The sequence below is a fragment of the Emys orbicularis genome, chromosome 2, assembly GCF_028017835.1.
Source record: "Emys orbicularis isolate rEmyOrb1 chromosome 2, rEmyOrb1.hap1, whole genome shotgun sequence".
Lineage (NCBI taxonomy): Eukaryota > Metazoa > Chordata > Testudines > Emydidae > Emys > Emys orbicularis.
Genome location: NC_088684.1, coordinates 52046443 through 52188835, shown reverse-complemented (window position 1 = coordinate 52188835; position 142393 = coordinate 52046443). Strand labels below are relative to the sequence as shown.

Here is a 142393-nt window from a genome sequence, read left to right as displayed (position 1 = left end):
GTGGCGGGATGCAACGCTGCTGCTGCTGCGTGAGCAAATGGACATGCTCCGGCGTCTGGTGGAGCTTCAGGAACGGCAGCAGGATCACAGAGTGCCGCTGCAGCCCTTGTATAACTGCCCTCCCCCCTTACCATGTTCTATAGCCTCCTCACCCAGACGTGTAGAACGCGGGGGGGGGGGGGGGAGGCTCCGTGCACCCTCCCACTCCACCCCAGTGGACAGCCCAACCAAAAGGCTGTCATTATATTGAACTTTTTTAGTGGCCTTTTTCTTCCCTCCTATCCTCCTCCCAAACCCCACCCGGGCTACCTTGTCAGTTCTCTCCCTCTCTTTATAACCAATTAATAAAGAATACATGATTTTTAAATGATAGTGACTTTATTTCCTTTGCAAGCAAGCTGTGATTGAAGGGGGAGGGTGGGTTGCTTACAGAGAATGAGTCAATCAAGGGGGCGGGTTTTCATCAAGGAGAAGCAAACAGAACTTTCACACCGTAGCCTGGCCAGTCATGAAACTGGTTTTCAAAGCTTCTCTGATGCGCAGCGCTTCCTGGTGTGCTCTTCTAATCGCCCTGGTGTCTGGCTGTGCTTAATCAGCGGCCAGGCGATTTGCCTCAGCCTCCCACCCCGCCATAAAGGTCTCCCCCTTACTCTCACGGAGATTGTGGAGCACACAGCAAGCAGCAATAACAATGGGAATATTGGTTTGGCTGAGGTCTGAGCGAGTCAGTAACATGCGCCAGCGACCCTTTAAACGTCCAAATGCACATTCTACCACCATTCTGCACTTGCTCAGCCTGTAGTTGAACAGCTCCTGACTACCTGTGTATGGCTTCATGAGCCATGGCATTAAGGGGTAGGCTGGGTCCCCAAGAATAACTATAGGCATTTCAACATCCCCAACAGTTATTTTCTGGTCTAGGAAGTAAATCCCTTGCTGCAGCCGTTTAAACAGAGTAGTGTTCCTGAAGACGCGAGCGTCATGAACCCTTCCCGGCCATCCCACGTTGATGTTGGTGAAACGTCCCTTGTGATCCACCAGTGCTTGCAGCACCATTGAAAAGTACCCCTTGCGGTTTATGTACTGGCTGCCCTGGTGCTCCGGTGCCAAGATAGGGATATGGGTTCCATCTATCGCCCCACCACAGTTAGGGAATCCCATTGCAGCAAAGCCATCCACTATGACCTGCACATTTCCCAGAGTCAATACCTTTGGTAGCAGGAGCTCAATGATTGCTTTGGCTACTTGCATCACAGCAGCCCCCACAGTAGATTTGCCCACTCCAAATTGATTCCTGACTGACCGGTAGCTGTCTGGCATTGCAAGCTTCCACAGGGCTATTGCCACTCGCTTCTCAACTGTGAGAGCTGCTCTCATCTTGGTATTCTGGCGCTTCAGGGCAGGGGAAAGCAAGTCACAAAGTTCCATGAAAGTGCCCTTACGCATGCGAAAGTTTCGCAGCCACTGGGAATCGTCCCATACCTGCAACACTATGCGGTCCCACCATCCTGTGCTTGTTTCCCCGGCCCCAAATCAGCGTTCCATGGCTAGAACCTGCCCCATTAACAGCATGATCTCCAAAGCGCTGGGGCCCGCGGTTTGAGAGAATTCTGTGTCCATGTCCATGTCCTCATCACTCTCGTCGCCACGCTGCAGTCGCAGCCTCCTCCTCACCTGGTTTTTCAGGTCCTGGTTCAGCATAAACTGCACAATAATGCGCGAGGTGTTTACAATGTTCATGACTCTCTGTCTTGAGCTGAGCGGGCTCCATGCTATGGTATGGCATCTGCACAGTTCACCCAGGAAAAAAGGCGCGAAACGGTTGTCTGCCATTGCTTTCACGGAGGGAGGGGTGAGGCTGTACCCAGAACCACCACAATGTTTTTTGCCCCATCAGGCATTGGGATCTCAACCCAGAATTCCAATGGGCGGGGGAGACTGCGGGAACTATGGGATAGCTATGGGATAGCTACCCACAGTGCAACGCTCTGGAAGTTGACGCTAGCCTTGGTACATGGACGCACACCGCCGAATTAATATGCTTAGTGTGGCCGCATGCACTCGACTCTATACAGTCTGTTGCCCAAAATCGAATTCTGTAAATTCGGAGTAATCCCATAGGGTAGACATATCCCAAGAACATTTGAAAGTGACCAATGACCTTCTGTAGTTCTCTGCCAGATTCCCTTCCAAATTCAAGGAATCAGGGCCCAGATCCTCAAAAGTATTTAGGCACCTAACTCCCTTTGAATTCAAAGATTCTGCTTATGTCTGACACCATACTATATAATAGAGCTGGTCAGAAAATGGCAAATATGTTTCACGAAAAGCAAAATAAAACCCCAATTAAACCCACTAAATATATAAGATTTTTGTGAATATTTTCCAACATTTTTCATTTTTTCAATGAAAAATCTAAATGATATTTTCTGAATTTAAAAAAAAAATTAAAACATTCATTTTACTTTGATGGGAGAAAAACACTCTCTCGTTTTTTTTACTTTTTCCCATTGGGAAAAGAGAGGGGACAGAGGAGAATACAAGTATGAGAGAAAATTGGGGGGAAAACCCACTTTCTTCTTAATTATTTAGCTCCCGTCCTTTTTTCTGAAATGGAAAAAAGGCGGGAAAGTAAAAAAAGTGAGAGGAAGTGCTTTTCCCCCCTTAAAAATAATTTTCATTTTGATCAAAATCCACAATTTTTACTCAAAATTATTTTCGTATGAAAGATTTCAACCAGCTCCACTGTATATAATAAATGTGTGGCATACAGGAGTATTGGTAGGAGTCTAGTCTTTATTTCCTGGCTGCAGTCATCTCCCATTGTGTTGTAGAGGAACAAAAGGTCAATACCTCTGTCACATGGTAGGAGGCAGTGAAAACTACCAAATTTTGCTTTGTGAATCTTTGCCTGTGAAAATGACCAGAGGCAAAAGCGGCATGTAGTTTGCCTTTTTGTTAATGCACAAAATCATAGCGGAGCAACTCAGGAAGATGACTGCGTTCTTGAACAACTAATGCCAGCATGTCTTACTGCTGCAATTGAGAGGAAAAGGGTACTTTGCCTTTAAAATCTATACGGCATCCTTTTTTGTTTTGTTTCTATCAGCATCATTTCACAACAGCTGTGAATAGCAGCTATTGCTGTTTACTAAGGTTATATTTTACGTACTGTTAGTTGATGGATATTCACCCACTCAGCGACTGTATCTGGATTGTGTGAACATTTCTACACTTATACATTGAAAGCCATTGAGCCAGAGACTTCCTCTGAAAAAAGACCATTCTATTGTACTTGCCCCTGAAGGGAGAGGACGGGGGAAAGTGCGGGTTAGAAGGGAGAAGTACAAAAAAATCAATGTACCGCTGGTATAAGAAAATATGGCTGTAATTCTCAGAGAGAACAATGCAGGTGGACCCCTGTGTGGTTTTCTTTTCAGGATCAGGGCCTGTGTTTGTACAGCCCTTGGAAATCACTGGCATTTACATGATAAGGTTTCTTGCTTGCAGTTAGTGAATCCAAATGGAGCTGCTCAGCTTTGCTTCGGTATTTCTTTAGGTTACTATTCAGCTGCTTTACAGCAGTAAATTCTGAACACTGTATAAACATATATAACACTGTAGTATGTGATTGTACGGTACTAACACCATGGGGCCCTGATCCTGATTGGGCCTCTGGGTGCTACTGCAATAGGATTACAATGGTGACAACAACAAACATTAATAGTACTTGAGGGGGGACACACAAAACAGAGTTAAAGGTGACAAGTACAGCGATGCTGTTGGAACTAAGGAAAGTTAGGGCAAAATTATCCTTTCATGCGCACTGTCCACTGTCAGTTACACAGAAGGGATGTGTGTGTATGTTGGGTGGAATGGAATGTTAGAACAGAGATCCACTGTGCACATCTGATAGGAGAATTTGCCCTCAGTTAGACAAAAGAATGCATTTATGAAGGGATATTTGTCTTGGATTTACATAGGTCTGGAAGACACAACAAAATACTATTGCCCTGGATCAGAGTTTACAGGAAGCCCTAAAAAAATGTTGCTGGACAATAGTGAATTAAGTTGGTTCCATGCTCTACCACCTTGTGAAAATGTCTATATTATACAACAATTCCCTTGAGATAATGAACTCATTCACTTCCAAACAAAACCTCCTATAATAAATCACTCTATCATTATTTTACTATAGTTAAGAAAAACCTCAACACTCAGATAAAACATTATTTTCTAGATGATATGGGCTGATAAAATGATCCTCCTGCATTTACTTCTTACCGATAGGGAGGACCAGATGGCGAATGGGAGAATACTTGAAAACATTAGTAGCAGCGACCATCAACTACTTGAATTTCATGTAGCTTAGACTTACAGGTACATGAATATGGCTATCAGATTTCAAGAAAGCAAATTTTTGGATATATCATGTGCAGTGGTTCAAGTATGGTGGTATGGTCCGGTACGCCACGCCATACCAGTAAGATATTTATAGCTGGTACGGCGTACCAGAAAGAAACAGCAGGGCTCTCCCGGGAACCGCACCGGAGAAAGGAGCAGAATGTGGGGCTGCTAGGCAGCCCCACGCCGGCAGCTCCTCTAGCGCGACTGCTGTACTGCCTCCAGCCCCACCCCAGCCCTGTCCTCTGGCACGGCTGCTGTACAGACAGGGCTGGGGGCAGGGCTTGGGGCGGGGCTGGGGGCGGTACAGCAGCCATGCTGGAGGAGCTGCACGTTCTGCTCCTTTCCCCGCTATGGTTCCCGGGAGAGCCCTGCGGTTCAGGGCTCTCCCAGGAACTGCAGTGGTGAAAGGAGCAGAACGTGGGGCTGCCGGGAGGCCCCACGCCGACAGCTCTGCCCGGCATGGCTGTACCACCCCCAGCCTGGCCCCCAGCCCTTCCATGCAGCTGTGTCTCCTGAGTCCTTCTGCCTGGGGTCTGTACAGCAGAAGTCTCCGGCACAGTGGGAGGAGACACAGCCCTCCCCCCCAGGTAATGTGGGATGGACATAGATCATGGGGCGGGGCAGGAAGGAGTCATGTGGGGAGGTCACGTGCCCCCCCCCCTTTGTTTCCCTCCCATAAGTACAGCATACCAACAAGAAATGATTTCTACTTGCATCACTGATTATGTGGCTAGATATTCCCTTCAGCTCTGCATTGTCTAGGGGAGCAAATATGCATGCCTTTATGGAAAAACTATAGAATTGAATGGAGAATAAAACCCTTCCTATCGAATTTTTAAACCAACCTCTAGAACTTAATGAAGACTTACAGCCCAGCAATGGAATTCTACAGGATGGTTTAAAAATCTGCAGAAAGGAAACCATTCTCTAGTAAATTCTATAGTATTTTAGAATAATTCCTAGAGAAAACTATTACATTTCTATAGTTCCCTACTGGTTTCATTCTTTTTAAATTCTATAAAACTTTTCTATAAGGACAGATACTGGACAGATGTGACAAGAGAGTGTGGAAGAAGGGCAATGGTGTCTAAACTTCATGCTCCCAAAGAATCATAGAATCGTAGGACTGGAAGGGACCTCGAGCGGTCATCTCATCGAGTTCCCTGCACTCACAGCAGGACTAAGGATTATCTAGACCATCCCTGACAGGTGTTTGTCTAACCTGGTCTTAAAAATCCCCAATGACAGAGATTCCACAACCTCCATGGGCAATTTATGCCAGTGCTCAACCACCCTCACAGTTAGGAAGTTTTTCCTAATGTCCAACCTAAACTGTCTTTGCTGCAATTTAAGCCCATTGGTTCTTGTCCTATACTCAGAAGTTAAGAAGAATATTTTTTCTCCCGCCTCCTTGTAACAACCTTTTATGTACTTGAAAACTGTTATCATGTCCCCTCTCAGTCTTCTCTTCTCCAGACTAAACAAACCCAATTTTTTCAATCTTCCCTCATAGGTCATGTTTTCTAGACCTTTAATCATTTTTGTTGCTCTTCTCTGAACTTTCTTCAATTCGTCCACATCTTTCCTGAAACATGGCACCCAGAACTGGACACAATACTCCAGTTGAGACCTGATCAGAGTGGAGTAGAGCAGAAGAATTACTTCTCATGTCTTGCTTACAACACTCCTGCTAATACATCCCAGAATGATGTTTGCTTTTTTTGCAACAGTGTTGCACTGTTGACTCATATTTAGCTTGTGATCCGCTATGACTCCCAGATCCCTTTCTGCAGTACTCCTTCCTAGGCAATCATTTCCCATTTTGTATGTGTGCAACTGATTGTTCCTTCCTAAGTAGAGTACTTTTGTACTTATTGAATTTCATCCTATTTACATTTCTCCAGTTTGTCCAAGTCTTTTTGAATTTTTTGAATTTTAACCTCCAAAGCACTTGCAACCCTCCCATCTTGATGTCACAAACTTTAGCAGTGTACTCTCTATGCCAGGGGTCGGCAACGTTCGGCACGCGGCTCGCCAGGGTAAGCACCCTAGCGGGCCGGGCCAGTTTATTTACCTGCTGACGCAGCAGTTTGGCCGATCGTGGCCCCCACTGGCTGCGGTTCGCCGTCCCGGGCCAATGGGGGTGGCGGGAAGCCGCAGCCAGCACATCCCTCGGCCTGCGCCGCTTCCCGCCGCCCCCATTGGCCCGGGACGGTGAACCGCAGCGAGTGGGGGCCGCGATTGGCCGAACCTGCCGCGTCAGCAGGTAAATAAACTGGCCCGGCCCGCCAGGGTGCTTACCCTGGCGAGCCGCGTGCCGAACGTTGCCGACCCCTGCTCTATGCCATTATCTAAACCATTGATGAAGATATTGAACAGAACTGGACCTAGAACTGATCCCTGTGGGATCCCTGTGGGCCCTTCCAGCTTGACTGTGAACAGTGGTGAAAGTAATATAAACATCTTACCGGTACAGAGGCCTGGTTCTGGGCCAGCAGAAGGGGCGGGGCCTCGGATGGAAGGGGCAGGGCTGGGGGTCAGCCTCCCCCAGACAGCCCTTCCGCGCTGCCCGCCCCACGCCGCCTGGGGCTCCGGCCCTTTTAAATTTCCGGGCCCCAGGGAAGCTGCCCCTTTTGCCCCCACGCTGTCAGTGGCCTGGGGGGAGGGAGGGAAAGGGGCAGCGATGTTAAAGCTGTGTATGGGCCGGTACCAGCGGCCACTTCTTACCAGTATGCCGTACCAGACCGTACCGGCCCACTTTCACCTCTGACTGTGAACCACTAATAACTACTCTCTGGGAACACTTTTCCAACCAGTTATTCATCCACTTTATAGTAGCTCCACCTAGGTAGATTCAGTTCTTCCATATCACCCATAGTATATGAATCAATAATGTTTAACATAAACTACTTTAAAACTAACCAAACAATTAAAAAAAAAGCAAAACTCACCCAGTTTCACATTTTGATGCAAAGGTGGCTGGCCCTAGATTCTCCATCTTCCACACGTGTTCTCTCCTCCACCACAGCTCATGAAACTCAGACTTGAGTCTCATGAGTCCAGGAGGATGCAAACCAGTTTAACTGCACATCTCTTGTTTGGTGCCGGGAGTGCATATATTTGTGAATGTGATATAATAATGGACGTGTGTGTAAAGGCATGTAAATTGCAAAGGAGTGACTGAATAATTTATATGTTATTTCCTTTAACTAATAGCTCCGATTACATTCCCAGCAGTGCTTTTAGAATTGTCTGCTACTGAATAAGAATTCATTTCCGTTTGGCCGCCATGCATACCTCCGCCACACCTGGTTATGACGCTATTAACATCATGACAAAGATAAATTACCTATTCTTGAATCTCTTGGCTTCGAATCTGAATTTTCAAATGTTAATAAAAGGCTTTATTCAATGTTCAGCTCAGATCCCTGGGGTGCTATTTCTATTATTATCAGTAGATCATATCATTTAAGATAAACTCATGTGCAATTTCCAGGTCTGGATTTTCAGTAAACAAATCACTGCCCCAAATCTGAAGTGTAGTATATGGTTGCTGAACTCTGACATCCTTTCTGTGTTTTCACCCTTCACCCAAATGTTGAGAATGCTTTCTGCAAACAGCACTATGCAATGGTATTCTGCAAGGCACTGAGTAATTTCCTGCATTACTATATAAACTTTCACCCTGAAAACCTTAGAGATAGTTCACATTACTATTTCATGATGAAAACGGTATTATTTTTAAAAATGCATGAGAAGCAAAAACTTGTGATGGATAAAGGTCAAAAGATTCAAAGATGTTTGGTTCCATTAAGCACCCCCAATTTATCTGAAAGATCAGAACCTCATGGAAATGCCATACTGGGCTACAGAGAGTCACCAGAATAATATTATATTCCGTTATAGAGCACCTTTTATCCCACTGGATCCCAAAGCATCTTACAAACATATACAAACTACAGATGTAAGGATCATTTCCTCCACCATTGGGATGAAGCCACTGCTGGCTTGGATCTTGACAACTGTTGGGGAGCATACATCACTACTACACAACTGAAAGAACAGGGTGGATATAAGCAGGCAGAATGCAGCTGGGATGAAATGCATGCAAGGACTAACAACCCCACTGTTATGAAAAGAGCCCTGGGATGTTAAATGGTCAATGGTCAGCGTCACAGACATTGCAATCCCATGCAATATCTTTGGGGACCATATTGTATTAAAGTTATGAAAGGTTACTGTAGCTAAAAATAGTAGATGTGATTAAGGTGAGTCACGAGACTAAACAATTCTAGAGAGGTAGCACCCCCTGGAGTGGTTTGCATATACTGGTTCAAGCTGAGATGTCCAGAGACCAGAAAACAAAGAAAGCGTTTTTGATATAAAAGGATGAGCTTGGACTGACTTGCCTTCTTTCTGATCCAGCAAACAGACAGGACCAGCTGTCCATAGGGGGCCCCAACCCTTGCGGAAGTGTTGGAAAGACTTTGGCCTACTAGGACCCTATAAGGCTGATGGGTGACTCCTGGTGCGTTTAGTGTGTGTTTAAATCTGTTTATACCTTTTCTCTGTAACATTTTTGCCTTAAGGATAAATGTGCTTACGTAGAAAGAGCTGTTGGGTAACTTGTAATTATAAGCACACCACTGGTCATGGCCCTGGGAGACAAAGCACAGTAGAGGTGCTGGTCATTAGGCAGATTGCCTTGCTGGGGATATCACAGTATAAGGCAGGGAGCTGTGCAGCCTTAAAAAAAACCCCTGCTCAGGAGGGAGTACGCAAGGGTCCCTCCCAAGACATAGGTGATGACTGGAGACCTGAGACCTGAGTGGGCACTCCTAGAGTGGACCACGGAAGGGAATGCAGATGCAATTATCTTGAAACTGTGACAGTCAGGGCCACAGTTTAACATCTCATTGAAAAACAGTGGGCCAGACTCTCTGCTGCTGTAAATAACTGAACTCAATTGGAGTCATTGGCGCTGCACCCATTTATACCTGCAGAGAATTTGGCCCAGTAGCTCTAGACTAGTGTCACGTTGTGCCCTTGGCCCAGTATTGGCAGAGACGTATGAGAGCCCCATTGCATGACCAACATTACTTCATGCAGGAGCTACGTGTTCCTTGGAGACCTGCCCAAATACTGATCAACCCTAATCCTATTTAATTATAAGAGCTTCCAGAATAACAACATAAGGTGCTCTAGCTGCAGGACAGTTGGCTTTTACACTAAATATCAGATAAACAACAGTTCCCAGGCAATTCCACCCAGATTCTCTAGTCCTGCTCTGTCATGTAGTCAGCCTTTGGAGGGGTATGGTATGTAGTCACCCATGAAGTCAAAACAGTTTCAAAAGCCAAGATTCAAGAGAATTAAGGCTCCACTGCAGCAAAACACTTAAGCAAGTGCTAAACGTTATGCGAGTGCTTGAGGACTTTGCTGAATTGAGTCCTGACTGAGCAGGAGAAACAGTAATGTTGATGGAGTAGATGAGATTGCTGTGATGAAGTTCTTCAGGGTAGTTGAAAATAGCTGTTGCTTGATGGCCTACTATATAGGAAATGAGTTCCTAGTGAAGGGTTCTCTTCAGACCACCATCTGATTGGTACTCTTATTGACTGAACTTAGCTCCAGGGCCGGCTCTAGGATTTTTGCCGCCCAAAGCAAAAACAATTTTGGCCGCCCCCTCCGTTCTTTAATTACCCCACCCCCGGCCCCGCCTCAACTCCGCCCCTTCCCCAAATCCCCAGCCCTGCCTCCTCCCCCCAGGCTCTCAAGCCTAGGAGGGAGGGAGGGGGAGAAGCGGCGCCCGCGCCGCGGCCACTCGGAGTCTCCCCCTCCCTCCCAGGTTTGAGAGCCTGGGAGGGAGGAAGGGAGGGGGAGACTCCGAGTGGCCGCGGCGCGGGCGCCACTTCTCCCCCTCCCTCCCAGGCTCTCAAGTCTGGGAGGGAGGGGGAGCAGCGGCGCGCGAAATGGCTGTTTCGCGCCCCGCGGCCGCTCGGGATCTCCCCCTCCCTCCCAGGTTTGAGAGCCTGGGAGGGAGGGGGAGACTCTGAGTGGCCGCGGCGCGGGCGCCGCTTCTCCCCCTCCCTCCCAGGCTCTCAGGCCTGGGACGGAGGGGGAGCAGCGGCGCGCGAAACGGCCGCTCGGGATCTCCCCCCCCTCCCAGGTTTGAGAGCCTGGGAGGGAGGGGGAGACTCCGAGTGGCCGCGGCGGGCGAATCAGCTGTTTCGCGCACCGTGGCAGCAGCAGCGGAGGTGAGCTAGGGCGGCCGGGGCACATTTTTAGGGGCGGCATTCTGGCGCCGGCCATGCCGCCCCTAAAAATGTGCCGCCCCAAGCACCAGCTTGTTTTGTTGGTGCCTAGAGCCGGCCCTGCTTAGCTCTCTCCTCTATCAGAGAGCCTTCCAGTTCAAGTTTGAGGCACAATAGCAAGACAGTGTGGGAAGCTTGAACTGATGCTGCCCGTGATTTACCTATTCTTTGGATCTTGCTCCAGGACTGTGAATTTGGCACCTTTCATACATATTACATTCACTTAAAACGTCACATTTGACCTGAAATTAAAATGTTGCAACTTTTTCTCACTTCTTTGATGCCCTTTTTCTGGCCATCAGCAGAAAAAGTATGATTTAGCTAGATTGCTCCTATATTTGCCTGGGTTTTGCAAACAGAGAGAAGAAGAAAAATAGATGGTCAAATTTCTCAGTCTTCCTTGACAAAATGTTTCTAACTTCATACTTTCAAGCTATAATGATTACATTTTTATTGTCCAGTGTGATACTCTGCCCAGCTAGGAACAGAGCCAACATAATGTAGTTGTAATGGAACTTCATGTTTACACTGAAAGAGAGACAGAGGGAGGAACCCAGGACCACACTCCCTTTGCTAATCCAGATTTTTTATGGAATCTGGATGACGTGCATGCACACACCTTTGTGTATAGGGCCTACTTCTTTATCCCTCGTTAACTAAAAACAGAATTTAGTGTTATTTAAGTAAACTAGTCCTTGAACTTATTGACTTCAAGTTGCTTGAAAGCTCTCTGAGAAAGCTGGCAGAAAATAATAGTGGAGGAGTTTGTCAAAGAATATTTAACTATAGTATAACACATGTATGCCTTTTTTACAAACTGCCTAAATTAAATTTACAAGTATTAATACACTGTAAGACCCTGGACTATATGTGGTATAAAATACAGGAAACAGTGGTGCAGTAATTAAAAATGTTGTTATCCTTTGCTAAGAAACTGTAAAAAAAGATACCATGGAGCTCCACATTCATTGTCACTCACTGATTTTTCATCTCAAATATGTTCAGTTTCCAAACATATATTTGGTTTTTTTTAGATGCCAGCCCTGATAACTCAACCTGGGATCAGAAAGACAAGCTGCGTTCTTTCTGATTCACTTATTATTGTTGATATTATACAGTAAGCTAGACACACAGAAACATCAGTTCTTTCCCCATTATATTACTGCTCAATGCAAAATTCACAGTGAAATCCTAAAGCAAATCAAACTTATTATAGGCCAACCATTGATTTGGAATCTCTGACAAGTTCTTACACTGCTCCAGTACAGACTTCCCATCTCTGTTGCACTGATGGGCCTCAATCCTGACATGGAGGGACTGGCTCTAGTAGTAAAGTGGGAAGTGTGGCCTCAATTCTCATAGCATCTTTGACCTCTCTGCAGCTATATCTACAAGGGTACCAACTGTAATACAGACATCTGTCTACTAGGAAGCAGATAGAGACCCATTTACTCATTTCACAGACAACCACTCTGACCAGCAACGTCTTGGTTAATACTGACTAGCCCACATTCAGATTGGTGACCTATCATATTTCCAGTCCCCTGAGCTATCCTGTTTCCTCAGTAACACATTTTTATTTTAAAAAGTCAACAATATGGGGGGAAAGCATATTTAAATGCTGATTTGCTACCCAAATTGTAAAGCAGTCAGGGCCGGCTCCAGGCACCAGCTTAACAAGCAGGTGCTTGGGGTGGCCATGGGAGAGGGGCGGCACCTGTGGCAATTTGGGGGTGGCAGGTCCCTCACTCCCTCTAGGAGCGAAGGACCTGCCGCTGAACTGCCGCCGCCAATCGCGGCTTTTTTTATTTTTTTTCCAATTGCCACTGACGATCGCGATCGCGGCTTTTTTTTTTTTTTGCGTGGGGCGGCAGAAATGCTGGAGCCGGCCCTGAAAGCAGTTTACTGTTCCTTGCAAAATATTGTATGAACAGTTGTATCTATTTAGCATAGCCTTGCCTCGGGAACTACATCATTTTCTAATGTTGTTTTGCCATTAGAGAAAAATTACATTGTTATTTTAAGGATTTTTATTTTCCCATATGCAATACCATGGCCTATAGCCAATCATGATACTTCACACTGAAATAACAAGGATATGCAGTAATTACCTCCCTAACAAAGAACTTGATTACATCTAAATTCCAGAATTTCTGAAGGTCATTTTTTATAGCATCTTGCGCTGGCCTTCTGCCCAAGTGTGAATTCCCCCCTGAGAGAATACTATTGCCCCCAACCTGGCATCCAAGTTCACTTCACTAAAGCCATCTAGGAGAATTAAAAGCTACCATGTATGATGTCTGCAGAGACAAACATTCCCACTCTCACAGGGTAGCTAGTCCCTGTGAGTAGACCAGGCCCAGTGTCTCTGTGTCAGAGCAAGTGGGCCCAAATGAGCCACTTAAAGAGGGCACAGCTACTCCTGGGGCTATAAAGGCCTCTCAGAGGGCAGGAAGAGGAGGATCTCCTATTTGGAATATGAGAAAAGCAAACTGGGAACTGTTTAGAAGAAAATGTAGGAAAAATATTAATGAACAATGTATAAGTGATGACACTGAGGAGTTTAGTAGCATTATATCTAATGGAATCATGATGGCAGCAAAGTTAGCTATACCTAAGATATCAAGTCATCCTAAAGGTAGAAAACATATACACCTCTACCCCGATATAACATGACCCGATATAACACGAATTCGGATATAACACAGTAAAGCAGCGCTCCGGGGGGGCGGGGCTGCGCACTCGGGCGGATCAAAGCAAGTTCGATATAACGCGGTTTCACCTATAACGCGGTAAGATTTTTTGGCTCCCGAGGACAGCGTTATATTGGGGTAGAGGTGTACAATGGTGGAATGAGGAATGTAATAAAGCAATGAAAAAAGGAACAAAACATATAAGAAAGCGAAAAAATACAATGAATAGTGAGGACTTAATGAAATAAAAATGAAGCAAGGCAACTGTACACAGGACTATTAAAAAGGCAAAAAAAGAAAACTGGATAAAGTATTGTGGGAAAATAAATAAAGATACTAAAACATCAGCAGTATATAGGCAGATTAGGAAAATGAACGGAATACAGAGTAAGAGCAATTTAATACCAGACCTCATTGTAGAAGGCCAAGGGATTAAAAAGCTCAAATGAAGAAAAAGCAGAAGGCCTGGCAGAAATATTTCATGGTGTTAGTAATGATGAAAATCAGAATGATGAATGATGAAAATGTGCTTAAGGTTAAAAGAAATTATTAAAGAGAATCATCAGAACTGCAGGAGGTTGGAGGAAGATGAAGATATGCAATTAAATGAAACCTTCTGTATGAGGGAACTTCAAAAATCTACAGCTAAAAGCAAAAACTCTGCACCAGGCCAGGGCAGCATATTAACAAAATGCTAAAAAACCTGGATGAAGGGAGTCTGAAAATATTACTAAAACTATACAACAGCATATGGGAAATACATAAGCTACCAACGGAATGGATTGTAGTTGCAGTGTGGCAACCAGGGAAGCTGTGAACAAGACCTGATGCATACAGTTGCCCTTACATGGGTATAGGCATGGAAAGAATCATAGGTGGCGTGTGAGTTTTCCGTTTGGGGAGGCTCACATGCGAGTGCTGGAAGCTCCTTAGAAGTGTGTGTGTATGTGTGGGGCCCACTGACACCTGGACGATGGCCCTGCCCCGACTCAGCCTTTTCCTCATGAGGCCCTGCCCTCACTCTGCCTCTTCCTGCCCCCTCCCCTGAGGCCCTGCCCACCGCTCTCTCCTCTCCTCCTCTCCCCCCAGGTTCCCTCAACCCATTGCTCGCTAATCTCCGCCTCTTCCCTCAAGGTCGCCTGCACCACCTCGCTGAGGTCCCGCCCACCCACCGCTTGCTTCTCTCCACCTCTTCCCCTGAGGTCCCCCCATCCACCGCTCAATCCTCTCTGCCTCTTTATCCGAGCTCCCTCCCACCCGCTGCTGGCTCCTTCCCCCCCCCTTCTCTGAACAGGGGGCTCAGGGGGGCATGGAGTCATGGCCCCATCACTTTTTCCTGCCTTAGCTGAGCAATGGAGGGGAAGGGGGTGTAGAGGAGGGAGGTCTCGGGGTAAGAGATGGAGTGGGGGTGGGGCAGAGCACAGGTGGGGCCACGGTCCTAGAGCTGGTGCCCCCCCTTCTATGGAGCTTAGCTTCCAGAGCTCCATAGGCAGTGGTGGGGCAGCGTGCCTTCAGAGGAGTGACTCACCCTGCATCTGCAGCATTTCCCCCCTGCATGGCTGGCCTTTTTTAGGGAGACTTAGCCTCCTCTGGCTTCTTATATGCACTGCCCATGGAAAGAATGATGACTGAAAGATTATCACATATCTTGAGAGAGATGGACTTATAGACAGTGATCACAGTGGGTTCAAGGAGAGGAAGGAGTACAGCTGATCATATAGTAAGAGTAAATAAAGAATATATGACAATAGCTTTGCTACATATTGAAAAAGCACATGATACATTATGGAGAAAGTGCTTATTGCATAAAATATCATCCCTGGGCATAAACGCAAGAATATATTGGTGGATAAAGGATTTCTTAAGCGAAAGAATTATGCAGGTCAGAGTAGGGAAAGCCTATTCTAGCATATATACAATCACAAAAGGCACTCCACAGATGAGGGTCACCCACCCTATCTTATTCAACATAATGATAAATGATCTTCTGAAAAGGATAAGTGCAGGAATAGGTATTTCCTTGTTTGCAGATGACTGTGCCATATGGGCTAAAAACAGAAATCAGGAAATAGCTGAGAAGCAAATTAATGGAGCACTTAGGAAAAGTGCAGAATCGGGAAACATGGGCTATAAATTTCAATTCTCAGAACTAAAGGAATGATAGTCACTAAAAGGAAAACAAAAAAAATTGTCAGCTGTCTCTATATGGACAGCAAATAGGCATAGTTAAAAGCTACAAATTCCTGGGTGTGACATTTGATAGCAAGCTAACATTTGAAGGATCACATTGAAAATGTAAAGGTAAAATCAATCTACTTAAAAGTATTTCCGAAACCACCTGTGGCACAGATGAGAAAGAAAGGGTAAAGCTTTAGGGAGCATTAATAAATCCAAACACTGGGACCAGATGCTAACCATTTAGTTCAGCATCAAACATGAACCTAAGGAAACTATAAAAAGCAACTGAGGGTCCTGTGGCACCTTTAAGACTAACAGAAGTATGGGAGCATAAGCTTTCATGGGTGAATGCCCACTTCATCAGACGCAAGTAATGGAAATTTCCAGAGGCAGGTATAAATTTCCATTACTTGCGTCTGATGAAGTGGGCATTCACCCACGAAAGCTTATCCTCCAATACTTCTGTTAGTCTTAAAGGTGCCACAGGACCCTCTGTGGCTTTTTACAGATTCAGACTAACACGGCTACCCCTCTGATACTAAGGAAACTAGACTCAATCCAAGACCTGGGATTATGCATTGGATGTGGTGTCTTCATCATGACATCTTTTTAATGCAGAGAGCAGCTGGTGAAATATCTGGAGCATTAAGAATGTAGTTATTGGACTTAACCATTTGAGCAAACATCATAGGAAACAGGAAAAATGGAAACACTAAACAAATATATGAAGAATACTGGACAACATGGGGGAAAAACACAAAAGGCATCATGTTAATAGGATTAAAGTATGGACAAAGGAAATAAAAGAAAAGAAAGACCTAAAAGAAAATTAGCATATATAGCCATAGGAAAATACATATGGGTGGAAAATCACGCTCCGTTAAAAATGTGGAAGTATCTAATGAAAGGAAAAGGGGAAAAGGAGAGCTAAAGTATTAAATTTAGCAAATTGATAGACGGTATATGTGATAAACTGGACAACATTGCCAAATATTTATGGATGGTCTAAGAATGAAAAATACAGGAGAGTGAGGACAGCATTCTGTGTCCCAACACTTGAAATAAAGAAATCCATCAGACTATCAAATTTTGTACCCATTATGAGAGCAGAACTAGCAGAGATAATGTTGGTATTATACTTGATATTAGATGTGCAACCTGCCTCCATTTTCATCTTGTCAGATTCACTATCAGGACTACTGGCTATCAAAAATGGGAATTCAGATAGCAGTATTAATATAATTAATGAAATATTATTACTAACAACAGAACTGGCACAGATGGGAGTTCAAACATTGAAACAGCATGGATCCCAGCATATGTTGGGATTGCAGGAAGTGAAGCAGCTGACAAAGTAGCAAAAAAATGCTGTAAAAGCTGAAAAACTTGACATAGAGATTCCTCTAAGTCAGTGGTCTCCAATCTTTTTATGCACAAGATCACTTTTTGAATTTAAGTGCAACCCAGGATCTACCCCGCCCCTTCCCTGAGGCTGCACCCTGCTCACTCCATCCCTCTCCCTCAATCGCTCGCTCTCCCCTACTCTCACTCACTTTAACTGGGCTGGGGCAGGGGGTGTGGGGTGCTGGCTCCAGGAGGAGGCTCAGGGCTGGGGGTTGGGGTGCGGGCTCCTGCCAGGCGGCACTTACCTTGGGCGGCTCCCAGTTGGCGGTGCAGCAGGGCTAAGACAGGCTCCCTGCCTGCCCTGGCCCTGGCTCCAGCCCCACGTCACTCCTGGAAGAGGCCAGCATGCCCCTGTGGCCCCTGGGGGTGCATGTGGCTCCGCGTTCTGCCCCTCCCTGCAGGCACCGCTCCCGCAGCTCCCATTGGTTGCAGTTCCCTGTTCCCGGCCAATGGGAGCTGTGGGGGTGGTGCTTGCAAGCAGGAGCAGCACACAGAGATCCCTTGCCCCTCCCGCCCCCCAGGCTGCAGGGGCATGCTGGCCGCTTGCGGGAGTGACGCGGGCCCAGGGCAGGCAGGAAGCCTGCCTTAGCCCTGCTGCACTGCCAGACTTTTAGCGGCTGGAGATCGTGATCGACTGTCAGAAGCTCCAGGATCGACCAGTCAATCGCGATCTACCGGTTGATGACCACTGCTCTAAGTAAATAGGAATTTAAAAAGCTAATTAAAAACGAACTAAGAGGAAGGAAGACTGGACAAAAGAAACAAGGGGGAAAAGATTTCATGACATATGCCCTAGAACTGAAAATGCTGATATACTGCAAGAACCTGAGAGAAAGAGTGAGGTAGCTCTACTTCAAGTAATTACCAGACACTGTGGCTTAAACAGTAACTTGGCCTTAATTAACAAATGCAAAGATGGGCGGTGTGAGACAAACAAGGTAAAAACAATAGTTTATCACATCCTCTGGGAGCATAAAAAGTGTAACATTTGTGTGTGTGTGTGTGTGTGTGGGGGGGGGGGTTGTATGACAAACTCGGCCATCTAGAAGTGACAAAGTTTACACTAAAATACCTTGTAAGAACATCAGGATAATGGGGCACCATTAAGCAAGCAATATTACAATTTCTTAAAAAAATACTTGAAGAGAAAGAGATTGTAACTATAGATCATGAAATCCAGCACTTGGCGGTCATAGACTCCCAGTGTGAGTCTGCTATGCCATTAAATACAAGAAGAAGAAGAAGAGTGATGGGGGCAGGCTATGCCAGGGGAGAGGATCCACAGGGAATGGAATTAACTCCAGTGGAATTAACCCCTGCAACAAAGGGCTAGGTGCTGAGGGAGGTAGCCCTGGGGCTGGTGTTCCAGAGCGGGAACAGAGCTGCCTGAATGAGAACTGGCTGTGAGAATGGAGCTGGCTGGGATTTGGAAGCTGCAAGAAGCAGGATTACCAGATTCCCCTGGGAGGGGAGGCTGTGAAATCCTAGGACAAAGGGTGAGCTGAGGAACTGTGTTATGTGTTTATGTTTGGACACATAAATCTACTAAAAGGACATTGGGAATGGCAGTGAGTGCTTGTTAAGATGGGGAGAGGCCTGGCTGTGTCACATCCACACATTAAAATCAGTGGTCTCAATTCTTTGTACAGGAAAAAGATGTGTGTGAGGTGGGGGAAGGGGACATGGAGGCAGCACAGGTGGCTTTAGTCTACTTTTGTATTCTGTCTTTACATGGGACCTTCCCATCCCCTGGCATGAGTGAGAGCATCCTCAGGACAGCTCTAATTTATGTTCTGGCTGCAATGGCCCCAATACTGCCTCCTATGGGTCATCTACATGCCAAGAATAAGCGGAACACCACATGCCATGGCCATGCCCAGTCACTTGCCTTTCTCAACCCTGGCACAATCCTATGCCAGGGGATGGCAGGGAGGACAGAGGAGGGCATTGATGGCAGTGATGTGCCTGCCCGTAGTGCCACAGGTTTTCCTTGAGGGCAACAGAGAGCCCCACAGAGCCCAGTAAAAGTACAAGTGTTACAGACAGGATAAGTAGGTTGCCATGGTAAGGGACATAAAGCCATTGAAATCAAAGGGAGTCTTTCCACTGACTTCTGTGGGCGCTGGATCCAGCCATTAGTGCTGAATAACAGACTAGTGTGTATATGCAAGTATCGAGAATGAGCTACGGGTGTTTGTGAATGAACCAAGTTCCTGACTGTGTGGCCCATGGGATGGGGAAAGAGCAAATAAACTTGCTTGTCTGGGTGTAAGCACAGGTCGAAGTATAGACCAAAATGTATTGATGTAGTTCATTGAGACTATCATGGTGTATGTCCCAACAGCACTTGTTCCATTTAAGAAGCATAGAAGTGGAGAAAAACTAATTTTCTGTGGAAAAAAATATGTTTCTATAAAAGTTCTTGAGGTTTCAGAAGCCCACAAGTTTCTCCTGATTCTCCCAGCATTACTTTAAGGACATTAGTGTTATAAAATGCTTCTTCACGGCACTGATTGAATGTAGCATATGCTCAGAGGTGAAAGTAAGCTGGTACGGTCCAGTACGGCGTACTGGCAAGAGCCGGTACGCCGTGCCGGACCAGACCAGACCAGCTTCCCCAGGCTGGTGATTTAAAGGGCCTGGGGCTCCCCGAAGCGGCAGGAGCCCCGGGCCCTTTAAATCGCCTTTCTAGCCCCGCTGCCGGAGCCCTGGGGTAGCAGCAGCAGGCTCTGGCGGTGATTTAAAGGGCCCGGGGCTCCCCGCAGTGGCCAGAGCCCTGAGCCCTTTAAATCACGTCCAGAGCCCTGCCACCGCTACCCCGGGGCTCAGGCAGCGGGGCTCGGACGGCGCTTTAAAGGGCCCGGGGCTCCGGCTGCTGCGGGGAGCCCTGGGCCCTTTAAAGCGCCGTCCGAGCCCCGCTGCCTGAGCCCCGGGGTAGCGGCAGCAGGTCTCCGCCGGCAATTTAAAGGGCCCGGAGCTCCGCTGGGGTAGCAGTGGCCAGAGCCCTGGGCCCTTTAAATTGCCCCGACCCCTGGGGCTCCCAGCTGCAGCCAGAGCCCCAGGGCCTTTAAATTTTGATTTAAAGGTCCTGCCTCTTCCAGTTGAGGCCATGCCCCCGCTCAGGACTCCGGCGTACCAGTAAGTCCTTTAAGTTACTTTCACCCCTGCACCTGCTCCAGCTGTCTCTGTTTTCTTCACTATCAGCTAAGTTGCACTTTTCCTGTTCTGGAAAAATCCCATCTCCCAGGACAGTTTAAAAATGACTGTTGTGTAGTGTGAACATGCCAAATACTGAGTTCATAACTAGTAGTAACATTTATTCAGGGGCTAAAGACCTAAAGCCGCAATTATCATGGCCCCAAATTGCTGGGGAAAATGAAACCCAAAAAACACTAGGCAGAAGGGGCAGAGTGTGAGGGGTTAGCCAGATACCAGTGAAAGGGGTAAAACAAGGACAGACAAATAAACCCATAAAGAATTAATGGCAGACAGTGAACACAAGGTGTGTGTTTCTGAGTGGATGGCAAATGTCCAGGGAGCACTGGAGTTTATGATTTGATAGGGAATCTTTAAGACTATAACTTTAAAAAGTTTAGATGATTTAGGACCATCAGGCTGTGCACACTAGGCCTGATGGTACGTCCATTGAAGTCCATGGAAAGTCTTCCAGTGACCTTTGAATCGGGCCCAGTAATAGCCTATACAACCACATAATATTGTTACCTTTGTCCTCCTTCCCCCCTTCTGTCCTGTTTTTTATTACTCTCATTTGTTGCATGTTGGCTTTATTTAGAATGTAATAGAACATTTGAGTCACCTTCCTGGAGAGGGATGCGTGAGGAAAGAGCCCAGAGAATTTTCATTTCCGATCTGTATGGTCAGCAGGATGTCAATGTGTCTGGTGACTAGCTTTGAACTGTTCACAAGAGCTGATCTTGCTTATTTAAGGACTAGGTGAAATGTTAAGTGACTAGGTTAGTATTAAGACGCATGCACTTTGGTTGCTGTCATTAACTGCAGGAGATAGTTAAATGGAAACTCTGCAACTTGGCTGCTTTCATGTTCATCATGTTCCAAACAGTAAAATCATCATAGCTCTAGTGTAATACGGCAGAAATTAGAGATGGGGCTTAACTGAAACCACCTGGAACTTTGGAAAAGTTTGAATCTAGAGCCAGGTCAGGATTTGACTTTAGTAGTTTAGGCGCCTCTGTAATTTTATATATTTATAGCATTATTACTATTTACTTCTTGTATTTCAGTAGTACCTAGAGATGCATAAACATGGGAATCTCAAGTAAGAGTAGAGAGGTTATTTTACTTCTATATTTGGCACTGGCAAGAAGGATGTTGATAAATTGGAGAGGGTTCCAAGAAGAGACACAACAATGATTAAAGGATTAGAAAACGTGCCTTATAGTAATAGACTCAAGGAACTCAATTTATTCATCTTAACAAAAAGGCGGTTAAAGGATGACTTGGTTACTGTCCATAAGTATCTACATGGGGAACATATATTTCATAATGGGCTCTTCAATGTAGCAGAGAAAGATATAACATGATCCGTTGGCTGGAAGCTGAATCTTGACCAATTCAGACTGGAAATCAGGTGTAAATTTTTAACAGTAAGGGTAATTAACCATTAGAACAGTTTACCAGGGGTCATGGTGGATTCTCCATAACTGGCAATTTTAAAATCAAGATTGGGTATTTTTTCTAAAAGATATTGTCTAGAAATTATTTTGGGGAAATCCTATAGCCTTTGTTATACAGGAGGTAAGATTAGGTGATCACAATGGTCCCTTCTGGCCTTTGAATCTATTAAAGATGTAATTTCCAGCTGAGGTAGACATATCCTTGCTAGTTCTGATTGAGCTAGTGCACTAAAAACAGAAGTGTAGCCTTGGTGGTGCGAGTGGTGGGACATGCTAGCCACTCCAAGTACAGTCCCATCTGAGACTGTAGGTATGGAGTTGGGTGGCCAGCCCTTCCCGCTGCTTATGCTGCATGGCTACACTGCTACTGTTAGCACACTACCTTGATCAGAGCTAGCCCAGGTATGTCTACCCAAGCTAGAAATTGCACCTTCCAGCTCCAGTGTAGACATATCCTCAGTGTACATGTATATGACAGCCACACTTCTTTTTTAACTACAGTTCATATCTTTACAGTCAACTCCAGAAATTGGCTGTAGTACGTATGTTTCCCCTACCCCTAAAACTGGCTGAACCATTAAAACAAGCCTCACTTAACGTCCCCCCCCCCCAACAGTTTCAGAGTACTGACCACTTAAATGATATTGATATTAGCAATGTCCATCTTTGGTCCCACATACTATGATTGCTTTAACACATTGTCCTCTTAGAAATGTGGAAAGTCTTGGTATTAAATATTTATAACTGCATTCTCCTGTGCATTAAAATCAGCGGTATCTCTTCTATATTGAGTGTTTCCTAAGGCCCCATGGCAGACTGAAGACTCCAGATCTGGACAGAAAAGAGGGTGTATTAAGAAGGAGGCTACATGGAAATGTTTAGTGCTCTCCATGAACACAGGCCTTATGTTAAGCACAAGCTGCCTCCCTTCTGCCTCTGCATTGGACCCTTCTCTAGTGCAAGGATGAGTCTACTTCTATATCTGCTTCAGGTCGTAAGTGTCCGTACTTCACTTTCACAAATGTTAAGGCTGGAACTTATTCACACTGAAGACAAAGGCAAAATTCCCATTGACTCGTCTAAGGGAATCAGGATAGGAGCCCTATAATTATACATAACTCTTAAAGAGCATTTTTCGTCCATATACCTCACAGCATTTCACAAAGGAGGAAAATATCATTATCCCCACTTTACAGATGGGGAAATCAAGACCAAGACTTGAAATGATATAGTCGACGTCATACAGCTGGCCAGCATAAGATTCACGCCTGTACTATGCTGCATATCAAGCCAAACTAAACACTTATTTCTATCATATCAGTTCTAGCCAAGCAGGAAAAGGCATGGAGTCCAATGTAAACTTCCCACATAGCTAGGCCATGGCACAGGGGCTAGTCTGATTAACGAGTCAATAGATACTGCTGGATGTACTCAGTTTGAATGACTTGGCATCACAAAGTGGAAAAACTAAAGGAGAGAAGTATTGACCAGCCAAATACGCAGCTCAATTAAATATAGTTTTGTTACGTAAATTACAAACATGACTGCCAATGGGATTTAGACTGCTAAGTACCTAAATCCCTTTAGAAAGGCATTGCAGCACTGAGCACAGCAATGCCTAAATAACTTAAAAAATCTGGGCCCTGGTGACATATTCTACCCCTGGTTATATTGGTATAAACCTCAAATGAAACTTCATAGGGTGTAAACTGATGGTAGAATGTGACCACCCAATTCAGCATATTGCATTTTCTTTGTGCATCTCACATTCTAGTCAATGTGAGCTCTATGTGCATATTCAAAAACAGGTTTTGATGCTACCTTCCTGCTCTGCTTTCATTTAAGCTAGTTCCTTCAAGTGAAGCACAATATGCTTAACTCTAAGTCAAGTCAGATAAGTGAAAAGGAAGAGTTGGTGTTCAAATGATCTTCAAAATATATGTGCAGTTAAAGTCTGAAAGTATTCTCTTCTAGGGTTCGATCCTTCAAGGTGCAAAGCACAATGTGCATTTAAGCACATGCTTAACTTTAAGCATGTGAGTAATTTCATTGAAGTCACAGGGATCACTTGTGCCTAATGTTAAGCACATGCTTAAGTGATTTGCTGGATCTGAGCTCGAATGCTCAGCACCTTCAAAGGTCGAGTACTTGTCGATCTGGGATTTCAAGAATGGATTCAAGACAGCACTTCACATTTCATTTCACAGTGAAACAACCATTTGACATTAGAGAATCTATTCCTTCCCCGATAGAAATACTGAGTGAGACACACGCTTCTTTTCCTCCAGGAAGTCTTTTTGGGAAAAAGAGCCAAGATGGCAAAAACAGCACATTTAAAGGTATAAACTATGTGGGATCATATTTAGAATATCAGAGTGAAGTAATAATGTGGTAATACTGATGTACTGCTATTTCTTCTGCAAGCATGGCCACTATACATTGCATGGAGAGCCTTAATTAGTTTTGCAGGGTAAGGATGATATCCTTATGTGTAATGTTCAATAGTAAAACCATTTGAGAAACTGCAATATCAAAGCCATGAAATAAGGATTATTCCAGATAGGATGCTTTCAGTAAAAGTGTCTTAACACCTCCAAAGAAAGATAGTGCCTTGCAGTCTGTATTGTACCATTTCAAACAGAAATAGCCTTGTTCGTCCATACATCAAGGAAAGTAGGTTCATATCTTCTATGCAGTACATCAACCCTAAGGAAAGGCATGCAATTCCCAACAAAGGAAATCAAAACGATTCTACAACACAGACAAAAGCTACATTTCACATGTCGGGAAGCTTTTATTTAATCACCACAATACTTTGGATTAGTTACACTACGGCTTTGAAATATCATTTGATAATTTAGTTGTTTTCCTGATAAAGGAAATAAGAAAAAAAGGTGCATAATAGATAGGGCTTTGCTCATTGAACTAAGCTGGGTTTCCAAAGCCAATTCTAGTCCAGTGTAGAGATGGAATTTCCTCACACTCTCTCATAGATTCGAGTGCAGACAACACCTTTCATATCACATTCCTAAGACCAAAAAAGAAGGGTTAATTGAAACTTCTGAATGACAGTGCATAAGCATCTAATCCAAAGGCTAATGAAGTCAATAGAAATATTTCCTGTATATTATTTCATTAATTTATATAGATCCCCAAACAGCAAAATTATTTTTCATCCTCCAAGTGGGAAAGGATTCTATTTCAACAGCATAAACTTTCAAAAGCGTGCTTAAAGAAAACCATACTTCATAAAATTAGACATGACATAGTAGCTAGTCACAGACTTCAATTTTCTTTCAAGAACACATGTTGCCTTCATGAGTATTATTGCAATGACACCAACATCAGCTCTGGTAAGCTTAATATAGAAGATCACATGAGTGCTTTCATTTTAAAAAGAAGTTCCCCCTTCCTTGTAGAGAGTTCAAAGTGTAACTCGATTGCAAACGTGGACTGTCAATGGATAAATGAACTTTTCCTTGCAAGGAGACTGATGAACCACCTAAAATTCATAAGTTGTAAATAAACCGAAGGAGCTTCCTAAGACTGGGGGAGGGGAAGACTGTACATAGCACTTTCTACCCCTTCCAGTTCCCTCGTGCCCCTCTTATTAAATGATTAGAAAACATGCCTTCTAGTGAGACTCAAGGAGCTCCATCTATTTAGTTTATCAAAGAAAAGGTTAAGCATGCTTTGATCAGAGTCTATAAGTACCTACATGGGGAACAGAAATTCGATAATAGTGGGCTCTTCAGTCTACAGACAAAGGTATAACAAGATCCAATGGCTGAAAGTTGAAACTAGATAAATTTAGAGTAGGAATAGGGCACACATTTTTAACAGCGTGGGGGCAATTAACTACTGGAACAACTTACCAAAGGTGGTTGTGGATTCTTCATCACTGGCAGATTTTTAAATCAAGACTGGATGTTTTTTCTAAAAAGATCTGCTCTAGTTCTGTCACAGCTGTTGGACTTGAAGCAAGAATTAATTCAGGGAAGTCCTCTGGCCTGTGTTATGCGGGAGGTCAGAATAGATGTTCACAATGGTCCCCTCGCGCTCTAACATCTACAAAACTATGAAGCAGTCTTACCTGTAATTCACCTTAATGTAGAGGGTTTTTTAGGTGTGTGTGGAATATAATGTTTACTTTCATTCCCACTTGCTTCCTAAAGTTATTTCTCCCCCGCACCCTCTCACTATTTCTATCATAACTGAAACCAAAGAGAAGGTGAAAATTGACAGTATAATTAAATTTAAACTATTAAACTGTGGCCTACATCATTGCAGCATTAGTGATTAACGGTTAGGGATGGTTTAGTTACTTACCACCACCATTTTCCCATCCACCAATTTTCTCCTTATTGTGGTCTCTTTGCCATTCCACTTCTGCACTTGAACCAATGACCCTTTTTCTAAGGTTACGACACTCTGCAAAGACCCAAAGAATGAGTCAAAATGTGACTATTTTCCCAGAGCCTTGCATATTAAAGAGACAATTCACTTAACATTGAGCAAATTCCACATTCTCGGCACATAGCCCACTCAGCAACGTTGGTTTCAGCACAACATTTGCTCCTCTTATGGTGCTTTGCAGATTTATGCTTTTAAGGATAAAAAAATCCTCCCATTTGTCATCCAGCAGATCAGAAACCCTCAGAAGGAAATCATTACCCTCACCTTGGTTTTCCTGTCATCTGCTGTGGTTTCGTCAAACACTTGGCCCAATTTGAAGGAGACCTCTGTGTTTTTGAAGGTGCTTTCCGTTCTGATGGTTATCACATCCCCTTTCATTCTGATGATCACATTGGGCTTGGCCAGGCCACCTAGTTTCCTGGTGGCTAAGCCCACTCCTGCAAATCAGACATAAAAATACCTTCTATGAAGGAAGAAATTCCTTATCGCTTTACAGCGCATCAGAGCAATTTCCTTTTAAACAGATACCACAGTTTCTCTGTTTGGAATGTGACACTAATTCCTCAGATTCAGAGGCTGCATTTCATAGGCTGAGGCATTCCCCAGTCCAGTGTATGTACAGTACACTTCTGTTTATCTGAATGAGCTGGGGGACTTCTGAAAGTTTTGGATAGCCGGGCATTGAGATAAACAGAAGTGCTATTTTGAGCTGCAGTTTCACTGATAGAGAAATATGGGGAATGAAGGGTGTAATGACAATGTTTGCTTAATACTTTGTACTTTATAAAAGAGTAAAAAAACAACTTGAACAACTTTACTGAGTGGTATTAGAATCATTGTGGACATAACGTAATTCTGATTAATTCAAATTAAACATAATTTAATTTGTCTTTCCAAGCTGCTGTTGCTGCTGAAACTGGATTTGGTCTCAGGGCACGTCTTCACTACCCGCCGGATCGGAGGGTAGCAATCGATCTATTGGGGATCGACTTATCGCGTCTAGTGAAGACGCGATAAAATCGATCCCCGATGGCTCTGCCGTCGACTCCGGAAATCCACCGCGGCAAGAGGCGGAAGCGGAGTCGACGGCGGCGTGGCAGCGGTCGACTCACCGCCGTCCTCACAGCCAGGTAAGTCGACCTAAAATACGCAACTTCAGCTACGCTATTCACGTAGCTGAAGTTGCGTATCTGAGGTCGACCCCCCCCCCCCCCCCGTAGTGTAGACCTAGCCTCAGTAACTGCAGGTAACCCCTCAGAACCACTGCAAAAATACAAAGTCATTGATTAGCACTAAGGCTATGTCTACACTACCGCCGTAAGTCAACCTACGCTACGCAACTCCAGCTACATGAATAACGTAGTTGGAGTCAATGTACCTTAGGTCGAGTTACCGCGGGGTCTACACCACGGGGGGTCAACAGGAGAAACTCTCCTGTCGACTTACATTACTCTTCTCGTCGGGGGTAGAGTACAGGGGTCGACTGGAGCATGATCTGCTGTCAATTTGGTGGGTCTTCACTAAACCAGCTAAATCGGCCGCCGGTGGATCAATTTCAGAGCGTTGATCCCAGCTGTAGTGTAGACCTGCCCTAAGAGGCTCTCAGAGGCTAATTTAGAAGTTATTAGCAGGTGACTAACTCACATAGGGCTACTTGGGGACACACTGTGGATTCAGAAAACTAGGATTTTCAAATAAAAGGAATTCAGATAACTGGAATTATACTGTATGTGTAGTTAGAAACCAGGATATACTGACTACACAAGAATTATGTATTTTTAGGTAGGCAGGAACACAGGCATCTATTAATCTGCACCTATTTAGAGAATAGAGCTGGTGGTAAACATGGAAAATTTTTCACAAAAATATTTTTGAAACATTTGCCCCTTGCTTTTTACTAGTCAAAACATTTCAAAATTCAATTTTTTTCAACCAGCTGTAGTAAAGAATCAAAGTATCTAGAAATTAGTGCATTTCTGTTTGTACTTCAGAACATAAAATATACAAGAGACTAAGTGGGGTACTCTTAGTATTCTCTGCTACGGAAGGGTAGTTACAACACTTAAGTATCTCTGAAACATCTAAACATCAGTGAAACAAACATGTCAAATAGAGAAAAATTCAAATATAAGAGTGAATGGGAGCAAAAAGCTACAAATACAACTGCCATCTACAAGGCTCCTTTTACAAGGTTCGCTATACCACACAGCCCACATCCTGGTCAACTAGTTAGAGCAGTCCTCTGAGACTTCTATTCCTCCTTTTGCCTCTGATTTGCTGTGTCTCGGTTTTTTAAATGTAAAAGGCTGGTAATAATAGTTACCATCTTTGTAAATTCTATGATGTGCTAAATTCTATGAAAGGTACTAGGTATAGTGAGATCAAAGTATTTGTAAAGTACAGCATTAGTCACTGCAAATATTCAAGGCTGAAATAATTTTCTTAAGGCCTGGTATTGTCACAAAAACCTCCCTAGCAGAATTTATACCCAACATTGACTATAGTTAGTCAATTGGAATTATTCTGCTACTCTCTTTAATCTTTAAAGTAAAGGGAATTAAAGTCTCAGCAACAGTAATGCTGAGACTGACTGCCAGTGCAATCATTACAAAATGATGAAGCCAGTATTAAACTAAAAAAACAATGCCTAATTTGTTTCATTCCCAGCATTTCTCAGTTACAGATGGATTCATTCATGGATTTAGACCCCAGGGAGCTCAGTGTCAGGAGACAGCAGCACCATCACAAGTTGACGGAATACAGTAAGTGATTGTAAGTTCTAAGTTTAATAGTGTATGCAAGAGGGACAACAAATATGTTTTTTTTCCATTTCTCATTAAATGGGAGTAAGAGATGCAGATCAGTTAGTTAGTAAATGTATTATAACAAACCCAAGATTTCTCCTTTTCATTTTAAGATGCTGAAATTGAAAAAGAAAAAGAAAAAAGAAGAAGAAGAAAAGAACTATAACACAGATATAACCACAGTGAAGAGTCCCCAGGCCTGGGGAGAAGACATTTTCCAGGAGCAAATAGAAGAAGAAGAGACATTTCCAAGCAAAGCTTATAAAAATAGCATTTCTCACCCAATTCTTTCATATAATCATCAAATTTTTCACTGGAGACAAGTTTCCAGGTTCCCACAAACCGGTTGCACATTATATTGGCTTTGTGAGGCAGTGTCCCTCAGGAGAAAGGCAACGACAGCAGCAGCTCTCAGTGGGTGGCAAAAGGACTGTGTGAGCTATGCATGCCTCAATAGCTTCTTTATAAAGATGCCCCCAACTTGTAATTCTCAAGACTGACCAACCAGGAGAAACAACGTCAGGGGCAAGACAATGCACACCTTGTCCAAAGCCACTTGTGTTAGTACCAAGACTCAGTGTTATGCCTGCCACTGCTTCCTCCACTGAATAAAGCAGAATAATCAGGAGGGCGTGGGGGCCAGCACATGAGGTTACTGTTGCAGTGCCAAGAGAACATTTCAGTGATGCTGCTGTAGTGTCTGAGACAAATCATGATGCCAAGCACGTCACCACCCCACTGTGAACATTAATGCTGCCTTCCTCCCAACACCACCACATCTTCCACTGCCACCATCATCACTGCTATTGTCACCCTGGTGCCAGTGAATTAAGCTAAAGCCACACGGTGGGTCATCTCACAAGGATCTGAATGTGGGGGAGGCTTGGAATTACTTTGTCAAAGTTGCAGAAGCTAGCTGAAGCCTGCATCCCAAGCCCGGGGGAAAAAATCATAGGAAAGGGTTGCAGACCAAGCTGGATGAAGAAGCATCTCAAATAGGGTTATTAAGAGAAAGTAGAAAGCCTGCAAGGAATGGAAGATGGGATGGATCAGCAAGGAAAGCTACCTCTTGCAGGTCAATAAGCATAGGGGAAAAGTGAGAACTGCCAAAAGCCACTGAGAGTTGGACCTTGCAAAGGAAATTAAAACCAATAGTAAAAGGTTCTTTAGACATATAAATAAAAAGAAAACAAGGAAAGAGAAATGGGATCGCTAAGCACTGAGGATGGGGTGAAGATTAAAGATAATCTAGGTACGGCCCAACACCTAAACGATTACTTTGCCTCAGTTTTTAATGAGGGTAATGAGGCATTGGGGGCAGTGGCAGGGCAGCTAATGGGAACAGGTATATGGAAGTAGAAATTACCACCTCTGAATGGAAGCCAAACTCAAATGAATGGGACCAAATCGGGGGACCTGAATAATCTCCATCCAATAGAACATAAAGGAACTGGCATGTGACATTGCAAGCCCAATAGCAAGGATTTTTAATGACTCTTAAACTCAGGGGTCATACTCTCTGACTGGAGAATTGCAAATATAGTACCTATATTTAAGAAAGGAGAAAAAAAGTGATCTGGGAAACTACAGGCCCATTAGTTTGACCTCAGTTGTATGCAAGGTGTTAAAATAGATTTTTAAAGCGAGGGTAGTTAAGGACATAGGGGTAATTGGGATAAAATACAACATGGTTTGCCAAAAGATAGATTGTGCCAGACCAACCTGATCTCTTTCTTTGAGAAGATAACTGATTTTCTAAATAAAGGAAATGCAGTCGATCTAATCTACCTGGATTTCAGTAAAGCATTTTATACAGTTCCACATGGGAAATTGGAAAAGATGGGGATTAATACTAGAATCAAAAGTTGGGTAAGGAACTGGTTAAAGGGGAGAGTACATGGGTCATGCTCAAAAATTGAACTGTGAAGCTGCAGGGAAGTTACTAGTGTTGTTCCTCAAGGATTGGTCTTGGGACCAATCTTATTTAGCATTTTTATTAATGACCTTGGCACAAATAGTGGGAGTATGCTAATAAAATTTGTGGATGACACAAAGTTGGGAGGTATTGCCAGTATGGAGGAGAACTGAAATAATCACACATGACCTTGAAAACTGGAATAATAGAAATGGGATGAAATTTAATAGTGCAAAGTCATGCACTTAGAGGCTAACAAGGATTTTTGCTATAAGAGGGGATCGTATAAGTTGGAAATGACAGAGGTGGAGAAAGACCTGGGTGTATTGGTTGATCACAGGAAGACTATGAGCCGCCAATGTGATGCAGCCATGAAAAAGGCTAGTGCAATCCTAGGATGCATCAAGTGAGATATTTCCAGCAGAGATAAGGACGTGTTATTACCATTATGCAAGGCACTGGTGAGACCTCATGTGGCATACTGTGTGCAATTCTGGCCTCCCATGTTTAAAAAAGATGAATTCAAATGAGAACAGGTGCAGAGAAGGGCTACTTGGATGATCAGAGGAATGGAGAATCTACCTTACAAGAGGAGATTTAAGGAGCTTGACTTGTTTACCCTAACAAAGGAGATATGATTGCGGTCTACAAACACCAGAGAGGGAAAGAAATTATTTAAGTTAAGGACAATGTTGGCACAAGAACAAATGGATATAAACTGGCCATCAATAAGTTTAGGCTTGAAATTAGATGAAGGTTTTTAACCATCAGAGGAGTGAAGTTCTGGAACAGCCTTCAGGGGACTAGTGGAGACAAAAAAACCTAACTGGTTTTAAGTCTGAGCTTGATAAGTTTATGGAGGGGAATATATGAGGAGATTGCCTACAATGGCATATGGCCCATCTGTGACTGCTAATAGTAAATATCTCCACTGGGCAGAGATAGGACACTAGATGGGGAGGGCTCTGAGTTATCATGGAGAATTCTTTCCCAGCTGTCTGGCTGGTGGGTCTCACCCATATGCACACAGTCTAACTGATCACCATATTTCTGGTTGGGAAGCAATCTTCCCCCAGGTAAGATTGGCGGAGACCCTGGGTTTTGTTGTTGTTGTTGTTGTTGTTTGCCTTCCTCTGCAGTGTGGGGCATGGGTCACTTGCTGGTTTGAACTAAAGTAAATGGTGGCTTGTCTGTAACTTGAAGCCTATAAATCAAGATTTCGGGACTTCAGTAAGTCAACCAGAGATTATGGATTTATTACAGAAGTGGGTGGGCAAGGTTCTGTGGCCTGCAATGTGAAGGAGGTCAGATTATATGATCATGATGGTCCCCTCTGGCCTTAAAGTCCATGAGTCTATGAGACAGAGAAGAGCTGGAGGCAGAACACTCTGTACTTAAAGTACTGAACCACCTTTCTCTCATGAGTCACCTTCAAAATGACATGTGTATTTGATCTTTTAAACATGTATTTCCTTATTCTGCTCTGTCTTTTAACCTTCCGCTTGGAGCTCTCATCACAAACTGTGAAATGCTCTTTTCATCACACTGTTAAGAGAAAAGACAAAAAAAAAAAACCTGCTGTTTTTCCTTCCCCCATGACTAGTGGACAGGGGGAGAAGAGAGGTGGTTCATGATATAATGAATGGCAGGGATATGACCACGAGAGGCCATTAAGTGGTGATTTGAGAACCTGTTTTAGAGTTCCATTATCTAAATTGCATAACTTAGAACCTATGTATTTGCAGACGTATAAAGTTCAGCTTCTAAAAAGGACCATTCATTTTATAACTACAGTGTTGCAGTTAGCAAACACGTTTGAAAGGCAGGAGTATAGATCACTGTAGTTCAAAGAAATAACAAAAATTCTGGAACTCTGAAGTAAAAGTATTGTTGTGAGTTGGGTTAAACCTTATTGTTATGGGTTAGGTGTATCCACTGCTTTTCTTTCAGGATACATGTAAAGAAACAATTTCAGTAGCACCAAACAAAAGCACATGAAAAAGCTTGAATAGAAAATAAATGATGTGGCCCAAGGGTTTTCAAATGCTTGGACTAGGGCTTTGATTGGTGTACGTATGTTTGGGGGTGAGGGTGGCGTGGACAGAGAGAAAGAGAGCACAAGCTAGGTAGACAGACATAGCAGAAGTGCTGGTAATGAGGTCCTGACAAAAAGCTAAGAGAGAAAGCTTCTGGGGCACAGAATGCTGTCTGGAAAGGCAGATTTGAAATAGTGAGCAAAGTAGCTGCCTCCTGCTGTTTGATTCCTACTGAGTGCAGGAAACAGGACATTATATATAATCTTTGTAAATAAACAAGATTGAATCAAAGAAAATACTTGGCTCTATCATCAATTTCTCTTCCTACTGGAAACAACCAATAGGGCCCTGAACTTTGACCAGCAACTTAGGTCAAAAGGAGTAACAGCATCAACATCACTCATATTTTGCCCCTTACCTTCCCAAATGCTCCTTAGTTGGGAGGAAACTATGCTACCTGCTACTCGGAAGACATGAAATTCTTCTTTCTGAAGTATATGAATTCTGATCATATGATCTTTTTTGCATGATTATAATGTGCTCATGTTTCTGGACTATATTATGCACATTGGGTTCTCAGGCTTACACTGTAAGAATATGGAGAATATTGGGAATATAGACGGTGGGGTTGCGTCTCAGGTTGTCATGATGGAAAGAAGAAACAGTATTTATATCAGCTCAAGCTTGAGTCGGGTCCTCTATCCAATATTGAGATTCAAAATGTGGTATCCAGGAGCAATGAAAAGGGGATCATATTTGAGTGTGCAAATGATATGAAGAATGGTAGGTAACATGTTGTGGTCTCTGGGCCATACCATGAGAGCAGGGGGAGGATTGGGCCTTACATTATTAAATGCAACTGTATATGTAAAGAATCTACTTTTATTCCATCAGGTATCTCATAATATTGACAAAAGTAAGCTAGTCAAGTTAAGCTTCCATTACTACCAGTAGAGTTGGTTGGGAATGTTTTGAAAAAACATTTTTTTGTTGCAAAATGCTGATTAGTTAAACCTGAAACTTTTTCCATGAGAGGACCAGTTAGGGTTGCCACCTTTCTAATCACTGGGGATGCAGGAGACATGGGAGAACCAGGTTCAGGCCCCTGCACTACCTGATTCGGGACAGGGATTTGAAGCCAGGTCTTTTACAGCCCAGGTGACTGCCCTAACCACTAGGCTATTCGCTATTCTGAGGTAGAGCTCTCCTGTTGAAGCTGTTTTACTTTGTATAAATAATTAAATATTCATTATGGGAGAAAGAGAGACAGTCTTTTCCATTTTCTTAAGAGGAAAGCAGAGTGACCGGGGGTGTGGTGGGGTGGGGTGGGGTTGCACCTCTGATAGCTGTGAAAATTTTCAAAAGGTCTCAGTTTTATCCCACTGTGAAATTGGAATTTTTTTCAACTCACAAAACTTCATGCAGGACAGGAAACCCATTTTCTGCCCTGCTCTATGGCACAGTCCTGATCCCAGTGTTGCAGTGGCTGAGGAATATCTGAAATACAGGGGAATGAAAAGTACCAAAAGCAGAACATTTTAAAAAAAAGTATAAAAGTGCCAACATGAGAGTAAATCCACAAAATGAAGATTGATGTTAATCTTATCAGATGTTGTCCATATGACACGTTTTCCAAAGCACAGATTAATTCATTACACACATATGTTTCAAAGTATAAACAAAGGCAGCCCGCTTACCCAAGAGGTTAGGACACTTTTTCTAAGTCAGATTCTTCTGTTGTTTCACAAGGCTTCCCCATGTGAATTATACAAGGATCCTACTGTGGTGTTTAGATGCTGCATGTGATTATTAGAACTGTTGAAGTTTGTTAATACCTTGCCTGGTTGATACAACACCTACTATGGTTAGTCAACTGGAATTCTTCAGTTTTTCCATTTAATGTTCCTATCCAAAGGGTGGCACTTTTACAAGGCAATTAGTTGTTGCTGTCACTGGGAGTTGAAAGTGATCAGCAACTCATAAGATCAGGCCCTAAGGCCACGTCTACACTACCTGCCGGATCGGCGGATAGTAATCGATCTATTGGGGATCGATTTATTGCGTCTCGTCTAGATGCGATAAATCGATCCTCGAATTGACGCCCGTACTCCACCTCAGCAGGAGGAGTAAGCGGAGTCGACGGGGGAGCCGCGGCAGTCGACTTGCCGCCATGAGGACGGCCAGGTAAGTCGAACTAAGATACTTCGACTTCAGCTATGCGAATAGCGTAGCTGAAGTTGCGTATCTTAGATCGATCCCCCGCCCAGTGTAGACCAGCCCTAAGACATGCCAAGAGAGAGGATTAAGGCTTGTCTACCTGGAGTATTAGTCCGCACTAGAGGAGTGTGAATTCAAGTGTGCACTAGCATATACTGGTCCATGTGGAAACTGCAAGTCCACAAAATGTCCCCTAGTGTAGTCTCGTTTCAAACAGTATTAAGTTAATATGCACTAGGGAACGTTTACTGCACACCAGAAGGGTCCACATAGGCCAGTTAGTGCGTCACACATTATTGTGCACTAGAATTTACACCCTCTAGCATGGACTAATGCATCGTGTAGGCCCTTAGTCAGAATACAGCAGCTATACTGCAGTACCAGTAACGTTAAGAACGAAAGTGACAGAGCATTAATTATATAGACAAAAAGCCATTCTTAAGCTACTCAAACAGTGTCGACGTTGCTACCATCCATCCTTGTGCCCCTACGCAGAAACAGCAGCTCATTCAAAGGATTTATAGCCTAGAAAGAAGAATAGCAAGAAATACCAGCACCATCACAAGTGGAAATAGCATATCTTGAAGCCCAAACCTTTTCTCCTAAGCAAATTAAAAAGAGACAGGGATTCTGAGCTCAGGTGAGTGGGGGAAAGATGGTGCTACATTTCCCTTTGTCAGATTAAGATCAGAATAAAATTCATTTACCTCAGTGAATTAGTAGCAGTGAACAATAGACAGCACAGGAGCCATGAATGAACAGTCCAGGAGTAAAGTCTAGATGCAGATTCTCCTTTTCAAAGAGAATGTAATTAGAAAACTGAAAGAAAGCAAATGCGGTTACCATTTTTATAAAAGAAAGAAAGAAAGAAAGAAAGAAAGAAGATCTGGACAAATATCATCCAGTTAATTTCATTTCATTTCCTCATGGAATAATGGAGAAAATAGTAAACACAAAAAATCTTGGGTGAAACTCAGACCCCCATTGAAGTTTTGCTAGTTCAGTGGTGCCAAGATTGCACACTAGAGAATAACAGTGCCATAAGCAGCCAGAAGCATGCCTTTATTTGAAAAAATGTATTGCCATGCAAACTTGGATATTTTAATCATAGAATAACAAAAATAGTGTGTGAAAGAAATATAATGGAGGCAATATTTTAGTCAACCATTTAATACATTAGGCTTGATTCATATTTCACACCATTTTTGCACTGGTGTGAACTCTACCAACATCAATGGAATTACTTTAAATTTAAGTGAGATCAGAATGAGGCCCAATTTCTACATCAGTGTCTAATATTTTTAAGTGACTAATATTTTTGGATGCCTTGATTTTTCGGTGTCCAAAATAAAGGGGCTTTATTTTCAGAAAGTGCTGAGCATCTACATCTGAAAATCAGGCCCCTTTAAGTCACTCAAGCAGGACACCCAAAATCACTATGTTTTGAAAACTTAGGCCAAAGTGCCTAAATATTCACCATCAATTGTGTATGGGGAGTAGGGTGACCAGAGAGCAAATGTGAAAAATCAGGACAGGGGGTGGGGGGGTAATAGAAGCCTATATAAGAAAAAGACCCAAAAATCGGGACTGTCCCTATAAAATCGGGACATCTGGTCACCCTAATGGGGAGGAGCTGAAGTAGGGAATTTCAGCAGAAAACTAACCCTGGTCTTCCTTCTTTCATCCCTCAATGACTTTTGCATGATATTTAAAGTCTGAGCTGGTATCTTGTCTGACTCAAAGAAATGGGTTTAGCCATACCATAGGAAACTAGGAAGTTGGAAAAATCTAGTGGGAGATCATCAGCAGTGACAGAGATGCAATGACAATCTAAACCAAGAGCACATTCAAAAATACTGAGATTTCCTTTGAACTGGGTGAATAGTTTGAAGAAACTACCGCACGTGACATTAAAATCAAGGTAAAAAATAGTTGCTGGATATGGGTGTAAATGGGTGGCTTTTTCTCAATGTCACTTATTAAGAAATCTGCAAATGATTAATGAGGCAAATTTAATAGTTGGAGAAAATGTCCCACTGGAACTCAAAGGTGCCTCATGTACTAGGTACATAGACCATGGGACTTGCTGAGAATTAGGTGAGCTGCTTCATTTTTAAACTGAAGGACTTTGGTGGTAAATACTCATTATTTCCAACCTTGTGTCTCTTCACAATATTGTAACCTTAGAGAATGGTTCACTAGTTCAAGTGCAGAAGTGGAATGGAGAAGAGACTACAGGAAACTGGTAGATAGGGAAAAATGTGGGGGTTATTTAATTTCCCACTACCAATTTATTGGGGCACAGATCCCCAAAGGTATTTAGGTGTCTAGCTCTCATGGAAATCAATGGGAGTTAGGCACCTAAATACCTTTGAGGATCTGGACCTGAGTGCTACACAGATACAGAGAATATTGGATCACTTTCATGCAAAATTCATGTTGTATGTAGTTAGGCTTTTAGATGTAGTTTATGACAAAAAACGGGATGGGGTGGGGAAGGAACCCTGGAAAAGAAAGAAAAAGTAGATGCTGAAAGACAAAGAAATGGAGAGGCCATAATGAACTGACAGCACTAGAAGCCAATATGCTGCTATATTATGATTTATTTGCCCTAAATTGAAAAGCAATTTGAGAAGGATGAAGACTAGTCAGTTTAGAGCTTGGATCTCAGCATCCCCAAAACATGATGGTGATTGTGTTCAGGATCTCTGTTCTGGTCATTCTCTAATTGACTTCATTACTAACATTCTGCCATTGTGTGCCCTCATAGAGAAGTCAATTAGAGACTGATCATAAAAGAGACGATACAAGATACCACACCTGATACAAGAAAAGAGGCTTTGCTTGTTAATTATAAAAACTATTTACCAATCACAAATTCTACTGTGATATTTAGTACAGTATACTCATTCATCTTTCATCTCCTTGGGATATGCAATGTTCTCTCCAGCAGGGTTTGAGCATATGAGACAATGCCATCTTTCTGTACACCAGATAAACTCCAGCTAAGTTAAGAAAGTTCCATGCAGCTCTTTCTTCAAGAAAAAGGCTGTTGTACACAGGCATATTTTAAAGCAGCATCACTAATATGAATGGTTGAAATTGTTAAATTAAAACATCCAAACACACTATAGTGCCAATGTATTGGAGTTTATAATAAATGAAGTTTTAAGTGCCCTGTGTGTGTTGATAATCTAGGCCTAAATTCATGCAAAACTGCTTAGTACCCATTTTGGCATCAAAATAAGCAGCTTGATTTTCAAAAGGAGCTTAGTACATTGGATACTGAGCTGTTTGGAAAATGGGGTCCATATGTAGGGGCCTAAGGGAAGTTGAGCTCTCTTAGCCCCACCTGTAGACCCTGGGCTTTTTAGCACACCTGACCCATTGAGACCTATCTCACCTCTTGACTAAAGTATCTGCCTGCCATTCTGAGGGCACTGTGTTATAATGAATTCACCATACCTTTTTATACTTGTACACTGCTTGCCTGTATTAGTGCTCCTGCCCTGGAATGTTTTCTATTTCTAAAGGTATTCTTCCTGTTTTAGGTTTTTTGGTTTTGTTTTTTTTTGCTTCTCACCCCATGACAGATGTGATTTTCTCAGTCTAAAGAACTTCCATTTCACATTGTTTTCCATACTAAGATCCAATATTAAATTGGAGGAAGAAAGTCTTCTTGTATCAGATGATCCTATCTGTGGAGGAGTCATTCCATTCCTGTATCAACTTTCCCCTTTAGAAAATTGTAACTATTTACCTGTCTCAGGCATATTGAGAATGAGTTCTGTCAGAAGAGCTTTGAGAAGTATAGCCAGATGCACAAAGGTGTTGTCACCATTGCTGTAACCCTATGAATCAGCTGTTTTTCATTTAAGGAAGAGTGCTTCTGCCATCTGAACTGCAGTTTGATCCTGAACAATGCTGCTATCAGTGGGTGGTTAGGATTTAACTATTTTAAAGTTATTAGAAATTTAAAACTGTTTTAATGTTATACAGAAGTGCAGATTTCTTCTTCTGAAGGAGCTGCTTCACTTTAAGCTACAAGTGCTTTGGGCCTCCTCCCCCCCCTACTGCTTGAAACTGCTCCATCAACATGGCCCCCCCTCCCCCAGCAAGTCTATCTGTATCTTTTCTGCAGCATTTCCTGATTTTTACCTCCCACCAAACCAGATAACACCCCAGGGGGAGAAGGAAAGGTACACACATGATGGAATACAGCTGAGAACGTTTCTTCAGAAATTGTCAGTGGATGCCATGAATAATGTAGAGGAGAGAAAGTCAGTCACACACTCAGGCCCTGAATGTGTGGCAGGAACACATTAGGAAGAGTTGTAGCCTCCTAGCAGCAAACACTAGTAAAGTGACCTAAAATTAGTATTTTTAATTAAGTGATCCAGAAATGGAACAAGTTCATTTAAATTGATTGTAGGAGTGCTGCTTGGATTGGGACAGATTTTGCTCTCTCTACTCATGTTGTGAAGTACCTTTGTCTGCAGACAGCCCTGTAGAGATAAGGGGTCTGCACCTGAGTAAGGTACTATTTAGTGAGAGTAAGGTAGCAGAATTAGACCCATTATAAAGTCAGCAGATTGCATAATTGCAGTGTGAAAAGGTATCAGATTATTTCCCCTCATGTATGCATACAAGTCATCAGTGGATGTTTGCCACCCCCACTCCCTGGGATACAGCTAATGGATTTAAGCATTGGTCAGTATACCAGCCCATAAGTAGGTAGATAAAGAAGCCACCTATCAGGGCAAGTTAAAGCCTCTACAATGATTTGTGTAGTGCCTTTTTTTGACCAGGAAAAATTAAACCTCAAAAGACTGTGTTGAAGTGAGACTTAGCTCTATCATGATCCTCTTAAGTTAACTGCTTTTTAAAGAAAGGCAGTTTATTTCAATCCCTATTATAGGGATTGAACGAGATAAAGACAGGAGCACATGATCTTCACTTGTTTTGGATCTAGAGGATAATTGTGTTATAGGAACAGGGGCTAGAGTAAATTAGGCCTGGAGGGTGAACATTGTTAAGCACCTATCCCTAAGTAGGGCTTCCTAAGTGGTGAATGTCTTGATCTTTGTTAAGGTTATGTGTACCTACTCTTGCCATAGTAATGAAGGGAGTCAGAAGTTAGTGCACACCCTGGTCCCAGTTTGTGCAGACCCACCATCCATTAGCTAGTGCTATGTTGTACAAATTCCAACACCATTCCTAGACAGATGAACATTTTATTGAATAACCACAAGAGTTCAGATTGGCTATAACACTGCTTTGGCATAAAGTCTGTAAACAGTCTGGTTTGGTCACAAAGCAGACTTGTGGAGCTTCACTCCTGGAACTGAGCTGGTTCTCCACAAGTTAGATCCCCAGACCATTGTGGAGATCGGGTTTCTTCATGCAGTCTCATAGACTCTAGTGCAGGTAACATTGTTCATGGTACATTCCTAGAAGGACAGATTGTTGAACAAATGCATGTTAGGCAGCATGTCAAGCACTCACTTTTTTACCAATAGCAAGCTTTAGATAACACTTCCACACCTCCCTTCAAGCAAGTTGAAAGGGAACAACTCAGGCTGAGAGCTTCATGCTTTTATTCAGAACTCCCTGTACCTAAGGGGCACATAGGCCTCTCAATCACTGTTTGGTCTCAGCTGGAGGCCAACCTGACAGGAGTACTTTTTTAATATCCAAGACAGCATGGGGAGGGAGCACAGGCACCCTTTACTTACTTAGCATAGGAGCTGCCCATATATGTTCTCTGCAACATCCTGGGTTGAGTTGCTGCAAAAATTCTCTTCCAGCACCCAGGCAATGAGAAGAGCAGGAAGAAATATGGCAGTGACAGATCACTGCATCATTGTGGTATGTTGACTGACAAGCAATGAGGCAAGCTTGCCAGTCAATGTGTTAAACTATCATGCTGTGATAGTGGCTCTGTGGGGAGTATTTGGATATTATAAAAGCTGGAATGGCTATTTACTACAACTGGTCAAGACATAGGTTTTCATGGAAGTTTTGTCCCTTTTAATGAGAATTTGAGTTTTGGACTTTCACCCACTCATTGCTACACAGCTTTATATGCACATTTTTCTCCACCTCAGTTTGGGATAGGCAGAGGGAAGGGTAAAAAGAATGCATATGCCTTGAAGACTTCTCCAGATCTTCCATCTTTAACACTCCTGAATTTTAATGTGCAAGTCTCTCACTAGTTTGGAAGTTACATCCCCACCCCCAGTCTATCATAATTCACATCCTACATTTTTCCATCCCACCACCTCATTAGAAGCCAATATAGAACACATGTTGCATTCAGTGATTAAATATCAGGCATTAACTCACCACTATCAGCTTCCCATCCACCAATTTTCTTATTAATGTGGTCTCTTTTCCATCCCATTTCTGCACCTGAATCAGTGAGCCATTGTCTAGTGTTATGATGCTCTGCAGAGACAAGGAAACGAAGTGTTGCTATTTAGTCTGTGTCCTGCAGACTAAAGGAGATTTGTACACAAGTCCAACATTAACTGACTGGGTGTCTGTGGTTCTGCAGAACACTTGTGGCACTTTTTCATGTTAGACATGCTAACTTCAAGGGCAATTTTGAAATCCCTTCCCTCCCACAACCCCAGCTGATTTTAAGGAAGACTCACCTTAACTTTCCTGTCATCTGCTGTGGTCTCCTCAAACTCCTCACCCAGCTTGAAAGAGATCTCTGTATTTTTGAAGGTACTCTCTGTTTTGATGGTTATCACATCTCCATTGGTGCTTATGATTACATTGGGCTTGGCCATACCAGCCATTTTCCTAGTAGCAAAGCCCACACCTGTAGATCAGACAGGAGACTATATTAGATAGTCTATTCACTTCCAGAACACCCTCTTACCTAGTGTTGTTGCTTTCAACTAAGGGAAGGCAGGGGATCAGGGATTTAAAATGTTTATGACTTGTTTCCACAAGAATCTGCTCTTGCTCTTTAGGTTTTAGTAATCCTGCATTTCAAGGCTGCCTGAAGCTTCTGATAAAAGCCATTCCAAGCCCAGTCCAGGGAATATGAAGTCAGGATATTTTTTGTACAGCCACTATTCTGAAGTGCAATGCAAATTAAATCCTTTTAGTGAATTAAACTCCAAGGGCATATGCAGCTGAATGTTTAAGAGCCCAGAGAATCCTGGTGAGTCAATTTCACCAAGTTATGCAACCTTTTACCTCCAAAGAGCATAAACATTTTTAGAGTGATTTAGATCCCCCCTGCTTTCCCCAAACCACTCCCCCAAAACACTGTTTGCTACAGAACTAGTAGCAGTTGAAAAGTGACTAAAAGGAAAATTTTAGGAAAGAAGCTGGCAACACTAGTGCTCTCCATAAGATTCAAGTCTCGTTAAGAAAAACAGGACTTAGAAGTCTGTTTGAGAATTTTGCTTCTAGTCTCTAAATGAAAGGCTTGTTAGATTACAGTACTAACTCAGAATAAGCTAGTCAGAGTCCCCAGTCAGTCTATGGGAAAGATAAGACCCTTTTAAACCAACTTCAACTTAAAACTAGGAGTTTTTAGAGAAGCATATTACCCAATCAAGACTTCTCCAGGTATCTAGTCAGGAGTCCATGCAATTCCCTAATTTAAAAGCACACTAGCCAGCTAGCAGCAACTACTTCCAGTCCCTAACAAATCCCAGTTCCAATGAACCACAAATTCTAGTACTCCAATATCAACATAAGATTGTACTTCAATGAAACAGTTACTTAGACAGAAATCCAGATTAGACAGGCGTTTAATTACTGACCTTATTATAGTCTCAGCTTTCTACTGCTTTGTGTTTCCAAGGCACAAAGGCACTGAGCATGTCAATGGATTTTTCTACCCCAGACAATAGCACTACTGAATTATTTCTACTAGAAATTAATTATGCATTATTCAATTAACAGGATACCACTCCCTCCAGTCCAATTCCTTCTACATTAAGAAGCCTGACCACACTAAACCAAGCAACTAGCTTCCCTAAGAACTCTGCAGTTTAAGATTGTCTGGCTAAGACAGTTTATCAGCCAAGAAAAAAAAAAAAAAAAAAGCCCTTCATGAATAGTACAGGGAAGTTCCCAAAGCCAGGAAGAAGAAAAAATCTGGATTAAAATGCAAATTCAGTAATCTTTCCCTATGCAGACACAGATATATAACTAGAAGTAACCCCACATAGCATTCCTTACCCAGTTCTCTCATATAGTCCTCAAAGTTTTCACTGGAAATGAGTTTCCAGGTGCCCACAAATAGATCACACATTATGTGAAGCTTATTAAACAGGCTTCTGCAGGAATCAGGCAACAGTTCTCAGTATCAGACAGGAAGGTGGTATGAATTCTATAAGACCACATAGCCTCTTTAAAAAGGAGCCTTGACCATGTGACCCTCTGGGATGACGAATGGTGAGAGAGAATATCAGGAACTCCAATTATGAGCATTTCTCTTTTTTGCCTTCTTAGTAGGTCATAGTGTTGTTATTCCTTTATCCTCACTGGCACATGGATCACTGTGTCCTTAGCACTTAATGGTCTTTAGCATTCAAAAATACTTTGCATTAAAGAAAAATATTTAAAAAGCATTTTGTTCAGGAAGAAAAGTCTGCAGCATTAGGCCCCGATCAGTGGGACAACTCACAGTGCTTAATAAAGTTAAGCACATGTGTAAATTTTTGCAGGATTGGAGTTTGACTCAGCTTCTGTTCAGCTGACATTTCTTGCACCTGCTTAGACCTTGCTATGACCCCAGGAACTGATTTTTGCCCTTTTCCTGCAACTGAATGTGCATGAGTGGCTCTCTCTGTCCACGTGGAACCCTGTTGTTAGTTGCAGGATCTGGGTCATAGTTTATCCTAATCCCATTAGGGTTGCGCATCTATTAAAATATATTGTATTGTTCCTATCCACGGAATTCTATTGCTATTTGTTAAGTGCCAATGGTGTGCTTAGTGCAGAATGGGACAGGAAAGGAGACAATGTTCCTGCTCTTAGAAACTTGTGCCCAGATCCCCAAAGGTATTTAGGCACCTGACGTTCATTGAAATCAATGGGCGATAGGTGCCTAAATACCTTTGATGATCTGGGCCTTACAATCTAAACAGATGGACAGCAAAAACACTGGTAGAGCCATGGGAAGGTTTGATTATAGAAATTTATGCTCCCTACTTCTTGTTGCATTTCTCCCCTCTTTATTAAACAAATATAGTTAGAGTAATAGATTTTGAGACCAGAAGGGAGCATTATGATCATCTGACCTCCTGCAGAACACAAGCAATAGATTTCACACACAACACACCAGAACACATCCAGCACTTCTAGGCTTCATGTTAGAAGTGAGTTTTGAGGAGAGGGACCTCACTGAGGAGATTCCTATTAAAGCTGGACCTCTCTGAGCAAACCAGGCAACAGATCTTTTTTCTGTCAAGGTTCAGGTAGCAGAAAGTGTGGTATGCTTGGGCAGGGAGGAGATTTCAGGTCAGTTAAACTGGTAAATTTCTGAAGCTCTACTGGAGTATCTAAGAGGGTTCTCCAATGAAGTGCCTGCTCTTTGTTGGTTTAAGCGCTCATTCTGTAAGGGGGCTTCAGGGAAATCCATGTGTCTGATTAGATGTTCCTTCCAGCTGCATTACATGCACAGGCTGCACTCTTCTCAACATGTGCCTTGCAACACATGCCGAGGGTCAATTACTGCACATCTCTCTTAGCTGGGCTTCCAGCAAGTCTTCATTAGTTATAGCTTGTAAAGACTGAGCATTGTTGTGATGATCACAATCACTAGCAATCTTAAATGGGCTATCTATAAGGTAACAGATTGATTTTAAGGTGGTCTTGTTAGTTTTTAAAGTCATGGAAGGGGCTTGGTGATATTTGAGACCTAACTCCCCGCCCCCCATGCACTCTCCCATTGGCATGTATCTGTGTTCTGGCACCACCTACTTTTAGAAGTTTCACTATTGTGATTTATATCAGGGAAAGTGTGGTCTAGTGATTGGAGCACTAGAGTGGGACCCAGAGAAGACTTGGATTCTATTCTTAGCTCTTGGCACTCACCTGCTGTGTAATCTTGGACAAGTCACTGTGCCTTTGTTTCCCCTCCGACCCTTTGCCTTGTGTATTTAGATTGTCAGCTATTTGGGGCACAGACTATCTCGTTATGTGTTTGTACAACACCTAGCACAATGGGGCCCTGATCTCGATTGGGCCTCTAGGCACTATGTCTAAACACAAATAATAACTAATATTAGTATTAGAAGGCAACTGAGCTTTTACCATAGTGGCCAATGCACCATTTGCTCGACCCTCTTTCTAACTACCTTTGAAGTTCCAGTGCCAAAAAGCAGCCCTTAAGGCAGTGGTGTCAGCTCCTGCCAGTGGGAACATTCCGCTGGTGTAGAGCCATTGTAGAAGTTTAAGTTGGGCATCTGGGCCCAAGCAGGGGTGCTGGAACAATTTTTACAGTGGGGGTGCTGAGAGCCATTGAACCAAACTGTAAACCCTGTATGTGATGGAAACCACTTCAAGCCAGGGGGTGCTGCCGCACCCCCAGGACCTCTAGTTCCAGCACCTATGGGCCCAAGTGCTTTATGAATAACATTATTAATGGAATATTATTAGGAGTTTTTTGAAACAATTAACTTCTTGAGCCTTCACACATCCCTTTAAGACTGTGCTGCTCTTGTCTTGGAATGGTGATTTTCTTATTTTGTTTTTTTATTTCTGGAAAAGCTATGTTTCAAATTGGGGCTACAATTGTGATTTTTTTAATCCTTTGCTGTATTTACTGACTGTGGATTTGTGCTAAAAGAAATCAAACTAAAATTCTATTGACTGGAGTCCATGATATCTTTCCTGATTGGTCGTCTCAGAATGTCACATGTTCAGATCAGCTTTAAAAACAGACTTTCAGGGCTTATATAGCTTATGCTCTTTGCTTGGCTCTCTCTTTGAGAACTGCTGTTGTTTTCTTGAGTGTGTCTATCCAGTAAATCCTCACAATGTGTGACCTGTTCCTGGGAACGTGGAAACTCAGCTCTAGTGAAAAATTTGATGACTACATGAAAGAGCTGGGTGAGTAATGTTGTAATGTGTGGGATTTAGAAAGGATATGCTCTAGTTGAACTCTGCTCCTACATTTCTTCTCTCTGGCCCTGGGGATTCTCCACTTTGCAGCTTCCTAGTGCTCATTTTTTCAGAAGGGAAATGAGGTGTTTATTTTGAGACCTGTAAGCTGACAAGGGGAAGTGGCTCTCTGATGTGAACTGTTCTCATAAATGCTGCCCCTAGGGCTGCTCTTAATGGAAGACTGGGTATGTCTTGGGGGGGTGGGGGGGTGAGTGGACTACTGAAAAGAGAGAATAGCAGGGGTGAGGTAACTAAACATTATGAAACTTGAATTCTAGGTAACATGGGGCCTAGGCCTCCACTGCATTGCATTTCATGTAGTCACTTGCACCTGTGCAAAGTGACTACCAAATGCTACCTTTCTTAACTGGTCTTTCTTTGTCACTTTGCATGAATGACTCAAAGTGCAAATCAGTGAAGAACTAGGCCTATAGCATTGTTTCAACAAAGCTTTGTTCACCTTGTAAGTGAACTGGAATATCTTGCTGACTCTTATAGATGCTACCTCAACAAGGAAATTGATGTGCCTTTCTGTAATTTAACGCAAACTGTACATGAGAGGACTTTTCTGTGAGACCTGATACACTGCTTGTAACACTGATGTTCTTTCTTAGTAAGACTACTATATACATTTTACTTCACCTCAGTTGAACTAAAGGGTCTAAACACTATGGTAACAAACTGCTGGTACAGAGAGCACAGTAAACTAGTCCTACTCTTATTCCTTTAACTCTTATCCCATGACCTTAATGTTTATCTCTAAGTATCTGAGACATCTTGTGTGTAACTTGCAGGTGTGAGTTTAGCCACCAGGAAACTGGGCAGCCTAACCAAACCCATTGTGACTATCAGCCTTGATGGGGATGTGCTAACAATCCAAACCAAGAGCACTTTCAAAAGTACTGAGGTCTCCTTCAAGCTTGGGGAGGAGTTTGAGGAAACTACAGCAGATGACAGAAAAACAAAGGTGAGGGCTAAACAATGGGGGCAAAGTGACAAGCCTTATAGATGCAAAACCCCAATCTTTCCTAACCCCCTGCAAACTGAATCACTTCTAACCTGCAGGACAGTGGGCTAAACACTTTATGTGAAGTTTGTTTTTGTTTTTTTGGTAGAGTATTGTAACCTTAGATGATGGCTCACTGACTCAGGTGCAGAAGTGGAATGGCAAGGAGACCACAATAAAGAGAAGATTAGTGGATGGGAAGATGGTGGTGGTGAGTTCATTCCTGCTATTTGATCACTGAAAGTAGTAGTATCTCAACAGTAAATGCTCTACAAGTTGAACTGTAGCGAAGATGACCAAGTAACTTTTTTTTTTTTTTTTTTTTTTTTTTTTTTTTTAAACCTGGAGGAAAATCTTAGAGGCAAAGAACACTACCTTATGTCAGCACTTCATTGTTGCTTCTCTAAGCCCTGGTCTACACTGCGGGGGGATCGATCTAAGTTAAGCAACTTCAGCTACGTGAATAACGTAGCTGAAGTCAACGTACTTAGACCTACTCATCGTGGTGTCTTCACCGCAGTGAGTTGACTGCTGCTGCTCCCCCGTCGACTCTGCCTGTGCCTCGCGTGGCAGTGGAGTACAGTAGTTGACAGAGTGCTGGGGGGAGGGGGGGAATTTATCGCGTCTAGTCTAGATGCGATAAATCAATCCCCGCTGGATTGATCGCTGCCAATCCGGCGGGTAGTGAAGACATACCCATAGTGTTCTCTGAAAACTACATGTGATAGTATTTGTTGAACTGCATATGGAAGCATTTTAGAATCATACTGTAACTTCCCCCCCTTTAGGAATGTACCATGAACAATGTCACATGCATCAGAATATATGAGAAAGCAAGAGGACATTAATCCCCGCCCACTGGACTAGAAACTCACTGAGATGGCTCTTGACAAGAAAGTTCCAGTTATAAGCTTCTGTGTTCAACTCAAATGTGTACAGGCTTGTCTCAGAGAAACCATGTACTTGTGTAACATATTAAACAAACAGGCTTTCAAACACTGAATATTGGAGTCCATATTCTTTGTTAGCTTGTAACTACTCATGGAGATTTGACTTTCAGAATTGTAAAAATGGAGAGGAGATGAGATGAAGGTGTCGAGTCTGCCTTCTCCAGCCTACTCTGTCCTCCTTCATCCTTGTAGAATAATAGTGTTTCCAAGTTGCTTGTCTATTCTAGGCTTAAAATTCCACTAATTCTTTCTAATCTAGTCCAATAGATCTAACTTAATGAAAGTCCACTTCTAGAAAGCTTTTCTATAAATGTAGGCTGGGATTTTGGAAGGTGTATGAAGGCATAAGTGCCTAACTCCCTTGAGGTTCGTGAATATTCCATCCTAATATTATAGGAAAGCTATGTCCCCTTGATCTACCCTAAACCATGAACATCTCCCCACTGTATCTCCTTCTCTAACTCTCTATATTAGAGATTAAACAAATTTAATGTGGATCCTCACATGATGGGACAGGGTGCAACCTTCCCCCCCCCCCCTCTCTATTCTGTATGCTGGTTTTCCACTATTACCACTGATCAGTTCATAGGATGGGTTACATTGCTCATAATACACAAACCAATAATTCACACCAAACTCTCCTATTTTAATGCATGAATGGGCTGGATGCCATTATAGCTGGTCAGAAGAAATGCAATGTACAACAAAATATACAATGCTATATTTCCTGTCTATTTTTCCTCACCTGAAAATACCAACTGATGAAGGCAGCTGCTTTTCTCATTCACTCATGTTAAAGAAATGAATGATATTGATGCAAAGGAGGAAAAGTACTTTTGGTCTCCTTCTGAAGCAGCAGGGATGGCCATGACTAGAGATGGCATATGGGAAGGGGTGGGCCAGGGTGCTGGGATGGCAGCAAGCATTTTCTCTCTGATCACCAGATGTGGGGTTTGGACGGAATTTCCCCCTAGGTCAGATTGGCAGTGACCTTGAGGGTGGTGTGTATGTGGGTGGGTCTCTTGCTAAGATTATTTGGGTATATCTCACTTAATCATTTCCCTGCTGTTGTGGGGGCGATGGGCAGTGGTGCACCTCAGTTCCTCCTATTTTCTGCCTGTGGAATAGAATAGTCTAGTCTCCTATGGGCTGTAATACTTAGCTCTAATTTCAGTTGTTGGATCTAGTGTGAGTCTGCTGGCCTGGGCTATACAAGAGATCAGACTAGATGAGCCAGTGGTCCCTTCTAGCCTTGAATGCTATTGCTCAATCTGAAAGTGTAATCCACAGTGAAATCAAACCTTAGCAGAGCATTCACAGCCAGCTTTGCTTTGAGGATAAATCTGACAGCACAAATGACATCCTAAGGGAGATTAAGCACAGTAGTTCTTTCTGTTACCTTGCACCTGGATTAGTCACTTACACATGTGTTTACAATGAAGCCACTCTGATCTGCTAGCATTTTATACTCCCTCTGTAATGTAGAGGAGAGAATTGACCTGTCTCTGGGATGCAGTAGTGTGCACTATAGCTTCTCTTGTATGAACCAGTCCTTGAAGGAAGAACATGGGTTTGTGCCAGTCTAGTCATTCACTTTACATAAGACAATTAAGAAGCTGCAGCATGGGGGCATCTTCTTACATTCCCATTACTAGAAAAGCAACAAACAATTCTACTGCCATAAGTAAACAGATAAAAAGGGGAGAAAATAACATTAATCCCTAGTCTTTACATCAATACATTTAGGCCCTAAGAGGAGGATGGATCCAATTTTTAACTTTTTATGCACTTCCCCTAGGGAACCTACCATTTTATCTTCCCAATTCCTCCTGGGGTTGGGAATGCCTCTTCTTTCCACCAGTCTGTGCTTAGCACAGTAGACTTGCTTTCTGGGTCCTGATGACTTTTGTTTGCAGAAGTCAGCATCCAAGCCCTACCAGCAACATGTTCATCTCAAGTAAGGTGCACCCTTGCAGAAGCTATCTAATAACTTTACCATCCAGGCACCCTGGAGATAGGCTTGCAGAACCTGCAAAGTCATCAGCCCAAGAAGACCAAGGTTAGGGCAGCTTGGAATGTGCTGATTCAGCTGATCTCAGGGGCTGTCTTCACTGTCATCAGAGTCTAAAGGTGTCTTCCTGCCAGTGGAAAAAGGGGGGATATTACACGTGCTTGAGCTCCAGGGGGTAAATCTTGCCTACTGTCTGTATGGTTCAAAGTGCAGAAAGCAGCATCAGCTTAGTTAAAAAGCCAGGCACACAGCTGCCAGCATCAGAAAAACTCTGCCCAGTTGGCACTTCAGGGAGTGTCATAGCATGAAGGAAAAGACAGGATGAGGCTCATGTTATACAGGGTTGAAGATGACAGTGGTGGGCTATATAGAGGAGACTAAAATGAGTCATCAAAAGAATCATTTTGGGGAGGTGATAAGAAAGACAGCAGAGGGTGGAGGTGTCTTGGGAAAAACAAAGCCCCAATTCCATCCGGGAAGCCTGAACTCTTGGAAGGAGAAGGCAGGCATTTTGGAGCACATACAAACAGACTGGAAGGACAAGCTGTGGTGGCAGACAATGGTGTGAATTTCTTCTCAACTGAGAACTGCAGATACAAAGGTTCATGAAGCAAGTTATCTACTCCAGCTTGGCTTGTCCAAGCCCACACCCAGACATGCTAAGTTTAAAGGCTGTACTTTAAGGTGTTTTTTCTATTGCTTAAACAAACAGTATTTTGTATGAATGCCATGATGGGGCCTGAGTCTGCCACCCTGACTCCTCATGTAGTTCATTGATTGCGAAGAGTAAGGAACAAGATACCACTGTGAAGGAGTAAGGGCAGCAGAATCTAGCTCATAATTTTGGATTTGACTGCTGACTTCGGTTACAAGTGCTAATTGAATCTAGGCCCAAAAATAATCTCTACCCTGGGAGAAAAAAAATAGATAATAAATGGGTAGCACTGGTTCCAAGGAACCCAACATCAAAAAGGAGGATACAATATCCAGACCACAGACAGCAAGCTGGGGCAGGGGTCATCTGTGCCAGCATAGAGTGATCCCTCAGAGTGCTAGAACACAAGGTATGTCTTTACGACACAGGTAACCTGGACTCTTACCTGGTTTTTATCTTAACTCCCCTATTGTCCACACTAAACAATCTCTGACCCAGGAAGTGCTTTAAACCCAGTCTAGCTTACCTGGCTGGGGCTATAGATTAGAACCCAGAATCCCTGGGCTGGAAATCACCCACTTTACAATGGGGATGCAGACTAAATCACGTGTGTGCTGACAGTCCTCCACTGCCGTAATTTCTGATGCACCAGATTTGGTTCATTGAGTGCCAGTCCCACATTTTTCTTGTTTCCAGGCATTATCTTAACACAGTCTCTGAATTATATCAGTAGGCCTTTTTGTGTGTTCTAATTTAGTCTTTTCTTTTGCACCTTTACCCATCTACATTTGTTGTCATAGGTTATTGTGACAATTTATGAACTTTCACTCACTTTTCACAGTTGAGCTCACAATTAGGATAAATGTGTAGGCCCAATTATCACAACGTAATCCCTTTCTTTTATGAACGTATTCCACCTAGGATTGGACGTTTGTTCATAGTCACAATTGCAAACAAAGAGAGATCTTCATACGGCTAGAAAATGTGCTTGGGAGGCTGAAGTCCTGGATTCTATTCCCAGCTCTGCGTGGATTTCTTCTGCAACTTTATTATCCTGGGGTGGCGTTCACTTTCTTACAACCAGTCTTCGAGCTGTTTACTGCCAATGCCTTAGATTTTGGTTTTCTGATCAAAGCAAAACTAGTGAAATGCTGGTGATTGGAGCCTCTGACATAGTCTTTCTCGTTGGTCCCCCTGGTGTATCACACGTTCATGGCATCTTCAAAAAGAAACAGTTGAGAGTTTCATAATTCACTGCAACTGTTTGTCACTGCTATGTGCTCTCAAACATATGTGACGTATTTCTAGGGACCTGGAAACTTGTCTCCAGTGAAAACGTTGAGGGTTATATGAAAGCACTGGGTAAGAAATGTGTGAGAGTTCAATGTCTCTCACTTTCTTTTTAAAAGTTAATGTTGGTTTTAAGGTCGGCCCTTGGCTGTAATGAAAATTAACAACCTCTTGCTGCCTCTGGGACTCTCTGCTCTGCAGCTCATTAGTGAGGAGGAATGAAGCTTTATTCCTGTTGACTAGAAATAGGGGTTTTAGGATAACTGGTTAAAACATTTTTGGAAGCAAATACCTCAGGGTGGGATTTTAGAATCACAGTGGGACTATCTGAACCTTCTTGTCTCTTTCAGTTCTCACAACTATCTGTGGAAGGGGCTGGTGGGAATTCATTCTTGGGGGGGGGGGGGGAGGGTTGGTGCTTCAGAAAAGACTTCATCTGAGCATGAAAAATGGTCACTAAAACCTGTTTTTCTTAATTATGAAACAGCTAAAAACCTGAAGACCTAAATTCCAGAAACTGGTAACACTAAAGCAGAAGTATGGCTTCTCCTGGAAATTTATCTTGGCCTTATGGGCCTCAAATGATCTCTCTGGGGTTGTTACTAGGACTGATGAGTTGGTGATGCATGGCTTGAGTCGGGAGATGGGGCCCTTGCTGGAAAGAAAGGGGAAGGAGGATGAGGGGGTTCAGTAAGAGAGAAGCTAACCTTGGTTTGGCTTTAAATCTGCAAAACTTAACTGGCCATGGCTTGGTTTTGCAAAATGGGTGGTGACTAGTCAGTCCCCATCTTCTCCAAACCACCAAAATCTAAGGGAGGGAGCAGGTAGGAGCTTGCCTAAATAGTTCAAAGCTGGGCTAGATGGGAAACTTCTTCTGTGCCTTGTAGGAAAACACTAAAGCAAGGAACTGGTTTAACACATTGTAAGTTAGCACCATTGCCTGCGGCTTTCTGCTCTTGTGGGATAGCTCAGTGTGTGGGGGGAACAGCTTGCAAATAGTCACAGGGGCTGCATCACAGCTATTGATTTGAACGAACAACCTCAAATAGCTGTGTGGGAAGGAAAGCAGTCCTGTTGAGTGAATGCTAACGTTGGGGACTGACAAGCACTAGATAGCTCTGTTTATTCAATATTCTGTAATCAAGTTGGAAAGTAGAAATGCAGAGTCTTTAACATTTCATCCACTGTTATTCATCAGGTCAGTTTTTAACTTTCCTGTAGGACACTCTTTACCTCCAGGGTTTTGCACCACTATCCATCATTGTAGTACCTGAGGGATTGCACAAAATCAGGAAGAAACAGTCTCCTGATAATTCCCTTTCTGAGCTATATGGTAAAGTCTTTCCAGAGTTTCAATTTTGGAGAAACAAAAAGGCAAATCTGTAGCAACTTGCTACAAATCACACGTGTGGTGTTTAGTAAGCACTAAGAGGGTGGGTTGTTTGGAATGAAGGCCTAGCTACCCGGCCTGCATCAGACTTTCCACAGTTATTCTTGAAAAGGAAACCTGCAACAAAGCCTCATTTCCTCACCTATTTAATTAAACTCCAGGAAAAGCTAGTGAGGCAGCTGTAGAGTATATTCCTCCTAGCTAGGCAGAAGGAACCATCCCATTGCACTACATCCCAGAGGCCAATTCTTGAACTACCTAAACAAATGTGATATTTAAATCTCCTGCATACTGGCTTCTTATCTAAATCTTCAGTTAATTTGCTGGGTACAGGAGCCAGATCACAAGTTTAAGGCCCAGTCCCCCTTGAGTAAGATTGTGTTTAGTCCTAGTTCTTTAATGGTTACTGAATCGCTGCTGGTAAGGCATGAGGTAACAACAAGGACTCAACTCATCAGTATACTCCTCTATTTTCCATAATTTGAGGGTAAAGGCACTGGTAACTCACATTTAGATTAATATGAATTCTCCACTGTTTGAGAAAAGTACCACCCTAAACCTCTACCCCAATAGCCAGTAAGGGTTGACGAAAGCCACAATAGAAACGATGCTTCCAAAAGATCTTTCTTCAAAAAGACAAACTAAAAAAAAACTGTCAAAGCAGTGGCTTCTGTGTTTAATTAAGTCTGAGGGGAATTAGGCATCATGAAGAGGTGGGGGCGAGGGAATAGAAAGACATTTTGAGGTTTAGTACAAAGTAAGGAGATAATAGTTTCTTTCTCTATTTCTGTGCTCAAAGTGGCCCACTTCCCCACTCCTTCTCTCCTGACATAGGCCATGGAGAAGGCCACTCCTTGGTGGGAGTAAGGCTATTGGAAAGTGGGCTGCTATCACTTATTTATGGTAGTGCTCAATGTGCTTACCAGTCATCCCTGAAAATGGCTCTGCCCTACGGAGCTCCCTATCTAAGGGAAGGTCTACACTTACCGTTGTATCGGCGCAGCTGCACCACTGTAGCACTTTAATGAAGATGCTCTAAGCGAACAGGTGAGAACTGTCCCGTTGGTGCAGTTAATCCGCCTCCCTGAGAGGTGGTAGCTTCTCCCGCCGACATAGTGCTGTTTTTAGATCAGTGATCGCTCATGGGGGTGGATTATTCACACCCTTGAGTGACGTAGCTATAGCAAAGTAATTCTGTAGTGTAGACCAGGGCTAAGGGTGACCAGGGAGGGTAAGCGGATCAAAGTGGTAATTGCCCACCTCTGGGGAGAATGTGGCTATCTAGATTTGCTGTTAACAGCACAAAACACTGTTAAACTGGATTCTTTGGGGCAGCTTCAGGTGCAAATGTCCTAGTCTTATCGTGTGCTAGGGATGTGCCTCTTGAATTGTGGTCTCCATGTAATTTGTTTGCTGGAGCTGTAAAAGACTCACTGGTAACATCTCCTGTATTTCATAACCCATTCCAGAATGCTCGCAGTAGCAGAGGTGAATCTCTGATGTGGTTAACCAAAGAGGATTTCAATTTACTGTGTAACCCATAATTGACTTTATTTCCCCCCCCAAATAACTAAAACATTCTAAAAACGTGCCTTAGACTATGCTTTAATAGGAGATGGGCAGGGTTTTCTGGGTTGTTGAGCATAACAAAAAGAGCAGAGTTGTTGCTAGGACAGGGGTGGGCAAACTACGGCCTGCGGGCCACATGCGGCCCACGCGACCATCCTGCCTGGCCCCCGAGCTCCTGGCCTGGGAGTCTAGCCCCGGCCCCTCCCCCGCTGTTTCCCCTCCCCCTCCTCTGCAGCCTCAGCTCGCTCGCTCCGCCGCCGGCGCAATGCTCTGGGCGGTGGGGCTGTGAGCTCCTGGGGCAGCGCAGCTGCAGAGCCCGGCCTGACCCGGTGCTCTGTGCTGCACAGTAGCGGTGGCGGCGTGGCTGTAGCGCTGCCAGCCACCAGTGCTCCAGGCAGCGCGGTAAGGGGGCAAGGAGCAGGGAGGTGGTTGGATAGAGGGCAGGGGAGTTCGGGGTGGTGGTCGGGGGGGGGGGAAACGGGGTTGAATGGGGGCAGGGGTCCCGGGGGCAGTCAGGAAGGAGGGGGGGGTTGGATGGGGCGGCAGGGATCTGGGGGCAGTCAGGGGACAGAGAGCGGGAGTGTGTGGATGGGGCAGGGGTCCCAGAGGGGCCGTCAGGGAACGGGGGGGTTGGATAGGGCAGGAGTCCCGGGGGGGGGGCAGATCCACGACCCCCTCTCCTAACCGGCCCTCCATACAATTTACGAAACCCGATGCGGCCCTCAGGCCAAAAAGTTTGCCCGCCTCTGTGCTACGAGGTAGTTAGAACCATCATTTCTCTAATGTGGACTCTGTGTGTGTTCCTCTCTTTACTATCTTCTCTGTGTAACACAATTATACAAATACAAAATTGTTTGTTAGCTACTTAAGTTATGAATAGTTCTAATTTAGAGTCAATTCCATCTCTAATTAGGAAAGAAAGCCTGGGTTTAGTTTTGCAAATTCTCATCATCCAAGTTTTGGTTTTCAGTGCCAAGCTGAGGCTGAAGTTTCCACTTTGTGCCACCAAATTTCAGGGAGATTGTCACTGAATAAAAGGATCAGAGTTTTACCTTTTCTCTCACTGAGCTCTTTTTCCTGTCTCTGGCTTCGGTAGAGATAAAAAAGGGGAATTCAGCAAGAAGTTCAGCTGAAACCAGTGACTTTTAGTGGTGAGGGTTTTGTTACAAAACTCACTGAGGCTCACAGTGAACCCTTCTAACAGCCAGTTTCAGAGTAGAGCTGAGGAAGCACTCCAGTCTAGTTGAGGTTTTTTTCTTGGGTGGGTGTGGGTGGGGTGTGTTTAGGTACCTGAAACTCAATTCGCACCACCCAGCGAACTTAAGCTACTGGATAGTTTTGCCAAAACTGATGAATTTAGGGTTATAAATAAAGCTACTCAATTGTCTGCTCAAAAGTGGCCAGCTTTAATCACTAGTTTTTCACCATATTAGTTCTATGATTAAATGTTACTCTTATAATTACACTCACCCAAAGGCTCCATTAATAATTAGGACCCCATTGTGTAAGCGTTGTACAAACACATGGAAGGACACAGTCCCTGTCCTGAAGAGCTTATAATCCTTTTAAAACCAGACACAACAACTGGGTGTAACACATACCAGGACCAAATGGGAGAAAGGACAAAGAGTATGCTAAGAGCACATGATTATATAGTTCTGTGCACAACCTGATAGTCTTATATTTAAAAAAACCTATTAGCAATACTTATTAGTCTTGGTCAGTTGCAAATGTTTAAGGAAAATAAACTTCTGCTATAAATAATCAGGTTGTCATAAAAACAGGAATTCAATCATATTGACACACGTGGATCATTGGGAGGACTGGAACCTTTAGATCCATTCCCAGGCCTCTGCCACTTGAGCTAATGGAGTAACTGGTAATAGTAATAGATTGTCATCCTTTATGTGGACCAGCATTAGAGGGGGACGGGAGACACTCTTTGCCAGTGGGTTTCACAGCTATTTGCTGACATCAAACTCAGCAGACTGCTGACAGCAGACTCAGGAATCTGAGTTCCATTCTCAGCTCTGGAGAGGAGTGTGGTGTTGTGTGTACACTTTTCTGACACCTCTGAGCTCAACCCCTTCTGCCCCATCCCCAGAAGGCTGTCACCATTCCAGTTCTCTCTCTTTCCCACCTCTGACTCCTTGTCCCAATCCCATTCTCCTTGCCCAGGCAGTCCCAATCTCCACTCCTCAGTCTTTTCATCCTTGCCTACCAGTCTCTTTGCCCAGCTAGTCCCAGTTTCCACTGCATCCTAGTTCCTTGTCAAATCTGTCCCCCTCCTCTACCTGTTCCTACCCCACTGATTCCTGGCCTTGCCCAGCCATTGCCAGTCTCCCTCCTGGATCCTCATCTGATCTGTTTTCCCCCACTCCCATTAGCCCATTGTCCTCTCTCTGTTTCCCTCATTACTCCCAATCACATTGCCTTGCCAATCCTCGTGTCCCTCCAGAGTCCCAGTCTCCCCTCTTCCCTCCCCCCTAGCCCCAACCCCCAATACTTAGCCCTAGTTTCCTTCTCCCTCTTTGCTAGCATCCAGTCCCAGTCTCCCCAAACCCCAGGGTCCTTGTCCCAATACACTCTCCCCCACCTCCTCAGTTTGACTGTTGTCCCCTTGAATCATGCAGCTTCCTCCTCGATGCTACAGAGTGTTAGCAATGGGAGCATGAGGGAGACAGTCCCCCAGCTTTCAGTTCTGGTGCCTGGACTCAGACCTGCGATTGCTGGGCAAGTCCTGCTCAGCCTCCTGCAGCCCTGGGTTGGAGCATGCTCATTGTGGATGGAATTATTGAGGAATTTATCTCTGAAGGTCTAGCAAAACTCTATAGAGCACGTGTGAACTGTGATTGTCAAAGATTTATAACCTGGCCAAAGTTGGGTGGATTTTCACAGAGATGGCAAAAAGTGACACATTCTTAGCACAATGACCAACCAGTCCCTCCCCTCACCACATGCACATTTCTGCTCCAGCGCACGGGGCAGTAAAACTTGTAAAAGAAAAGGTTGCTATAATTTTTTAACTTGGGTAAAGCAACATATTTTTTTCTGTAACCTCGTCCGAAAGGTATGAATGTTTTTGGCTGAAATTTTCCAAAAAAACAATTCAGCCTGAGCAGACATCTGCCGTGGAAAATTTCAGCCCAAATAGTTATAAGCAACTAAAAATGGGACTTACTTTATAATGGGAAGAGTCAGGTAATGTTAATAATAGGTGGTGCTACCAGCCCACCTATAATATGTAAAGGAGAGAATGGTTTTCTCAAATGAAGGACTGTGACAGTCTTGAAGAACTGTGATAGTCTTAAAGGGACATGTGAATGCTCAGAAATTGTATCTACTTGAGGAAATATGGTAGTCACATTTTTCTGGACACCATGACTCCGTCTGTATTAGGGACACAGGATATGAAAGGCTAACATAGTACGTAGCCCTCTCCTGAGTGGTTCTTACCTACCTCTGACAGATACCTTAGGGAGTCTGTCTCTTTTTACACATCTATAGCTTGCCATTCTAATAGAGTAGGGCCTTCAAATCTGACCCAAACCTGATGTGACCTGACTACATGTGTTGGGATTGGGAAGGATCAGAAAATAACCTGACCCTATTGGGCTCGGGTCATCTCTGATCATCTCCTCCTGCCTGTGGGGTTGGTGTGGTGGCGGCTGCCTGTCCAGGTCCTGCCAGTTGCTGCCTTGCTGTGCTGTGTGTGTTGAGGAGTGAGTGTGCTGACGAGTCTCCCTCCACAGCACACACGGTGCAGAGAGGCAGTGGCAGGATTGGGGCATGCAGCTGCTGCCTTGCCCACCTCATGGGCAGGAGGTTGCTAGAGATGGATTGTGGGCACAGGGTACGGGGAAGAGGAAGCCTACAGCAGGCCAAGCCCCAAGGATGAGGTGGCAGCTCTGATATGGGTCTAGGGGAAAGTGTTGGGTCCAAGTTGGGTTGGATTTGAATAGGACTCAACGCCCTTGGATCAGATTCAGGTCGGCTCTGTCCAGGTTGGGTTCAGATCTAGGATCCTTTAAAATTAGGCTCGAGCAGACCTCAATAATACAGTCTCACTGAAATGAACTGAGTTGCATTCATTTTTATATGTGGAATAGTTCTTTAAATTCTTTGAATGATTCCAAAAGAGTAAAGCCAATGTGTTTGTGCTGGAGGGGACTGTGGCTCCTCTCCTGCTTTAGGCCCCAGTACTGCCAGTAAAATTACCCACATGCATAGGAGTTTGAAGAATCAGAGCTTTAGTGTCTGTGCCACAGGAACACACCACGTTTTCCCAGCACTTCACTACTTGTTTGCCATCCCTGAATCAAGACCCTTGGCCCACAGGCCAACAAGCGTGACCCAGTTTTCCTGTTCTCTACACCTCCCCAGTAACAAGGAGTTTTCCAGGAACAAAGCAGTCCTGATTCCACCCTTGAACAGTAGGTATTTTGCAGAAGCACTACATAAACAGAGCTGGCAGTTCTAGCACTTGTAATCCACCCCCACTGGATCTCACCTCAGGCAGAAGGTTCTTAAGGAGTCACCACTACATATTAGCTTCTCCTGAAGCAATTTGTTCCTTGGGGAGCCCAAATGATGGATAATCACTTCAGAGGAACCTTGCCGTTGATACCACAGACAAGAAGATACAACATTCAAGATGAAACCTGGGGCTAGGACTGAACTTTCCCTTCTGTTCAAAGAGCACAGGCTGCTAACATGTGAACTAAAGTCACCACTAGGGGGCAGCACTACAGATAGAGCCTTTGACAGCTTTATTATTATTTGTTATTAAAGTGACCACATTCACAAAATTCGGGGGGAAACCCCAACACAGAAAAGGTAAAACTGTCATTTCTCCCCATGAGGGTTGCCACCAGTCCAGGTTTCCCAGGATCTTCCCTTTTTTGTGGTAGTTGCCTGGAAAATATGTAAAGATGCTCAGTCACACTGCCAGTTGTCCAGTTTTATGGGCTCTGAACAATCCTAGATGTCCCATTTTTTTGTGTATCAGAGGTGGCAACCCTACTCCCCACCCCTTTGAGAAGCCAGTTTCTCACACTCATCCTCTTCCTTCACCTTAGGGGTTGGTGCTGCCACCAGCTGGGTTCTACTCTCGCAGCCTGGGTGGTGATTCTGCTGCTAATGCTGGCCTGGTGGTGGTGCCACTGGCTGGGGTTTGGTGATGGTCAAGTTGTGGGGGTGATCTGGTGCCACTGCCATGGTCCTCTTCCTGCTGCTGCTGCTCTCCCAATAGAAGGGGGATGGGGAGTATGGCTTCTCACAGCTTGTAGCAGTGCCCTCTGCTAGGTAAAGGAGTGAGGAGAGATGTTGTGCATAAAATGGGACAGTTGTCCCATTTTAAGATGTCAAATTTCCAGAACAGAGTCAAGACCATTGAAAAATGGAACTGTCTTGAGGGGGGAAAAGCAAGACACTTGGTCAGTTCATTTATTGTTTGAATTACAGGGGTCCAAACCAACATCAGGTCCTACAGAAGAATTGCAGCACCACCGTTATCAGAATAAACTCAGCCCATTCTATATAATCCACCTATGTGAAGGTGAGTAGGTTCTGTGCGATAGTTTAACTATAGGCTTTCAATGTACTACCTAGCATGGAACTGCAATTGATGAGACTTCTGTGCTTTAGTGAACTTCAGGATGTTCATTAATTAGAGTCCCCCTGGTAGCTCACTGGAACAGAGCAGCTGGTTAGAGCAATAGCTGAGCAGCTGCAGCCATAACATCAGCAAATTTATGAATCAGTTGGGGGCACCTGATTTGTAAAGTTTGATGCTTATTCAGTGGTGTGAACTTCACCCCGGACTCAGTGAAACAATCATGTCTACAGTGTGAATGTTCTGCTGTATCTTTTCTGCTGCAGTGCATTGGGGTCAGTGTTCTCTAGTGCCACCTACTGCTGGAGCTGGAGAATCAGCACTTAATAGGTCAGAGGAATGTACCAAATGTCAGCAAGCTGCAGGGATGGGAAAAGGTTGAGACTCTTGTTTTAAATGTCAAATGTTTTTTGTTTGTGAGCTGAGACTGAATACACATAGTGCACATGTTTAGCCCACTGGATAACTGTAAATATAAAACTCTGTGCTACTAATATTTGGTTTCTATGTCTCAAAGGTGGTTTAACCCTGCTCAGGGAGGGTAACTCACTTTGTGCGGACCCCTGGGTAGGTAAGATGTGTGATTCTGGAGAGTTGGGCAGAAAAACAGCAGCAGCATTTTCAAGTAAGGTGTGTTTAGAACTGATTTGCTGGAACGTACGAATTCTAGATCGCGGGGAGTGAATTTAGCTACGCAGTCACTGTGAGGAAGGTATGTATTGTCCACATTTTAGAGAAGGACCAGAGCGACAGAGGGCCACATTGTGTACGCCTTCTTGTGGGAGCAGGTACCACTCATGCAAATACTTCCATTGATGTCAGTGAGACACCTCATGTAAGTAATCACTCAGCAATGTGAGTAAGGGACTCACAAGGTGGTCCCGAGAAATTAATGGGGCTAATATGGCCCTAATTTGGGGTGATTACTCAACTTCAGACACCTGAGCCCTGATTTTCTGAGATGCTGAGCAGTCACAGTCAGACGGGCTTCAGACTGAATTGTGAGTGCCTAGCATCTTTGAAAAACAGGCTCCTCATGTCTAAAGTTGGGCACTCAAAAACCAAGGCACCCAGAAATAGACCACTTCTGAAAATGTGGGATAAAGAGATTAACACAGGGTCCCCGGGGTACTGCTGTGATAGAACCTGGGTCTCATGACTCCAAGGGCTTTGGAAAACAGGATCAGGCCCAAAGCAAAATGTGTGCGTTTCAGCTTTTCTAGTTATTTTGCTTTAAAGAAGCTAAATGTTTTGTGCAGCATGGCTGGGGGAAAAGTCATGCAGCTGCAGTCTCAGCAATGCTATCATTCGCTGTTGGTTGCGCCTTTTAAGACTATGCATTTGGAAATACAACATGTTGTGTGTTTGATATCTTGGTTTTATTTCTCAACAGATGATGTGGCAGTAAAGATCCCTGCTTATGCCTGGGTGAACTCTGATCCTGAGCAGAAGCCTGACCTCTGATACCTGTTCCACCATGTACCTGTTTCATTCTCTGTGGAGTGCTGGTATGGTGTTCCAAGGGACACTTCAGATATTTTACCACATGGCAGTTGCAGTGGATAAAGCATATATGATACCAATGAAACTGCAATCAGTTTGCATATCATTTTTTTCTCCTAATTGTGAAAATGGAGACTTTTTATTTTAATACCATGGTCCATTTTCACTAATTGTTATTAAAAGATCACTATGTCCCAACTAATTACCCCATCAGTGATAGCTGTATCTGCAAATGCTGGTTTTCCAGTTGCTTCTCCTGGACTCAAGCATGCTATATTTCCATGTCCATGTTAATTCTGGAAACTTATATCAACTCTCTTCTATTTCCAGTGTTCCTGGCAGTTGAAATGTTGTATCATCAGATAGAAGACTCAATAAATGTAATATGTAATTAAAGTTATTGTGGCAAATTCTATCAATTACACCAGTGCAGCCCAACTGACTTTAAGTTTGCATGGGTGTAACTGACAAGAGATTTGAATCTATTAACTGTAGCGTGGACATTAATGAGATATTATATTGATGGTATGTTTCCTAATTATTTTTGATCCTAAATTACTATCATAGTACACAGTCAAAGGAGCCAATTCCCATTACTAAGAATTCCTTCCCAACTTCCAGTTCTTTGGCCCAATTCTCTTTCCCTGGCATTGTGGTAATCTGGTTTCTAGCACCAGTGCAGCTCTTCTTCAGACTCACTTCCATAGTATGATCTAATCCAGGGGTTCTCAAACAGGGGGGTCGGGACCCCTCAGGGGGTCACAAGGTTATTACATGAGGGGTCGCAAGCTGTCAACCTCCACCCCAAACCCCGCTTTGCCTCCAGCATTTATAATGGTGTTAAATATATAAAAAGGTGTTCTTAATTTATAAGGGGGGTCGCACTCAGAGGCTTGCTATGTGAAAGGGGTCACCAGTAAAAAAGTTTGAGAGCCACTGACTAAGCTATGACTCCTGTTTCCTCTTCCCAGTTTAGTTCACCTCTTTCATTGACTCCCCAGTATATCCAGACTCATGCCCCAGCAAGTCCCAACTTCTTCCCAGCTGAAGTAATCTTTTCTCCCTTAACTATCTTGCTGAATTGTCCCCCACTGTTATGTATGTGACAGCGTGGCACAGGGCCTTCCAGATTAGAGGTGATTCATCCCTGACCCCACAGCTGCTTTTGGATTTCAGCAGAACAGTCCCTTCTGCTGAATTGGAGATTTATTACTGCTGCTTTTAAAAATGCTCCCATCCCCCTTTCCAGCTGATCAGGAAAACTTTAGTCCCCAGGTTGTTTTTCTAGTTTTCTAGTGTGGTTTCTTCAAACTCTTATGCCAGTTTGAAGGACAGATTGTCCAGACTGAGAACACCTTTGAAACACTATTCTCCTCAGTGAGCCAATCCTTGCTGACGTTCACAGTGGGTCTCTCCAGGCAATCCAGTTTTCCTGTACCGCCTTGTTGGAAAGGAATGCTTCACAGACAGAGGCATTCTCTAGCCCAATTTATACAGAGCTCATTGAAGTCAATGTGAGTCTTTTTGTCTTCAGTGGGTTTTGGGTCAGACCCATAATGAGAAGCCAAAGTATAATTGACTATAAACCCTTCCCTTCTTGAGGTGTGAAATCTTTAATGGGGATCAGACAAGGCCCTATCCCTCACTTGACAGCCCTAATGAGAGTGTAGTTCAGCAAGCAGGCTTTAAAACTTGGTGAGAATTTCCCACGGGTATTAATTTATCTGCATTTAAGAAACGAACATGGTTTATTGTAACAAATTACTCACAACAAAAGGTATGTAAGAGGGGAAAATGTACGTCCACTTTTGCAAAGTCTAGAAGCGTCTCTGGAGCATCTGTATGTCGGTAATATTACAAGTACAGAAACGAGGCTTTTGAAATAATTGTTTGATTAAAAACATAACAGTCGGAAAAGAAAGCCAGAAAATGAAGATTTGAACCAGACACTACCAGAAGCTTTGCATAGGCCCATTAGTGCTGCTCTCTCTCTCTCTCTCAGACACACACCAAGTTTGGGTGAGTCAGGAGCAAAGGAATTGATTTAATTAGAAAACATTTTAAACTTTGTAAATCGGATGGGATGGTAGAAACTGGATCCACTGTTACATCTGGCATATGCCTTCTGGCGGCACAAACAATGAACTAGAGGTTGGGTAAGTGATGTAGCCAATTTATCACAGCAGCATTATCTAGAGACGTCAAGCACATTCATCTACCATCAAGATGATAAAGAGGGCAGTCCATCATCAGAGATATGCTATTTGTTCTTGAGCTCCACGGGGGCAGGATGGGGAGCTCAAGTAGATTAACAGTAAAGATATAAGTTAAACTGCCCATGACTCCAACATATCCTGTTGTAACGAAGAAGGATCTTATGGCCTGGTCTACACTACGCCTTTAATTCGGATTTAGTGGCTTTAATTCGAATTAACTCTGGAACCGTCCACACAACGAAGCCATTTAATTCGAATTAAAGAGCCCTTTAATTCGATTTCTGTACTCCTCCTCGACGAGAGGCGTAGCGTCAAAATCGGTATTGTTAATCCGAATTAAGGTTAGTGTGGCCGCAATTCGATGTTATTGGCAATTAGATGTTATTGGCTACCCACAATGCAACGCTCTGGAAATCGATGCTACTACGGTAGCTTGGACGCACACCACCGAATTAATGGTGCCTAGTGTGGCCGAATACATTCGAATTTATAAAATCGGTTTCCTAAATTCGAATTATATAAATTCGGATTAATCCTGTAGTGTAGACATACCCTTTGGCTCATATGGTTATCTGGGGGGCATGCAAGAGCATATCCAGAGACACTAGAGGCTGCAGATGTGAGTTGTCTATCTGTCAAGAAATGCTACATCAATGCAAAACATAGTCCTGAGCCTCCTGTTGCTGCCATTCCTTAGAAAGTTTGTGTCCGAGGTACTGTCTGGGAAGCTCAATGGTTTCAAAAAAGTGGTCACATTATCTGGCATTTTGGATGTGGCTTTGAGATGAAATTGTGACGTAAGCTGTCTTGGTGGTTGACTGTGCGCAACAATGCAGCCCTGGATCTGCCCTCACACCTAATTGTTGGGGCAGCAATGGGAGCTGGGAGTGGAAGCGTGGAGATGTGAGTTGTCTGGGTTGCACCAGATGATACGAAGGCCATAGTTGATACTTGAGTCCAGCTTCCCACAATAATGACTGGAGATCCAAGCTGCTGCACAGTATTCCATGGATACAATCATTATGGGACTGGTAGATGTCTGTCAGGTTGCAGCACTGCCGCCGTAGGAGTTGCTGGCAAGGCTGCAGAGAAATGGGATTCCTGACTGAATTTTAGCATGTTTGCTTTCTATGTTGTTGAAAGGACAGACAGCTGTCAAGCTTTATTTCCAAATAAGTAAGTCATGGTTAAAAAAACAATTGGCTGATTGCTTGGGAGGATCTGTAGCTGCCAATGTCATTGTTACTTAGATTAGGTATTTTTTTTATCTTGCTCATTTTGGTCCCCACTTTTAAATATGGCCCTCTAGCATAAGATTTATATTTTTGATGGGTGGTAGAGTTTGGGACTACCAAATTGTAGGGTGTTTACTGTAATTAGCTCTGCTTTCAGTATTGTGGCTAAGGAAATAAAAGTGCTGGTGACTGGAATCTGATTCCTAGCACTGTTTTATCCCTACACTATCTGTCACTAGTTGGCCTTGAGTATTACGTATTCAGGCCATTTTTAAAGAGAAGTTGTCAGGGTTTACATGTCTCACGCCTTCTTTTTTCTCCATGGTAGCAGCAGCTGTTCTTGTCAATGCCCAGCAAACTCCCACAACGCCTGAGCTATTCTTGGGAACTTGGAAACTCGTCTCCAGTGAAAACTTTGAGGAATACATGAAAGAACTGGGTGAGACATTATTATTTTGACAGGGGACTGGAAATGTGTCTGCCTTCAGAGAGAAGGTGCTGAGTCTGTCCTTTGTTCCTCTGCTTCTCTGAAGTGGCAAAGCTGTACTTGGTGTACATCCAGAGAAGGGCTGGAAGGAAAGGTGACTAACTCGCCTTCACATTTTGCTGATCCTGGGGCCATCAGGCACTGCCCTGGTCCCAGCACAGGTTTGAGCAGCCTACAGGCTGCTGTATCTTGCATTGGCTGCAAATAACTCCCAGAGGTTATGGCACCTGATGATGAGCCAGCTGCAGGGACTCTTTAGCTATAATCACCATGGTGGATTTCAGGACAAAGTAAAAGGGGGAGTTATGTTAGGTTTTATCAGTGGTGTAAGTAGGGCGGTCCGGTCCAGTCTGCCATACAAGTAAGCTATTTATAGCCGGTATGGCATACTGGAAAGACACAGGAGGAGCAGAACGCCAGGCTGCCGGGCAGCCCCATGCCAGCAGCTCCTGCAGCGTGGCTGTACTGCCCCCAGCCCTTCCACACAGCTGCGTGCCTGCGTCTCCTATCCGGGGTTTGTACAGCAGCCCTGCCGGAGGACAGGGCTGGGATGGTACAGAGCTGCTGGCATGGGGCTGCCAGTGCTCCTTTCGCCGCGATGGTTCCCGGGAGAGCGCTGTGGTTCAAGGCTCTCCCAGGAACCGCAGCGGTGAAAGGAGCAGAACCCCACGCCGGCAGCTTCTCCCACACGGCTGTACCGTCCCAGCCTCCCCCACCCAGCCCTGTCCTCTGGCGGGGCTGCTCTACAGACCCTGGACAGGACTCAGGAGATGCAGCTGCATGGAAGGGCTGGGGGCAAGGCTGAGGGCTATACAGCCGCACCAGAGGAGCTACCGGTATGGGGCTCGGTTGCCAGCATGTTTGAAAAAAATATTCTCTGCTGTCAGAAGGAGCTAGTTTGAAGCTCTTCTGCTGGCAATTCCCAAAGCAGGTGTGACTGTGAACTGGCTATTGTTCCAGAGAGCAAGCCCTCTTCTCTTAGCAGCCCACACAGCAGCTGTGCCGTGTCCACCCACTGGGAGCACTCCCCCCTGCAAGTAACATGGGATGGATCGTGGGGAGGGAAGAGGAGAGCGCAGAGCCCCAGGCTGGGGTCATGTGAGGAGTCATGTGCCCCCCCCAGCTTTAGCTGGTGCAGCGTACCGGTAAGAAATGAATTCTACTTGCACCACTGGCTTTTATCAATCTCTACTAAAGTCAACATCCTGTATTAAGAGGAAAGGGAAATCTAGGTTTCTGAGAGTGATAGAAACAGGAAACAAATAGAGTGCTCTTCAATGACAGAGCAGAACTTCCTGGAAAAAGTTAGGGGTGAAGATGGGCCAGACAGCGCCAAAGGCAATACCATAATTATCTGTTTAATACTCAAGCTACTACTGATGGCTAAGTGATACTCCCATATCATGCACTTTCTCGGTATCAGAAAGGGGTGCAGAATGAGATTTTCTCCAACTCTTGTGCTATTGCTTCATCCCTGTTAGAGGTCTAGAATGCACCACTGGAACTCTTACATACTGGAAACTCAAAAGCGTGTCTCTTTCACCAGCAGAAGTTAGTCCAGTAAAAATTACCTCACCCACCTTGTCTCTTTAATAAAAGATGACACACAGTCCATTCCTATAGTAGGAGACCAGTATTGTACCTAAATTGAGAGGCACTGGGGCCAACTAGGAAGTTACAGGCCAACAAACCTTACTTCAGCATCTGGCAAGGTGAGGACCGGAATAATAACTAAAGGCAGAGCTCTAAAAGCCAGAGGTGAAAGCAAAAGGAACAAGCCAAAACCTGTTTTGAAATGGTAAGTTATCTTCCCAGTAGCATCGCGTGCCAGTTAAAGTAGATGAAGAAAGATAGTTGACTTGTCTTTTGAAAAAAAGCTTTTTTGTAAGTCTCTCTCAAGAGATGAGGTTGGAAGATAATTAGTCTCAGGGGAAAGGCAAATAATTGGCAACTGGTAAAGGAGGAAGGTTATGCAATTTTGAACATTGTAAAGTAGTACACATCCCTGGGGTGCTCCAATGGTAATAAGATGAGTCTTATATATGTTTGTTAACGATCCTGAACAGGGGGTTTTAGAGATGACAATTTACCAGTAATTTAAAAATTGATTAGGTGAGACTAAGGAAGATTGTTTTCCTTGCTTTTGAGGAATTGCAGAGCAGGCTAATGAGCAGCACAAATGCTGGTGAAAATCATTGGTGATGAGTGAAAGGTAACTGCTACCGGACCAATCAGTTTGAGCTACTTACACACACTGCAGAATTCTCAGTCAATAACAATTACACAAAGACAAGTGTCATTGAAAGGATGCAGCAATTAGAAACCAGAATATATTGAGATGGGATTGAAGGCAGAAGGACTTCTTATGCCACTATATAAAATTGTTAGCACCCTCATCTTGAGCATTGTGCTCATCTCTGAGTGTTCATCTCAGGAGAAGGAGACATCAGTAACAAAGATCCAGAAAAGAGGAGATAAGTGATTTTTTAATAATAGTTTAGGACGTTCGTTTGTTTCCAAGACCTCCGCAGGAAGCTCTGTAACTATATTCCTTCTCCTACCTGGACAGACTTCCATGGGGGTATTCTAGACCTCCCATTTCCTAGCATTCTTCTTGAAGCAGTGGGGTTTTCCCACTTGGTGTTCCCTCTACCATATTCCTTTGACTATCATCCATGCATTTTTGGGTCTGTCCCTCAATTACACGATCCCCATTTCTTTTTGTTAATCCCCAGAATGGGAAGAAGCCAATCTTGTGCTGAGGGTTTGGCTTTTTGGGGCACTCCTGCCCTAATCAAGGTCAAGTAGGCCACTTCAGGTATATCTTTTCCCCACTTAGACACCTGTGGGTGGCTTGTGCCAGCTGATGTGGGTTGGGGCTAAGGGACTGTTTAATTGCAGTGTAGACATTTGGTCTCAGGCTGCCCTGGGCTCTAGGATACTGAGATGGGAGAAGCCCAGGCTGTGGCCTGATTGCAGTATAAGCAGATCTTTCCAAGGGATCAGGCATCACTACCACACAAATACTCTAGGACATTAGTCTGGAAATATTTTATTCACTCGCCCCAGTTCAAACAAGTAGTAACTAAACTGAAGTATGGTACATTGCGGGCACATGACTATTCAAAACTTTTGCAAACAGAAGGAAAACAGTAGCCTTTATCTTGTGGAACTGAGCCAGTTCCCAGCAGCAAGTTACAGTTAACTGCAGATAGTTTCTTCATGCTTTCTCGTAGACTCTAGTGCAGATGGCATACTTCATGGTACATTCCTAGAAGGATAAAGAGGAGTTCAATGAAATTACAATAGCAAGACAAAATAGAAATGTCTCAACAAAGCTGTTCAGGTGCATGCTAGACTTGCAGAAGGTAGAGAGCATTCAAATAGACTGCAATCTAAGTCACCACCTTTAGCACTGAATTACATTAGTAATCCACTGGTCTCAAAAGTTTAGAAGAAGTTATTGTACAGCAATGGTCTTTAAGCAGTACTTAGAAGTAGCTAAAACAATTTCCAACGCTGTTCAAAGATACAACATGAGGGGTTTTCACTTGTTAATAAAAACACTGGTCCACATTATCCAAAATGAAGAGATTAACATGGGGATTCAGCTATCTGTGAAGAGCAGTGTTCATTGGTCAGATAGCAGGAACTGTCTCACTTACCACGACCATCTTCCCATCCACCACCTCTCTCTTTATTGTGGTCTCTTTGTCATCCCATTTCTGCACATGAATCATTGAGCCATTGTCCAAGGTTACAACACTCTGGAAAGACATAACAGCAAGGTGAGCGATTTTGCCAGCATCTTGCAAGTTAAAGGGGCTATTTACCCCATGTACCATACCATGTTCTCAGCTCTGTGTCCTAATCAAAATTCCAGATCCATGGTACAGCTGTATCTGATGGTTTTCAGACTGTAGTGCTTTCAAGTAGATTATCCTATCCCCTCCCTCCGCCCAAAGAGAACAAGAAAATCCACACATCACAAGCTGATCAGTAACACCAAGCACTCCCCCCGCCCCAACACCTTACTTTAGTTTTCCTGTTATCTGTTGTGGTTTCCTCAAATTCTTGGCCCAGCTTGAAGGAGATCTCTGTATTTTTAACAGGGCTCTCTGTTTTGATTGTTAGCATATCCTCATCAGCACTGATGAGGACAGTAGGCTTTGCCAGGCTGCCCAGTTTCCTCATGGCAAAGCCCACTCCTGAAGAAGACACACAAGATACCATCTAAGATTTCACTCTGATCTGAAAACAAAGGAAAGACAGCAGTTCTGTCTGGCAATGAAGGAGAGAGCACAAAGCGTAGCCTGGAAACAGAGAGTGGGACAATTAGGAGGACATGCACAGATAAACACCCTGTCCCCCCGAAAAGGCATCATAAGTATAGATGTGTATTTCCCCCCACCCACCAGATAGTCAGCAGGCTTAAAGGATCCTTAGCTGATCATCTCTTACTTCAGAGAGAAATTTTCCTTTTGATAAAATATTTCCAGGTATCTTTATTAAAGATGTGAGGAATACACACATTTTGGGGAGTCAAGAGGTTTCCCCATCTCCCATGTCAAACCAAACACTGAAGGAGCAGGTAGAGGAGAGAATCAGAGGCGCACAGTTATGGGAGGCGGTGTTCTCTAGTGGATTTACCACTAGATGAGGACTCAGGAGACCTGGGTTCTTTCCCCAGCTCTTCCACTGGGCTTCTGGGTGACCTTGTGCAAGTCACTTAACCTCTCTGTGCCTCAGTTTCTCATCTATAAAATGGGGATAATGATACTGGTGTCCTTTGTAAAGCACTTTAAGATCTATCAGTGAAAGTTACTATACAAGAGCCCAGTATTCATTATCATTGTATTTTACTACATCATGGCAGCTGCCATTTTACCTTTAGTTGTATGCCTTTATGCATACATGCTTTTTTGTTTTGTGTCTACAAGTCTAGCTAAATAGCAGGATTATTATGCAAGCCAGTCTACAATCTTGCCCCTTTCCATCTCACCTATTTAGATGTGTTCTGCTTCATTTATGACTCCCCATATAAGCCACTGGATAGGTTGCCTCAGTGACACCTGTGTAACTGATTTGAATACAGGTTCACCAATGGAGCATGAAATTTACTCTAGTGTATTTATTATTATTATTTATTATAATACTTTACACTTTAAGATCTTTACACTTGGGGAGGGATAGCTCAGTGGTTTGAGCATTGGCCTGTTAAACCCAGGGTTGTGAGTTCAATCCTTGAGGGGGCCACTTAGGGATCTGGGGCAAAATCAGTACTTGGTCCTGCTAGTAAAGGCAGGGGGCTGGACTCAATGACCTTTCAAGGTCCCTTCCAGTTCTAGGAGATGGGATATCTCCAATAAATACTATATCTCTACAATGCCTTTTTACCTCCTCCCCACCCAGTGTGGCAATTTAAGACTATACGTAGCATATTGTCATTTTCAGACTGAACAGGGATATTGATGAGAACTAATTAAGTAACTATGTTGTATACCTTGGCACTCTACAAGATAGCACCTGTATGTATCTGATCCCTACACAAACTACATACTCTAGGAAATGCAGTATCAAGAAATAGGAACACCCTTGAGTACAATTAACTGGCAGCCCCTGAAAATCAGTATAAGTTTGGGGTTTTTTGGTTAAGTTACAAGGGTAAACTCCAAACCCACTACAGTTTATCTGAAGAGAAAAAGCATCACAAGATTATTCATTAAGAAAACAGTATTTCTCACCTAATTCTTTCATATAATCTTCAAATTTTTCACTGGAGACAAGTTTCCAGGTTCCTAAGAACTGATCACACATTCTGTAGGGATTTACTAGACAATAATCCTTAGAGGGGAAAACCCCCAAACTTTCAGCAAGAAAGCAACCAGCAATATATCACAGCCCCCCCCCCTCCCTTATTTTTAAAGATTTCCTGGACATGTGATACTTGGGAGCTGATCAATGGGAGAAAATTAATGTCAGGCCCCCTAATTACCAGTATTTCATTTTTGTAACAAAGTTAAACTCAAGGTGCTTACGGTAAAAACCATAAGGGAAGAAAGAATCCACAAACTCAAGCCCTGGTTCTGCAAGTACTTATGCATGTGCTTAAATATTCCCTTTGGCTTCAGTGTTTCTAAAGTTAAGTACATATTTGCAGGATAATGATCTTAGCTTTCACCTGACACTATAGGGGATCATTTGAAAAGAAATTAGCCTTCCAAAACAAGAGTTGCATCTGTCTTAAAGGGACAGGGTCAACTATTTAAGCCCCCATAAAGTAAGTGGAATTTAAAAAACAGTGGATTATATTCCTAAAGTCTCCATGATACCTTGCATATAATATTGTATTTTAAAGAAACAAACAATCCTCGGGTTCTAGTTGAACTGCCTCCCTTCCCTCCCAGCAACAGCTGAGCCAACAGAGCTAGAAGCCAAATCAGGACTGTCAGGAGCTCTGTGGCACATAATGATTAGTGGGGGTTCGGTATCGCAGATGGAATGATAAATTGGGAGGATTCTTAACTGATGTGGGTATTGAGCAGTGCTTCTATATCCTGGGCAATTTCCCAAAATTTGGGAATTTGTGAGTAAAATGTTTCAACCTGGGAAATTGGGAATTTTCATTCAAAACATTTTACTCACAAATTCCCAGATTTTGGGAAATTGCCCAGGATATAGAAGCACTGTAAAAAACTTTATCTGGGAATTTTTCACCAGATTTGGGAATTTTTTAGTGCTAGGTTGGGAAAAGTTGGCATCACAATATCGAAGCACTGGTATTGAAGGACTTTTGTGGTCATGGCAGAGCAGCCCTCTGCACTGCCGCTGGTGGGAGCAGGGGGGGAAGTTGACAAAAAGTTGAAGTACATCACCACTCCCCGTCCCCCAATTTGAGCACTGTACTTAGGGGAGGAGATAAGATGTTGGTGGAGCCAGGTTTGAGAGCAATCAGAACTTGCTCAGTTTAGGGGGAAGGTCAGAACTTGCTAGGAGCCAGGAAACATCACCACAGGCAGTAATCAAGCCTTGTGTAGGGCCTGACAGGCAAATCAGGAAGGGACTCTTTGAAGCTACACAAACTGACAGGTCTCTTTACAGCTGATCCCTCTCTAACTGGGGAAGGCTGATTCTTCATATTTACTATGTTTCTCCATTGAAAACACTCAGTTTTGAATAGCAGATTAATTTGGGATTAGTGACCTTTATTAATTGCCCTTTTGTGCTAAATGAAATAACAGTGAAAGTGATTGGAGTCCTTACATTGCCTCTCCTGATTGGTTGTCCCTGAGTATCACATGTTTAGGGCATCTTTAAAATGAAGTGCCTGAGCACCTATATTTCATAGCAGTTTCTGATCTTAGAAGGAGACTACTTTCTTCTTTGCTTAGTAATTTTTCCAGTTATATTTTACATCATGTGTGAGCCATTTTTAGGAATCTGGAAACTCATTTCTAGTGAAAACTTTGAGAGCTATATGAAAGAATTGGGTAAGGACTATATTAAAAGTTAAGCAGGTTTTTTTTTTTTCTTTTCTTAAAATAGAAGATATTGAGAGTGCATTTGGGGTTTTTTTCCTTCTATTTATGAATGATTCACTCTGGTAACAGAGTGGAATGGCTTTATAGTATTGATATGTTTGAATTTGGGGTGGTAGAACATTTTCATTATATATTACAAATCTTTCCTAATGAATAGTCAATTTGCTAATCTTCCCTCCTCTAAGAAAGAAGAGCTATCTTGTATCTGCATGGAGCTGTTTACTGATATTGTATTCTTAACTATTGATTGTGAATCCACAAACAAATTATCACTCATAAGCAGGAAATGTTATGAGGGCTCTAATGTAATTACTTGAATGGCTGATACTAGGTATGTAGCCAAACAAACACCTCTATTATTTAGGAAAGCTTGGATTAAGATTTAAACTCCACATCTATTGCTTGTATTTAGTTGTCTCCTAGAGCATGCTAGTACAACTCAATTTACTGTTTCAACTTCTAAGGTGACTATTAAAATGGCACCTTCTTACAACATACAGAGGGAAAAGGTCTATATAGTATCTGATGGTCTCTTTTTGGTACTTCTATTAGAACTGCAGCGTCTACCTGACCGAGGGAGCCATGACTTCTAGTACATCCACAGACCTATTTACCGAGCTCTCTCTCCTGGAGGTGTATGTAAAATCCAAGTTGGTAACTTGTACCTTTCTTTTCAAGGAGTGGGTTTTGCTACTAGGAAGCTTGGCAGCCTGGCCAAGCCTAGTGTGGTGATCAGCACCAATGATGACATAATAACCATCAAGACAGAGAGCACCTTTAAAAACACAGAGATCTCCTTCAAGCTGGGGGAAGAGTTTGAGGAAACCACAGCAGATGACAGGAAAACCAAGGTGAGGGCTAATCTTTAAAGGTGACCTGCAAAGGACTTTTGGGTTTGTGCCCTTTCGTGCTTCATGATGACTTTCTTTAGACATGGTTCCCTTCTGCCCCTGCCTCATAAGAACTGGGGAGGTCATGCTCGGCACTTCTGGTTGGCTTTGGGGCAATCCTCATGCCCATTGTGCTCCCACAATAAGGTCCAACAACTTCCTTTCTCTGAAGTGTTCACTAGTCACTGGAACTAACAGATGGTAAATAAAATGCTTACTCTAAAAAATCCCTTCTATAAATGGCTTGGCTTTCAATGTTTGTTAAAATACACCTCTACCCTGATATAACGCGGTCCTCAGGAGCCAAAAATCCCTAATGTGTTATTGGCGCTACCCTGTTATATCGGGGTAGCGGCAGCAGGGTTCCAGCGGTGATTTAAAGAGCCCGGGGCTCCCCGGAGCACCGGGCCCTTTAAAGTGCTGCCCGAGCCCCGGGGTTACCGCACTATATGCAAACCTGTTATATTGGGTTGCATTATATCTGGGTAGAGGTGTAGTAATTTGACTACTTAAGTTGCCCTTTCCTTTTTGGGTAGGAAAGACTGGAATTGCTAACACTCAACTAAAAACACAACAAAAAACTGACCATATCCAGCCCTCCTTCATACACTACAAAGCAGAAAATGGGCACAAGCCCAGCTCTCCCCTCTAAAGGCTGACCAGTAAATGCTCCTTATCTGCTGCATGGTGTCGAATAGGAGTTTCTCTCCGGGTCCGGCGGTAAGAAATTGATCTTCTGGGATTGATTTATCGCGTCTTGTCTAGATGCGATAAATCGATCCCGGAAGTGCTCGACGCCGGTACTCCTGCTCCGCGAGAGGAGTACGCGGAGTCGACGGGGGAGCCTGCCTGCCGCGTCTGGACCCGCGGTAAGTTCGAACTAAGGTACTTTGACTTCAGCTACATTATTAACGTAGCTGAAGTTGTGTATCTTAGTTCGAAGTGGGGGGTTAGTGTGGACCAGGCCTTGGGACTAGCTGCAAAACTTCAATAGCAGGATGTTTTCACTGAATTCAAGGTGCCTGAGGCCCAGAAAATTACTCAAGAGGACAAGTGCGTGAGGGGAGTGTTATGTAGTAGTCTTGGCAGTGGCACCTTATACTATGTCGAATCACTCTCACATTGGTCAGGATGGAATAGGGCTTTTCTCCCTTTAGATAAGACTAGAATTTCTACTCCCCTTCCTTGCCATGCTTTCTTAACTGCCTCCAGTAGGCACAGCTGCATATGTGGTGGGCCAAAGCAGATGGTGCCCCTATGCACTACATCAAATCACAAGTGATAACACAAGGTAGTTGGGACTAGCCCCAACTCCAGAGGTGAAAGTAAGCTGGTACATAATACCAGCAAGAGTCGGCACGCAGTACCGGACCGACTTCCCCAGGTGGCAATTTAAAGGGCCTGGGGCTCTCAGCAGCAGCTAGATCCTGGGGCCCTTTAAATTGCTGCACCAGCCCTGCTGCCGGAGCCCCCAGGTAGCAGAAGTGGCCGGGACCCCTGGGGCTCCGCCGCGGTAGCGAGCTCCTGGCCCATTAAATCACCACCGGAGCCCCGCCGCTACTACCCCAGGGCTCGGGCAGCAATTTAAAGGGCCAGGGGCTCCCAGCTACTGCAGTGGAGCTGTGGGCCCTTTAAATCTCCACCAGAGCCCTGAGGTAGCAGCAGCTGGGAGCCCCTGGGGATCCGTGGCCAATTTAAAGGGCCCGGGGCTCTGCTGTGGTAGTGTCGGCCGGGAGCCCCAGGCTCTTTAAATCGCCGTCGGAGCCCTTAGCCGCCGCTGCTACCCTCGGGCTCCGACAGCGGAGCTCAGGCTGCGATTTAAAGGGCCTGGGGCTCCACTGCGGTCAGGGCCGTCTTTACCCATAGGCAAAGTAGGCAGCTGCGTAGGGCACCAGGAAATTCGGGGCACCAAATTTCCTGGTGCCCTGCGCAGCTGTGTGCTGCCCCTGCCCCTGCTCCGGCTCTTCCCCAGGCCCCCGCCCCTGCTCCACCCCACCCCAGCCCTGCCCCCACTCCCCTGAAGATTGCAGCCAGGCCTGATCCTGCACTCACCACATAAGTGGAGTGACCCAGCCCCAGCCTGCTCCGCTCCCCTGGCTCCCAGCTGTGCCGCTGGCGAGTGCTGGGGGGCGGTCTCCCCCCTCCCCCCAAGCCTGGGAGCCAGGGGAGTAGAGCAGGCCTCCGCGGGGGACTGGCCCCAGGCCGACCAGAGCGGGGCTGGCCACTTCCTGCGGTAAGTGGAGTGACCCGGCCCTATCCTGCTCTACTCCCTTGGCTTGGGGGAAGGGGGAACCACCCCCCAGCACTCGCCGGTGGCGCAGCTGGGAGCTAGGGGAGCGGAGCAGGCTGGGGCTGGGTCGCTCCACTTCCCACAGGAAGTGACCAGCCGCCCTCCCCCACACAGCCCACCTGCGGAGGGCACCAAAATAGCTAGGGATGGCCCTGACTGTGGTAGTAGGAGCCCCGGACCCTTTAAATGGCCCCCAGCCACCTCCGCAGCTGGTAGCTCTGGCAGTGATTTAAAGGGCCCGGGGCTCCCAGCCACCACTGCCACTTGCTAAATCTTGGTTTTTTTTTTTTTTTTTGTGTGTGTGGGTGTTTTTTTTTTTTTTGTTGTTTTTGTTTTTTTTTAGGGCATGGGGCTCTAAAGGCCACACCCCTTCCTGTTGAGGCCCTGACCCCTGCTCAGGACTCAAGGACTTAGCAGTACACTTAAGTTACTTTCACCCCTGCCCAACTCCACTCTCCATCTGTGTCTCCTGACACCTTTTCTTCCAGCGGGGGGAAGAGGGGCTGACAAAATGGATGTATTGCGGTGGCACATGTATCCCATGCTAGTCAAGGCTCACAGCTACAGTACAATGGGATCTGTGCCTTCTCAGGAGCTGTGCAAGCAGTGGTAAAGAAGAGTCTGAAACCTGGGTCTTCCCAGGAAGCTTCCTGAAAGCCAGCTTGAATATCTGCTGTGAACATGGGATTTGTTAAATGATTGAAGAGGCAAATCTTCTGTGTGCTGTGACTGTCTGACCCAGAGTCCCTCTGCTTCTTTTGTCTTGGCAGAGCATTATCACCTTGGACAATGGTGCTTTGATTCATGTGCAGAAGTGGGATGGCAAAGAGACGACAATAAAGAGAGAACTGGTGGATAGTAAGCTTGTGGTGGTGAGTTCAATTTTTTTTTTTTTTTTAAACCCTCATCTGAGCACTAAATACTCTAGCTGAAACAGAAATGCTCATTAAGAGCTGCTGGTGCATGTAAGAAAGTGAAGTACAGAAATATGGTTACCCCTCTTTTGCCTGAGCAGATGGGCAAAACTTGGCCTAGTTCCTCTTTACTTAGGAGGAAGAGTTGATTTGACATCCAGTATTTACAGTGCACAAAGTCCTGTTTCCCTGAACAGACAGCATCTTTGCTCACAGTTCCAAGCCCCTCTCCTGCCAGTACTTAGCCCAAAAGTGTTCAGTCTCTTGAGGTTCTCCAGGCTAGGTTCTAAGGTTCTGGCTGTATCCTTGACTCTCTGCTTCTTTGCCACTTCTGCATCTCTTCATGCACAGAGATGCAAACCTCCACCAAACAAGAACCTGGATTGTGCAACATATACCTTTCATCTTAGGTGATGATTATACCTGTGTTTGGGTGGAGGCTCCTCGTGTTTCAGCTATCTGGTTCTAAAAAGGCACTTAATTATTTCTTACACTTATCACAAATGAAGGGGGACTGTTATACCCACCATTTTAAACAAGGTTTAGCCCAACCCATAACATACAAAGTAGGAAAGTTCCACTTCAAACAAAACTAGTGGAGAACCACTAAAGAGACCAAAACCCAAGAGTTTGTATTCTTGTACTAAACACCAATCTGAGTGCTGGACAGAAAGTTAGAGGCAGACATGCAGCCTGCAGTTCCAGTATACTAGTGCTGGCTGAGAAGCTGATATTACGATCACTCTGTAACATGTTCCAGGAGGCAAGAAATGCTTTACTCTTATGCAACATTAAATATCAGAGTGACAAATACTAAATAAACACCTTGGACTCTGATATGACCGATATCCTTGTTCACTTAAACTCCTAGAACTCTGCTGTAATAGTGCAGAAATTGAATTAATCATCTTGCCTTCTAGGAATGCACCATGAACAAGGTCACCAGCACTAGAGTCTATGAGAGAGCCTGAGGAATTCCCATCTCCCTGTTGGATCAGAACTTGCTGTTAAGAATCCGTTCAATGACTGTTGCTGCACGACACTACTGTCCAATTCTGCAAGCTTCAATCACTTTGAGATGCAGCTTTACTAGGAATATGCTTGTAACTAATCTGCAGTTAGTGACTGTGGCTATTAAATGAAACATTTCTGAGCACATAGTGGGGATTGTCTAATCTTGGTTTATTCTTTGCCAAAGGAAGGTTAACTGTCTAATACTGACCTCTGTGGTGGTGGAGTAACATAGGCTTTGAGAGCAATTGTCTGACTACAGCTGCTTTACACAGAGTGACTATTGTCAGAACAATATTTCAACAGGGCTGCCAACGCTGTCCTAGCTAAAGCAATCATGCTTGCTTAGCAATCACTGTCCTTAAACAGCTCTTTGCATATGATTGTTTGAGGATATGGATTGAGTTTTAAACTCAAGTAGGGAAGCCCCTCCATTTTAAGTTCCACAGTACTTAAGAGCTAGATGTTCCCAGAACCCTGCTTAATACAGTATCTAGTCCCTGAAATCTAATAGACCCTTGTGAAAATAACTGACCATAGTCCATGTTCTAGTTTTACTAGACAGCAAGTATTCCCATGCTGCTGGCTTATGCAAGTACATGTAAAAATTCCACCAGCTTGCAGCTCCACTTGAGTCAGAACAAAACTCAACTAAAGCAGCAAGACCCTCTAAAGCTAACAAAACTGGTTTTCTACACATCAGTGTAAATAGCATTACACACTGACCACTTCCGTACCTCCCATTCTTTGAGTAGTGGCATATATACACCTGATTCAGGTACAGTAACTCCTCACTTAAAGTCATCCTGGTTAATGTTGCTGATCAATGAAGGAACATGCACAATTTTAAATGAGCAATGCTCCCTTCTAATGTTGTTTGGCAACTGCTTGCAGGAAGAGCAGCCTGTTGCAGCTAGCTGGTGGGGGCTTGGAACCAGGGTGGACTGGCAGCCCCCACCCCCATCAGCTCCCCACTCCCTTAAGTTCCCTGTGCAGCAGCTGCCCAGCAGGCTAGCACTTGTAGCTGTCCCTCCCCCCACTGCCATGTGCTGCTCCTGCCCTCTGCCTTGGAGCTGCTCCCTGAGACTCCTGCTTGCTGTGTGTGGGGGGAGGGGGAAAGGAGGAAGAGGGGGGGTAATGTCAGTGTCTTCCTGCACCCTGCTTACCCCATCTTCCATAGAGCAGGGGGGACACAACAGGGCTCAGGATGGAGGGAGTTTGCTGGCAACAGCTGCAGTCTCAGCAAGCTGATCTAATTAACAAGGCAGTGTAATTAAAGGGGAAATGTGCATCTCTCTCTCTCACACACACACACACACACTGTCTCTGCGATGCTATCTCCCCTCCCTCTATTCCAGGTGCCCTGTAGAGTGTGAGAGTTAACCCTTGAGGGCTCAGCCAACTGCTAGATCATCATTTAGCAGTAAGGCATTCCCTGGGAAATATCCCACCCTCTGACTCCTCCACCTCAACCAAGCTTCACAATCCTCATCGCTGTGTACCAGTATTAAATTGTTTGTTTAAGACTTAGTGTGTGTGTGTATAATAAAGTATTTTGTCTGGTGGGAAAAAAAATTCCCTGGAACCTAACCCCTCATTTACATTAATTCTTATGGGGAAATTGGATTCACTTATCATTTTGCTTAAAGTCACATTTTTTCAGGAACATAACTACAACGTTAAGTGAGGCATTACTGTATATCATTCTGTCTCTTGTTTAGATCTTCAGTTTCCTACTAACACAGGACTTGAAATGGTATGTGACTGGAAGCCTATTATTAGGGCCCTACCAAATTCATGACCCATTCTGGTAATTTTCACAGCCATATGATTTGAAAATTGGTAAATTTACCATTTTCAGATGTTTAAATCTGAAATTTCAGGGTGTTGTAACCATGAGGTCCTGACCAAAAGGGAGCTATGGAGAGGGGGGGTCACAGGATTACCACCCTCACTTTTGTGCTGAGCACCCTGAGAACAGCTGCATCTACTACGATCCTGGAGGTGGATCTGATCTCCCCATGCTGCTGCGAGCACCTAGTCTGGGTGTCCTAGCTGCTCATCCTGGCCAAGCTGGGGAGGGACAGGACTTGCTCTTTCCCCTGCATGGCTGCTCCTGGGGAGAGGGATCAGACCCGGCTCCAAGTACCTTCCTGCTGCTGTAGGAAGCCAGGCTGGGCCAGGACTTGCAGCTAGGCACCCCCAGCTGGGGTGCTCCCAGCAGCACAGGGGAGATCAGATTTCATAAGGAGGGTCTTATTTCATGGTCTGTGACACATTTTTCATGGCTATGAAAGTGGTAGGGGTGGGGCCCTATCTATTACACATCTCAATTCAACACTCCAAAAATTAATGGATAATAATCTCTGGGTCATTCCTATGTTGCTTATTAATCTAGAAGCAAAATTTCATTAGGGTGAAATTCTGGGTCGGTCTGTACTGAAATCCCAGGGTACGTCTACTTAAGCTGCAATCATGATAGTTAGCTCAGGTCCCAGAGCAGTGAAGCTGCACCACCATGCAGGCTCTTTATGGGAATGTGCTTGTATTTCTTGTCTACAACCTGCAGGTTATTTAGGGGATGCAGTGGGGGAAGAGCCCCATGGGCTGGATGCTCTAGAGCAGTGTGTCTGGGGTCTCAGGACCCTTGGGGATAAGCCTTGCTACAGAGCAGCCCATCACTGCAGAGCCTCTCAAAGTAGCCCAGTTAACTCAGCTTAGATCATTCTGATGTTGGACTTTACCAAGAGATGACCATATGTATCTTCCTACATGTGAATCTGGACAGGGATATCCAGGAGTCATAAAATACGTGGAAGTGATTTTAATCAGCTGCTGCAAAAAATCAGCCCAGCTCTTGGGAAAGAGCTCACAGACCTGGTGACCGAGAATATTGCTAAAAAGACTAAGAAAAAAGGAAAGAACGCCAGAACTAGCAAGCTGTGTTCCCAACCCCACTCCTCGTTCCCTTTGCTTTTTGTTGCTTCTCATCCTTCACCTTTCATTTGTATGTTGCCAGAACAGCCTTTGATCCTGCCCTAGGACACCCATAAACATGACAACTGTTTTTAAAAGATAATAGAACCAAGATCCTCTTCACACACTCACTCTCTCTCTCTCCCTCCCCATCCTGACCAGAGAGGCTACCAACCCACTGACAAGACAGCAGGGATGAAATCCTGTCCCTATTGAAGTCAATGGGAGTTTTGCCACTGATGTTGCTCCAAGTTTCAGCAGCAAACACCCATAATTAAGCTCCCAGTACTATCTGCCACTACCTCCCCTAATGTGACCACAGTAGCAGCAGCCTCTTCATGGTTTCTGTCTCCACCCTCACAGACATCAGTACCTGTCATCTTTCTGGACACACTAGGACTCCAGTCTCCATTTGCAACAGCCAAGGGATTTGTCCATTCCCCCCACCCACCCTCCCTCCAAAAAACAATTTGGTTCAACCTAAACTGTAATTCCAAAAAAAAATTGGTGAATCAAAAAAGTCCCCCCCAAGTGCCCCAACTGCTAGGTAAAGAGAGATTCTCACTCTCTGGTCCACTGGTTATTTGAGTATTGTCTGTAAAGTGGAACAGCTTCAACAGGAGACACTGAGAGAGACCCACCCCAGACTATGCTATAACCTAGAGGTTAGGGCACTTTCCTGTAATGGAAGAGACCCAAGTACAAATCCCTGCTCCGCATCAGGCAGAGCAGAGAACTGAAGCTGGGTCTCCTACATCCTGGGAGAGTGCTCTAATCACTGGCCTAAAAGCTCTAACTTAAGTGTTTCCTGCTGCTGTTGCTGCCACCTTCCTCCTTGCCCACCACTGCTTTGTGAATGGCAACTCACTCCCCACAAAATTTTATTTTGGCTAGAACTATTCAGTGAAATCATGGCAAATACCAAGATTTGGGTTGACCAAAAGTGCATTTTTGGCAAATAAATTATTTGTCCTAAAAATTCCACTCTGCTCTGACGTCTCTACCTTGCCTAGCATACCTCCTACCTCAGCCTTTATCACCTGAGTTTTAAGGAACCCAAACAATCTTTGAATAATGAGCAACTGCCCCTCTGACACACCAGCTGAAGACAAATCAGGATTGCCAGGGCCTGTGGAGGACATTAGTAGTGGCTAGGACTTGCAGGTGGAATGAATTGGAGAGATTGAGAGAATTCTTAATTGATGCGGGTATTGAGGGTCATATGTGGTAATGGCAAAGCAGCCCTCTTCATTGCAGCTAGGTGGGGGAAAAGTTGACAAAAAGTTGAAGTAAATCACCCCCACCCCCCACCCCCCCGTTTGAGCACTGTACTCATGGCAGGGAGAATATAAGATGTCGGTGGAGCCAGGTTTGAGAGCAATCAGAACTTGATCAGTTTAGAGGGAAGTACTTGCTAGGAGTCAGGAAGTATCACCACAGCAGTAATCAAGCCTTGTGTCGGCCTCACAGGCAAATCAGGAAGGGACTTCCTAAATCTACACAAACTGACAGGTCTCTTTACAGCTGATCCCTCTCTAATTGGGGAAAGCTGATTCTTCTTTTTTTTACTGTGTCCCACTATTGAAAAAAATCAATTTTATTTAGAAGCTACCTTTGGGACTAACATCCTTTACTGAACAACTTTCCTTGTGAACTCTGCCAGCTGTAAGGATTTTAGTTTATGCTCAAAGAAATAAAAGGGAAATGATTGGTGTCTTTGCATTGCTTCTCCTGATTGGATGTTGTTGAGTATCACATGTTCAGGGCATCTTTAAAAGGAAGCTATTGAGCTTAGGTAGCTTATAATAGCTTCAGGTCTTTGAGGAAGAATAATTTTTTTTTTGGTTAGTAATAGTATCAACTACAGTCTATATCATGTGCAAGTTATTTTTAGGAACCTGGAAACTCATTTCTAGTGAAAACTTTGACAGCTATATGAAAGAACTGGGTAAGGAGTATACTATAATTCAAGTAGGAAATCTCTCTCCTGATAGATGATTCTGAGAATGTATTTAATTCCATTTATTTACTCAACTTAGTTTTCTACTCATGGTTGCTTCACTTTAGATTGCTGATGTTTATTTGGATTTGGGATAATAGAACATAGTTCCTGGCTTTTCTTTATATTTTACAAATATTTCTTTCTAGCTAATGATTCAGATGCTGATGTTCTCTCCCTTTTCCTAATAAGGGGAAGATACTGTTTGAATCTGCCTGGGGCTATCATCTACTGATAATGCTTTCTTGACTATCAGTGCTTTGAATGAGTTGCTTGTGGAACCCGTGGGTTAATGCTCACTAATACGCAATAAAAGTTATGAGGGCCCTAATGTAACTATGTGAATGACTGATACCCAGGTATGTTGCCCTGAACAAACATCCCTGATGACTTTTGGGTAAGGATTTAAATTCAGTAGCTTGGGTTTAGCTCTAGCAGTGACCAGCACACTTTAATCTAGTGACTGTGTCAATTTCCAAAGTGACCATAACAATGACAGTTTTTTACCACATAGATTTCCCCTCTTTCTGTATTTCTGCTAATCTCCATTATCTCCTTGGTAGTCTAGTTAGAGCCCATTCAGGTGTTCGTGAGAGAGCATCTAGTACATCCACAGACCTCTTCAGCAAGTTGCAGTGAGCTATGTCTCCCTTCTGGATGTGCATGTAAAATCCAAGTTGTTAACTTGTGCTTTTCTTTTCAAGGGGTGGGTTTTACTACTAGGAAACTTGGCAGCCTGGCCAAGCCCAGTATCCTCATCAGCATCAATGGGGATATAATAACCATCAAGACAGAGAGCACCTTTAAAAACACAGAGATCTCCTTCAAGCTGGGGGAAGAGTTTGAGGAAACCACAGCAGATGACAGGAAAACCATGGTGAGGGCTAATCCTTCAGGATGTCCTGCAAAGGACACCTGGGTTTGTGCCCTTTCTTGCCTTGTGATTATTTTTGTCTTGATATGGCTTTCTTCCTTTTCCCCAATCCCCATAAGTATGGGGGATCCCATGGCTGGCTCTTCTGGCTGACTCTAGGGCAATCATGTGCCCACTGTGAACCCACAAACTAAATCCCACCCCTCTTCTAAGGCATTTCAACATCTAAGTCTCTTTGAGGATCCAGGTCTAACGTCTAGGCAACCAGAAAATTCCTGGGATTCACAAAGCCTGAGTTAAGTACCTAGGCTCCCTATATAATGAGAGCAGAGACCGGCACCTCAGAATGGGATCCACAGAAACTGGCATGCTAGGCAGTGAACTGCCTAAGCTAGCCAATGGGAAATGATGATGAGAGGGGTGTGTTGTAAGGTCCCTCCCTCTCACAGAATTGGGTGCCTATGTCTGGGTCAAGGAGGTGCTTATCGCCTGCTTGCAGCCCACAGCTGGAACCCCTCTCCCAAAGTTGATGGCTTAGGTGCCCAAGCTGCACTATTGCCAGAATGGTTTGGGGAGGAGGAAGTGGCAGTGGTGGCAGCAGCCTTCCTTAGCCCAGGAGTTAGGGATGTGGGAGACTTCAGTTTAAATCCCTCCCCCACGCACCTGGCCTGAGAAGAAGGGCTTTGTACAGGCATCTCCCACCACTCAGGTGAGTGCCCTAACTACTTGGCCAAATGAGACTCTCACTGTTGTCCCAATTAATATTTATTTGAAGTAGAATAGCTGCAACAGGAGAGACTGAGTGTCCCGTCAGAATATCCCAGAGTCCATTTGCTTCTCTTCTCTTGACAGAGCACTGTAACCTTGGACAATGGCTCTCTGACTCAGGTGCAGAAGTGGGATGGCAAACAGACCACAATAAAGAGAGTGCTGGTGGATGGGAAGATGGTTGTGGTTAGTTCAATTCTTTTTTTTTTTTCTTTAACCCCCTCATCTGAGCATTAAATTCTTTTGAAATAGAAAAGCACAGACTAAATGCTGCTGTGACTTATGATGGGGAACATGAGGAATGTAAAAAATACAATGTAGGGAAGTTTCACTTGAAATAAAACTGGTGGAGAAGCCCTAAAGAGACCTGGAACAACTTGTATAGTGCAGGTGCTGAGACCCATTGAACCAAACTGTAACCCCATATATAATTGAAACCACTTAAAGCCCGGGGATGCAGCAGCACCCCTACTTCCAGCACCTATGGACTGTGTCATTGTATTAGCTGCTAAGTCAGGGGCGGGCAAACTTTTTGGCCTGAGGGCTGTATTGGGTTTCTGAAATTGTATGGAGGGCCAGTTAGGGGAGGCTGTTCCTCCCCAAACAGTCAGGCCAGGTGTGGCCTGGCCCTTGCCCCCTATCCGACCCCTCCTGCTTCTCACCCCCTGATGGCCTCCTGGGACTCCTGTCCCCTGAGAGCCCCCAGAATCCCTGCCTCTGACTGCCCCTCGCCACCCCCATCCAACCCCTGGTCTCATTCCTCATTCCTGCCCCCCTCAAGACCCCTGCCCCTTCTGCCCCATTCAACCCCCCCTGTTCCCTGCCCTCTGACCGTCCTGACCACCACCCCAAACTCCCCTGCCCTCTATCCAACCCCTCCCCCTGCTCCCTGCCCCCTTACCACGCTGCCTGGAGTACCGGTGGCTGGCAGCGCGACAGCCATGCTGCCTGGCTGGAGCCAGCCATGCCACAGCACCAGGTCAGGCCCCGGCACTGCAGCTGCGCTGTCCCAGGAGCTTGCAGCCCAGAGCATTGTGCTGGTGGCAGAGCAAGCAAGCTGAGGCTGCGGGGGAGGGAGCACAGCAGGAGAAGGGCTGGGGGCTAGCCTCCCGTGACAGGAGCTCAGGGGCCAGGCAGGAGGGTCCCGTAGTTTGCCCACCTCTGTGCTAAGTGATGAACAGAAAGGTAGGGGAAGATGAGAGCCCTGCCATTCAAGTGCACTAGGCAGAGAAGTAGAGTATATTTAGTGATCAGCTAGTACTAAAGAATTCCTGGAGGCAAGAAATGTCTGGTTTCTTTTTCTGATGACATGAATATCATAGTGATGGGCACTAAATAAACACCTTTGACTCTGAGAAATGACCAACATCCTTGCCCTAATTAGACTCATAAAATTCTGGTGTGATATTTCAGAAGTTTCAATCAATTTTATTTTCTCCTGCCCTAGGAATGCACCATGAACAATGTCACCTGCACTAGAGTCTATGAGAGGGCCTGAGGAATTCCCATCTCCACACCGGATCAGAACTTGCTGCTGAGAATCCGTTCAGGGACTGTAGCTGCACTACACTGCTGTCTGCTTGTGCAAGCCTCTTGCTTCACCTTGGGAAACAAATGCATTCAAAGCAGTTCTGTAACTAACTTGAGCTATTGGTGTCTGCGGCTACTAAATAAATCGCTTCTGAACACATGGTGGAATCGTCTACTCTTAGCTGACTCTCTGCCAGTCTAAAATAGCACTGAAATACAAACCACCATTATCCAGCAGTGGTAGAGATTTAGGTTTGGTGTGGGGGGGGGGGGGTTTGGGTTTGGTTTTTAATTTTGTGTGTGGTGGTTTTTTATTTATTATACCACGAAGACCATAAACCCTGTCACAGTCATTGCTAGTGATGGTAGAGGGGTGGGGAATCAACAGCCCTAGGCTCACTTCCAGTTTGTTTTATGTTCCTAAACTCATAAGAACATAACATAAGAAAGGCCGTACTGGGTCAGACCAAAGGTCCATCTAGCCCAGTATCCTGTCTACCGACAGTGGCCAATGCCAGGTGCCCCAGAGGGAGTGAACCTAACAGGCAATGATCAAGTGATCTCTCTCCTGCCATCCATCTCCACCCTCTGACAGACAGAGGCTAGGGACACCATTCCTTACCCATCCTGGCTAATAGCCATTAATGGACTTAACCACCATGAATTTATCCAGTTCTCTTTTAAACTCTGTTATAGTCCTAGCCTTCACAACCTCCTCAGGTAAGGAGTTCCACAAGTTGACTGTGTGCTGCGTGAAGAAGAACTTCCTTTTATTTGTTTTAAACCTGCTGCCTATTAATTTCATTTGATGACCCCTAGTTCTTGTATTATGGGAATAAGTAAATAACTTTTCCTTATCCACTTTCTCCACATCACTCATGATTTTATATCCCTCTATCATATCCCCCCTTAGTCTCCTCTTTTCCAAACTGAAGAGTCCTAGCCTCTTTAAGCTCTCCTCATATGGGACCCGTTCCAAACCCTTAATCATTTTAGTTGCCCTTTTCTGAACCTTTTCTAGTGCCAGTATATCTTTTTTGAGATGAGGAGACCACATCTGTATGCAGTATTCGAGATGAGGGCGTACCATCGATTTATATAAGGGCAATAATATATTCTCAGTCTTATTCTCTAGCCCCTTTTTAATGATCCCTAACATCCTGTTTGCTTTTTTGACCGCCTCTGCACACTGCGTGGACATTTTCAGAGAACTATCCACGATGACTCCAAGATCTTTTTCCTGACTTGTTGTAGCTAAATTAGCCCCCATCATATTGTATGTATAGTTGGGGTTATGTTTTCCAATGTGCATTACTTTACATTTATCCACATTAAATTTCATTTGCCATTTTGTTGCCCAATCACTTAGTTTTGTGAGATCTTTTTGAAGTTCTTCACAGTCTGCTTTGGACTTAATTATCTTTAGCAGTTTAGTATCATCTGCAAACTTTGCCACCTCACTGTTTACCCCTTTCTCCAGATCATTTATGAATAAGTTGAATAGGATCGGTCCGAGGACTGACCCTTGGGGAACACCACTAGTTACCCCTCTCCATTCTGAGAATTTACCATTAATTCCTACCCTTTGTTCCCTGTCTTTTAACCAGTTCTCAATCCATGAAAGGACCTTCCCTTTTATCCCATGGCAGCTTAATTTACATAAGAGCCTTTGGTGAGGGACCTTGTCAAAGGTTTTCTGGAAATCTAAGTACACTATGTCCACTGGATCCCCCTTGTCCACATGTTTGTTGACCCCTTCAAAGAATTCTAATAGATTAGTAAGACACGATTTCCCTTTACAGAAACCATGTTGACTATTGCTCAACAGTTTATGTTTTTCTATGTGTCGGACAATTTTATTCTTAACTATTGTTTCGACTAATTTGCCCGGTACAGACGTTAGACTTACTGGTCTGTAATTGCCGGGATCACCTCTAGAGCCCTTTTTAAATGTTGGCTGCAGGGTTTCAGCTGGCTGGCTGCCTGCAGGGGTCAAAAGGGATTTTTCTTCCCTCCCTCTACACAATTCCCCACAATGTATTCTGGAGAGGGTGTGGTGTTTTTTTTGTTTTGTTTTTTTTTTACACATTTGCTTCTTCTGAAGCCTCAGGGATGGCCAGGGGACACTGGGGATGAGATGCTTGATGGGGAGGGCCAGGGCTCTGAGGTAGCACTGATGAGCAGTCTCTCTGCTTGGCTGGCTGGTTCTTGCTCACATTCTGGAGGTCTAGCTGATCGCCGTATGTGAGGTTAGAATGGCACTGACCTGGCGTGGGAGGCAGGAGAAGGTTGGGTATATCTCACTTCATTTCCCTGGCATTGTGGGGGGGCTTGGGCGCTGGTGTACCTCTGTCCCTCCTGTTCCCTGCCTGTGGCACATAAGTCTAGTCTCCCCAGGGCTGTAAATCAGACCAAACTATTCAGTTTTTGGGTTAAGTGTGCAGGTGCTGAGTGGTGGTCTGTGATAGAGCGGAGATCAGACCAGATGATCTGGTGGATCCTCTAGCCTTAAACCCTGTGATTCTAGTAATGGCAGATAATATTGCAATGACTGACACTGCTGTTCTAGCTAAAGCAAAAACACTTGCTTCCTCAGCAATTGTCATCTTTATCAAAGAGCTATGTGATGGCAGTTCTCAAATAGATCAATTTCCCAACCTACAAGTGGGGAAGCTCCTCCAAGTTAAGTTCCATAGTACCTGAGCTGTGGGATCAGACACCTGTTTTACTCCAAACAGTATCTAGCCATGGAACTTTAATAGTGTAATCATGCAAATAGTCCAACACAGTTACACATGTAAGGTGCTAACTGGAAAGCAAGTATAACTCTGCTGCAATAAGCAAATACATTTTGAAGCATTTGGAGGAGAAGAACAGTTTAGGAACAGTTACCATGGATTCACAAGGGCAAGTTATGCCTGACCAACCTGATTGCCTTCTACAATGAGATAACTGGCTCTGTCAATATGGGGAAAGTGGTGGACATGAGATACCTTGACTCCAGCAAAGCTTTTGATATGGTCTCCCACCATATTCTTGCCAGCAAGTTAAAGAAGTCTGGATTGTATAAATGGACTATACGGTGGATAGAAAGCTGGCTAGATCATCGGGCTCAACAGATAGTGATCAACAGCTCAATGTCTAGTTGGCAGCTGGTATCAAGCAGAGTGCCCCAGGGGTCGGTCCTGGGGCCAGTTTTGTTCATTAATGATCTGGGTGATGGTATGGATTGCACCCTCAGCAAGCTTGTAGATGATGCTAAGCTGGGGGGAGAGGTAGATATACTGGAGGGTAGGGATAGGGCCCAGAGGGACCTAGACAAATTGAAGGATTGGGCCAAAAGAAATCTGATGAGGTTCAACAAGGACAAGTGCAGAGTCCTGCACTTAGTATAGAAGAATCCCATGCACTGCTACAGGCTGGGGCCCGACTGGCTAAGCGGCAGTTCTGCAGAAAAGGACCTGGGGATTACAGTGGACAAGAAGTTGGATATGAGTCAACAGTGTGCCCTTGTTGCCGAGAAGGCTAATGGCATATTAGGCTGCATTAGTAGGAGCATTGCCAGTAGATCAAGGAAAGTGATTATTCCCCTCTTTTTGGCACTGATGAGGCCACATATGGAGTATTGTGTCCAGTTTTGGGCCCCCCACTACAGAAAGGATGTGGACAAATTGGAGAGAGTCCAGTGGAGAGCAACCAAAATGATTAGGGGAGTGGGGCACATTATTTCTGAGGAGAGGCTGAGGGAACTGGGCTTGTTTAGTCTGGGGAAGAGTGAGAGGGGATTTGATAGCAGCCTTCAGCTACCTGAAGAGGGATTTCAAAGAGGATGGAGCTAGGCTGTTCTCAGTGGTGGCAGATGACAGAACAAGGAGTAATGGTCTCAAGTTGCAGTGGAGGAGGTCTAGGTTGGATATTAGGAAAAACTATTTCACTAGGAGGATGGTGAAGCACTGGAATGGGTTACCTAGGGAGGTGGTGGAATCTCCTTCCTTAGAGATTTTTAAGGTCAGGCTTGATAAAGCCCTGGCTGGGATGATTTAGTTGGGGTTGGTCCTGCTTTGAGCAGGGGGTTGGACTAGATGACCTCCTGAGATCTCTTCCAACCCTAATTTTCTATGATTCTCTGTAAAAATTCCAACAGTTTGCAGCTCAGCTTAGATCTAACCAAAACCAAACTAGAGCAGCAAGATCCTCTAAAGCTAACAATCAGTGTCCAAAATGCTATGGAAAATGAACTGTACACTGGCTACTTCCATACCTCCCATTCTCTGAATATTGGCATTTATATCTGAATCAGGTGTGATTCTTTCCCTTGTTCTTACATCTTGAGTTACTCAATATCCTGAAAAGGTCATGGGACTGTAAGATTCTTAGCTATCACACTTCAACTAAATGTAAAATACTTGGATCATAGAAGTTTGTTTAGGGGTGTTTCTCTAGTGTGTTCATCCTCCCCTTACCAGCAGAGCATTCCACTATGGTGATAGGATAACTTGTAGGCTATGACTTACTTTCCTAGTTGTCTTTTAAAAGAGTGGCCAGAAGTAAATTTCCTGAGGTAATGTAGAACACAAACTCTAGGCTTCAGTTCCCTGCTTCTCCAGTTTCCTTTGTTCCCTTTATAGTCCACCACTTGGATTCTACTTCCACCCTAACACATTAATGCTTTATTTTGTTTTTTAAAAAATACACACTCATCTAGTAGCTGTTTGATAGCAAGTGGCCTCCCTCGCCTTTTCCTCTTATGATTTTTCTGCCTTTTGTACAAGGCAGGAAAGGTGCTTCCAACACCAAAAGCAATCAATAATGTGTTATCTCAGCTCACCCTGATGCTGGATTTTACCAGGAGATGACACAGCAAGAATCTCCCCATGTGTGAATCTGCTGAGGAGTGGCCATGAGACATACAACACCTAGATGTGATTTGAAAAATTGTCCATCTGCAACTGCAAAGATCACTCCATTTCTTGGAAAAGTGATTACAAAACTGGTGATAGAATTTTTTTAAAAGAAAAAAGATTTAGAGATAAGGAAAGAAAGCACAGATCTAGCAAGGCGTCTGCCAAATCCCACTGCTTATTCCTTTTACTTTTTGCAGCATCTCATCTTCCATTCCTCATGTGTATATTGCCGGTACAGCCATCAATCCTGCACTAAGACACCCATAAAAATGAAAACTGTTTTTAAAATACAGTAGAATCAAAAATCTTCATGCCCACTACCTCCCTCCACCAGGGCCAGAAATACAGGCAGCCCATTGACACCAAGCATGAAATCCTGGCCCCATTGAAGTCAATGGGAGTTTTGCCAGTGATGTTGCTCCAGGTCTCAGAAGTAAACACCATAATTCAGCCCCAAGTACTATTTGCCTCCTCCATAGGGCCTTTTTGGGGCAGAACTCTGAAGTCACTAGCTCCATTAATATGGCCGCAAGAGCAGCAGCATCTTTATGGTCCCCATCTCCAGTCCCAAAGACATCAATACCTGTATTCTTTTTGGACACCCTGGGACCTCAGTCTTCATTTGAAGCAGTCAAGGGGTTTGTCTGATCCCATTGCTCTGCCTTGCCTTATATGCCTCCTGCTGTAGACTTTGTCACCTGTTGGAAGGACAATGTCTACTTGACAATAAATTAAATGTTGTCACAGCTACAATGTATTCCCAGGTCACCCAGCCACGTTTGTACTTTTAAAGCCACATGTCCCTAGTTTTTTAAATGTCTTGTTCTCCCCTGGTGCTCTGTGAGAGATGCACACAAACAACAAATGGAACTGACTATGCATAAAGTGTTGTCCAATGAACAAAGCAATCAAACAATAAACAGATAAAATATTAGTTTAACCTCTTTCATTTATAAGAATTTTAGGAGTAATTGTCTCTGTAGTAGGTAAAATAATCTCAGACACAATGTAGTTTTAAAATTAATATTCTGTTGTTGTTTTTTCAAATACCCATTTTCTTTTGTTGTTATGTTGATACAGGAAAGACCTGCTAACACCCATTTTGCTGTTTATTGGTGTACTGTAGCCTTCTTTATTAATTCTGGTGTTCCTTTAAAACTACTGCTGCTCTCATTTAGCAAAGCAGGTAAGAAGTTCTTCTATTGGGGAAATTTTTTTTGAAGCTATGAAACATGGTGTGTTTGGACTTTAAGATGTTATCAAAATGTCAGGATCCTGTTAGGATAATTCATTCAACTTTAAGGTGTTGCTACCACTTTTGATTGGGGGTTTGCGCTAAAAGAAATGGAGCCTCTGATGTAATCTGGTCCTGGAATGGATTCTCCAAAAACACTTCAGTTCCCATTGGTCAGCCCCAGATAATCACATGTTCAGGTCATCTTTATAAAGAAGCCATCTAAGATAGTTTCTCCATTTTCTTTTGCTCCCTCTCACTGAGAGTTGCTGACTTTTCCCTGTGGTGTGTTATTTAACAAGCTCTACAGAATGTGTGACCTGTTTGTGGGAATCTGGAAGTTTGTCTCCAGTGAAAAATTTGAGGACTATATGAAAGAACTGGGTGAGAAAAATGATACTGTGATATTTGGGGATGTCCCATTGTTCAGCAAGGAAAGTGTAACTAGCCACATACTCTGTCTTGGGATTTCTTTCATTGTTCTTAGGGACTCTTGCTTATGTAGTTCCCTAGTACTCAATAAGGAAAAAATGAGGCTGTATCAGAGTTTAAATTCCTTTAAAAAAAGGAAATGTTGCTTCAGTTAACTAGAAATACCTACTGTGTCTTCCTAGATTTTTATAAGATTCTGACCTTGCATCTTCTTAGGCAGGGGATTAGGATTGAAAGGGAAGAAGCTGCTGCTATAACATTGTAGGTGTAATTTGCTTGTTCAGTAGTATGTGTAGAGAAAGTCTTATTTAATATTGGATGACCACTTTCTGTCTTGATAATGGGGACATAAAAGGGCAGGCTCTGGCTCCTAGCATCTACCACTATAAAGCAATGGAAGCTAAAAAACTGAAGGCTAAATCTTGTTTTGATCTATGCTGGTGTACATCCGGAGGGAGTCAATGGCAGTGTCTCAAATTCTCTGTTGTAAGAGACCAAAATGTGGATGTTGGTATCAGAGACAGCAATATCACCAATAACTTACTATTCCTGGCACCAGAGTGTAGTGCTTAGGGGAAGCAGTAGATGGGTAACAGCTGAGCTATAATTTACCCTCTTTTAGGGTTCCAATCTAAAACCTGCATAGCTTTGGGGTTCACTGATTGGGTTAAAGACTTCTACCCTGTGATTACTGCTTTGCTGAGAGAACTGTAGCAGCAGAATGTACCTTTAAACTGAAAATGCAAAGCTCATAAAGCTGACCTCCTTACACCAGCTCATTCTAGATTCTATGTGGGACAGAGTTTGTCGGCTGCTGATGGAACAATGCTAAGTGTGTGTGTGTGTGTGTGACTTTTTACAGGCCTGTCAGCTGTATAAATAAGAGGTCTAAGTAGCCTGGTTGTCAGGTGGCTAGAAACATTCAGATCAGATGAGGCATTGAGCCTGAACTCCCAACATGTGTTTGGAATGTCCCACACAGAGAGGATAGCCACTTTAAAGAAATGTCTTGGTTCCTGATGGTGAACATAAGTGTCTTGTGCCTCTGCAGGTGTGGGTTTAGCCACCAGGACACTGGGCAGCCTGGCCAAACCCACTGTGACCATCAGCACAGATGGTGATGTGATAACCATCAAAACAAAGAGTACTTTCAAAAGTACTGAGGTCTCCTTCAAGTTGGGGGAGGAGTTTGAGGAAACCACAGCAGATGACAGGAAAACCAAGGTGAGTACTAAAGCAGCATTCATTCTTCATTCCCATTACTCCATTGAGGAGAAACAAACTGAAGGGAGAAAGTGCCCTATTTAAACAAAGGGTTCAGGGAACGTGAAACTTGGTTCTGGGTTAAATACCATTAAAATCTCTTAAACTCATTTTTAACCATTAGTGCCTGCTGTTGGACAACAAGAATGGGAGCAGTCAACTTTGCTAGCATGTGTTCTTGCATTAACATAAACACAAATAGCTGAGTTGGAAACATCTGGGGGATTTCTCTAGTTCTAAACTTCAGACTGTTCTCCCCCACCCCCAACTCTCAGATTCTGGTCAATTACTCTCTTTGCAGAGCATTGTCACCTTGGAAGAAGGCTCACTAACTCAGGTGCAGAAGTGGGATGGTAAAGAGACCACAATAAAGAGAAAACTAGCAGATGGGAAGATGATTGTGGTGAGTGAAATCACTTGACTACTGGCTAGTGGTATTAACTATATCTTAATGGAATTGCATCAGGGCTGATTCAAGCAAACCCAGGGCTTTCTAAAAAGCCACTTAATTGCATTCCTTCTGACTGCCTAGACTATGATTTAGTGTGGAACTATTCCCCACCTGCCTCAAATCTCTATACCAGCTTGGGGTGGGAAGCAAAGCTCAGTCCGATGTGTGGAAGAATTAGCTGGTGAATGGGTGGCAGCACTGTCCAAACTGCTGCTGTAACCAGAAAAACCCTGTTTGAATTGCATAGTCAAAATGCACCTATGCTCCAATGAAAGTGGGGTAAGATAAACAAAATGGAAGCAAATGAGAACTACCTAAACATGACACACTTTTGGGATGGTCAAGGCTGAGATGAAGTGATGAGCTCCATTGTCTTATTGCAATAATGGACAAACTGTCCTTCCCTCTTCTGCTTAAATTGAAGAAAAAGGCAAAGAACCCAGATATGTATCTAGGGAATTACTAAAATGCTATTACTATAGTTCTGAGGGGGCAGAAAAGATTGGCTCTTATTTCAACAGCAGTCTGAATCTCACTGATAGTTCATGAGTTTCAATAAACTCCTTTTTCTTACAGGAATACACCATGAACAATATCACTTGCACTAGAGTCTATGAGAGAGCATGAGTAAACTCAATGTCCAGGAGTGCATCTAACTTGGTCTGAGAATGAGTTCAGATCAAGGAAACTACTATACTTCTCCTGCTTCTTAGTTTTGTTTCCTGAAGAAAAGGCCTAATGGGTGCAGAATCCTAATTCCAAACACTAATGTAACCAGAAATGTTAATGTGGTTGCTCAATAAAATCTTCCAAAATAATTAATGTCTCTGACCAAATGTTAATGTGTTGTAGATTACAATGCTGTTAATCTAATTCTACATACGCATGCTCATTTTTGTGCACAGCCAATCTGCACTTAAATTATAAACAATGTGCTTATTTTCTTGGAGGTGTAACAGATATAGTAATACCATTCTACATAAAAATTAAATGCTGAAAGGACTTAGTCTATCAACAGGAGTGGCTGGGATGAGTTAACTTTCAAGTTTCGTACTAGTCCTGGTCTGTTATGGACTTCATAGGGGATCTACTGGAAAGCTAGATTATGTCCCTTCTGTGGGCTATCTTATAAAAGAGACTTTGAATTTTTTATTTCTGCCTTAATTGAGGTGTGCTAGTCTTATGTATTCAGAGTGTGGGGATATAAGATCTCCTTCTGAAACCTGAAGCTGTATTCAGTACTGGAGCTCTAACCCAGGAAGTCTTCAAACTTTCTCCAATGAGGACTTCCAAAAACAGCTGTGGTTTCTTATGTTCCCAGTCCTCTGAGGCGAGATCAGTGTCGCTACAAAAAACAGGTTGATAGTCTTTCCTCCCAAAAACTAGATTTCTACCTTCTCTCCTACTACTGAGCTCCAACTTATCCAATCCCAGAATGGTTTGGAATATAGTTCATTAGATAAAGAACTAGCTCTTTAGACAAGCTGTCACACCTGTGGTCAGTAGATGCACTAAACTGGAGCTTCTCCACCTTTACATGAGGGCTTTGGAGTAGGTCCTTTCTCTGTGAAGGCCTCTTCATCAAAGCAAGCTTGAATCATCTCTTCAATCCTCCAGTTTTTGGCAAGTCCACCTTCTACACATCACGTAAGGCCTATTTCTTATCCCCAAGGCATCGATGAAATGGAACTTTCCTTAAATCAAAGAATAAAGATGGTGAGGAGGCAATTGAGTGCATTCAGTGGTAGGGAGCCAAGGGGTCACAGCACCTGGTTCCTCCCCTCCTCTTAAGCTGTGTTACCCTGTAGCAGTGTAGTCAGGAGGGAAAGGCCAAAGTACAATCACAAGAGGAGTGAACATCGCTTCATGTTTCTGAGATCCTAGAAGCTGCTGGGTTTTTGGAAATATTTGTCATTGTATCATAACTGTCCACCTTGACCTCCCACTCTGAAAAATGCTGCTCTAAACAGATCTTTAGACTGATGTGGGCTATAATACTTTTTGTCTAATTGGGGTTAGGGTGGGGGTGGTATATAGGTCAAATGATTAGATGTTTCCTTCTGGCCTTAACTCTGATTCTATGAACTTTATTTAATTGCTAGTTGAGATCACTAGCTCAGTCTCTCAGTTCTGCTTATCCATTAACTCAGTATAACTCTGGACCATGAGGAAAAAGAGTGCATCTTTCAACAATTGGCAAATCTCTTGTTTCTATGATTTTTATGGGGAGAGGGGCAGACTGCTGTGCCCACAGACTTCAAGAGGGGGTTAGAATACATGAGGGATCTAGTTAGTATCTAATGGTTAAGCAAGCCAAACATCCTAGCCCTACTGTACTTAATAGTGAACTGTGTAAACAAGCCAAGTAGACTGAAGTGCATTTAAGTGCTTCTGTCAACTGACATGGGGCTGAGGCTATGGGGCTGCTGTGGTGTAGATGGTCAGCCTGATAGGTAGCACATGAACTGCCTGTTTGGAGAGGCTAGCCTGAGGCCGTGGCCCAAGTGCTGGCTCCAGGTCTCTTGGGTCCCAGCCCACTTCAGGGAAGAGGAGCAGCCTGGGTTGGGTCATGGGGGAAAGAACAGGAAGCGGGGGGGGGGCATGCCTGGCTGTTTAGGGAGGCTCAGCCTCCCCTGGCCTGCGATACCAGCTGCCCACAGTGCAGCCTAGACTAGGGATCCTTCATCATGGGATCCTAGAGCCCACCCCCCAGCCCAAACCTAAATGTCTACACTGCAATTAAACAGCCCTGTATCCTGAGCCTGCATCAGCTCACATGGGCCAGCTGTGGATGTTTAATTGTAGTGTAGACATGCCCATGGTGAAAAAGGAACGATCAAAACCAAAACATCACTAGGTTTGGGTCTTGCAAGCAGTGGTTGTTCTCAATCATTCAAATATGCTCCGTGGCTTCTTTTAAAGATAGTTTTGTAAAGTGTAATGGAAAAACACTGATTCCAGTAGAGGATTCATAAAGGGCTGTAGTAACCTATTAAAATTCTTACTAATTGAACTGTAGACTATTACAAAGCAATGGCTGGGTGTTGCTATAAGGCTACCTACCCGCCATTGAAAATCTCTCTTCTTAGTATATTAAAAGACAAAATGACTTCTTAAAATTGGAAGTCAAATCCTGGGAGGGAGATTCCCACACTTGAGCCATTCGTTTTAGGTGACAAATCTGAGGAATTGCCCCAGATTGAGATGTTGGCAGAGGAGCTTTTGGAACAGATTGATACATTAATCAATAAGAAGTCACCAGGACCAGATGGCATTCACACAAGAGTTCTATGGAACTCAAATATAGGGTAACCATATGTCCAGGTTTCCCCAGACATGACCTCATTTTTGATCCTCTGGATGGATTTTGCAAATAAGAGGCAATGGCTGGAATTTTTGTGAGCTGATATTGCAGCTCAGAAAGAGCTGTCTTTATGCCCCAATTGGCCCCTTCCCTCCAGCTGCCAGACCTTGCCGTCCCAGTTCCCAGGCGTGGGGAGAGGGCCTGCAGGGAGGCGCTGGCTGATGCTGCATCTGGGGCCTGCGCCAGCCACCCTGCTGCTGTCACAGGGAGTGACACTGGCCCCCACCTTGAGAGTGAGGCTGCAGGTACCCCCTCCAACAGCCTCCAGGTGTCTCTCCCAGTACACACACACACACCCTACCAGGACCCTCCAAAACCCTATCCTAGTACAAACACACTCCTCCAGTACCCCCACAGAACTCCCTGAATACCCCTCCCAGTTCACACACACCTCTAGCATCCCCAAATACCAGGTAACCAAGTACGTGCTTGGGGCGGCACCTGGTAAGGAGCGGCCAATCTTGGCGTGGCGGGGGGCAGCGCGGCACGGTGCTCGGCGGGGGGTGTTCCGGCGGTGCAGCGCTTGGCGGAGGGTGTTCAACAGCGCGGCGATCCGCAGGGAGGGGTTTGGCAACGCGGTGCTCGGCGGGGGGTGTTTGGCGGCGCGGCGCTCAGCGGGGGGTGTTTGGCGGTGCTCGCGCGGGGGGGCTTCAGCAATGCAGCGCTCCGCGGGGGGCCGAGGTGTTCGGCGGGGGTTTGGGCGGCGCGGCACTCCACGGGGGGCGGGGGTGTTCGGCAGCTCGGCGGGGGGGTGGGGGCTGTTCGGCGGCGCGGCGCTCGGCGAGGGGTGTTCGGCGGCGCAGTGCTTGGCGGGGGGTGTTCAGCAGCGCTCTGCTCGGCGGGGGATGTTTGGCAGCGCTCCGTATGGGGGGGTTCAGCAGCGCGGCGGGGGGCGGGGGGTGTTCGGCGGTGTGGCGCTCAGCGGGGGGGGGGGGTTCGGCGGCGCGGCACTCGGTGGGGGGGGTGTTACGGCGGGGTGGCGCTTTTTTTTGCTGCTTGGGGCGGCAAAAAAGTTAGAGCCGGCCCTGATACCCCCTCCCAGTACACTCACCCCTCCAGCACCCCTCAAATACTTCCTCACAGTACACACACACCCTTCCACCACTCCCCAAATGTTCCTCCCCCGCTTCCCCTTCTCCGGCAGGAGAACCTGAAATATGGTAACCTGAAATATGGTAACCCTACTCAGGTCAGGCTATGCCTGCTACCGTAATGAGAGTAGACATTACTAACTGCGGCTCATCAAACCCACTGCCTTCTGGGTAGCCCGGGAGGGTGTAAGGCTAAGGGAGCAAACTATTACAGAAAAGCCCCGCTGCCTTGTGGGTGAATTCAGGAGAATGTAAGGCTATGAGAGTAAACTCAGACAGAAAATCTGGAGTGGAGCACCAAAGACAGTCAGGTACTAATATTTTAGTATCTTTCTAGCAACTCTTGCAGCGGATCAGGTACCAGACATATTGGTTTTTCCTCTCCTCTGGATTTTACTGGTGATATTGAGAGGGGGGGTCCTGGTTCATGGGCAACTCAGGGCCTCCATATCATCTGCCCTGCCTTGCGCCCTGGAGAGGTACTCCAGCTTTGCCTTGAGTGTCGACACAACACGGGAGGCAGCAGTCACCAGTTCTACAAACTCAAATATGAAACTGCGGAACTACTTGCTGTGGTATATAACCTATCACTTAAATCAGCCTCTGTACCAGATGACTGGCAGATAGCTAATGTAATGCAGATTTTTAAAAAAGGCTCCAGAGGTGATCCTGACAATTACAGGCCAGTAAGCCTAACTTCAGTAGTGGGTAAATTGCTTGAAACTATAGCAAAGAAAAGAGTTATCAGAGCCACAAGTGAACACGATACAAAATTACTCAAGATAGTTAAGTCCAAAGCTGTCTGCAAAGAGTTACAAAGGGATCTCACAAAACTGGGTGACTGGGCAACAAAATTGCTGATGAAATTCAGTGTTGATAAATGCAAAGTAATGCACATTAGAAAACATAATCCCAACTATACATACAAAATGAAGTCTAAATTAGCTGTTACTGCTCAAGAAAGAGATCTTGCAGTCATTGTAAATAGTTCTTTAAAAACATACGCTCAATGTGCAGCAGCAGTCAAAAAAGGTAATAGAATGTTAGGAACCATTAGAAGAGGTGGAGATAAGACAGAAAATATCACAATGCCAGTACATATCCATGGTACGCCCACATCTTGAATACTGTATGCAGTTCTGGTATCCCCATCTTAAAAAAGACATTAGAATTGGAAAAAGTGCAGAGAAAGGCAAAAAAAAAATATTAGGGGTATGGAACAGGTTCCATAGGAGGAGAAATTAAAAAGAGTGTGACTGTTCAGCTTAGAAAAGAGATGACTAAGAGGGGGTTCTGACAGAGGTCTATAAAATCAGGAATCGTGTGGAGAAAGTGAATAAGGAAATGTTATTTACCCATTCACATAACATAAGAACCAGAGATCACCCATTGAAATTAATAGGCAGGAGATTTAAAACAAACATAAGGAAGTACTTCTTCACACAATGTTCAGTCAACATGTGGAACTCGCTGCCAGGGGATGTTATGAAGGCCAAAAGTATAACTGGGTTCAAAAAAGAATTAGATAAGTTCATCTATTAGCCAAGATGGTCAGGGATGTAACCACATACTCTGAGTGTCCCTAAACCGCCGACTGCCAGAAACTGGGACTGAATGACAGGGGATGGATCACTGGATAAATTGCCCTGTTCTGTTCATTTCACCTGAAGCATCTGGCCCCGGCCTCTGTTGGAAGACAGGCTATTGGGCTACATGGACTATTGGTCTGACCCAGTATGGCCATTCTTATGTTGTTCCCTCAGCTGGTCCAGTTGTAATGGCAGTGTCTAAGGTACTGTGAATCTTCTATAAACACTGAAATGAGTGTGCATTACCCAGTAATTAGAAAACTTTTTCAGGGCTCACATACAATTCTTTTCAAAATGGAATTTAAAAAAAAAGTGGCTGGTGGCAAGTACATAATACTGTTAGGATCAATGGTGTCCTGGGGCAGATTCTTCTAGTGAGGCAAATTTAGCATCAGGAACTGTCAACCTTTTTTAAGAAAACCCAACCACTCAATAGCCTATAGATGCCAGTATATAGGCAATAAGTATTTACTGCATGTGTAAGCTTTTTATTAAATACCTACAACAGTTAAGTTTCTAGTTCTCCAATTTTTAGTCAAGCAGGGTACTAACAGAGTTTCTTCAGGCTTTCTCATAGATCCTAGTGCAGGTGATGTCATTCATGGTGCATTCCTAGAAGACAAAAGAGGAGTTCACCAAAACAGTTGTACTTTCTCACAGCAAAACTGTAAAGACAATCCCACTTTAAATACAAAGAGGGAGAAGAAAAATCCTCTCACCCATTTTGTTTGTGCAAAGAAAAATGTGCACTGAACTATATTATAAGGCTATTGGTATTAGTATTTCCCCTTTTCACATTTTCTTCCAACTTACAAAAAAATCAAAATATATGTTAAAGCAGGGATCAACAACCTTTGGCATGCGGCCTACCAAGGTAAGCCCCCTGGCGGGCAGGGCCGGTTTGTTTACCTGCCGCGTCTGCAGGTTCGGCCAATAGCGGCTCCCACTGGCCGCGGATCACCGCTCCAGGCCAATGGGGGCGGCGGGAAGCGGCAGCCAGCACATCCCTCAGCCCGCACCACTTCCCGCAGCCCCCATTGGCCAGGGACGGTGAACTGCGGCCAGTGGGAGCCGCGATCGGCTGAACCTGAGGACGCGGCAGGTAAACAAACCGGCCCGGCCCGCCAGGGTGCTTGCCAAAGGTTGCCAATTCCTGTGTTAAAGACTAATGTTAATATGAATTCAGCCATCTTTTGAGCTTCTTCATTTCTGTCTTACTTATATGGCCCCCACAACCACAGTATCTGAACACCTCACAATCTTAAATGAATTTATCCTCACAACACCCCTCTAAGATATGGAAGTACTTTTATCCCCACTTTACAGTTGGGGGAACTGAAGCACAGAGAGTCTAAGGCCCACATCCTTAAAAGTATTTAGGTGCCTAAATCTCATTGAAATCAACAGGAGTTGGGTGCCTAAATACCTTTGAGGGTCTGGGTCTAAGTAACTTGTCCAAAGTTATAGAGGAAATGTGTGGTGGAGTAGAGACTTGAACACATGTCTTTTGGGTTCTATGCTAACCACCAGGCCATCTTTCCTCTTCTCCCATATTCTATAATATTAACTTGATTCAACCTATTTTCTAATGTTCTCTTCCTGCCCTATGCAACCAATCACATTTCTAACATAAGCCACATTAATTTAAAGAGAAAATGGAATGTATAATAAAACTATAACTGTTTAGATGATCTCTACAGCTTTGCATTACTCAGTGATCAGATAACTAGAATGAATTCACTCACCACCACCATTTTCCCATCTACCACTTGTCTCTTTATTGTGGTCTCTTTGCCATCCCAATTCTGGACCTGATTTAATGACCCATTTTCTAAGGTCACAATGCTCTGAAGAAACAAAACATAAAGAAGCAAAACATGAGTATCCTGCCCAGATTATTATTATTTATAGAGCAGAGGCATACACAATACCCCAGTTATGCTAGTTTCTGTACAAACATATATTAAAAGATAGCCCTGGTCCAGAAGAGCTGATTGTCATGCTGGTTAAAGAAGTGATTCACTCAACACTCAGAAAGTCCCACTTTCTATCTTGGGGTTTTACACTGAACATAAGAACGGCCACACTGGGTCAGACCAGAGGTCCATCTAGCTGAGTATCCTGTCTTCCAATAGTGGCCAGGGCCAGGTGCTTCAGAGGGAATGAACAGAATAGATAATCATGAAGTGATCCATCCCCTATCGCCCATCCCTGCAGCTCATCATGTTGGGTATCTGGGGATCTTTCATGTAAAATAGATGGGCAATGCTAGGTACTATCCCCAGTGCTATTCAACATTTTTATTCATGTTTTGGCAATACATATAAAATCACTACTGATAACATTTATGGATGAAACAGATTGCCAGAGTAGTAATTAATGAGGGCAGAGCAATCTGGATTGGTTAGTCAACTGGGCCCATTAAAACAAAATGCATTTTATTACAGCCAAATACAAAATGATATACCTAGAAGAAGAAATTTAGGCCTTAACTACAGAATAGGGGACTGTCTCCTGGAAAGCAGTATCTCTGAAAAGGATTTTAGGGGTCATAGTGGGCAAGCAACTCAGCATTAGCTCCCAATACAATGCTATGGCAAAGAGAGCTAATGTGATTGTGGAAATCTGTCTAAGTACAGTTTATGAATTCTGCTTAATTTTGTGAAATTACTGCATGTGATTGAATGCCTCAATGTGTAATGAGTCAGCCAGAGGCTGGCAAGGTCCCTGTCACATCAATCCCTTCCCTCCCCTTTTGGAATAAGCTACAGAACAAACAAAAATATAAAACAAAAGATAATGGAGCAAATAATTAAGCAATCAATTTGCAAACATCTAGACGGTAATAATGTGACAGTAAGTAACAGTAAGCATGGATTTGTCAAGAACAAATTGTGTCAAACCAACCTGATAGCTTTCTTTGACAGGGTAACAAGCCTGGTGGATTGGGGGATGATGTGGTATATCTTGACTTTAGGAAAATTTTTGATACTGTCTCACATGACCTTCTCATAAACAAACTAGGGAAATGCCACCTAGATGGAGCAACCATAAGGTGGGTGCATAACTGGTTGGAAAACTGTTCCCAGAGAGTAATTATCAGTGGTTCACAGTCATGCTGAAAGGGTATAACGAGTCGGATCCTGCAGGGATCAGTTCTGGGTCCGGTTCTGTTCAATATCTTCATCAATGATTTAGATAATGGTATAGAAAGTACACTTATAAAGTTTGCGGACGATACCAAGCTGGGAGGGGTTGCAAGTGTTTTGGAGGATAGGATTAAAATTCAAAATGATCTGGACTAACTGGAGAAATAGTCTGCAGTAAATAGGATGAAATTCAATAAGGACAAATACAAAGTACTCCATTTAGAATGGAACAATCAGTTGCACACATACAGAATGGGAAATGACTGCCTAGGAAGGAGTACTGCTGAAAGGGATCTGGGGGTCATAGTGGACCATAAGCTAAATATGCGTCAACAGTGTGACACTGATGCAAAAAAAAGTGAACATCATTCTGGGATGTATTAGCAGGAGTGTTGTAAGTAAGATATGAAAAGCAATTCTTCCACTCTACTCTGCGCTAATTAGGCCTCAACTGGAGTATTGTGTCCAGTTCGGTGCCACATTTCAGGAAAGATGTGGACAAATTGGAGAAAGTCCAGAGAAGAGCAACAAAAATGATTAAAGGTCTAGAAAACATGACCGATGAGGGAAGATTGAAAAAATTCGGTTTGTTTAGTGTGGAAAAGAGAAGACTGAGAGGGGACGTGATAACAGTTTTCAAGTACATAAAAGGTTGTTACAAGGAGGATGGAGAAAAATTGTTGTTCTTAACCTCTGAGGATAGGACAAGAAGCTATGGGCTTAAATTGCAGGAACGGAGGTTTAGGTTGGACATTAGGAAAAACTTCCTATCTGTGAGGATGGTTGAGCACTGGAATAAATTGCCTAGGGAGGTTGTGGAATCTCCATCATTGGAGATTTTTAAGAACAGGTTAGACAAACACCTGTCAGGAATGGTTTAGATAATATAGTCCTGCCATGAGTGCAGGGGACTGGACTAGATGACCTTGTGAGGTCCTTTCCAGTCCTATGATTCTATGAAAAAGAAGTTGTTAACCTTGATGACTGTGCTCTGACAGGGCTATGGGTATGCTATGGAGGATGCCTGAGCCGGAAGAAAACTAGTTTAACCAAGTTTATCTGCAGGGGGGGAAAGTGGAGAGTGGAAAATCCTCAAACAGGAGAACAAATGCGCAGAGTTGTCAGAACAGGGGTTTAAAAAGCGAAGGAGCAGGCTTTAGGAAAGAGAGGGGATTTTTTATTTTATTTTTTTTTTTTTACTGCAGGACCAGCCAAGGTCAAAGGAAGCTGGATGGAGGAGAGAGGTCCAAGAGATGGGACTTGGAATCCTGAAAGGACACTGTCCCAAATGCTGAAGAATACTCCAGAGTAATGAGAAAATTGAGGCAAGAATGATATACAGATATTTTATTGTATTGTCTAGAGCTGTGTAATTTTTGTGCTGTCTAAAGTAAAGAATGATTGGTTTAGGAACCTTTAGCTAAGTCTTTGTGTTGTGTGCTTCACCTATCATGTGTCCCTGGAGACTGTAAACCAGAGCGCCCAAAAGCTAGGAGCCCTTGGAAAGGGTGTGCTTAAGATAATAGGAAGATGAAGGGCGCAAGTACTAATTTCAGGACCTAGGCAGCTGGATCATGGGATCTCAAAAAAGGTGTTATACAGAGGATCTGCATCCTGAGAGTGTGCCTAAAAACCCAGAGCCAGAGGAAGCTTAAAGCACATGGCACCACCATGTTGAGACCCAAACGCAGCAGACTGGTGAGTGTCCAGAAGGGGGAATGACTAGGACTGTGACAGCAGAGAATTAACAGAGAATTAGTGAGTATGAGTCGGAAGGTGATTTCACCTCTGTATACAGCATTGGTCAGACCAATACTGGAATACTGGGTGTAGTTCTGGAGTTCACAGTTTTAAAATGTGTTGAAAAATTGAAGAGGGTACAGAAATGAGCCACAGAAATTATTCAAAGGATGGAAAAAATGCCTTTCAGTGAGATACTTAAAGAGCTCAATCGGTTTAGTTTATTAAAATAAAATAAAATAAAATAAAATAAAATAATAAATAAAAAAGACCAGTGGTGACTTGATTACAATGTATAAGCACATTCATGGGGAGAAAGCACCGAATAGTAAATGGCTCTTTAAGCTAGCAGAAGAAGGCATAACAAGAACCAATGGATGGAAACTGAAGCCAGACAAATTCAAATTAAAAATTAGGAACATATTAACAGTGAGGGTGATTAACCATTGGAACAGACTGTCAAGGGGAATGGTGAATTTTCCATCTACTGATGTCTTCAAATTCAGATTGGATGCCTTACATAAGAATGGCCACATTGGGTCAGACCAAAGGTCCATCTTTCCTGTCTTCTGACAGTGGCCAATGCCAGGTGCCACAGAGGGAATGAACAGAGCAGGTAATCATCAAGTGATCCATCCCCTGTTGCCCATACCCAGCTTCTGGCAAACAGAGGCTAGGGACACCATCCCTGCCACTGATAGACCTATCCATGAATTTATCTAGTTCTTTTTTGAACCCTGGTATAGTCTTGGCCTTCACAACATCCTCTAGCAAGGAGTTCCACAGGTTGACTGTGCATTGTGTGAAAAAATACTTCCTTTTGTTTGTTTTAAACCTGCTGCCTATTAATTTCATTTGGTGACCCCTAGTTCTTGTGTTATGAGAAGGAGTAAATAACACTTCTTTATTTACTTTCTCTACACCAGTCATGATTTTATATACTTCTGTCATATCCCCCCTTAGTAGTCTCTTTCCTAAGCTGAAAACTCCCAGTCTTATTAATCTCTCCTTATGCGGAAGCCATTCCACACCCCTATTCATTTTTGTTGCCCTTTTCTGAACTTTTCCAATTCCAATATATCTTTTTTGAGATGGGGTGACCACATCTGCATGTAGTATTCAAGATGTGGGCGAACCATGGATTTATATAGCAGCAATATGATATTTTCTGTCTTATTATCTATCCCTTTCTTAATAATTCTCAACATTCTGTTCGCTTTTTTGACTGCTGCTGCACATTGAGTGGATGTTTTCAGAGAACTATCCACCCTGACTCCAAGATCTCTCTCTTGAGTGGTAACAGCTAATATAGACTTTGTCATTTTATATGTATAGTTGGGATTATATTTTCCACTGTGCATTACTTTGCATTTATCGACATTGAATTCTTTCTTCTAGATGCGCTTTAACCTATAAGTTATTGAGCTAGGTACAAAGTTACAGAGGTAACTGGGTTAGACTACATGATCTAATGATCCTTTCTGTCCTTAAACTCTATAAATCTAAGGAAAAAATTCCTAGTGTACTTCATGGAATCTGGCTCTTCTCCTTTTTTGGGGATATAAAAGCTCTACTTAAGTTGCATTGAGCTTTCCAGGTGTGTTTATCTAATTATCCACTCTGATAATTAGCAGATGTGTTATTACCATGTGGAAAAGAACTGTCCGTGCCTGTTGCAGCAGATTGGGAGAACTGTGAAGAACAGCTTTAATCCTCACCTTGGTTTTCCGGTCATCTGGTGTGGTTTCATCAAACTCCTCACCAAGCTTAAAAGAGATCTCATTATTTTTAAAGGCACTTTTGGTTTGGATGGTTACCACATCGCCGTCAGCACTGATGGTCATGCTGGGTTTGGCCAGCGTGCCCAGTTTCCTGGTGGCTAAGCCGACTCCTGTAAGCAAGAGAATTCAGATCTCTTAAACTACCAGGAAAAAAAAAAAACATTATGGATTTCAGTGTCTCAGGAAGGAGAACAGTGGCACTGATGGGAATGGCAAACATCCTCAGATGCTTGCATAGGTCTTTATATTTCAAGTCATTAGCAATTTCCTAGTGAGGACTGGGCTCAATTTATTGCTCACTGAAATCAATGGGCTTTAAATCAGGGCAAGAAAAACTTCCATGATCACAATGAAGAACTTTAATGCATATGTGATGGTTCAGGAGCAATTGGCACCTATGATCTCTCCCCATCTCCCCAGTGAGCACTCTTTCCAGTTCCACGCCTTTACCTGTACTTCCCTGCACTCTTTCTAGAGTGGAACTCTGAGGTTCACCCCCACCCGCACTTTAGACTGAATCTGCAGGCTACACCCCCTATTCCTACCTTCTTCCCACAGTTACAGGACAAGTGGTGACTTATACCCCCTTGCAATCCTTCATGAATGAACCTCTCAAGGGACAGGTTATGCTACCTACACCTTTCTCTGGGTGAAACCCCATGGTTCTACCACACTTTCACTGGATCCTAGGGCAGCAGCGCCCCTGGTCCCCAACTGTGTTAACACAACAGGCTCAAGTGCAATTGGTACGCTCCTTCTCAGGTGCCTGACTAAAAGACTCAAATCAGCTACTTCTAAACAGACGTATTTCCCATTCACCCAAAGGTACACAGCAAGCAGAGGTAAAGGTTAAACCCACAAAAGGCCCACACGCCTGGGGCTTGCCTGCAGCCCATCACTTCTCTCAATGCTTAGGTGAGCTCAGCTATCTCAGGCACTTCCTGCAGAGCCCCTGCCTCTGGAAGTCCCCAGTCTGCTGCATGTTCTGCCTAACCAGATATGGGGACTTCACTACATGATGCCTGGTGTAATGCCATCAACTATGGTCACTAGCAGAACAGTCCTCAGTAGACTATGCGTGTTTGATGATGATGTTCCTTTAATCTTAGTCTCTGGCCTTGGAAAAATAGGACGTCACTCTTCTGGCAGGAGTGACGGAAGTGCCCTAAAAGTGGGGAGGCCACCAGCGGCCGAACCGTGGCCCTGCTCCCCCACACCACCCCTTCCTCCCAAACCCCCAGCCTCACACTTTTCCTTCCCACCGGGGGGCCCGCCCTCATACTGCCCCTTCTCCCTGAGGCCCTGTCCTCATGCTTTCCCTTCCCCCTGAAGCCTAGCCCTCTGCTCAATCCTATCTGCCCCCTCCCCTCCATCACTCACCCTTATGGCTGATAAAAAGTGAGGGGCTGTGGCCCTCTGGCCCTTCCTGTTCTGGCATCCCTGCCTTCTGGCAACTGGCAAGCAAGAGTTTTCCAACAACTAGCTCAACCGTTGTTTCTCTTAAGGACCCCTGGTATTCTCCCTGGAGAGACCTTATCTCTGTCCTTGTTTTGTTTCCTGCTTGCATCCACCATCAGCCTTCTTTGATTTTATTCCCCCGGCTTAGAGGGGAAGTGAAATCACCTAAAAAACCACTGGGAAAGTTCCAGAAGATTGAAAGAAAGCTAATGCTGTGCCAGTATTTAAAAAGGGTGAACAGGATGATCTGAGTAAACTGCCAGTCTGACATTGATCCTGGGTAAGATAATGGAGGGGCTGATACAGGACTCAGTTAATGAAGAATTGAAGGAGGGTAATATAATTAATGTCAATCAACATGGGTTATAGAAAACAGAATCCATCAGACTGACTTAATATCTTTTTTATGAGATTACAAGTTTGGTTGATAAAGGTAATAGTGTTGACATAATATATTTAGACTTATGTAAAGCATTTGACTTGGTTTCGCACAACCTGTTGATTAAAAAGCCAGAATGATATAAAATTAACATGACACACATTAAATGGATTAAAAGCTGGCTAACTGTAATTGTAAACAGGGAATCATCAGGTATGTTTCTAGTGGGGTCCTACAGAAACTGGTTCTTGGCCTTTCATTATTTAACATTTTTATCAACAGGCCCGCCGACAGCAATTCTGGGCCCCATGGGTGCGGGGCCCGGGGCGAAAGTGACTTTCGGGACTGACCTGTCACTTCCAGGACTGACCGCGCTGGCCAATTGCGCCGGCCCACAGGGCCCCAAAGCGTGGGGCCCGGAGGAGTCACGCATGCTTAGGAGCCCTGAGGCCCGCCCAGGCGATTTAAAATCACCCAGGCCCCTGGGCAGTTGCCCCCCCACCCCCCCAGTCGGCGGGCCTGTTTATTAATGACCTCAAAAAAAACATAAAATTCTCACTGATAAAGCTTGCAAATGACACAAAAATTAGGGGAGTGGTAAGGAATGAAGAGGACATGTCACTGATACAGAGCGATTTGGATCTCTTGGTAAATATGTGTTTTAATATGGCTGAATGTAAAGTTATACAAGGAGCAAAGAATGTAGGCCATACTTACATGATAGAGGACTCAAGCCTGGGAAGCAGTGACTCTGAAAAAGATTTGTGAGTCATGGTGGATAATCAGCTGATCAGAAGCTCCCAGTGTGATGATGTGGCCAAAAGGGCTAATGCAATCTTTGGATGCATAAACAAGGACACCTCAAGTAGGAACAGAGAAATTATTTTACTTCTGAAATTGGCACTGGTGCAACTGCTGCTGGGATACTGTTTCTAGTTCTGGTGTCCACAGTTCAAGAAGGATGTTGATCAATTGGAGTGGGTTCAGAAAAGAGCCATGAGAATGATTAAAGGAGGGGTGGGGAACCCTTTTTCTACCAGGGGCCACTGGCCCACAGAAAAAATTAGTCATGGGCCACACACAGTCCCGTGGGGGGAGAAGGGGGGGGAGGCTCGGGGCTTCCCCTAGGTTCTGGGGTGGGGCCAGAAATCAGGTTTTTGGGGTGCAGGAGGCTCAAGGCTGGGGCAGGGGTTTGGGTGCGGGAGGGGGTTCTGACCTGGGCATGGGGTATTAGGGGTGTGGGCTCCGGCTGAGCGGTGCTTATCTCAGGCGGCTCCTGGTCGGCAGTGCAACGGGGCTAAGGCAGGCTCCCTGCCTGCCCTGGCTCCGCGCTGCTCCTGGAAGCAGCCGCCATGTCCGGCTCCTAGGTGGAAGGGCCAGGGGTCTCTGTGTGGTGCGCGCTGCCCGCGCCAGCAGCTCCCATTGGCTGCGGTTCCTTGCCAATGGGAGCTGCAGAGCTGGCGCTGGGGGAAGTGCACAGAGCTTCCCTGATCGCCTCTGCTCCTAGGAGCCACAGGGACATGCCGGTCATTTCCGGGAGCTGGAGCCGACCCTAACTTCCACCCACAGCGGGGCAAGCCGGCGCTCACGGCTCCAGCCCAGTGGGGGGGCGCCAAGGCTCAGGGCCTCTGGCTGGCGATGCAGAAACTTGCCACGGGCCAGATTAAATGAAGCAATGGGACGGCTCCAGCCCGCAGGCCGTAGGTTCCCCACCCCGGATTAAAGGATTAGAAAGCCTGCCTTCTAGTGATAGACTCAAGGAGCTCAAACTATTTAGCTTAACAAACAGAAGGTTAAGGGGTGACTTGATTACAGTCTACCAGTACCCACATGGGGAATAAATATTTGATAATGGGCTATTTGATTTAGCAGAGCAAAGTATAGCCTAGTCCAATGGCTGCAAATTGAAGCTAGCAAATTCAGACTGGAAATAAGGTGTACATTTTTAACAGTGAAAGTAATTAACCATTAGAGAAATTTACCAACATGGATTCTCCATCGCTGACAATTTTTAAATCCAGATTGGATGTTCTTCTAAAAGATTTGCCTAAGGAATTATTTTCAGGATGTTCTTTCTATGTCCTGTGTTACATAGGAGCTCAGACTAGATGATCACAATGGTCCCTTCTGGCCTTAGAATCTATGGTTCTATGAATCTGTGATTTAACTCTGAGTAGTCAGCCAGAATAATACCCAGCAGGTAAACGCAGGCACATATATTCATATGAAATAATACAGACATCTTCCTCATTCCCCACACACTACTTTTAATACCTTCCTCATAAAGTTTACTACAAGGTGCCCAGAAAGAGTTTTAAATAGACATGGGTACCTTGCACTTCAGAATGCACTTTATGAGGCAAGATTAAAAGTATGGCTTAGACAGTCTCCTTTGTGTGACCTGATCACGGTAAGGACTCATTTATTCATTGCTTGCAGTCTTACCTATGTTGGATAAAGCTCTGCCAGTGACTGACCAATTAATGGAAAGCCAAACACAAACGAGGCTTTGTGTTTTGGGGGAATCATTATTAGTTAAGCCCTTTGTTCCCACAAAGGACAGAGACAAACCGATCCCTTCAGAGTTTATGCCTCAAAAAGCCTGTATTTGAGAAAGATTGCAGCACCAAAACAAGCTGAAACAATTTATTAGGGGAGATCTGGTGAGCTTTTGAGACATCCCTAGAAAAAACATAAAGGGTAATCAGGGGTGGAGCGTATAGGTTTGTTCAAATCTGGGTTACATTGTGCCTAAATCACCACATTTTTGGGGAGGGCTTGGCTTATAATTGCAAGTCCTTTAATAAAGTTTTATGTAGAGCAAACAGCCATGTCTCAGAATGATGTCAGCAGCCTTGGAGGCAGACTGTAGAAACAAGCCAGCAATTGTCAATTGGTACTAGGGAATCAATGATGTCACTGTCATCAGGGACGGCTCCAGGCACCAGCGCAGGAAGCAGGTGCTTGGGGCGGCCAATGGAAAGGGGCGGCACGTCCGGGTGTTCAGTGGGAATTCGGCGGCAGGTCTCTCAGTCCCTCTCGGAGGGAAGGACCAGCCGCCGAATTGCCGCTGAAGAATGAAGCAGCACGGTAGAGCAGCCACCGAAGTGCCGTCGATCGCGGCTTTTTTTTTTCCTCTTCACCGCTTGGGGCGGCAAAAAAGCTGGAGCAGGCCCTGACTGTCATGATACTGTCATATTTGAGGTATGAGAAGTGTTTGGTAGTACTATTAAGGAGAACCCAATATCAGGTTATTGCAAAAATGATGCTAATTTTAATTGATTGGCTCTATTCGGCAACTGAACAACATGTACCATCACTTTTCCTCTTATTTGCAGTGGCTTCTTCCAACTCTTGGCTTAGTTGAAGGAGGTCTTGGTATTTTAACAGGATTTGGGGTTTTGATGGTACTGTCATGTCCACATTTTACAAGTATAGCAATTTTCCAGGATAAAAGCAAAAATGTAGCCATTGAAACAAAATCAATGCAAAAACCCCACATCTTTTTATGTTATCTCAAGAAAGGATTCAGGGAGTGGGAATCATCTTTAACACAACCACCTCTGGCTAGAATATTTACAAACAAATTACTAATTAAGTTACTTTATACATATCATAGGCTTTTTTCAGGTGTAGCAGATTATCTGGGCAATTCCCAGGCAATGGAGGATCAGTACCTGCAGTGTCATTTCGAGTCCACTATAGTGGTGAATGTCTTAATCAAAAAGGAGTGCCACCACTTCCCATAGCCTCCTCTACTGTCTCATAGTGGTCGCCCCTTTGTGCTTGCAAGTGACAAGAAAGCAATAGATCCCCAGATTATTTCTACTTAAAAACAGTGTATATTAAAGAGAGAAAGGACACTTAAAATTAAAAGAAAATACATTAAAACCCTGTAATATTTCTTACCTAATTCTTTCATGTATGCATCAAAGTTTTCACATGAGGTTGATTTCCATGTTCCCAGGAGATGATCAACCATTTTGTCCGATTTAGTGGAGCGCTCTGTCTGAAGGGGAAAAAAAAAACAACTGCTTTAATGGCCTGATCCAAAGCCCAGTGAAGTCAATGTGAGTCTTTCCAATAGCTTCAGTGGGCTTTGGATTAGCCCCTAAGCATGTGGTGTGTAATGCACAGGGAGTAATATCTTGTTTTTAATATGCCTTGAATATGTGCTAACCAGGGCAGAACAGTGTCTTCAGAAACCCCCATTACTAACCCTTCACATTTATCCCAGCATTTCCATGCGAAGACAATCATCATCATATAATGAACTTTTCAAATCCAATAGGGAAAAGGAGCCTGGCTGAGCACTAATGAAACACAGCTGCAAAAACAAAAGGGAGCAAAGATTCTGCAGCAGGAATGGATCTGCTTCCTGCTTCCTCACTTCACCCCAAAGGGCATAAAATCTCACAATGAAACTCACATTTGTCTTGTCTTATTGGTTAATTGTGGATTGCTTTTGGGGGGTTGGATATATTGGGCTGGATTCTCAGCAGAGGTAAGTGCTCCTCTGGTCATAGGGCTGAACGTAATTTAGAGCAGACTCGGGACTGTTCTAATTTACACTGGCTGGATCAGTGACCTGGGTGGCCCAGGAAAATGAGGGGATTAAGAGAGAGTCCTTGAGGAAAGGGCCTTGGAGAGGGGGGAAATGTAAGAGGGACTTAGCGAAGGGACAGTGGAGGCGAAGCTGGTGTGCCACGTATTTGTGAGTTTAGATGTGGTATATCAGGTCTTAAAGTTTGAGGTGTGATGCAGAGGAGAGGGACAGGAGTAGAAATGAGAGGTGGGAGAGAGGAGAAGTTATGTTTTTGAGATACTGACTTCATGCTGATGACATTCAGGAAGAAATGTCTGAAAGACAGTGGCAGATGAGAGTGAACAGAGGATGAAAGCTCTGAGGAGAGGAAGGAGAGTGATAGAGATGGTAGCTGAGGTCCAGCTAATCAAAGCTATTTAGATACCTAACTCCCATTGATATTGATCCTGAATTCCTTTGAGGATCTGAGCCTGAAGGCCCAAAAACAGATGAGGTAATTCATGGATATGCTGGAGCCTGATCTTTGAAACCCTCACATTGGGTCAACAGCAATTTTTAGCCCTGCAGCCTGGGCCCCATGGGCTCAAGTCAGCCATGCCACGGGCCTTTTATTCCAGTAGAGACCAGTCTGAGACGCAGCTTTGCATGGTTCCTGGAGATGCTGCTGCTAAGGGTTGAAATATTTAAAATAAGCTTAAAATAAATAACACAGCAGGACCTACCTTTTGCTAATGTGTTTTGATTTAGGGTTCTGAGCCTGCTTCTCTTTCCCTGCAGGCATCCAAGGGGCAGGACACAGGGAACCTGCCTACAACTCCACTGACCAGTAGGTGAGAAAGTGCTGGCTCACATCCATATGCAGCTGGCAGTTGGCACTGACAACTGTCAAAGAGCCTTTAGTCATGGCAGTGGTACAATGGGATTGGCAAGCAGTTGGTGTTCTCCAACCAATCACTGCACTCTAAGTCACAATGCTTCTGAACTTCACCTTTTTGCCTGGCTGCTGAGAAGGCGAGTGAAGCAGGTTTGTGAGTGAGATTCATGAAAACAGACTGAAGGGAAAGTAAATTTGCCAGAAACAGTTACCTACGTTACCCTTTGTATTGTTTTCTTTAGCCTAAATGATTGCTCACTGTTAGGAAAAAGTGACTCTGTGATTCTTTACCATCATCACATGACACATACGACTCTTCAGTCCGTTTTCTCTCTCTCTAGGGCCACTGACACAATATATAATATCAGAGTACCTGAAACTCTACCTCTCAACCTCCAATGTACTACACATCTAACCAACGCCAGTGTGGAAAGCGGAGACAGCCACAGTGCTAACAGTGCACCACTGGGCCAGACTGGCTGCATTCTAAAGTTTGACATAGACAACCATGTTTTCAAGGGGTCATTCCAGACTAGTGGTAGAATGCTAAAGACATCCAGAGGGTTATTTTTTTTATTGCTATCAGGCTGTTTATTCATCCTTGCTCTCTGCTACCATTGAAACTCTGTCATTCCCTATATGCTATGTTGAATCTGCAGGGTTGTTTATAATCACTGAGGCTGTTGTTACAGTGCTATTTTCTTGGGAATTACCTTGACGTTTTACTCTAACACATAGAACACATCAGGCCAACCCTGGGGTAACACCTTGAGTTCGCTGGAGTTACAGCAAGGATAAATTTTGTCTGTCGGCTCTGAGGTCTAGGAGTTTGTGTTAATTTTGTAACTGGGGAGCTGTGGGTGGGTGGTCCTGTTCAGCAATTACTCTGCGATGTCAGTACACCAACATACTTCTCATGCCTGTGTGTCTGGCTTTTGTAGGATCTCTGGAGTGTAATAAGAACTGTTATAACAAGTTGAACAGTTTAACACTTCATACTGCAGGACTGTCACCCCATGACTCTTCGTGAGGTGACATGGGAATCTAGGGTGCGTTGAAGCTTAACCCATATGCTCTATATCTCTCTGGCGATATTATTAGCCAGTTATGCAGGCTAAAAATGTATAATTTATTGTGGCACAGTCTGCAGTGCCTTTACATTTCTCTAATCTTCTTTTCACTAAATCCTTTTCCTAAACAATTACTTAGGAAAGAAAATGGTACTGGGTAGAGCAGGATTAAAATAATGAGTGTATGAACCAACTGGGACTGAAGAAAATGAAGATATCTCACAGATATAAGAGTCACTAAGGCTCAGATTTACTTCTGCTGACCAGGATTAGAGGATAAAAATGGTCCACATTTGAAAATCTGCAAATATTTTATCTAGGGCTTCCCTCCCCCACCAATGAGATATACATAATGAAAGGTTTAGTTTTAGAGAGTTTGAGAGACTTGGTGAAGTTATTCAAGACTGCTCTGAAACCGAAGAGCTTTTAAAATAAATCTGATCAAGAGGGTGTATGGGTGAGCGAGTCGCCATATGCATATTTAAAATATGTGTCATCTAATATTTATTAAAGATTAAAAATGACAGTCTGAGACATTGGGAAACTCCTCTACGGAGGCAAGTACCATTAGTGGGAAAGGGCTTGTAGGCTTAAGAGCTTACTCATGGTCAATGGAGAATTTAAAAGTGAGAAACAGTTAAGGCTGTGATTAATAGTAAATACGATGTTTTAAAAATCCATTTAGTAGAGCCTGAAAGCTGTCAAAAAGGTGGCTGGGGTGCGTGGGGCTAATCGTTATTAGGGCATCTGAAATTACGAAAAAATTGGGAGTTGCAAATATATAGAAAGAAATACAGAAAGTCATAGGATCACATTATTTTGTGCAAAATATCCTTTATTTTGAAAAAAAAATCCCAGGTGACTCTCCCATTCTGGACAGGACATTGTACACATTCATGGAGAGATCTTGCTCAGTTGCAGGCTGACTGGGGCAGAAAAGATAATGATTTATTATGAAAACAATTTTTTTAGCTGAATGTTATTTCCAATATGCCTGCACAAATGTAATTGCAAAATTTGTGTATTCATCACGGTACATGTGAAAATTCACATTTGTGCATGCAAAACCAGTAATTGCCACCATGACATTTTTGCACAAAGTACAGATTCTCTTTCTCTCTTTCTCACACACACACAGCATAGGTGCTGACTCCAGGGGTGTGGGTTCTGAGCACCCACCGGCAGCTCCGTATCAGCCTTCCAGCCTGACATTTCTATGATTCCATGAGCCTCTCCGCTTTCATTTTAAAACAAAGTTTCTAGCCCTAATGGTTATACAAAAAAGTTGGAAAATGGGCACCCTAAAAGCTCAAAAACCAGCAGGGAAATAAAAGAACCCCAAATCTATTACTTTTGAAAATCTCATTTTTAAGTCAGTCTTATGGGGTCTGACTCATGATTTTTGCATGCTTGGGGGTAGCAATACGGAGCTGCCTGTTAAAAGAGAAGAAAATGTTGAGAGGTCCCACTACATAAAAATGGCTCTTGTTTAAGTGTGATGAGCATCATCTTAGTTATCTCTGGTGACTGAAGCTGGTCATCCAGCGCTAAAGTATGAGCCTCTGCAGTTTGAAATGACAAACGTATCTGTACTTCTGCCCTACTGAACATAACCCTAGATTATTCCAACCTCTCAATAGCCTTAAAAGTCTCTATAAATCACAATCACCTTCTGCCCGACTCAGTCTAAATTTAACAACAGTATTGCAAACCTTGAGATTAACAATTCAATCCGTTCATGAATATGAATGATGTAGTTGGACACAGATACTAGAAAATTGCATCACTCACCTTTAACTGGACTACCTCCCTGATTTCTCTGCCTAAGGGCTGATGGCTCTCGCAGCCTGTGGGCTAGTCTCCTTCCTCAAAGCTATGCTAGGCCCTGGGCCTTGCTGTTCAGAACCAGCCCACAGCTTTCTCTTGGCACTTGTAGAAATGGCTCCCCCTGCTGCTCAAAAAGCCTGACCTCCACTCTCTGCACAGATGACACATACAGAAATATTTGTGAGGGCTCCTTAAAAAATATTGCCTGTACTGGTTAAGCTTGACTGTCTGGTTCTGAATGAGAAACCAAAATTTGGAGTCCTATTCCCAAGGTTCATGCTTCTCTACTTCGTTCATCAAGGGAAGAGGTATTCTTAGATGTTCAAAGGATATGAAAAGACCATGGCTGGACTTTCAGAAATAGAAAGAGCTTCCATCAGATGTTCACTTGCTTCCATCAGATGTTCACTGTGCCTAAAATGGCATGCTGGGTATGCACTAGGTCTGTGGGATGAATCATAGTATTTCCAATCCCAAGTATTCAAAAATCATGTATCAGGCCCCACAAAATCATGAGATAGACTTAAAATCATTATATAAAAAAACAGTCATGTTACAGTTCAAACCAATGTACAAAAAATAAATAAAACTATACATAGAGGCACAATGCAAGGTGACAGAGAAAGAATCATTATATATATTTCTGACTGTTTTTTGTCAAAACAATTAACCTCTTTCCTGCTGAAACCAAGTGCATGTCGGTTACTTTATATTTGCCTTCTCGTCTCTGAGCCTTTGGGTATGTCCAGACTACCCGCCGTATCGGCGGGTAGCGATCGATTTATCGGGGAGCGATATATCGCGTCTCGTTAAGACGCGATATATCGATCCCCGAACGCGCTCCCTGTCGACTCCAGAACTCCACCGGAGCGAGCGATGGTAGAGGAGTCGATGGGGGAGCCCCGGCCGTCGATCCCGCGCCGTGAGGACGGGTGGTAAGTCGGAATAAGATATGTCGACTTCAGCTACGGTATTCCCGTAGCTGAAGTTGCCTATCTTACATCAACACCCCCTCCTAGTGTAGACCAGGCCCTAAAGTTCACTTGTTTTGCATTTTCAAGTTGTTCTCTGCCATCATGAGGGCTAGACACTTACTTTTCTTCTCAAATAGAAGGTTGTAATCCCAACAGTCCAGGAGCTGCTGCTTCAAGAAAACCCCCAAACATCATGAGGTGCATCATGATAAAATTGTGAGAGTTGGCAACACTGGAATCATACCTCAAATGCTGCCCTTGCATAGAGTACTTGGAATATGCCTTTTGTAGTGCTGTATTTTTCAATGTGCATCTCGCTTATCACAACATTCCTTTACATTCTGATGCCAACTCTTAAAAGAACTCCACCACAGGCAGGGTTGCCCTTGGTTTCAGCAAAAACAAGATTAACCTTTGACGAAGAACAGTCATTTTACAGTTCAAACTAATGTACAAAAAATAAATAAAACTATACATAGAGGCACAATGCAAGGTGACAGAGAAAGAATCATTATATATATTTCTGACTGTTTTTTGTCAAAACAATTAACCTCTTTCCTGCTGAAACCAAGTGCATGTCGGTTACTTTATATTTGCCTTCTCGTCTCTGAGCCTTTGGGTATGTCCAGACTACCCGCCGTATCGGCGGGTAGCGATCGATTTATCGGGGAGCGATATATCGCGTCTCGTTAAGACGCGATATATCGATCCCCGAACGCGCTCCCTGTCGACTCCAGAACTCCACCGGAGCGAGCGATGGTAGAGGAGTCGATGGGGGAGCCCCGGCCGTCGATCCCGCGCCGTGAGGACGGGTGGTAAGTCGGAATAAGATATGTCGACTTCAGCTACGGTATTCCCGTAGCTGAAGTTGCCTATCTTACATCAACACCCCCTCCTAGTGTAGACCAGGCCCTAAAGTTCACTTGTTTTGCATTTTCAAGTTGTTCTCTGCCATCATGAGGGCTAGACACTTACTTTTCTTCTCAAATAGAAGGTTGTAATCCCAACAGTCCAGGAGCTGCTGCTTCAAGAAAACCCCCAAACATCATGAGGTGCATCATGATAAAATTGTGAGAGTTGGCAACACTGGAATCATACCTCAAATGCTGCCCTTGCATAGAGTACTTGGAATATGCCTTTTGTAGTGCTGTATTTTTCAATGTGCATCTCGCTTATCACAACATTCCTTTACATTCTGATGCCAACTCTTAAAAGAACTCCACCACAGGCAGGGTTGCCCTTGGTTTCAGCAAAAACAAGATTAACCTTTGACGAAGAACAGTCATTTTACAGTTCAAACTAATGTACAAAAAATAAATAAAACCACAAACAGAGGCATAAAACAAGGTTACAGGGAAAGGACATGGGTCGTTGTGAGTAAGTTATATAAGAATTAAATCACATATGACAAGTTAAAAGCACGGTGGGGTGAGAGCTGGGGTGAGTTCATTTTGAAACTTTAGTTGCATATTTGTTCTATTACCGTGATTTTCAACCTTTTCAACCTTAGACATAATCTGTGGACTCCCAGCGGTCTGCGGACCAGAGGTTGAAAACCATGGTTCTGTGAGAATCTTAAGGTGATGCAATTTCATCAGGGAAATTCCGATTAACATGCAGCTGTACCTATACATAACACAGTAAAGCTACCGACAATTTACTGTATTCAGTGCAACCTACATATAACAGTCAGTTTCCACACAAGATTCATAGATTTTTTAAGGTCAGAAGGGACCATTAGGATCATCTAGTCTGACCTCCTCCATAAAACAAACCGTAAAACCTTACCAGTAATTTCTGCATGAAACCCATAACTTTTAATGTAGCTAAAGCATATCTTTTAGAAAAACACCCAATGTTGATTTAAAGACTTCAAATGATGGCAAATCCACCACATGCTTAGGTACGTTGTTCAAATGGATAATTACCCTCGCTGTGAAACATAAACCTTTGGTATCAGAGGCCTGGTATGAGGCCTGAGGCCTGAACCAAAGGCATGGTTAAGACTTTGCTAACATAAAGCAAAGTTAAGCTGTGAGCTAGAGGCAGGCCCTGCTCACAAAAGTTGGCAAGAGGAAGGCTGCTAATTGGATGTATACACATATCTAAAGGGTATCAAGCACTAATAGGATAAACATGGACCAGGATGGCACCAGAACAGTCCGGTACAAACACATTCCACAGAAATAATGACCCATCCTAAAAGACAGGGTCAAAAGGATAATATGATGGATAGACTTGTTTGTTCAAACCAACATACCAGGAGAAAGGCAGCACCCCAATATGCAGAGGGGTTTTACCTCAATACGTCAGGAGTGATGTGTAACTTGTTTGTACCTGTGTATAAGAATGCATCCCTGGGTCAGTGTCTTTGTCCAGCCTAGGGGGCAGTGGAGTGTCCCACCACTGACTGAGCTCTGTCCATTGTCAGGGAGCACGTATTCGTAGTATGGCCTTAGAGTCTGCTGGAAACTATTACTGTGCTTCGTTTGACAATAAATGTGGCCGGGTGTCCTCGTACCTTATCGGAGTCTGTGGTCTCTTGGGGTCTGTGGTGCCAGCGATCTGCAGAGCAGGGGCAGCACACAGAGGGAACACACGCACACAGCTGACTGTTATCAACATTGAACAAGAGCAGAGCACCATACCGGTGACATCTGACGACAGGACATATATCATCTAATCATTTCCCTGTAATTGCAGGGGCTGGAGGCTTTTCTGAGCCTCACTTACCACAGGACTTAGAAGAGACCTGACCTTTAATAGCAATTATATCCTTTTCTTAGAATTTTAAAATTCACCTATACAGTTTAAGAGAGGATTATACTGCAGCTATAGAATTCTACAGGGTGGTTTCAAAATTGTTCTCCTTTTTTTCCCCTTGCATGTTTGAAAAAGTCCATGTAGTTCTCTGTATGTTGCTTCTTATTTCTTGGATTGTTTACTTTGGGGAGAGCAGCATGAAATCTCCTCATCCCAGGGGTTTGGTAATACTAATGGTGCCACCAACAGGAAATAGCTAAGTGTATTTTTCAAATTAGTGTTGTGCTAGTCGAAATATGTTCTTTTTAATTGAGACTTCTCTTTTACTCTTCTCATGGCCACAAAGCAGGAAGCACGCTGAGTGCACTGTGAAATATTTGGGCTGGGCAGATTGTGCTGAATGTGGAGAGAGAAAAGAGCATCTGTGAGAACATCTGTAAGGCTGAGATCAGAATATGACAGTGCATGTTTCAACAGGCTAGCTGAGTTTATTACAGCCTTAGAGACGAACCGTGCAGCAACTACAAAGAAGACACACAGCAACACTAAGAGCTCTAATAGCTCCTAGCTGGTTCTATCAAGAGCGTGTTTAACAGATCAGAATGAAATCTGTGAAAACCTGTGGATCCCCTGAGGCTGTCATTCTGAACGTCTGACAAAAATGTTGACAACTCCTACCAGACTAAAGACAATTCACGGATCGCACACTATGCCCTTCTAAAAGATTTGGATGTTGAGTACCGTATATTGTCTCAATTCAACCCATTTTGTTCAAGGTTTTACAAACGCTTAACTAATATCTAAGGGCTTGATCCTGATGCTGCCCATTGGCCCGTGTGCTGAAGGTTGCCAACCCCTGCACTTGCCAACCTGCAAGTGACCCGTGCCCCATGCTGCAGAGGAAGGTGAAAACTGACCTGGGGGAAAACTCCTTCCCACCACAAATATGGTGATGCTGATAAACTCCTCTAGGCAGGGACTGTCTTTACATTTGTGTCTTGGTCACTGTTTAGCAAATTGTCAGTACTTAATATGTTATTAAATCATATCAGGCTTGAGCATGCAAAGTACTGAGCCAGAGTGCTCGGCCCCTTGAATTTAAATTGGAGTGTATACATTTCTCAGCAAGGTGATTGCTACTGACTTGGTTATTGTATCTTTCTTTCCAGGTACTTACATTGTCATCCTTGCTGTAGGAAAATGGCTCTTTCCACCACTACCCTCAACTCTCCATAAATTTAAAAACAAATTGAAGAAAGAAGAGCAATACTGTGTCTGGGCCCCTAACCCTGCTAATAGGATGTAAAGGCAAAGAATCATTGTCTTAAATCTGTCAGAGAAAAAATAAACTGTCCCATAGAAGTAAGAAGGAGAAATAGAATCACTGTCAGGAAGCTGAAAGGGGATTTGGAGAGTCAGGTTTCTCATGCATTAACTGTATGGTCAGAGTGACTATGGCTAAAGTTTTATTTACTCTTAGGTATTTGATTTCAGTGGAAGTTGGGAGCTTAAATACCACTGAAGATGTAAGCCTCTGACTCTGGGATTGCTGGACACATGTGAGGAGTCCTTCTGAAGTCTTATGAGCACACAATGACAAGACATTCAGTGGCAGTTTGAAATCAGCTGTTCACATAAGTAAGGATCATTTCTTGTGGGAGTAACGGCTGCAGGATTAGGTGACATATTGTACAGCTTCAGCCTGATCCTGTAATATATATCTGGGGAATAGGGGAGATTCCACATAGAGACAGCTATGTTCTTAAAGCAGTCCAGCATTTACTCTGCACAGCGAGTACATTTGTTCTGACCACACTGAGTGAAGTTGGAAGTTTTCTGTTGATGGCCCAAAAGTTGTAAAAATTTGCAATGTGCTTAGAGTTCAGATAAAGGAAACGTGTACATTGAAATAAATCAGTCAGTTCAGTGAAAGGCTGATAACAGTCCTAGCAGCTGTATCAAGGTGTAGGTGGCTGTTTATTGTCTGCATTTCTCTGACTAAGCTGAAAATTTCATTGCCAGTGCTGAACAGATTTAGTTATCTTTTCCAGTATGGCTTTATGTGCTCCCTGGACCCAGGACTAACATCCATTTGTTATGGGGATTTTCGATTAGCTCTCCAGTACAGTCCTGTTGACCAGACATAAACTTCTCTATTCAAGCTGATAGTGAAGTGTGAGACTACAAATCATACAATAGTTTTGTATTGCATTGTAACCAAGATCCGGACCCCATTGTGCTGGGTGATGTATGTATATACACATAGGATGAGACAGTCTCTACAATCTAAATAGACAAGAAAGATCTAGGATAGGAGAAAGCAACTATTATTATCCCCACTTTTTACAGATGGGGAACTGAGACACAGAGAGATTCAATGCCTTGCCCATGACCAAACAGCAAGTCTGTAGCAGAACTGAGAATTAAACCCAGGTCCCCCAAAATCCAGTCCAGTGTCTTAACCACAACACTCCCATTACTCTATTATACAGTAATATAGCATAGGCATGTTGTGCTACTTAAAAATTATTATTCTGTATCTTTGTGCATATGACACAATTTAATTAAAATAACCTTGTACTGTTAGTCATCAGAATTTTTATCTAATCTTGGTAGTTTGCTACAGACTTTTCTCCAGGAAAAGCCAGCATGAGTTATTGCTAGATATGCTGAATATACTAAACATAATCATTTCTATTGCTTGAAATGCTAGTAATGTTTGTGAACTCATCTATTAATCTATATTGTGTATTTTTTTGTTTGTTTCTAGCAAACCTAATGGTGATTGCAATTAACCTTCAACACTTCTGTATATGGATTAAGGTAAATCACATTGCTTTGCAATACCAGAAACAGCTGTTGAGATGCATTACACTCTGAATCTTAGCTGAGGCATTAATCATTCTCAAAAGCTTGTTAATTACAAGGCTAACATTTGTGGCAGAGAAGTATAAAAAGCAGTAAATGGCTTTTGTGTGAGATAAAGTGCTGCAGCAAAATGGAGGGATTTGTCAGCCACAAAAGCGGCTGAGAACATAATTCCTATTACTGAATTAGACAAAGGAGGATTCAACAAACCCAATTATTAAAATAATGTTTGTCTCATCTAATGAGGCCCTAAAACTCAGTGAAGCTGCCCCTCCAGAATTTCCATTTGGGTGTCAAGCAGAGAGCCCTGATTTAACACGGTACTTAAGCACATGCTTAATTTTAAGCATGTGGGTAGTCCTGTTGCCTGCCTAAAAAGGCCCGAGATGGCAAACAGGGGGTTCGTCGCCCAGTGTGCTTGGCACCAATGAAGACACCGAGGGGAGAAAGCAAGCCAAGTTTATTTCAGAGCTCTGAAATGGCACTAGGAGACCAGCATGTCTCAAATCCAGTGCAACAAATACAAACAAATTTTACCTTTTATACTCCAAACTGTTTGCATACATCTCTTTGTCTGGCTGTCCCCCCTTACCCCTCCCTTCCAGACAACTGTTACAATAAGCTCTACATAAGCTTGTGAGAAAACTTTCCCCAGTCTCTGCGACCTTGGGTTAGACATCTGCAAACTAACTACCCCTCCTTTCCCTCCTCCTTATCTCTATTATTTCTGCTAGTGTGAGTGAAACTGCAGCCATCTGCTAGAAACGCTGACCAATACATTTCTGCTTCAGCCTACTTCAGAGCATGTGAGCAGTTAGCACAGAAGTAGGTGAGAGTGCACAAGATGGGGTTTGGGGGTTCAGATAGGCCCAGAGCAAAAGAGTTTCATCGACATCCTAGAATACTCAAGGAGCTAATAGAGGAGGTATCTGAGCCTCTAGCTATTATCTTTGGAAAATCATGGGAGACGGGAGAGATTCCAGAAGACTGGAAAAGGGCAAATATAGTGCCCATCTATAAAAAGGGAAATAAAAACAACCCAGGAAACTACAGACCAGTTAGTTTAACTTCTGTGCCAGGGAAGATAATGGAGCAAGTAATTAAGGAAATCATCTGCAAACACTTGGAAGGTGGTAAGGTGATAGGGAACAGCCAGCATGGATTTGTAAAGAACAAATCATGTCAAACCAATCTGATAGCTTTCTTCGATAGGCTAACGAGTCTTGTGGATAAGGGAGAAGCTGTGGATGTGGTATACCTAGACTTTAGTAAGGCATTTGATACGGTCTCGCATGATATTCTTATCGACAAACTAGGCAAATACAATTTAGATGGGGCTACTATAAGGTGGGTGCATAACTGGCTGGATAACCGTACTCCGAGAGTTGTTATTAATGGTTCCCAATCCTGCTGGAAAGGCATAACGAGTGGGGTTCCGCAGGGGTCTGTTTTGGGACCGGCTCTGTTCAATATCTTCATTAACGACTTAGATATTGGCATAGAAAGTACGCTTATTAAGTTAGCGGATGATACCAAACTGGGAGGGATTGCAACTGCTTTGGAGGACAGGGTCATAATTCAAAATGATCTGGACAAATTGGAGAAATGGTCTGAGTTAAACAGGATGAAGTTTAACAAAGACAAATGCAAAGTGCTCCACTTAGGAAGAAAAAATCAGTTTCACACATACAGAATGGGAAGAGACTGTCTAGGAAGGAGTACGGCAGAAAGGGATCTAGGGGTTATAGTGGACCACAAGCTAAATATGAGTCAACAGTGTGATGCTGTTGCAAAAAAAGCAAACATGATTCTGGGATGTATTAACAGGTGTGTTGTGAGCAAGACACGAGAAGTCATTCTTCCGCTCTACTCTGCTCTGGTTAGGCCTCAGCTGGAGTATTGTGTCCAGTTCTGGGCACTGCATTTCAAGAAAGATGTGGAGAAATTGGAAAGGGTCCAGAGAAGAGCAACAAGAATGATTAAAGGTCTTGAGAACATGACCTATGAAGGAAGGCTGAAAGAATTGGGTTTGTTTAGTTTGGAAAAGAGAAGACTGAGAGGGGACATGATAGCAGTTTTCAGGTATCTAAAAGGGTGTCATAAGGAGGAGGGAGAAAACTTGTTCACCTTAGCCTCTGAGGATAGAACAAGAAGCAATGGGCTTAAACTGCAGCAAGGGAGGTCTAGGTTGGACATTAGGAAAAAGTTCCTAACTGTCAGGGTGGTTAAACACTGGAATAAATTGCCTAGGGAGGTTGTGGAATCTCCATCTCTGGAGATATTTAAGAGTAGGTTAGATAAATGTCTATCAGGGATGGTCTAGACAGTATTTGGTCCTGCCATGCGGGCAGGGGACTGGACTCGATGACCTCTCGAGGTCCCTTCCAGTCCTAGAATCTATGAATCTATGACACTTTTGGCCTTCCGCTCTCCCGAGTTACCTGGTAGCTATGCCTAGTGGACCCCAACAATCCCTCCTTTGAGAACACTCAACAAACCTTTGTCAGAGTTTTCTCATACTCTAAAGACAAAATGCGATTAAGCTCCATGCAATCAGGATTATCAATGAGAGGGTATAAGGGAACTTCTGGGGTATGGGAGGTACAAATCTTACGTATGAGCACTTTACAGCAAATGAGCAAAAGAACAAGAACAAAACATATCACTACACCTGTGAGCAAGATGCGAACAATGCTTCCCCCTATATCCCCTAGTTCCCCTAAACCAGGTATCCAACCCCAAAGGGAATCCAAAATAGTGGGTTCTCTTTCCTGGGCCTTCCACTGGTTAAAGGCCCGTTCGGCTGACAAGATGTGCTTGTTAATGTCCTGTGAAAACTCTGGGACATAGGTATAACACTCTTCTCCAATAAGGGCACAGACCCCGCCTCGTGAGGCTAACACATAATCTAGGGCCTGACGGTTCTGCAAAGCCAGCAGTCGAAGCTGGTACAGCTCAGAACTTATGCTTTTCTCTATGGCTAGGGTATCATTGGCAAACTGGGGAGAAATTTAGACAGTCTTCTGTAAGAAAATAAAACCAATGCTCAGGGTTCTCGCGGGGAGTATGCTGTGACTGTTCAGAGAGATCACAAAGCATTCCCAATGACCCTTACTATCTTTTGAATAACAGCTTAAGTCCCAAATCGTCGTTAGCAGTCTTCTCCGCAGGCTGGACAGTCCATTGTTCAGGAGCGGGTACTGCTTTCAGTCGAGAGTGATGAATCCAGTTCTTATGTCCTTCGACCTTTGCCGCTGTATGGGTGAGAACCAGGACGGTGTGGGGTCCCTTCCCCTTCTCTTGGAGAGGCTCGTCCTTCCAGGTCCGCACGAGAACGGAGTCATCAGGCTGCAAGGAGTGGACCCGGGGTATCCAGCAGAAGAGGCTGTGAATCTTTGGTATATCTGTGAAGAAAAGAAAGAACAGCAGACAGAGAGCACATGTACTGAGACAAGAAACCATACCCCATCTCCCACTCCCCTGCCAGAACTGGGGTACCATTCATAGGCCATGCTCTTCCAAACATAATCTCAAAGGGACTAAGCCCTATCCTACCCTTAGGGAGAGCACGAATGCGAAGTAACACAAGGGGCAAGGCATCAGGCCACTTAAGAGAGGCCTCCTGACAGACCTTTGAGAGGTGTCGCTTGAGTGTCTGATTTGTGCGTTCCACTACTCCACTGGCTTGTCGTCGCCAGGGTGTGTGGAGTTTCCAGGGGATTTGCAGAGCACTTGATATCTTTTGAACAATTTGAGATGTGAAGTGTGTTCCATTATCAGATTCCATCCACTGAGGAAGGCCGAAGCGAGGAATGATTTCCTTAACAAACTTAAAAGCCACTGTCTTGGCAGTGTTGTTACGACATGGGAAGGCTTCAGGCCATCCGCTGAATCGATCCACTAAGACGAGAAGGTACCTGTACCCTTGGGTCCTGGGAAACTCAGTAAAGTCTATTTGCCACACTAATCCTGGGCCTGGGGTAGGTTCCAGGGTGGCTGGTGGCACTGCTACTCTTGGTTGAGGGTTATTCTTTTGGCAGATTAAACATTCAGCCTGTACCTGTGATGCTAGGGGTTTAAGTCCAGAGGTTAGAAAATATTTATTCATAAGCTGGGTAAGAGCCTCTCTGCCTGCGTGTGTGGTTTGATGCAGTTTCTGCAACACTGGTCGAATCAGGCCCTTGGGCAGGAGGATTTTTCCCTCTGTGGAATAAAGCCATCCCTCCTTTTCCTGGAGACCGAGACTGTCAGCCAGGTTTCTGTCATCATGGGAGTACTGAGGGGCTGCAAGCTCACCCACTGATGGGATGAGGGCATGCATTTGGGCATTCTCCTCAGTTGGTGACTTCAGGGTAGCAGCACGCTTAGCTTCCCTGTCTGCTCTGGCATTGCCCTTGGTTACATCTTGATCTTCCTCCTGATGAGCTTTGCAATGTACCACTGCTACTGCTGAGGGGAGTTGTACCGCTTCTAACAGCCGGAGAATTTGAGACCCATGCTTGACCGGAGAGCCTTGGGCTGTTAGCATTCCCCTTTGCTTCCACAAACCAGCATGAGCATGCAATACCCCAAAAGCATACTTTGAATCAGTAAAGATATTAACCCGTTTGTCTTTTGCCAGCTCGAGTGCACGAGTTAGGGCCACTAGTTCAGCAAGCTGGGCAGATGTCCCTGCTGGTAAACTCTCAGCTTCCATGGTATCATGAAGTGTCACAATAGCATAACCAGCCCTCCTTTGCCCATCCACCACAGTACTACTTCCATCTGTATACCATTCCAAGTCAGCATTTGGGAGTGGCTGATCTTTTAGATCTGGGCGGCTAGAATACTGAACATCTATGATTTCTAGACAGTCATGTTCCTGCTTTTCTGTCTCTGGTAGCAGTGTAGCTGGATTAAGGGAGGGACAGATCTGCAGGGTGACTTCAGGATTTTCTAACAGCTTCGCCTGGTACCGAGCAACACGAGCCTGTGTGAGCCAAAGACCACCCTTAGTGTCCAGCAAGGCTTGAGCCATATGGGGAACATACACTTGCACAGTTCCTCCCAGTGTCAGTTTTCCAGCTTCCCCAAGCACTAGGGCAGTAGCTGCGACCGCCCTCAAACAGGCTGGCCATCCCTTTGAAACTTGATCCAGTTGTTTAGAAAAGTATGCCACAGGATGCTTCCAGGCACCTAATAGCTGGGTAAGCATTCCCAAAGCTACCCCTTTTCATTCATGCACATACAGTTGGAACGGCTTAGATATATCGGGCAAACCCAGGGCTGGAGCTTCCATTAGCTTCCTTTTCAAGATTTTAAATGCCCTGTCCGCTTCTGGGGACCAGTGAAAGGGGTCATGTTCCGCTCCCTTAACACATTCATACAGAGGTTTAGCCCACCGTCCAAACTCTGGAATCCATATTCTGCAAAAACCTGCCATGCCCAGGAATGCCCTAACCCGTTTACGGTTGCTGGGGATGGGAACTTGGCAGATAGCCTCCTTTCTTTCGTTTGAGAGCTGTCTCTCTCCCTGCCTGATGTGAAATCCCAGATATTGAACCTCTGAAAGAGCAATTTGGGCTTTGCTTTGAGATACCCTGTATCCTCGCAGTCCAATAAAGTTTAGGAGACTCACAGTAGCTCGGAGACAAGGGATTAGACTCACAGCAGCAATTAACAAGTCATCTACATATTGCAGCAGGAGGGCTCTGTCTGAATTATCCCACTCCTCCAAGTCTCTGGCCAAAGCCTGTCCGAACAGAGTGGGGGAATTTTTAAATCCTTGAGCCAATACTGTCCAACAAAGCTGCTTTTTAACCCTTCGTTGTCCTCATTATGCCTGGCAGTATTTTGCAGATCTCACAGTTGCTTGGGCACATTCAGGCCCCCCTTTCTCTTGGTTGTCAGCCAAGTCTTGGCTGTGAACACTGTCCTTGGATGAGCCAGCATGACTGAGCTTGCTAGCTGTATTTTCCTGTTAACTCATTCTGTGCTTTCTCCTTAGCCTTAGCTGTAACCTGATTCCGCTCCACTTCAGACAACAGGGTTCTCATAAGTATATTACAGTGATCCCAGTCAGGCTTATGGCTAGCTAGACAACCTTCAAAGATAGAAATGAACTTGCTTGGATTCGTTGAAAATTCTCCTAAAGGGGTGGGGTACTCTCTGGAGCCTGTGGGGGTGGAGGAGCCGAAGGGGACACCGATTCTGGCATTACAACAGTGGGAGGGTTCTGGGGTTTAGCAGCCGTTACTACCGAGCCTGTCGGAGTCAAATGGCACTTGAGCAAAATATCAGTCCTATTTCTTAACACCATAAACGTATACGCATAGAGATGTTCATTCCATTTACCTGTTCTCTGACAAAACAAAAGCAATTGAAGGATCATGTTGTAATTGAATGATCCTTCCGGTGGCCACCTTTCTTGGCACTCTAGCTGGTACTGAGGCCAATCAACTGTACAGAACCTCTTCAATTTACTTTTAATCAACTGGTCAGATCCAGACACTTCCCAGTTCCCCAGAATGCATGCTAAGGGTGTACACTGTACCCTGCCGGCTGTACTCTGTTCCTGCCCCATACTGAGGGAGACTCTGGGCGTCCCCAGGTCAAAACAGGCAGACACTGGGCGTCCCCAGGTCAAGACAGATAAAGTCCCCACTGGACTGTTCCTACCTTATCCAAGGGTCCGGTTCTGCACCGTCGCCCTATCCACGGGACCGGTTCCCCACCATCGCCCGCAGCTGCTTCTCCACTGTCTGTGTGCGTTGCACCGTTGTGCCCTCCGGGGTCGAGCAAATCACGTCTCCGCTGAGTCCCCCGATGAAGTCACCGGTGAGCTCTGGGCGTCAGTCGTCGTCGTAATCCGTCGGCCACCAGGAGGGATCCGGGCAAGGCTAAATTTCAGCCTTGAGCCCCACGTTGGGCGCCAAAACTGTTGCCTGCCTAAAAAGGCCCGAGATGGCAAACAGGGGGTTCGTCGCCCGGTGTGCTTGGCACCAATGAAGACACCGAGGGGAGAAAGCAAGCCAAGTTTATTTCAGAGCTCTGAAATGGCACTAGGAGACCAGCATGTCTCAAATCCAGTGCAACAAATACAAACAAATTTTATCTTTTATACTCCAAACTGTTTGCATACATCTCTTTGTCTGGCTGTTCCCCCTTACCCCTCCCTTCCAGACAACTGTTACAATAAGCTCTACATAAGCTTGTGAGAAAACTTTCCCCAGTCTTTGCGACCTTGGGTTAGACATCTGCAAACTAACTACCCCTCCTTTCCCTCCTCCTTATCTCTATTATTTCTGCTAGTGTGAGTGAAACTGCAGCCATCTGCTAGAAACGCTGACCAATACATTTCTGCTTCAGCCTACTTCAGAGCATGTAAGCAGTTAGCACAGAAGTAGGTGAGAGTGCACAAGATGGGGTTTGGGGGTTCAGATAGGCCCAGAGCAAAAGAGTTTCATCGACACTTTTGGCCTTCCGCTCTCCCGAGTTACCTGGTAGCTATGCCTAGTGGACCCCAACAGTCCCACAGAATACTCTATGAAGTCATGTGATGATTCAGGCATAAAATTAAAGCATGAGTTTAAGTGCTTTGCTGGACTAGGTCCCAGGTGATGATTAAAAGGGAATATGGTCCATTCACAAGCAGCTTTACTGATCCAGGTAAAAAGAACAAAATAAAAATATTTTACACTATAATTTCTGTTAACTGAACCCCCTGTTATTCAAAACTCAGTTACATGCTCTGACACTGTCCTGTGCTCTTCTTCACTCAAACCTGGAGCACAGTGAAAAGCAATGGCTGGCTGGTAAGCATGCAGCTGCTCCCAAGTTCAGCTGGGGCTACAGGGGCTTCTGTACTCTGGAATCTTACCCACAGAACTTAGTGAAGAAAAAAACAGTGGGCCAGTGAACAAAGTCTATCCCCTTCTGTCATCAAGCTGTTAATCCCTGGAGAGCAGAAAAGAACTTGTGTGCAAAGCTGGCAGGTCAGCCTCTAAAATCAAAATCTCAATTATCTACAGTTTGCAGATAGAGCTGAACAAATAATAAAATGTTGTGCCTGCTCCTGCTCCCATTGAAGTCAATGACAATACACTCACTGACTTCAGTGGAGCAGCAACAGGTCACTCACTGGCCTATTTAAAGCTGATCCTATGTAATTAAAGTTATTGGTTTTAGCTGTTCCATGGTAGCTACTAAGGGGTTGTCTCTACAAACACCTAATTAATGGCAAACTGGGGTGTAAATCTACTGTAAAAAGTTCTATAGTGTGCACTGAGCTACCTGCTTTGAAACAGAAGTAGATTAAAGTGAACTAGGAAACTTTTAATGTGCAGCAGCAGGTTCCATACAGACACTTAGTGCAGGGTAGATTTATGTCCCAGCTTGTCACGAACTAAGCGTTTGTATAGACAAACCCTGAGTAATAGCTGGATAAAAATATCTAGCACCAAAGGAAGCAAAAATTCCTGGGAATGGCTACTGTGAATCCACCATGCAAATTTGGAAGATTAATGGCTAAACATTTCAATCTGAGAAATGTTTCAGAATTGTCTTCAAGTGATCTCAAGCCAGCATTAGGGCCTTGATTCAGCAAAGCTCTCACACACATGCTTCAGAGCCTAGAAGAGCAAGAGCAAAAAAACCAAACTTCCACAGCATTTCTCCAATCCAAGCAAAGCTTTGACATGCAACTAATTTCAGTAACTCCCATCGGTAAATTTATGTGAGGCTGTCAAAAGAGGATGGGCTGGTTAACGTTTTATGTCATACAATGCTACAGCTCAGAAACCATTACTCATCAGTCTCGTTGTTACATGAATTTTAGCTTCTCCAACTACCCTGTCATTGATCATTTGGCAGAAATGAAATCCATCCTAGCATTTTTTTACTCATTACAATATTCAATACAATTTTTTACTCATTTATGATAGATTTATAGCAGCCTGCTGACAGTAGATGCTTTAGACTGGGTCGTCCCCTTGCTGGAAGGCAATAGGCCAGTTCTGTCAGACTGGGATGCTTTTCTCCAATTGATGTCCACCATCTTCAATGACCCGCACTGATGGGATTCCAGCAGGGGCAACGCACAGTGGCCTCCTATGCAGAGCACTTCCACTACCTCAGAGCAGATACAGAGTGGAACGAAGGAGCACAGCTATACCAGTTCCGATGGGGCTTGCAGGAAGAAATCAAAGATGAACTGGCCCGTATAGAGATGCCAACGGGCCTAGATGCCTTTGTGCACCTCATGATCCACATAGATAATGATCTGTGAGAACAAAGGGAGGAGAAAGGGGGTTGCTTGTAGCCTCCCTTATCATGTATCATGACCCCAATTTTTGTATCACCCACTGAACTCATGCAAGCCAATCTAGCTCGCCAATGACTCACACCTGAAAAAACCAACAGTCCCACCAGCACCAGCTGTGCTTCTACTGTGGTGAATCTGCCCATGGCATCTCGGCCTGCCCAGTACAAATGCCAAAGAGCATGGGGAAACAAGCCAACCCAGGCCTGGTGTGGGGACCCAGACTGGACCTTGAAAGAAGGTCCCTAGTTCTCACTGAGGCACACCCTAAGCCCCATCCACAGGCTTCCCATTAGCAGGTGACTATCCAGCTGCACATCCTGGGGACCCCCTGACAGACTCCCTTCCAACAGACCCTCATCGATTTAGGAGCAGCAGACAATTTCATGGATGCAGCTACAGCTCAGGCCCTACAGTTCCCCTTGCTACACAAGACCATGCCCGACACAACCAAATCTATTGACAGCTCCCTGCTGTCCTCAGATCCAATTGTGGAGGAGACTGTCCCCCTGGAGGCCATTATTCAGGGACACAGAAAAATGATACAATTTGGCATGATCCATTCCCTGCATTTTCCATCAATCTTTGGCATCTCCTGGCTGACCCTTCATGACCTCTTTGTTCACTGGCGAGAACAGAAAGTTACCTTCCCATCAGAACTCTGCTGACAGCATGGCAAGGGACCCCCTACGGCCACTTCAAATATTTAGTTATGTCATTCGGACTGACTAGTACTCCAGCAACGTTCCAGCATTTCATTAACAATGTGCTTCGAGACCTACTGGACCAGTTTGTGGTAGTGTCCTTAATTGATATATTGATATTTTCAGATGATCTGGACCAACACACCACTCATGTCTGCACAGACCTGAAGAGACTATGACAACACGGTCTCTACACTAAACTAGTGATGTGCGCATTTGATCAGACCTCAACAGAGCTCCTGGGTTTCGTCCTGTCCCCAGAAGGCACCAAGATGGAAGGTCCATGCAAGGTCTAGTTTGTCTGCAACTGGGCAACCCCCCTACATCATTTTTTAGGCTTCACAAACTTCTACCGGGGTTCATTTCAAAATTTTCAAAACAAGCCAAGCCCCTTACTGCCCTACTCCAAAAAAATGCCAAGTTCCATTGGTCACCCAAGGCCCAGCAAGCATTTGAGCAACTGAAGCTTGCCTTCACCACCGCTCCAGTATTGGCCCATCCTGACATGGCTCAAGCTTTTGCTGTGGAAGCAGACACCTCTAGTACTGTGATTGGGGCAGTCCTCTCCCAAAGCCAGGGACCCAAGCAAATACTGCATCCCATTGCCAACTACCTAAGGAAGCTCACACCTGCTGAGTGAAACTATGAGATCCAGGACAAGGAGCTCCTGGCAATTAAGACTGCCTTTGAAGAGCGGCGACACCACTTGGAAAGGGCCCATCATCAGTCCAAGTGTTTACAAACCACAAGAACCTGGAATACCTTTGCAGGGCTAAGGCCTTAAACCAATGACAGTTCCAATGGGCCCTATTTTTCTCCCAGTTCAATTTACCCTGACCTACCACCCTGGAATCAGGAATGGCAAGGCCAGTGCCTTGTCCCAAAGATATGGGCCTGACCCAGAAGGCTCCAGTCTGGAACCAGACCACAGTCTCAAATGCCATAACTTTCTTAAAGCAAATTACTTCCAAGACCTGCTCACACTCATCTCCGTCTCTGGAATTCCATCTGACAAGCTGGCCATTGTAATATACAAACAAAAAATATATCTAGGTTTAAAGAACTAACCTACTTCAATGATTTTTATAAGGGGCCCAGAAATGGGAAGGCCACTTGGAGACAGAATTTCCCCACCCACTAGAAACAGGGGGGTGGGGGGGGGGGGAGGGGAATTCTGAGAGACAAGACGTTATCCTGACCCACCACTAGAAGGAAGCGCAGGACCCACTGAGGTGGAGAAGAAGCCCTGTTACACCACCTCCATGAGGGGAGTAGCTACCAGCGCTGTAGCACTGTCTACACTGCCACATTCCAGTGCTGAAACTTGAGCGAGAAAGATGCAGCGCTGTAAACTGGCAGTGTGGACAAGGCCTCAAATCTCTGATCATCACACACAGTGACCACTTGCCTTCAAATACACACCAATTAGCACTTTCCTGCTAAAGTTCTTCATTTGCATTACACAAGGCTTCTTTCTCATTTGATGGGTTATTTATTTACAGGTGTATATATAATGTAAATGTTTGCTATTACATTATAACAGGATGAGATAAGTGAAAACCGGGCATGTAACATCCCATTCATTTTCATTAAGTTTTAACACCAAATACATTCTTATACAATTAACAATCACTGTGATCTATACTAATAAACAAGTGGATTGGCCTGGGGCTTTGGCAGGAGCTGACACCTGGTCTGCCAGTGTAACTGGGCAAATTATGGTACCTGATCAATGGGGAAGGTTATGGCCCAGAGGAATGCACTTGTTCATACTCCTGCCCTGGTTCAGGCCTTCAATAGGAGCCACCCTGAGAAACCTGGACACATGTCACCCAGAGGGGAGAGGGTGATGCCATGACCCAGGGGTCTCAAACTGGGGTCTGTAGGAGCAACCATGCTCCAACCCTCTATCTGGCAGTCTACTGATGCTTGCTTACCTGGCACCCATGAAGCCTAACCCCAGTTTGAGGTGCCGCCCCCTGAAGTCCTATTGGCAGAGTCCTGGAGCTGCTGATTGGCCGGCTGCCTCTACTGAAGCCAGCATCAGGAACAGGAAGCTGTCTGAATAACTGGACTCCACCCTGTTCTGGTCTCCTGCTCCCCTGGCATCCTGACCTAGCATGACTCCTGGCATTTGATTCGTGGTTCTGATCTCCCGTTTGTCTCCTGCTTCTGACCTCCTGGTATCCTGACCCAGCTGACTCCTGTCTTATCACCCTGAACTCTGACTCTGACTACTAGGTCTGGCCACCCAGGACCCGGCCCTGACATTAAATACTAAGGTGACTGTGGGTGAAATCTTGACACTCTACAAATATCTTAGATACCAAGATTAGATAACATGGTTACAACACTGCTGCTGAGGTACCTCAGTAGAGCAATCAGCTTCAGATTGAGTAGAGGGACTGCTTTGTTGTAGGATGAGAGCTGAATAGTTGTTACTTTCTGATGGCTGTGCATTTTATTTTTAATTGTATTTTTCTGGTGCTCATCCTTCCTCTGAGCTCCACCCAAAATTTGAAACACAACAAGAACCCTACAACTTTCAAAACAAAACTTTAGTGCATAGGGCAGGGACTGTCATTTAGTACATACTGGTACAGCACCTAGCACAATGGAGCCTTTAGGTGCCACCGCAATATAATATTAAAATTAAATAATAACAAAATTCCCAAGAGATTTCACATAGACCACTAGTCTGTAAAACAAGAGCCTTATCCTGCAATTATCAAAGGGGTAGCCCTGTTAGTCTGGATCTGTAAAAGCAGCAAAGAGTCCTGTGGCACCTTATAGACTAACAGACATATAGGAGCATGAGCTTTTGTGGGTGAATACCCACTTCTTTGGATGCATGTAGAGCATGCAATCCGAATTATCCTGCAATGTTATGCACATTAACTTCAATCATGAGAGTAGCACTACTGACTTCAGTGAGGATACTCATCAGTTTAAATTAAGCATGTGCATAAATTTTTATTGGAGGGGGGCCTGTGCCCATTGAAGTCAATGGAGAAGTTCCCATTTTTTTTAATTATATGGAGATATGCCTATCTCATAGAACTGGAAGGGACCCTGAAAGGTCATCAAGTCCAGCCCCCTGCCTTCACTAGCAGGACCAAGTACTGATTTTGCCCCAGATCCCTAAGTGGCCCCTTCAAGGATTAAACTCACAACCCTGGGTTTAGCAGCCAATGCTCAAACCACTGAGCTATCCCCCCTCCCTATTAAATTCAATGATGCAGGATCAAGCCCTGAAATAGTGATCTCGCTCCAGTTCCCAGCAGATAGGTGATCTCATTTAAAAACAACAACAACAACAACCCACCACCACACAACAGTTCATGTTATATTTATTCTGCAAACCATGGGTACAGATAATGCTCTACCTGCACCACTGAGTGGCAGTGTAGGCATCTCTGCTGTACTCAGCAGTGTAAACAGCTGCTTGTTTGTATAAGTTGAAGGAAGCAAATCTGTCTTGGCATGTGAATCCTGATGCTATTGGCAAGCTGGTTGTTACTGGCTAATTAAGGAGATTGATTTGCTGTACTTTCACTTAAGTTATCAGTTTTATAAATGTGAAGATGATAGCATTGCATTGGTGTGATTTACTAACTGTATTTTGGTATAATACCAAAATTTAATGTAGTGAACTGAATCCCTCTAGTGCAGTGGTTCTTAACCTGGGGTGCACACACCGCCTGGGGGTGCGAGATGGCCTTTCTGGGGGTGCGAGACATGCCAGATTTTTTTAGAAGGTATCTCATCGAAACCACAAATTAAGCACAGGCACGTAAGTACAACTACTTTGTTTCATCAAACCTATGTATTTATTAACATTATACATTTTTTAACGATTACTGTAATATACAAACAAAAAAATATATCTAGGTTTAAAAAACTGACCTACTTCAATGATTTTTGATAAGTGGTGCGAGAGCATATTTTGAGAACCAAAGGGGTGCAGGCTGCAGTAAAGGTTAAGAACCACTGCTCTAGTGGATAAAGAATGCTGAGGAGTAAACTTTGGTGAAATGACTTTAGATACCCAAGGCAGTTTCCCATTTCATGTTCTATGCCTCGTTCAAAACGGCTAGAAAAATAAACATGTAAAGTAGCAGTAAATCACAAAATCATTCACAGTATTTGCAAGCTGACATTCAGATCCTTTTTGGATAGTCTACACAATCTTCAATATCATCAGCATAAAAAGGGTGCAAACTGATAAATTACTTTAATGATGTTCCTGTCTGGAATGTATTCAGTACCCGTTCCCAAACCTACAAATGGACAACACTAGAAAAATATGGGGAACAGTTCTGTATTGGTAAGGGAATAATGACTGCATAGGTCTTTTCCATCTCTAATTTCTAGGATGTGCACCCTATTTCCTTACAACCACTGACAAATGCCAAATGGATTGAAATGAACTAAGATTCTAGTCAGCGCCTCAGCTGGTGGAAACTGGCACATCTCCATTGATGTTAATGGAGCTATGTTGGTTTAATGGAGCTATATTCCCAGTCTGCAAGAAATTCTGAAATTCTGAAATACAGTATGTTCTGTTTCAGAACAAAAGGTAGCAATTTAAAAATTCCCAGGGAAGGGAAGTTGCAAGAAAAAAAATGTTTAAAAAAAAATCAAAATGCTTCATTTTGAAAATTTCAAAATGAAATGCCACTTGGGTTCACAAACTTGGGAACCCAAACTCAGGTGGGCCCCTCAGGGTTTCTTCGCTCTTAGCTTCACAGAAGGGAGCCTGGATGTCTTGGGAGTCATGTCTGAACTGCAGGCCTCGGATCCCCAAGCTCCCAGTTCTTCAACAGGGAGCCTAGAAGCGACAGCAGGGAGCCCTGTAAGCTCTAGGGTCTCCAACCCCAAAGCAACTGGCATGATGGGCTGCCACAGAGCTGTAGACCCTAGAAACCCCAGAGTTCCTGGCCCTGGGACAGTCCTTCGGGTGGGTTGCTGATGAGCCTGACAGGCAAGCTGGCAGAAAACCAGGCAGGCAAGTTTCAAACCCTGTCTGTGATTTGTAAGAAGAGTCATCGATATCGGCACATTTCTGTGAAAGATTTTGCTTTTGACAAATCGGCATTTGCAGATGGAAAACCATCTGATTGTAGAATTTCCTACCAGTTCCACTGGCAATGCCATCTGCTGAACAAGGAAGGGCTGGGTTCAGGTTAGCACTAGGCTGCAGTTTCTGGAGGTGCCGAATGGCACTACACACTTCAGACACTGGGGCACAGAAAGAACTAACACCCTTGTTGTTATAGACTCCACTACGTATTCATTTTCCATGGTGTTTAGCTACTGTGATGAAAGGCACAGCTGGAGGTGGGGGATGCTGGGCAGAGTAGGGGATGAGGGCCTGGTGGAGGCTGGCCGGTCATAGTGGGGGCAAGAGGCCCAGTTGACTATATAGACAAAAATACCGAAGAGTGGAAATTTTATTTTCTTTTGTAACTGATATTTATCGGACTGAATGCCAATGTTTTTTCAGTTTCAAACAGCTAAATGGCTTTTGATGGGCAACATTACATTAGTGTTTGTTCTGTCTCCAACAAAAAGGCATATTAAGAGCTAAGTATCTACAGAATGAGGGCTTTTAACCTCTCTCTCTCTCTGCTATAGTAGTTTGTCATTAACAATCACGTTTATACATGTTTAGCCAACTGAGGTGCATGAATAAAGGGGCAGTACAATTGGCCCCTCTGTGCTAATGGCCTTAGAGTAAATATTGAAACAGGAACCTCTAACACTATTAAGAACTGCTATCTTCTAAATGTGTTTTCCTATGTGAGAGTTCAGAATGCTGGTTGTAATTACATGTACAATGAAGCAGAAGTAAAGGGAACTTTTATAATGTTCACCTTTCGGTACTGGGGCAAACCCAACAAACATTTCTTTGTCCTTCGCCCACAGAGGCTAGTGCAAAGCCCTAGTAATCGGAGTCTGTTACTCATTTATAACAGATTCCCAAGATTGGTAAAGCCTTCTTGATTTATTCACAGTTATAAACTTATTATAACCTTTCTCTGCTAGATTGAAATTATCAAAATTTTGTTCTTCGTGTAGCTACTTAAAGACTGAGATCAAGTCACCCCCTACTCTTCTCTTTGTTCAGCTAAATAAATTGAGCTCCTTGAGTCTATCATTATAAGGCAGATTTTCCAAACCTGGAATTGTTCTTGTGGCTTTTCTTGGATCTCTCTCCAAATTATCAACATCCTTCTTGTATTGTGAACACCAGACTGAACACAGTAGTGCAGTAGCAGTCACACTTATGCCAAATACAGAAGAAATATGACCTCCTTACTCTTACATGATATTCCCCTGTTTTTACATCCAAGGATCACATTAGCCAGTTTGGTCACAGCATCACACTAAGAGATCATGTTTGGCTGATCATCCATCATGACCCCAAGTCATTTTCAGAATCACTGTGTCCCAGGATAGAATTGCCCGTCCTGTCAGTCTGGCCTCCATTTTTTGATCCTAGATGTATAACCTAGGTACGCACATATATATAATGAATGAGGAGAGACAGGCGCTTTAGAATGGGATCCACAAAATTCAGCATGCTAGGCAGGGGTCAACAAAGCTAGCCAATGGGAGATGCTGAAGACAGGGGCGTGTCGTAAGCCCTGCCCCTCTCATGGAGATAGGCACCTAAGTCTGAGCTGCAGAAGGAGGTGTGTATCCATGCTAGTGATCCACAAATGGGAATCCCTCACCTGCAATCAGGCAGCCTAGCCACTTAAGGTATTTCTTGCAGGAATGAGTTATGTGGCTATCTGGCTCCACACAAAGACTCTAGAGAAGGATATTGGTCCCCACCTTATTACTCAGTATTCCAGAAGAACCAGCGATGGACAATGGACCACAATTCACTGCAACAGAATTTAAGTCATTCTGAACAAAATATGATTTTGATCATATTACTAGTGTAACCCTTCTGCCAGGCAGAGTCAGCAGCAACAGGGCCGGGTTCAATATCTAGGGGATCCTTTCCATTGATACAACATAGAACTGGCTCAAGCCTCCACCCAGTAATTTGGGACAATTACACACCACCCCGGGCACCTCTGAGAGGCAATACTTCCCCACTCGCAAGCACAGTCTCTTAGTGTAGAAAAGAAACTTTTAATAAAAGGAGAGAATTAACTCAACGTTAATTTGGGAAAATACTGCAAACAGGGGTCATAAACTATGAGCAAAAAACCCACCTCCAAGTAAGTTGGGCAGTGTCCTTTTTCCCTCAGGTTCTTAAGTCCATCAACCCAAACATCCCTTTAATGTGCCCGTCCCTTCTCTGCACCCCACTCACAGTCACTGTCCTTGGTCAGTACAGACCCAGAGTTCAAAGGTGCAGCTGCAGAGTTCACCTCCCACCCTGTGTGGAGGTAAGCAGGCACCTTACTTGCTGTGCCTCTCCAGCCACTCATTTGCCAGCTGTCAGTCACCTTCTGCTGCCACCTGCCTCTCTGCTGTGACCCCTGCACATCAGTCTCTCGGTGATTTTCAGCTCTTTGCAGGCTGGGTAGAGATGTTGCCCCCTCTCAAGTGATTTCAGCTCTGATAGAGCATTTAAAATAATGAAAGAGGCTCCTAATGACACCTATTTAGCTTTTTCTTTGAACAGTGGGAAGGAACAGATTAAACCAGACAACCCTTGGGGAAGGCTTACAATCCTCCTAACTAGGACACCTATCTCCCCCTCCCCTTACTTTC

The 142393-nt window shown here is 44.2% G+C and overlaps 8 protein-coding genes across 9 annotated transcripts; 4 read left to right on the top strand and 4 right to left on the bottom strand.

The window, feature by feature from the left end:
- Positions 1-24628: 24628 nt before the first annotated feature.
- Positions 24629-29225, bottom strand: LOC135873542 (myelin P2 protein). The gene is made up of 4 exons (XM_065398137.1): positions 29153-29225; positions 26332-26504; positions 25981-26082; positions 24629-24679 (listed from the first exon to the last, which is right to left on the bottom strand). Exons 1-4 carry the CDS (start codon positions 29223-29225, stop codon positions 24629-24631), a joined length of 399 nt encoding a protein of 132 aa, XP_065254209.1.
- An 11213-nt stretch (positions 29226-40438) lies between these two features.
- Positions 40439-43320, bottom strand: LOC135873522 (fatty acid-binding protein, adipocyte-like). Its single transcript, XM_065398107.1, has 4 exons — positions 43248-43320; positions 41696-41868; positions 41385-41486; positions 40439-40489 (listed from the first exon to the last, which is right to left on the bottom strand). The coding sequence occupies exons 1-4, from the start codon at positions 43318-43320 to the stop codon at positions 40439-40441; spliced, it is 399 nt and encodes a 132-aa protein (XP_065254179.1).
- A 2731-nt stretch (positions 43321-46051) lies between these two features.
- Positions 46052-48032, top strand: LOC135873571 (myelin P2 protein-like). The gene is made up of 4 exons (XM_065398183.1): positions 46052-46124; positions 46973-47145; positions 47294-47395; positions 47973-48032. Exons 1-4 carry the CDS (start codon positions 46052-46054, stop codon positions 48030-48032), a joined length of 408 nt encoding a protein of 135 aa, XP_065254255.1.
- A 14108-nt stretch (positions 48033-62140) lies between these two features.
- On the top strand, positions 62141-78710 carry LOC135874625 (fatty acid-binding protein, adipocyte-like). 2 transcript variants are annotated; one of them, XM_065399511.1, is made up of 5 exons: positions 62141-62171; positions 65946-66056; positions 74324-74496; positions 77596-77697; positions 78660-78710. In XM_065399511.1, exons 1-5 carry the CDS (start codon positions 62141-62143, stop codon positions 78708-78710), a joined length of 468 nt encoding a protein of 155 aa, XP_065255583.1. The 2 variants fall into 2 exon arrangements, with proteins under 2 accessions (XP_065255583.1, XP_065255585.1); XM_065399513.1 differs by lacking the exons at positions 62141-62171; positions 65946-66056 and adding an exon at positions 73522-73594.
- On the bottom strand, positions 69325-71921 carry LOC135874626 (myelin P2 protein-like). Its single transcript, XM_065399514.1, has 4 exons — positions 71849-71921; positions 70140-70312; positions 69770-69871; positions 69325-69375 (listed from the first exon to the last, which is right to left on the bottom strand). Exons 1-4 carry the CDS (start codon positions 71919-71921, stop codon positions 69325-69327), a joined length of 399 nt encoding a protein of 132 aa, XP_065255586.1.
- A 4891-nt stretch (positions 78711-83601) lies between the features above and the next one.
- Positions 83602-86865, top strand: LOC135874665 (fatty acid-binding protein, adipocyte-like). Its single transcript, XM_065399557.1, has 4 exons — positions 83602-83674; positions 84430-84602; positions 85452-85553; positions 86815-86865. The coding sequence occupies exons 1-4, from the start codon at positions 83602-83604 to the stop codon at positions 86863-86865; spliced, it is 399 nt and encodes a 132-aa protein (XP_065255629.1).
- A 6481-nt stretch (positions 86866-93346) lies between these two features.
- On the top strand, positions 93347-95808 carry LOC135874666 (fatty acid-binding protein, adipocyte-like). The gene is made up of 4 exons (XM_065399558.1): positions 93347-93419; positions 94519-94691; positions 95032-95133; positions 95758-95808. The coding sequence occupies exons 1-4, from the start codon at positions 93347-93349 to the stop codon at positions 95806-95808; spliced, it is 399 nt and encodes a 132-aa protein (XP_065255630.1).
- Positions 95809-101786: 5978 nt separating this feature from the next.
- On the bottom strand, positions 101787-113714 carry LOC135873594 (myelin P2 protein-like). Its single transcript, XM_065398218.1, has 4 exons — positions 113642-113714; positions 107833-108005; positions 102971-103072; positions 101787-101837 (listed from the first exon to the last, which is right to left on the bottom strand). Exons 1-4 carry the CDS (start codon positions 113712-113714, stop codon positions 101787-101789), a joined length of 399 nt encoding a protein of 132 aa, XP_065254290.1.
- Positions 113715-142393: the final 28679 nt, after the last annotated feature.

Excerpts from the sequence above, each read along its gene's own strand:
- LOC135873542 (XM_065398137.1), bottom strand. The coding sequence starts at position 29,225 with ATGTGCAACCGGTTTGTGGGAACCTGGAAACTTGTCTCCAGTGAAAAA. Across the intron at positions 26,083-26,331 it reads CAGATGACAGGAAAACCAAG|AGTGTCGTAACCTTAGAAAA; the intron begins GTGAGGGTAATG and ends GGGTCTTTGCAG. Across the intron at positions 24,680-25,980 it reads TGGATGGGAAAATGGTGGTG|GAATGTGATATGAAAGGTGT; the intron begins GTAAGTAACTAA and ends TTTTGGTCTTAG.
- LOC135873522 (XM_065398107.1), bottom strand. The coding sequence starts at position 43,320 with ATGTGTGATCTATTTGTGGGCACCTGGAAACTCATTTCCAGTGAAAAC. Across the intron at positions 41,869-43,247 it reads GGACTATATGAGAGAACTGG|GTGTGGGCTTTGCTACTAGG; the intron begins GTAAGGAATGCT and ends TCTGATCTACAG. Across the intron at positions 40,490-41,384 it reads TGGATGGGAAGCTGATAGTG|GAATGTACCATGAACAATGT; the intron begins GTGAGTTAATGC and ends CTGTCCTTCTAG.
- LOC135873571 (XM_065398183.1), top strand. The coding sequence starts at position 46,052 with ATGTGTGACCTGTTCCTGGGAACGTGGAAACTCAGCTCTAGTGAAAAA. Across the intron at positions 46,125-46,972 it reads TGACTACATGAAAGAGCTGG|GTGTGAGTTTAGCCACCAGG; the intron begins GTGAGTAATGTT and ends TGTAACTTGCAG. Across the intron at positions 47,146-47,293 it reads CAGATGACAGAAAAACAAAG|AGTATTGTAACCTTAGATGA; the intron begins GTGAGGGCTAAA and ends TTTTTTTGGTAG.
- LOC135874625 (XM_065399511.1), top strand. The coding sequence starts at position 62,141 with ATGTACCTGTTTCATTCTCTGTGGAGTGCTG. Across the intron at positions 62,172-65,945 it reads TCATTCTCTGTGGAGTGCTG|CAGCAGCTGTTCTTGTCAAT; the intron begins GTATGGTGTTCC and ends TCTCCATGGTAG. Across the intron at positions 66,057-74,323 it reads GGAATACATGAAAGAACTGG|GAGTGGGTTTTGCTACTAGG; the intron begins GTGAGACATTAT and ends TTTCTTTTCAAG.
- LOC135874626 (XM_065399514.1), bottom strand. The coding sequence starts at position 71,921 with ATGTGTGATCAGTTCTTAGGAACCTGGAAACTTGTCTCCAGTGAAAAA. Across the intron at positions 69,872-70,139 it reads CAGATAACAGGAAAACTAAA|AGTGTTGTAACCTTGGACAA; the intron begins GTAAGGTGTTGG and ends ATGTCTTTCCAG. Across the intron at positions 69,376-69,769 it reads TGGATGGGAAGATGGTCGTG|GAATGTACCATGAAGTATGC; the intron begins GTAAGTGAGACA and ends TTATCCTTCTAG.
- LOC135874665 (XM_065399557.1), top strand. The coding sequence starts at position 83,602 with ATGTGCAAGTTATTTTTAGGAACCTGGAAACTCATTTCTAGTGAAAAC. Across the intron at positions 84,603-85,451 it reads CAGATGACAGGAAAACCATG|AGCACTGTAACCTTGGACAA; the intron begins GTGAGGGCTAAT and ends TTCTCTTGACAG. Across the intron at positions 85,554-86,814 it reads TGGATGGGAAGATGGTTGTG|GAATGCACCATGAACAATGT; the intron begins GTTAGTTCAATT and ends CTCCTGCCCTAG.
- LOC135874666 (XM_065399558.1), top strand. The coding sequence starts at position 93,347 with ATGTGTGACCTGTTTGTGGGAATCTGGAAGTTTGTCTCCAGTGAAAAA. Across the intron at positions 93,420-94,518 it reads GGACTATATGAAAGAACTGG|GTGTGGGTTTAGCCACCAGG; the intron begins GTGAGAAAAATG and ends GTGCCTCTGCAG. Across the intron at positions 94,692-95,031 it reads CAGATGACAGGAAAACCAAG|AGCATTGTCACCTTGGAAGA; the intron begins GTGAGTACTAAA and ends CTCTCTTTGCAG.
- LOC135873594 (XM_065398218.1), bottom strand. The coding sequence starts at position 113,714 with ATGGTTGATCATCTCCTGGGAACATGGAAATCAACCTCATGTGAAAAC. Across the intron at positions 108,006-113,641 it reads TGCATACATGAAAGAATTAG|GAGTCGGCTTAGCCACCAGG; the intron begins GTAAGAAATATT and ends TCTTGCTTACAG. Across the intron at positions 103,073-107,832 it reads CAGATGACCGGAAAACCAAG|AGCATTGTGACCTTAGAAAA; the intron begins GTGAGGATTAAA and ends TTGTTTCTTCAG.